This window comes from Pogona vitticeps, chromosome 1 (assembly GCF_051106095.1).
Source record: "Pogona vitticeps strain Pit_001003342236 chromosome 1, PviZW2.1, whole genome shotgun sequence".
NCBI lineage: Eukaryota > Metazoa > Chordata > Lepidosauria > Squamata > Agamidae > Pogona > Pogona vitticeps.
Window position 1 is genome coordinate 16636638 of NC_135783.1, and position 116657 is coordinate 16753294.

Sequence of the window (116657 nt, forward strand, 5' to 3'; positions counted from 1 at the left end):
TAGGAAGAACAACCTTCAGAACATGGCCAAAGAGCCCGAAAAACCCACAACAACCATTAAATCATAAAACATATAAAATACTGAAGGTTAGAATACATCACTCATATCATGGAAATCAAACAGTATAGATTGTTACAGCTGATCATTCAAGTTACCTGTTGACTGAAAAAAATAGAGAATATTTTGGATGCAACACAGTGTGAGGGTTTGAGCTGCCACATTCAAAGTCTGAATAGCCGTGGTGGAGTCCAGCTTCTGAAACAAGTCTGGATTCAGGAGTATTTGAGAATGCATGACTTCCTTGTTATTGTGAGCAGGTCTCATTTTCCTACTCTAAGTGAGTGACATATGAGAAGGGACCATCTCCTACTGACTTTTCAATGAGCCAAGCACAGCCCATAGGCATATTCAGATCTGCACCACTGGAGTTCTTTGATTTAAGACGGCAAGTACAGACACATTTTAATTATAATCCACTCAATCTCCCTCTATTGGGAGCAGTGTCTTATTTAATAGTTTCAATATGATGTAACCGACAGGGAACATTTTAATATAAAGTTATAGTAAAAGTTTGAACTTTGGTAAATGTTGACATCCACTGGCAAAAGTTGGCAATTCTAGATAAATTTATTAAAAGTGTGAAAACTCAGAGATGTCCTTGATAAACATTGACAACTAGCTTGTGTATATTTCCAAAATGGAAAATATTGGGAAAATTTCAGGCAGAATTTGCAAATGTTACTATTCAAACAGCTGGCCCCAGAATTCCCCATATCACATGGTCATGCCAGCTGAGAGATTCTGGAGAGTGTTCTCCCCCCAAAAGGTAAGTGAATTTGTATTTGAATCTCCAGTAGGCTTATGGCTCTGAATCACTGGAAATTAAAAAACAGCTTTATGAGTCACAATTAGATAAAAATTTTCAAGGCCAGTATTCCCTTAGGAGAAAATGCTGTCTTCCACGTTTGCAAGCAAATTGGTTAACATGTTTTCTTGTGTTTTGCAAACTTTAAAAAACTGACCAACCAACAACTTTCAAAAATTCTTGGCAGAACTGAAAGGAATGTTCAGGTATCAAAAGTAATCAATCATCATCACCCATCTCAGCCAGAAGTTCTTTAAATGGAGAAACTTTTAAAATATGAATGCTTTCTAGATTTAAATATAAATGCTTTCTAGCATTTTCTGTCAAAGTGTTGTGTCCAACACTATCAGTTTTAGTACTTCTCCCACCTTTCAAATGATACAAGGCCAGATCTCATATCTCTAGTAACTTCTCCCTTCTTTTGATGTGTTTTGTTTTGGGTTTTTTTAAAGTTTTGTTTTTGTCACAGCTGAAAACACAGTTTATTTTGTTTAGTGATTTGTTCCAGGAGCAGAGTGTAGCCCCATGACACTTCTAACGTACCTCCAGCACAATAGGAAGAAGGTAAGTCTGTCTGAGGGGGTCTCAGGCAGAATCTTCCAATAAACTCACAAAAGTAGGAAGGAAATAAATACCTTTGGGGAAGTAGATCTTGAAAGTTCTTATGGGAACCTTTCAAGGTGGAAAAGTGATGTTCAAAGATGTGGCTTTTACAGCATGGTCTGGAAGTGAATGCTGGTAAGCTCTGCTCTCTTTCACACCAAACCATGACCGACTGTGACCAAAGGGTGACTGCTGGTGTGGAAACTCTGGCTGCAACTTTGACTTGAATTTGGACAGTTACTTTGAAAAAGAAAATCATCATGTAACTTTCTGTGTGTCTCCCCAAAAAGTAATTCACTGGCTGAAATCCTATTGTGCTTGGTATGGCACAAAGTTATGTTTGCAGAAGTGCATGAGGAGCTATGCCCAGGCAATGTGCACATCTGGTTGTGCAACGGCATCTTTAGAACTGCTTACTGGACATAACTACTGCCTTGGTGTGAATTTCATAACCACTTGCACAAGTACAAGTTATGCAGGCATAGCTACACAACAGGATTTTGGATACTGCTCTTAACAAGAAAGGGGGTGGCAACTCATCGGAGCATTTGTTGTGCATCTCATTGATTTTTCATTACTTTTTTGAAAAAAAAAAACTTTTGGAAAAGGGAAAGGGGGAAAAAGGAAATAGGCTGAAGCATTTTTGCCTCCAAAAGATAATTAGCAAAAATTAAGTAAACAGTTTTCTTTACATGGAAGAAAAAATAACTATGGAACCTGTGGTAAGTGTACTTATTTTACAAAAGACCATTATTATGCCCTCCACAAAGTAGTGTGCTACTGGGAATGACATGAACTGTAGTGCATTCTTCCAGGCTGACTTTGACAAGATACACGTGAGCTCCTCTTGCTTGAAGACTGGGAAAGAAAGTGGAAAATGTACATCTTGTCCTTGAATTTGTCTGTCCAAGATTTCAAAACAAGTGATCAGAGGTCCTGAAAAACAACAACTCTCTCTTAAGGAAATATCACTATACTAATAAAAATGGTTTAATATGTAGGATTTTTTAAAAGGGGTTTTATTTCTTTAGCAGTACATACTGTTCTGGGCTCTGATCTGTTTTGAAGCTAGTATCTTAATTAAATATCTGACGGACGCATTTCCTTTTATTTGCATACATGTTGCTCCAAACAACCCAGCTAATGCTACTTATTATTCTATTAAAATTTTACCTTCATCAGCCAAGGCCTCCTCCTTTAAATAATGTTTTTTTAAAGTCAACACACTGCAAATAAACTCAGGAAATTGGGCTTCTGTTGTGCTCATATTCAGACTTAAGTTAAAACATGTTTAAATAATATGACTCATTAAAGAAGGAAGAGGGGGGAAAAGGAGAAAACTCCAGCAGAGAATTAAGATGCAATATGATTAGTGTTCAATAAGGCCTCCATTAATTCCCCATCATCATTGGTCTGTATTTTCTAACCTCATTTAGCCAAGTGGCCAGAGGAAACTACCAAAACATTTGATTAACTGAGGCTTGTTTACATAGTCACTCAACCTGAAATGAGTGCTGCCTATGCTGGACCAACCCTTAGATTTATTTACACAAAGATAATGAAAGAGTAAGGGCTCATCTATGCATGCAGCAGGACGAGGCTGTAATGAGTCTTATTAATGCATTGGAATGAGGTGGTAATAAAGGGAGGAAGCAGATTATATGATTTACATGCTTTAAAATCCTTCCCTGTGGGGAAAAATACCTCCAGCATAATAGAAAGAAGGCAACACTAGAATCTTTCTGCTCACTGTTCCTTCTCACTTCAAGGGTGTCAATTTAAAAAAATCTCACCATTGACACCCAACATAGAAAGTAATATGGTCTGTGCTGTGCTGGGCTTCAGCAAAGGAAAAGAGACAAGCTGTTGGTATTGTGTGAGGTTTGTCCACTCCAAAGACTTCAGCCCAGAGTTCACATGGGATAACCTTATTCTCTCCTCTGATATGTGACATAGGTCCAACTTCAGGCCAAGCAGTTCATGGATCAAACTTGAAAATCCATGACAAAAACTGGAACATTCTTGGAATACAGAGCACTGTGCTTAGATGGGTCATGAGATGTAGACCCTTGTGATGTTCTTTATCTTCTCCTTCCATAATCTGGGGCCCTTCTATGAAGGAAGTTTAGAGGCTAACCAATTGCATCTTATGGTTGAGGGCTTGCTGTTGTGCTAGTGTGGCTGTACTACCAGGTGAGATGCCATTTCTGTGGGACCAAGACCTGCACGATCTTCCAGTACACTGGTCAATGCCATTTGATAGACAATCTAATTGCTCATTATCAATTTTCCATCAGAGGTTCGATGGCTAACTATCAAGAGTTGTTCAGCTGTGGAATTCCTGCTCTGGCAGAGGGCTGGATCTCATGCCCCTTGGAGTCCCTTTCAGCTGTACTATTCTGTGATTCTTCTATCCCAGCCCCTCCACCCAACACTACTGTATCATTCTCTTGACTCTTTTCATCAGAACTAAATTTAAAGATAATGTGAATTAAAACTCATGGACCAGGAGTAATAAAACAGACACTGCATACGTTCTGCATATTTTTTTACCTCACTAGGATTCGAATATACAGTATAACTAAGGTTGTATCAGTATAGTCAGGGTTAGGGATAAATTTCCTGTATATTTCTTGTATCTCCTGATATGGGAGTAAACCACTGTGCCTCTGCTGGATTTCTCCAGCATGATAACACAGTTATGTAGAAGAACTTTCAGAAATAACTATGTATAAAGCAAAGCAAAGTGTGCTGCCTGTATACCACCCCATAGTGCTTCAAGCACTCTCTGGGTGGTTTACAAGTTAATTATGCAGGCTACACATTGCCCCCCACCCCAGCGCGTTGGGTACTCATTTTACCGACCTCGGAAGGGTAAAAGGCTGAATCAACCTTGAGCTGGCTATCTGGGATTGAACCCCAGGTCATGAACACAGTTTTGGCTGCAGTACAGCGATTTAACCACTGCGCCACGAGGCTCCCTGACATTTTTGTATTTGTTTTGTTTTGGGTGATGGGGGGGATGTGCCTCATTCATTTTTGCATTTTTCAGGCACCAATCCTTTTGTTCTTCACAAACAAAAATGATATTTGGGGTTATTTTATTTCAGGCTTCCAATTTGACTTTCTGGCACCGCAGAACTCCTAAACAAGATTAAAAACTACCCCAAAAAGGCAGAGAGGCAAGACACCAGAGAACCAGTCTCCTCTAAAAGCCCGCAATATTGCAACCAACAACAAGCACCCCAGTGGCAAACTGCCACAGCCACAACGTCCACCACCCCAGCCTGCCCACCCCACAGAAGCAAACAAAACTGTCCCACTGACAAAAAACAGACCAAAATATTTATCTTTATCAGAATAAATAAATGTCCTGTTTTGTGTCTCTCCCCCAACCTTTCACTGAAACAAAAAAGCTCCATCCCCATTCAGAATCTTTCCATGCATTTGGATTATAGTGATACTACTATATTATAGAGCAGAAGTGGGGAGAAATATGGGATCCCTAAACAATTAGAAGGTCCTAAATTGTGCAATGTTGGAATGGAGCAGCAACCTAGAACTGTGTTGATTCAAGTTAAAATTTCCACTAAGCTATGTATCTGACTGGATGATCTTGGGCCACTCACTCTCTTTTACACTAACCTACCTCATAGGGTTGTTGTGAAGATAAAAGAGGGAAGGAAAGAATGGTGTAACCTTGGAAGAAGAACTATACCAGTCATGGACAAATCATTGTCATTGGGACTACCTCACTAATTCTGTGCTGCACCAACTGAACTTTTACAACTGGCCATCATGCAATATTGGAAAAGGATTTGGGAGCAGCAGTTACTGGAACAATAATGTGTCTTCATTGTGCATTATGTGTGCCTCTTTAGATCAGGCTGCTGAATAAAAATGAGAGGCATTTTTGCTGAAATATTAATGAACTTTACTGTTTTGCCATGCAGGAGGCATACATCTCGATTTATCAACCACCCTGTGTCTACTGGGATGTCATCCGGGGAGGGAAGTAGCTCTTGATGAGCCAGGCAGAAAGCTTGTCTCTTGCCATCCTTGAGCCACATAAAGTGTCCAAAAAGACCATCTGGATGGATGGATGGATGGATGGATGGATGGATGGATGGATGGATGGATGGATGGATGGATGGATGGATGGATGGATAGATAGATAGATAGATAGATAGATAGATAGATAGATAGATAGATAGATAGATAGATAGATAGATAGATAGATAGATAGATAGATAGATAGATAGATAGATAGATAGATAGATAGATAGATAGATAGATAATCTATGTATGACAGGTTTCATACAGAAATTCAAAAGAGTTCTATATAGTATACCAATTTATATTATAGATTTAATATCGTTGAAGAATAACACACATACAGCATGGCCACATAAAGAGAGAGGAATATATTGGATGCATATTGTTTAAATAAAATCTATACATGTTTATGCACATATATGCAAACATATACGCAGGAGATAGTGTCCCACCGGTCCTGTCATTAGGTAAAGTGGGGCCTCTGGACGTCATAGCCGGGCGTGAATTGTTCATGCCTCCTTTTTACCGCCAGAGTTGGGAAAGAGGGCTTGCAATATGTTCTGCCTCATGTCTCACAGCTGGTTTTGGGTTCCCCACACCTCTACTGGGACGAATGGAGGTGCAGGGGTACGATCTGTTGTTCCGGTTCTCAGGCAGCCAAACGGTTTGGAGCAGCCCCGCCAGATCCGCTGCAGCTCCGACTTCAGCGAGGCGCCGAGTCATCGGCAAAAGCTTTGGGAAACTCTCCTGGACTTACCGGGTGCTGCTCAAAGTAGCGAGCGACCTGTCTGGCGCCAGGTTTTCCCAAGCGCGTCTTTGACTGTTTTCAGGGTGCCTTCTGGAGAAAATCCTCCAAAAGAGAGAGAGAGAGAGAGCAAGCGAGAGAGAGAGAGAGAGAAGCAACAACACTGAAGACGCCCCTCGCGGGCACAAACGCTAGCAGCAACAAACACAAAACACAGAGACACACACACGCTCAAAACCCTCCAGGCTGGAGATCAGGGCCGGGCACCACCCTGTTTCCCCCCCCACACACACACTTTTGCTTCGTATTAGCTGCCCCGTATTGTTTGCCGTCAGCCGAACCTCCAAGAAGGAAATGAGGCAGAGGAAGGAAGGCTCCCTGCTTGACTACTACCCCCTGGCTGGCCCGGGAACAGCCCCCGCCGCGCTCTGCCAGCCTCGGCAACTCCGCTCCCGGCGAGGACGGCGGCAAGCAGAGCCGAAAGTCGCGGCGGGCGCCCGCGGAGCTGCAGTGCGCTATCCGTGGTGCTGAAGAGCCGCCCGCCTTCGCGGTCCTCCGCCTGCCCGCCGGCGCGCCGACGAATCGGCCCGAGAGGGGAAAGCGAAGCCTCCACCCCTCCCTCCTTCAGCCCCACCAGCCCCGCGGGGAGTTCCCGCTCCACGCTCCGCCATGGGAGAGGCAGAAATACTCCGGGAAAAGAGCAAGGTGCGTGCTTCCTCCCGGGGATCTCGAAGGGAAGGGAAGAGAAGGGAAGCGGGGTTTGGTCGGAGGCGGCGGACGGGAAGGGGGGGGGGGTACGTCGATTTAGGAAGGGTTGCAAAGAAATGGTGACGTGAGGGCGGAAAGGGGAGTCCCGAGGGAGGAGAGGTGGCCCCGGCTGAATCCAAAGAGGGATAAAGGAAAGAATATCCTCCCCCCCCCTCCGGACCCAAAAGTATATTTTGGCAAGTCCATTTTGTTTTCTCCTGCATAAAGTAAACCGGATGGTGCGGGTTAATTGGGAGAACACGTGTGACACAAACCCAAAAGATCCTGCTTAGGGAAAGGTAAAGCTGGATGATCTCCTGGTCTTTTCTACCACTTCCTCCATATTTTAGTCTGTTTCCTTTCCTTTTTTCTTCTTTCTGTGATCTTGGTGTTAAAACGCTTACCCACCTGGTGGCTTTGGGAGCCGGAGGCATCTCTTCTGTTTCCCTCTCTTCCTCCTGCCTCGCCATCCCTGTTGCAAAGATCCATTCAACCTGGGCGGGTGCCCGGTGCCTTCAAGGGGAGGGGACCGAAAAGTCAAGCCAAGCTATCGCAGGGCTGAATGTTCAGTATCATGTTTGCTAAACAACCATCCATTTCGGTCGGGATAGAGGAGTGAGGCTTAAGGGAGCTATAAGCTAACCAAAGTTCTACTGGTGTCTCCTTGATCTAGGTGTTCCCAACCCCTGAAGATAACTGTGAAGTGAGAGCATATGAGAAAGAGAGAGGCTGGTTAGATGGATCAAAGCAGCCTAAATATGGATCGGGACTATCTCAATAAATGCTCCCTGCCTTTGCACTCCTGCAGCCTCGGGAAGATTGAGTTGAATGCAGCTGGCTTCTTTGATCCTGCCCTTGCCACACGCAGCTTTCCATCTAGTACATGAGGAAGCAACTTGTGTAAATAACCTAGAAGATCTGACACAGAAGAAAGATCTGTGTCAGTCTTGTGTACTCAAAGGTATTTGACAGGGCTTGATTTCCAGGGCTGTTTGGCTGAAAGGGATGGGCAGATGGCAAGGAGCCGGTGAGAGGCAAGGTGGCTCTTTGCAAAGAGATCGCTGGTTTCCTTTGGGATCCTTTAGGAAGAAGAGTGTGCTGGGCTCTGTTGGCCTTTCTTATCACACCTCGACATTACTGAAACTCACCAAACACATTTTTCTCCTTGCTAGACTTATCCATCTGCAGTTTGGACAAAGACTGGAATACAAAGATTGTGGCCAAAAGGAGCTGTCTGGGATGAAAGAGTAAAACTATTCTTTACAGCCCAATGGCCAGTTCACTGAAGAGCTTGGTAGTGGATTGCAAGTGCCAAAAAAGTCTCAACATGGCTCTCAGAAAACTGAGCTGCCTGCATTGATGTAAGGGAAGCCCATGGAATATACATTGGTAGAATTCTGCATTGACATCAAGTATGGCATGCCAAGTTCCATGACTTCGAGAAGAAACCCTTCCAGGTTTTCCTCTTGGACTCCTTTAATTGGACGGTAGCTTCCATGTTGTCTCCAATGAGGTGTTGGTTGCTGTCCATCACCTCTGTGGTGCTGAAATTTGGATGATGCCTATCAGGAGACCTCAGGGCTGCTGCTGCGTGTCCCATTTCAATGAGGACAATGGGCGGTTCATCCTCTTAGCAGTGCTCATCGTGGTGTACCTGACTGCTGGAGCCACCATCTTCTCAGCCATCGAAAGCCCATCTGAAGCAGAAGCTCAGCAGCGTTGGAACTGGACCCTTCAAAACTTCAGCCAGATCTTCAACATCAGCCTCCCTGAGCTAAGGGCCTTTTTGAGAAGTTATGAAGCAGCCATGGCTGCAGGCATCAGAGCAGATGCCCTCCGACCAAGATGGGACTTCACAGGGGCTTTTTATTTTGTGGGCACCGTGGTATCAACTATAGGTAAGTTTCCTCCACCACCCCTTTCCTCTCTCTTTCAAAGGCCTAGAGTCTACAGGAGATGAAGAGTGAATGCATTTCTCTCCAATCATACAATAATCTACATTAAAGGAACTCTGAATTGTTCCCTTTTTAAATGTAGATTTATAAAGCAGTTGGGAGCCTCAAAAGAATAATGCAGTGGATTGGTTATTTTTGAAGCAGGTGTCCTTCAATAAAAATAATGTATGCTTTATTTTAAAATTTGTTTGCTTTTCACCATCAGCATCTCCACAGCTCTCCTGTACTTCTTCATGCTTTTCCTCATAGCCCCTCATCTGCTCCCACCAAATTTCTGCTTCTTTGCTCCTGACTTCCTTCCTTCTGACTCTGTGCTCTGCTCTGCCTTCCACCACTTTCTCCCCCCAGATTTTTTTTTTCTCTGTTCCTTCCTCCTCCACTTTCATTCTCATGGCCCATTCTTCTTCACTTCCTTCACTTTGATTCACTTTCAAATCCTATGTGCAATGTAGGAAAACTGGCTGCCGTATCATCTATAATAACAGTGCTTTCACATTTTCTGTGTAGGGTCACCTAAAGACACAATATGAGGGTAAATCTCGAAAAAGTGAGTGTGAAAGAAAACCAGTTTTTAAATCGAAAATAGATTCAGTTCAACATAGCTTTTGCATTCACTGTGGATGCTAGAAACATTTACAAGGTTGTATATTTATACATGATTATGTAATGAAAGGCATTTTCAAGTGTGAGGCTTAAAACAGTTTGTATGTAAATGAGTCTTCACTATGAACATAAATCCTCCACAAATACACATCCTATTTCTTTTTCTAGTCATTCTTGAATTATCTGCATCACAAATTCAATACACATTCTGGTATAATTTGAGAAGGTGTTGCTTCGAACAGCAATACAACATAATTGATATGCAAAGAAAAGAAGGAGAGGGGAATTATAGAATCATGCTATAATAGAGTTGGAAGGGGTCTATAAGGCCATCTAGTCCTACCCCTACTCAGTGCAGGAATCCAAATCAAAGTAGGTGGTTGCCTAATAGTCTCTTGAATGGCTTCAGTGTTGGAGCACTCATCACCTCCCAATGTAATTAGTTCCATTGTCATGCCCTCTAATATTTAGGAAGTTTTTTCCAAACAGAAATCTGGCTTCATGTAACTTGAGCCCATTATGCATCCTGAGTGACTGAGAACAGATCCTTTTTCTCTCCATATGACAAATTTTCAAGTATCTGAATCTCTGCTCAGTCTTCTTTTCTCAAGACTAAACACATCCAGTTCTTTCAGATTTCCTCATGGGGCTTGTTTTCCAGGCCCCTGAATCATCTTTGTTCCCCTCTTCTGAACTTGTTCCACGTTGTTGGCATCCTTCTTAAAGTGTGGTATCCAGAATTGGACGCAGTACTCTAGATGAGGCCTAACCGGTGCTGAATAGTGGGGAACTACCCTGTTCCACTGAAAATAAGGCCTAACCTAAAAATAAGCCCTAGTATGATTTTTCAGGATGCTCATAATATAAGCCCTACCCCCAAAATAAGTCCCAATTAAGTGAAACCCCACCCTCCACCATTGTGCAGTAACCAGAAGAATATGACATGACTGTATTTGTATGAAAGTGCAGTAGACTGTTGTATATGAAAAAATAAAACATCCCCTGAAAATAAGCCCTAATACGTTTTAGGAGCAAAAATTAATATGAGACCCTGTCTTATTTTTGGGGGAAACACAGTAGTACTCCATGGAATTTGGAGACTGTACTTCTGTTAATGTAGCCTAAAATAGCATTTGCGGTTTTTGCAGCCACATTGCACGGTTGGCTAATATTAAGCTTCTGATCTACAACAATTCCAAGATCCTTCTCACTCATAGTGTTGTGTTTGTTCTGGTTCCCCTCCCCCCCACGCTCCCCGGTAGAACTTTGCACTTATCTCTGTTAACTTTCATTCTGTTGTTGCTTAAATAGCATTCAATATAAAACATAAAATATAAAAAGACCACCAGAGATCAAAACTTCCTGCTCCTTTCTCCTCCCTCTAAAAGGAAAAAAAGCAACACACACACACACACACCATCTCATGTGTGTCCCTTTCAAGAATCCAAACAAACATAAACAGCTGCTGTGCTTTAATGAAGTAGATTGGGTGAAGTTCAGAAGTGATGTGTGCTTCTTTTTCTAGAAAGCTTTCTTAAGTTGCTATAGCAACTGAAGAGTTTGGGAAGGGGGGTGAGAGAGAGAGGGTGCCTTCATAGAAAGGGCTGGTGTCTCCCTGTTGAGAGCATTTAATCACAGTTCGGATGCGATGTAGAAGCGGTACGTACAAACTAGGTGGGGAAAAATGGGGACAAATTCATGTTTTTTGGCTCAATCCCTCTGCCATTTGGTCACAGAAATTCAGTGTTACTTAAGTATTTCTGTCTTTCCAACACTAACCTAAAATCAGGTTTTATTGTGGAGCCATGCAAGATTGGATCCACAATAACCATTGGCAAAGTGAAATTCTACCCAGTTCCAATAAAATATTTCTGAATTTGGATACAGGTCTACCGAACCAGTGAGACATTAGTTACTCCTCTTCCTACCTTGATGCTCCTCATCATGGCGTTTCACCTTAAATGTCATCGGTGAGAAACAAATTAAACATTTATCTTTCAAAACAAGTAAGAGATAAGTAGCTTGCATTTTAAAATCAGACTGGGACCCGTTTTTCGCAGGTTGTTTCTCCCTCCCCCCCCCCAATGTCCTTTCTGTTTTAGCCTCCGCTGTCTGTGTGAGTCTTCCTGGGAGGGGGGCTGAAGTGGGCTGACCGTGTGCGGAATTGGGCCCTGATCCATAATTCAGTTCAGTTGGTGTAATTAAACCAGATCACATGTGTTTATCATTCCAAGTGGGGTATGCAATGAAACAGGACTAATATTATATGCCTTATGACTATACCCCTGCACAGAGAATGGTTTTGTCCATTCATTTCAAGGTCACTGAGGGTTAAATGATTGCAAACATGCTCAATGAATGATTCTCTGAATGCGCTGATGCCGCCTATCTTCTAGTTCAGCGATGACGAACCTATGGCACATGTGCCATGGCTGGCACACAGAGCCCTCTCTGTGGGCACGTGAGCCATAAGTCGCCATAGAGAAATACTTACCCATCCTCCAATCCCGGATTTTGTCACTCCCCTCTGCTAGTTCAGTGGTCCCATGGAGGGTGCAATGGCAACCATTACTGGTCTAGTCCAATGGGGGATTGGAGGACCGGTAAGTATTTCTTTGTTAATACCACCCATAGGAAAAAAGCAACAAGCATTTAACCCTTGCAGAGCAGGAGCAGTTGTTTTTTACCTAAACTAAAATCTCAGCATTCAGGTTTTAATGCCAGTGTTGGCACTTTGAAATAAGTAAGTTGATTTTGTGTTGCAGTTTGGGCACTCGAGCTCAAAAAGGTTCACCATGACTGTAGTTCATCCCACTAGAGGAGAGGTTGCTATGTCTGAGTTTCTCTGTATATGGTTTTGGGGCTCCTAGAACATAAGCCTTGCTTTTTCGGCATATAGTAAGAATAATGATTGCACGCCGTCAATCCTGACATACGGCAGCTTTTCTCAGGGTTTCTATAGGTATAAAGCATCCAGAAGCAATTCACTGTTCTCCTGGGAGTGTGTAACTTGCCCAAAGCTACATAGGCTGGCTCTTCTACCAAGACACACTGTGGGGAATTGAACTCTCTCAGCCCTTGGCTGTAGCCTGGTGCTCCAACTCAGCAAGCTATCCAGTCCGCTTCGGCATATGATAGCCATCCTCAAATATCTGATGGGCTGCCATGTGGGAGAAAGAGCAAGCTTGTTTTCTGCAGCTTCAGAAGATAGAACTCAAAGTAATAGATTTCAATAACAACAAAGAACATTTCGCTTAAACATTAGGAAGAACTGGTTGACAGTAGGAGCTGTGTGACAATGGACTCTCCTTCACAGGTAGTTTTTCATATGAGATTTGTTGGGCTCCTTTCAGGTATGGTTTAGCCATGGATTTCCTGCTTTGGAATAGGATTGGATCCAATGACCCTTGGGGGAGGGTGGCTTTCATCTCTCCAATTGTATGATTCTATGTTTTTATGACAAACTAGTGCCACTCTTGCTGTGGGACGCGGTTAAACCACAGAAGCCTCTGTGCTGCAGGGTCAGAAGACCAGCAGTTGTAAGATCGAATCCATGCAACGGAGTGAGTTCCCATTACTTGTCCCACCTCCTGCCGACCTAGCAGTTCGAAAGCATGCAAATGCGAGTAGTAATGGTGTCCCGTGTCTAGTTGTGCTGGCCACGTGACCACGGAAACTATCTTCGGACAAAAACGCTCACTCTGTGGCTTGGAAACAGAAATGAGAACCATGCCCTAGAGTCAGACACGACTGGACTAAATGTCAAGGGGAACTTTTACTTTTACCTAGTGCCACTTTTAAGAGGAGCAATGTCTCTCATGACATCGGCTTTGTATAATCTGCAAAACTGTGTTTGTTTAAAAGACCATTATATTCCCCCTCCCAGACAAAACAATTTTATATCAGGCTGCCTCCCCAACTATTACTTGGAGATTTAAAGAGTAACAAACACAAGTTTTATCTGCTGAGAGTTGCTTTTTGTTTCTGCACCCTGGTTACATTTCCTTGCCTCCACTGATTTGGCCGCAACTTCTGCTCAGTAGCAAGGATATAACCACCTAGAGGTCATAATTATTGACCAGAAGAGTCAAGCCAATCAGCCATCCAGCTGAACATGATGCCTACTGTAGTCAATTAGCAGTCTTAGGGAGCTTCAGAAGAAGGACAGGATCCCTTGTTGTTATTCCTCAGCAGTTGCCTCTTGCTTTAGCAACCAGGTGGGAGAAATCAATATATTGTCAGGGTTTCCCTTTGCCCAAATTAAACTAGCATAGAATAAATACTGATTTTCTTTCCTTTCCTTTTTCCTCCCAACCCCAGTATCATTTTTAGCTAAATGTAGTTGGTGTCACTAAAACAACTCCTCCTGTTTCATGGATAACCTATTTTCAGATTCCATCCAACTAGTTCAAGAAAAATGACATCTATCATGCTGAACAACTTAGATAAAATAATGTTATAAAATGTCTCAAATAGTACCAGTTGATAAATAGGACTGTCAGTATTCATTGGTTTAATTTACATGCTTTGCTTGGTTAATCAGGAGGAGGACAATGCTAATGACTGCAACTGTGAGATAAGAACCCACTGTATATTATTGAGGCACCTAAGATTCTGACATGTTACTATAACATTATTTATTTATATCCATATATTAAAATTAAAACAGCTTATCCCTTTCACAATAATTGGCCCTGTTTACCTTCCTAATGCAAATTATCTCAGACTTCCTTCAAATACCCCCAGAAATGATAACTAAATCAAAGTTTTGTTCATATGTACTTTTCAGTGTAATTTGATTAATTTGTCAATTAACTAGCTGAAAAAGAAAATCATTCCTGATCTAAAAATTCTCTAAGACACACATTCTGGTGAAAATTTTAAAAAATGGAGCATGTTTCATTGATTCTACCTGAACAAAATTCCTCATAAGTAACACTGATCCCAATAAATTTACCAAAAAGCTAAGTTCAGTGGAATTTACAGGCAGATAATAATGCTTAAAAATGACAACCTTAAAAAAGTTATATGTTATGAACCATGTTTTAAAGCATGTATTCTTTTTTAAAATGTATAGCCTCTCTTTCTATATAAAACTGTCAAGGTAGCCAAAGACAACCCTTCACAAGGGGGGAATTATTTTTTTTAAATAATTTTATTGCACTCTAAAATCTTGGTAGGAGTGTACTTGGAACACTGTTTCCAAGGGTCATTTCCCTGATCAATACTCATTTCACCTCCAGTAGAGAAGACCTTCTAAAGGTGATCTCCGAGCAAGGTAATGAGAGAATAAATAAAATAGGAAGCTACTTTATAGTGAGGTTCAGCAGTGATTAAAGGCTGAATATGAGATGGATTGACTCCATTTGTGGATTGAATATTGGCTCATATTCAGCTTCAGAGAAGTGTTACGGAAAGGATTGTTAGTTGGAATTAGGCTTTACAAAGGGACGGGGAAGCTGTGTCTCTTAAAATATTGTTGAACTACAGCACCCATTAGCTCTGACTTTTGGCCACACTGGCTGGGGTTAATGGGATTTATATGGGAGGTTACAAGTTCCCCTCTCTTGGTTTTAAAAGTGCAGTGTTAAGAGAGCCTTGAACAAAGAGAGGCAACGTTATTGTATTTGCCGGCAACAGTTGGAAATCAAAGTAGATAATGCACACCTTAGAGAACTGTATAATCAACTGGATAGGGTTGTTTTGCTGCAGGATTTCTCACCACTGAAGAGACAAGCTGTTGTTCTGCTTTTGAAGTTGTTTGGCCCTTTTACAAGCAACACAATAAAACTCAGTCCTTTATTTCTATAATGAGCACATCCGACTTTTGATCTAGGCTAGAGAGACCAGCATCATCAGTCCCTGAAAGCTATGGTGTAACAAGCAGGATACCGAGTCTAGAATTGGAGAGACCTTTTCTAGCCAGGATGCTTTGAAGATGAAATGGGATGACCCTCCTGGGTGTGATCCTGAAAAGAAGGGCAGAATAGACACGTAGTCAATCATGGAATAGAGAGAAACACTTCAGGAAAACAGATGGAGGTGATGTAGAGCAAGTGAGATTTATATTGATGTTCAGAGCTTCAGGGCTAGTAAGTAATATATAGAAAGTTGTTTTGTGCTGACTGAGAATAACCAATTGGACTATTCTGACCAATTGTGTCTCTCCATGATTTTACACAGAGAAGATATAAACAAGAGTGGTTAACACCCTTGCTAGACCATTAAAATAGGAAAGCAAGCAAGCTTCTGAGCCCAAGAGAACCCTTCTTCAATCTGGGCATTGCAGAGTTCGAGGGGGTGGGAGAAGAAACAGAAAAGTCCAATAATTGTCCCGATGTCAAAGCTTCAGGATCTACATTAAGGTAATGGTTCAAGATGGAGACTCCAAACTTGTGTGAACCTGAAGTATCATGTTTCATCTAAAACAAAGTCTTGCCTCTCCCTGTCCTTGTAGACCGTGGTTCCCAGCCTTATGTAACCCAGTTGTTCTTCGACTGCAACTCCCAGAAACCCTCAACCCACACAGCTAGCAGCGAAAGCTTCTGGGAACTGCAGTCCAAGAATATCTGGTTTACTCAAGGTTGGGAACCACTGCTGTAGACAAAAGGCTGCCAATGATCTGGGTCATTATCCATCGCTCTGTGTTAAAGCCACAAAAAGTTGCAGTTCGAATCTCAAAAAAAAACAACAACAACAAAAAGCTGGAGAATAAATTTCACTGACAAAATTTGCAATTTGCCCCCCACCCCAAGTCACCCTGCAGTTAGAGAAGCATGGAGTCTTCAGATGAAGCAGTCCTTCTTGAGTGATGATCTTCCTGCTGTGGTTACAAATTGTGCCCCGAGTGTCTGTTCTTTTCCATCAGCTGCTGTCTGATCAGTTCCTATCTGATGCTGGCTTTTGAAACATGCACCATCTATCTTTATAACATATAGTTTGCCACTGAGCAATGTACTCTGTTGTCCTCTCTTAAAGGTGGAAATGACGGGTAAATTTGTGCAGAACTGAAAGATGCACTGCAGCCAAGAGAACTCAAGATCATGCATCGCTATTATCTGCACCTTTCTTCCACTTTTACACACACACACACACACACAGAGAGAGAGAGAGAGAGAGAGAGAGAGAGAGAGAGAGAGAGAGACTTTGCATGGCACATAGATCTACCTGTAGGCTTTTGCAGTGGACCTCTTCAATCAAGTATCTGGCAAATAATTTCCAAGCCTGGAAAATATTCCTGACTCAAAAGAGAATCACAATATCATATGATTATTCTATAAAGCAAATAGCCCGCTAATGCTAATTAGACGGCGAGAAAGGGCTTGACGAAAACAAATAGTCTTAAGGAAGGTAAAAATAACATGATTGGCGTGCATGCTTCTTTGCACACCAGACTTTGAAAGGTTAAAAGAAACAAAATGAACTTAATTAAACCTTCGCCCCAGATGTTAGGCTGCTTTGTGCTTTTTGAAAGGAATGCCTTGCCCAGAATTTTCTCCAGTAAAGCAATAAGGCTATTTGGAGCTCTTAAATGCAATTCTCACTCAATGCAAAATTGATGGTGCATTCACAGAGACTCACTAATGGTAATTCAAACAGCACGTCAATTTTAGCTGAGAGGGGAGGCATATTACAAAATAGCACAACCTGGGAGGGTGGTGGAGGGGCAGACATTTCCGAGAGCATGGATCACTGGTGATTGCGCTGTAATTTCATTTTGCTTTTATGCTGTTTCCCTGACTACTTCTCTATTATCAAAAAACCCAGCATGTTAAAACTGTCCTGGATCAGGCTGAAAATCTGCCACTCAGCATTCTCTTCCTGGCAGCTGCTCAGCCAGTGCTGCCCAAGCGACTACCCTCCTCAACCTTCATCACCCCTAGCCTCCATGGACCATTGAGCAGGCCACCTGGAGATGATGATTCTTGCTGACCAAGACCTTGAGGAGGTGGCAGGCTATCAAGTTCCAGATGAGGCAGAGGCCTCTTGATTCTCCCAAGCAAGGCAGCCAGAGAGCAACCCTCTCCTATTCTTTGCTCCTTCTCCTACACTGCAAGTTGGCGCTGTCACAAAATGTTGCAGCATGGGATGCTGCTGTTCGGGGTTCCAGTCCCTTCACTACATTCCCTCTCCCACTTCCTCAGTTTACCATTGTTGTTTTTTCCTATAACACTCAGTTATCCACTGAGCGTGTGCAGTCTTCACTGACCTGTTGGGGGGAAGGTTCCTTATAATATTTTGTTGTTGTTGAATTGTTGTCAATAGTTTTGTAAATCTTGAGGTCCCCCACTCAGCTTGATACTACCCCCTTCTTGCAGAGGGTGCTGCTGTCTTGACTTTTTAATGATAGCAGCCACAGCCTAAACATCAGAAGCAATTACAGAAAAAAGAATGGCATGCCTTGTGTTGCCAATTCAAGTTCTGTTTAGCAGTTATAATCAATAGTCACTGATTGAAATCTCTTCTCTTAATTGAATTATAAGTACATGCCACCAAGTTGATTCTGACTTATAAGATCCTTTCCAGGGCTTTCTAGGTATGGAATATTCAGAAATGGTTCAACAGACTCTTCTTCTAAAGGTGTTTTTAGATTGTGCAGTTTGCCCAAGATTTGGGAGGCACAGCGATGAATCAAACACCCAGTCTCTGGACCTATAGACAGGTACCCAACTCACTGAGCTGTCCAGACCATGTCTTCTGTTGATCTGTCTCATGCTTTTTCCAAAAAGCCCATCTAATACTGATGGGTTTCACTGCCAGTGGCCCTGCTGGTTGGAGGTACCTGGGAGTTGTAGTCCAAAAAAAGGAATTTTTCCAAGCTCTATGGTTAATGTCATGTTGTGTGAAGTGATGCTGGTTTTTATTTTTTTATCAGTGCTGAACTTGTAGGAAATTAAGGTAGATGGGTGACCCTGTATTCCATCTTTGGTAATTAAGAGGGAGAGACAAAAAAAAATGTAATCTCTTTCCTTTCTCACCTTATTATTCATAATTTCATAAACCTTTGGTTTGGTTGCCTCTTCAATTCCTCTTTCTTTTTTTCAAAACTAACCCTCCCCTGCCCCGTACATGAGATGGGTAGGCTGTAACTCACAAATAGCCACCTCTTTTTGGCATTGACCATTGGTTATGCTGGTCGGGGCTTACGGAATTAAAGCCCAGCAACACCTAAGAGACCCACCGATTCGCTCCTCTTGCTTTATTAGTTTTCCATTGTAATGAAGTTGTTCTAACCCTTATGGGAAAGGGTTGGATCACTTTAGGGTGTTCCAGAAGCTCCAGGAGTTGCTAGTTTACAAGGCTAGTTCCCATGCAGGTAGATAGTGGGACATGAAACTCATGATATTTTTAAGACTCCATTGAGAAGCAGGCAAATCTGCTGTCTGCCCTAATTCCCAAAGGATCATCATTCTCCCCAAGGAAACGCTACTCATCCATTTCTGACTTCTTCTGAGCCAGCTCTGGGAACTCATTCTCCACCAGACAAATCCAGTCTGGCCTTTCCAATAACATTGCATTGAGTAGTGTAGTGGTAAACACTAGCATTCAGGCACTCACTGTAACAGTTCCTGTAGCCATATATCCAAGGAGAATCCTAAAAGGAATTGCATAACTCATACCAACAGACAAGTTCCAGCAATTTTTATTTCCATCAGAAGCAGGTCTTTTGTACAGCTAATGGGTCTTAATGAACCATACACAGTTCAACCATCCCAGAATATGGTGCATAATAATGACAGTATTTTGGTGCTGCTAAAGCTGAATCCTGCTTCCACTCCAATTACCATGGGCATTGTAAGGAAGTTCAGAGGGGCGCAGGGAATCCCAGGAGATGCTGGATGGCTTTTTCCTTGCTAATCAGGAGCCTGGGAACCTTGATTCAATGTCACTGTATCCAGGACACAAAAAGTCCAGCAACACAGACTATCCATCAGCTGACAAGGCCCATTGGCAGGCTCTCTCAACCACTAAGCTAACCGACATCCCTACCAAAACAAAACAAAACCCATATTGCATGTCTGCAATTTGTAGTTAAAATCTCCTCCAAGTGATCTTGCCAGACTCCATTCTCCCTGCTCAACTAGTAATATTGTTGTCAAATCTGAATCATGATATGGAATTACAAGATTGTGTTTTGACAATTACATGGAGAAAAAGGAGAAAGACAATGCTATTTTGTTTCAGTTTCTGCACTGTGCGCTACACGAGCAGCTGGAAGTGTTCTTAAGCAAGCAGTTAATGACCAGGTTGCAAAAGAAAACAATGAGTATATCCGTGTTGGTTAATATTCCAGTATTTTTAATGCTTTCAAGCCAGGCACATTTATGGTCCAGATCTATCATCTGGCAATCTTGTCACAGCTAAAGTAGTCATGAGAGGACGTGACCCCCCTTTCACTGCCACGACTGTGGCAAAAAGAGATGCCCTGGCTAGTTTTGCTTTGGTTGCCCACTTGCACCCACTGAGGGCCTCAAAGTGATGGGAAAATGTCATATGAGGAATATTCTGGCCACTATCAGGGGCTTCTCCTTTTTTGGAGCAGATAGGATTGCTCTGATTTGGTTCATTTCCAGTGCATGTGTTCACTGGAAACAAACCAAAAGCGAACCTTCTGGCTGTCAAGGCTCCTTCTGGTGGGAATTTCCCTTAAGAGTGGCTTAAGAGAGCTTTTTCAGGATACTGACAAATTAAACACTTCTTATGCTCCTCAGCAGAATAGCAGAGAAATGGGTGGGGGTGGGGAAATAGTCTCTATTAAGGTGGCAACAATACACTGTCTCACTTATAAAAAATGTTTTCTTTGTCTTTTGTTTCCCATGGCAGTGGATTTGGCTGAGATTAGTTTCTGAATCAGCCCTTTAAGACAAGGCAAAGGAAGATTTTTTGAAAAAAATTAAAAGTGACACAGCACATTTTTGCTGCCCCAGTGGAGTCTTTTTTAAAAACATTCACTTCTCTGCCCCTCCACCAAGGAGCAGAGGGAATGTCTAATTTGCCAATGTCCTGCTCTCTCATTAAGCTGTTTCAAGATAACAGATATTCCCTCTGGAACATGTGAGATCAAATAGGGTTACTCAAGTTCTGATATGCCATTTGGATGTGAGGAACACATCCAAGTGACCCTATTTAGTCCACAGTTGTTATTGTTTAGTTGTTTAGTCATGTCCGACTCTTTGTGACCCCATGGACCAGAGCACACCAGGCTCTTCCACTGCCTCCCGTAGTTGTGTCAAATTCATTCTGGTAGCTTTGATGGCACTGTCCAACCATCTCGTTCTCTGTCGTTCCCCGTCTCCTCTTGCCTTCACACTTTCCTAACATCAAGGTATTTTCCAAGGAGTCTTCTTTTCTCATGAGATGGCCAAAGTACTGGAGCCTCAGCTTCAGGATCTGTCCTTCCAGTGAGCACTCAGAGTTGATTTCCTTCAGAATGGACAGGTTTGTTCTCCTTGCAGTCCAGGGGACTCTCAAGAGTATCCTCCAGCACCACAATTCAAAAGCATCAATTCTTCAGCAGTCAGCTTTCTTCATGGTCCAGCTCTCACTTCCATACATCACTACAGGGAAAACCATAGCTTTGACTATTCGGACTCTTGTTGGCAAGGTGATGTCTCTGCTTTTTAGGATGCTGTCAAGGTTTGTCATCGCTTTCCTCCCAAGGAGCAGGCATCTTTTAATTTCGTGGCTGCTGTCTCCATCTGCAGTGATCATGGAGCCCAAGAAAGTAAAATCTGTCACTGCCTCCATATCTTCCCCTTCTATTTGCCAGGAGGAGATGGGACCAGTGGCCATGATCTTAGTTTTTTTGATGTTGAGTCATTACAAGGTTTCTTAATTTCTCCTCACTTTCTCCCATCAGAGTGGTATCATCTGCATATCGGAGGTTGTTGATATTTCTTCCAGAATTCTTAATTCCAGTTTGGGATTCCTCCAGTCCAGCCTTTCGTATGATGTATTCTACATATAAGTTGAATAAGCAGGGGGACAATATACAGCCTTGTCGTACTCCTTTCCCAATTTTCAACCAATCAGTTGTTCCATATCCAGTTCTAACTGTTGCTTCCTGTCCCACGTATAGGTTTCTCAGGAGACAGATAAGGTGGTGAGGCACTCCCATTTCTTTAAGGACTTGCCATAGTTTGTTGTGGTCCACACAGTCAAAGGCTTTTGCATAGTCAATGAAGCAGAAGTAGATGTTTTTCTGGAACTCTCTGGTTTTCTCTATAATCCAGCGCATGTTAGCAATTTGCCTCTGCCCCTTCGGAATCCAGCTTGTACTTCTGGGAGTTCTCGGTCTACATACTGCTGAAGCCTACCTTGTAGGATATTGAGCATAACCTTGCTAGCGTGTGAAATGAGTGCAATTGTACGGTAGTTTGAGCATTCTTTGGCACTGCCTTTCTTTGGGATTGGGATATAGACTGATCTTTTCCAGTCCTCTGGCCACTGTTGAGTTTTCCAAACTTGCTGGCATAATTGAATGTAGCACCTTAACAGCCTCATCTTTTAAGATTTTAAATAGTTCAACTGGAATGCCATCACCTCCACTGGCCTTGTTGTTAGCCAAGCTTTCTAAGGCCCACTTGACTTCACTCTCCAGGATGTCTGGCTCAAGGTCTGCAACCACAGTATCTGGGTTTTCTGGGATATCCAAATCTTTCTGGTATAATTCCTCTGTGTATTCTTGCCACCTCTTCTTGATGTCTTCTGCTTCTGTGAGGTCTCTCCCATTTTTGTCCTTTATCATGTTCATCTTTGCACAAAATATTCCTCTAATATCTCCAATTTAACAGATCTCTGGTTTTTCCTTTTCTGTTATTTTCCTCTATTTCTTTGCACTGTTCATTTAAGAAGGCCCTCTTGTCTCTCCTTGCTATTCTTTGGAAGTCTGCATTCAATTTTCTGTAACTTTCCCTATCTCCCTTGCATTTTGTTTCCCTTCTCTTTTCTGCTATTTGGGAGGCCTCGTTGGACAGCCACTTTGCTTTCTTGCATTTCCTTTTCTTTGGGATGGTTTTTATTGCTGCCTCCTGTACAATGTTACGAGCCTCTTCATAGTTCTTCAGGCACTCTGTCCACCAAATCGAGTTCCTTAAATCTGTTCTTCACTTCTATTGTGTATTCATAAGGGATGTGGTTTAGATTATACCTGACTAGCCCAGTGGTTTTTCCTACTCTCTTCAGTTTAAACTTGAATTTTGCTATGAGAAGCTGATGATCAGAGCCACAATCAGCTCCAGGTCTTGTTTTTGCTGACTGTATAGAGCTTCTCCATCTTTGGCTGCAGAGAATATAATCAATCTGATTTCGGCATCGCCCATCTGGTGATTTCCATGTATAGAGTCGCCTCTTGTGTTGTTGGAAAAGAGTGTTTGTGATGACCAGCTTGTTCTCTTGACAAAACTCTATTAGCCTTTGCCCTACTTCATTTTGAACTCCAAGGCCAAACTTCCCTGTTGTTCCTTTTATCTCTTGACTCCCTACTTTAGCATTCCAGTCCCCTAGAATGAGAAGAACATCTTTTTTTGGTGTCAGTTCTAGAAAGTGTTGTAAGTCTTCATAGAATTTGTCATTTTCAGCCTCTTCAGCATCGGTGGTTGGTGCATAAACTTGGATTACTGTGATGTTGAAAGGCCTGCCTTGGATTCGTATTGACATCATTCTGGACGCCTTCCGACCTGAGGGTCCCATCTTCCAGCATCATATCTTTTAGCCTTTTGTTTCTGTTCATGGGGTTTTCTTGGCAAAGATACTGGAGTGGCATTGCCATTTCCTACTCCAGGTGGATTGCGTTTAGTCGGAACTCTCCACTATGAGAGTCCATCTTGAGTGGCCCTGCATGCCATAGCCCATAGCTTCCCTGAGTTACTCAAGCCCCTTCGCCACAACAAGGCAGCAATCTGTCCACCGTAGCCATCTCCAAAAGGGCCATGTAGACGTCTGGCTAACTGATTTAGTTTAGAAGCTGGGAATTGATGGTTGTTGTGGCTTTTTCAGGCTCTTTGGCCATGTTCTAAGGGTTGTTCTTCCTGACATTTCGCCAGTCTCTGTGGCCGGCATCTTCAGAGGACTGGAGTAGAAACTGGACAGAGTGTGGACAGAGTTCCTACTCCAGTCCTCTGAAGATGCTGGCCACAGAGACTGGCGAAATGTCAGGAAGAACAACCTTCAGAACACGGCCAAAGAGCCCAAAAACCCACAACCACAATCAGATCCTGGCTGTGAAAGTCTTTGAGAATACAAGTTGGGTATTGTCAGAATGTGGGAACAGTCCTATTGGAGAGCCACTACCAGTCAGAAAAAATAGGATTGGACTGGAAGATCAAAGATCTAAATCTGATTGTCTGTCTCAGCCATACTTGATCTACTGAAAAGATGAGAAATTGGTGAATCACCACTTACCACATTTTTCCGTTTATTACACACCCCTGTTTATAAGAAAACCCCCTCTCACTTTTCTAACCCAAAATTTAAGAAAACATAGCTTTGAGGATTCAGCCTCTGGGCTCAGAACAGTCAGACATTTTGAGACCCTGTTGAATCTGAGCCTACAGGCGCCACCTCCAATGAGGTGTGTTCCAATTGAGTTGCACAGCATCAGCTGATGTCAGTTTCATAAGGCTCCTGACTGTAGGAAGCTAAACTTCCTGACTGAAGGAAGCCTGTTTACAGAGCAAGGTATGTGCCATTTTGTTCTCTCCTCATCTTATCTCAGCTTACTTCCATGTAAAAGATGCCCCTCAATTTTTAGTGTAATGATTTTAGGGAAAAGTAGCATCTTATACATGGAAAAATACAGTATTCAATGTGTCTGTTCTAACCGTGAGTAGTAGTTAGCTCATGCTATAGAGTATGTCTAGGTAATCAGAGTTTGGAAAGGATATTTTGGACTACCAGTCTCAGAATTCCCTAGCAGTTGGGTATACTGACCAGAGGACTATAGGAGTTGTAGTTCAAAAATAGTATTTCCAGACTGATATCCATATAAGACACAACTGCATGTGATTAGTGTTGTGTAGAGTCTTGATATGCTTGATTAATATCTGTCTGTCTGTCTGTTTATCAATGAAACTAATATTCCACATACCCAGGCCAAAGGCCCTTCAGTTATCCAGTTTCCTTGAAGAAGAAAGAAGGATAGAAATATAAGCTTTAACTGTGCTCCAGAGGTCACCAAACAAAATCTACAGTTGCTGAAAAACAGAAAATCAATACAATTGTGTCAATTTTCAGGGCTCAAGAACTAATTTCATTTTTTTAAAATTGAACGGTTAGCCGGTTCTCTCAGTGGTTTAGGTGTCTGACTGCAAAGCCAGAGGTTGACAGTTCGATTCCCACTGTGCCTCCTGCAAGTAGAGCCAGCCTGTGTAGCCTTGGGCAAGCTGCACAGTTCCAGGGCACCTCCAGAAGAAGGGACTGGTAAACCACTTCTGACTATTTACTTCCTAGAAAACCATGGAAAGGATGACTATAAGTTGGAATTGACTTGATGGCAGTCAATTATTATTGTTGTAGGCATCCTTCAGTCTCGAAAGACTATGGTAGCGTGCTCTGTATGGAGGACTTGGAACAGCGTCTAGTGTGGCTGAGGAGGCCAATTCGAGAGTGACAATCCCTTCCACACTGGAGACAAATCCAATCTGTCCCCTGTCCAGCTCCCTGGTTTTGATTCCTTTGTGACTTCCTCTTTGCCTCAGCCTGCTGGACAAGGGTCTCTTCAAATTGGGAGAGGCCGTGATGTACTGCCTGCCTCCAGGCTGAACGATCAGATATCAGAGTTTCCCATCTGTTGAGGTCTATTCCTAAGGCCTTCAGATCCCGCTTGCAGATATCCTTGTATCGCAGCTGTGGTCTCCCTCTGGGGCGATTTCCCTGCACTAATTCTCCATATAGGAGATCCTTTGGAATCCGACCATCAGCCATTCTCACAACGTGCCCAAGCCAGCGTAGACGTCGCTGTTTCAGTAATGTATGCATGCTGAAAATTCCAGCTCGTTCTAGGACTACTCTATTTGGAACTCTGTCCTGCCAGATGATACCAAAAATCCGTCGTAGGCAACGCATATGGAAGGTGTTCAGCTTCCTCTCCTGCCGGGCACAAAGGGTCCAGGACTTGCTGCAGTACAGGAGTGTGCTCAGGACACAGGCTCTATAGACCTGGATCTTGGTATGTGTTGTCAGTTTCTTATTGAGCCATACTCTCTTTGTGAGTCTAGAGAACATGGTGGCTGCTTTCCCAATGCGTTTATCCAGCTCGACATCTAGAGAGAGGGTGTCAGAGATGGTTGAGCCAAGGTACACAAAGTCATGAACAACCTCCAATTCTTGTGTGGAGATGGTAATAGAGGGAGGTGAGTCCACACCCTGGCCCATGACTTGTGTTTTCTTCAGGCTGATTGTTAGTCCAAAGTCTTGGCAGGCCTTGCTGAAACGATTCATGAGTTGTTGGAGGTCTTCAGCAGAGTGGGCAACAATGGCTGCATCGTCTGCAAAGAGGAAGTCCCGCATGCATTTCAGTTGGACTTTGGTCTTCGCTCTCAATCTAGAGAGATTAAAGAGCTTTCCATCTGATCTAGTCCGGAGATAGACACCTTCTGTTGCAGTTCCAAAGGCATGCTTCAGCATGACAGCAAAAAAGATCCCAAAAAGTGTTGGTGCAAGGACGCAGCCCTGTTTCACTCCGCTTCGGATGTCAAAGGGATCTGATGTTGAGCCGTCAAAAACTACAGTGCCTTTCATTCCATCGTGGAAGGACCTGATGATGTTAAGGAGACAAGGTGGACATCCAATCTTGGGAAGTATTTTGAAAAGGCCATCCCTGCTAACCAAGTCAAATGCTTTTGTAAGGTCTATGAAGGCCACTAAGAGTGGCTGTTGTTGTTCCCTGCATTTCTCCTGCAACTGTCGGAGGGAGAATACCATGTCAGTGGTGGATCTATTTGCTCGAAATCCACACTGTGATTCCGGATAGACTCTGTCTGCAAGCACCTGGAGCCTCTTCAGCACAACACAGGCAAGCAGCTTCCCTACAACGCTAAGAAGAGAGATACCACGGTAGTTATTGCAGTCACCCCTGTCACCTTTGTTCTTGTACAACGTGACAATGTTTGCATCCTTCATGTCCTGTGGTACTCCACCTTCCCTCCAGCAGAGACAAAAGATTTCATACAGTTCGGTGATGATGATCTCCTTACCGCATTTCAGCACTTCAACAGGGATGTTGTCCCTTCCAGGTGCCTTGCCAGAGGTGAGGGAATCCAAGGCCGCATTTATTTCTGCTAGGGTTGGTTCGCTGTCCAGCTCTTCCAAGACAGGCAGGCACTCAATGTTATTTAATGCTTCTTCGGTTACTACATTCTTTCTGGAATATAGCTCGGAGTAGTGCTGCACCCAGCGTTCCATCTGCTGTGCTCGGTCCTGGATGATCACACCTGTAGTAGACTTCAAGGGAGCAGATTTCTTCTGTAATGGACCTAAGGCCTGCTTGATACCATCATACATTCCTTTGATGTTACCTGTGTCCGCTGCTATCTGTATCTGAGAGCAAAGCTGAAGCCAATAGTCATTGGAGCATCTCCTGGCAGCCTGTTGGACTTGGCTACGAGCGGCTCGAAGAGCTTGCAGGTTGTACTCGCTAGGACAGGCTTTGTATGCTGCTAGAGCTCTTCTCTTATCCTCAATGGCTGGCATTAACTCCTCCGAATGGGCTTCGAACCAGTCAGCCATCTTTCTGGTCTTCTTGCCGAAGGTGGACAAGGCGGTGTTGTAGACAGTGTTCTTGAAGTGTTCCCATCGTTCAGGTGCATTTACATTAGCTGGACCTGGAAGGGTTTCCTCGAGTGCTTGGGCAAATTCCTTCACTTTTCTTTGATCGCGAGTCTTGTTGATGTCAATACGTGGTCTTCCTTCCTTTTTCATGTGATACAATTTCTTTGTTCACAGTTTTACTCTACTACACACCAGGGAGTGATCAGTATCGCAATCAGAACTCTGGTAGCTGCGTGTGATCGTAACACTAGGAAGGCTAGAACGTCTAGTGAGGATCAAATCGAGCTGATGCCAATGCTTGGATCTTGGATGTCTCCAGGAAACTCTGTGTTGCAGCTTTGTATTAAAGAATGTGTTGCTGACACAGAGACCATAGTAACAGCAAAACTCCAGTAAGCGTTGGCCATTTTCGTTCATCTTTCCAATGCCAAAACGGCCTAGACAAGTGGGCCAAGAATTGTGATCAGCACCAACTCTAGCATTAAAGTCTCCAAGAATGAACAGTGACTCTCTTTCAGGGACTTTTTTGATAGTAGCTGCCAGATCGTCGTAGAATTTGTCTTTTACTTCTGTAGTGGATGACAGTGTTGGTGCATATGCACTAATGAGGGTTACTGGTCCTGCTGATGAGTGGAGCTGCAGAGACAGGATTCTTTCACTCCCCACAGTGGGTGGAACAATGCATCTCAGGAGAGTGTTTCTGACTGCAAAGCCAACACCATATTCCCTGGTCTCATTCGATGGTTTTCCCTGCCAGAAGAATGAGAAGTTTTTTTCTTTGACAGATCCCGAGTCTGGCAGTCTTGTCTCTTGCAGGGCAACAATGTCCATCTGCAGTCTACTCAGTTCCATGTCAATGACAGCTGTCTTGCGCACATCGTCTATTTCTTGCAGGTCGTTAGGAAAGCCGTAGTCAGGAAAGCCAGGGGTCATTGTCCGTACATTCCAGGTGCCCAGCTTTAGGGCAGAAGTTTTCTTATGATTGTTGCATGGTGCACGGTTGTCGATCTGCTTGTCGGGTTTCACCCTAAACCCCATGCACCCCGTGAGGTTAACAGACCGTGGCGAGGTAGCACCTTACTGGCTGGGGGCTGCCCAGCTTAAGGCGGGCGGTATCTACCTAGTGAGGAGCAATGACCTCTCCCACCGTCAGAAGTAGCCCCTGGCGTCCTGCTCTACGCCAATTGAGCAGAGACTTATAACCGGTAACTGCTACTTCCCGTGTTGTTTCGACGCTGTATGCGAAGCTGGAGTGTCCTCTCCAGAGCACGAAGCCTGGGTAAAATAGTATGGAGGATAGGCTGTTACCCAAGCAGCAAATCCCCCCTCTCCACATCGCTGAAATGGTCCAGTGGAAAGACAAGAGCCAATACAACTGGTTCCAGCAACGTCGCAGGAGTTGGCAGAATGAAAGAAAATGACTCCGGGACTCCGGCTCCGGATTTTGCCTCGAGGTTATCTCCTGAAGCCCTTTCCATAAGTGGATATAGCCACAAGGCAGTGGAGGTTTAAATTTGGAGTTTTCCTTCTCCTAGATGGGCTGCCTTCCAGGGCTGACGAGTCCCACCTACCCGGCCAATTATTATAAATATTATGAAAAAGGGAATCTGGAAAATTATTTTTTGGACCACCAGTCTCAGAATCATGCAGCTAGAATGGTAGCCATGACTGTAGCACAGAAAGTATCCTTTCATTCTACCTTTAAAGAAGAAATTTTCTAGGAAAACGTAGGTCTTCTGTGAAATACAGCCACCTATATTGCAAAGACCAATGAGTTTAGTGGGACTTTCACCACGGATAACACCCACAGCAGAGTAGGCGACAGTAACTGTCCAGATGCATTGCAGAGAAAAGCGAAGATTTCTTTACAATTTATTTGGAGTAAAATTTTATCCCAAATTACCAACGTTTATTCATTTCTCTATATTTGGGCTGCAAAACAAAACTGAGATTTTACCAAAAAATGGTCAACCCACAGTAAATGTGGATCTCTTCGTGGTTAATATCCTCACTGCACACTCATACTTCCTTAATTGTTGTGACTGAATCCTCTGGAATCATGGGGTTTGTAGTTTGATGAAGTTCTTGGCAGATTCTGCTCGAAAGCTTGAGTGCTCTTCCCTGAATCTCAAAGGAGATTTTTTTTTTTTACATATCTGACCAAACTGCAAATCTCAGAATCGCACATGAGTAACTCATGATGCAGTGCTAGGTTTCATCAAATGGCAGGATAGGCACACATCTGACTGCACCAGAAGTAAAGGGTCACTTTACTAGGAGTGACTTCCCTTAATTTGGGCTTCCATTTGCTGGGGAATTTGCTCCAGCCCTACCCCAAAAAGTCGCAGCCCAACTACCAAACCAAAAATGTAAAGCTTGGGCTGGATTGAAGTCGGGCAGGAGTGCCGATCTCCCTATGTCACATGATTGCCTGGAAACAGATCACACTGGACTGCTCCACATGCAATCCAAAATGGGATCTATTTCCTCGTGTGATCACACCCTAATTATGAGTTTGTTGGAGGGTTGCCCCCTATCTTTTCTATAATAAGGTTCCTCACATTTATTATGGAATCATGAAGCTGAAAGGGGCCTCTAAGGCCATCGAGTCCAACCCCCTGCTCAATGCAGGAATACAAATCAAAGCAGATCTGGAAGATGGTTGTCCAAATTTCTCTTGAATGCCTCCAGTGTTGGAGCACTCACTCCCTTTCAAGGTACAATAATTGATTCCACAGCCATACTGCTCTAACAGCTAGGACATTTTTTCCTGAGATTCAACCAAAATCTGGCTTCCTGTAACTTGATCCCATTGTTGTAGGTCCGAAGTCATCTGAGGGACCGCACATTGCCCACTCTGTTGCATCAGATTGCAGCCTAAATCTATACCCCTTGGAAGAACCCTGCTGATGCTGAGGTTCTGTGGATATCTGCTTGGGAAGAAGCCTCACTCAGTGGGACATAAGATTTGTTCAGTGGAGCTGTACAGCCTCCCATCAGACTGCATATACGGGCTGCCCTGCTCCTAAGCCTCCTTCAGCAAAGCTGACTTCCCTGTCCACAACCTTAGGTCTTTTATTGATTCTTCCCTTGTAAGAGCTTCTGGTGATGATTACTGTGTGTGACATACAGGATGACAGTCTGTCTTCACCTCTGCTCATTGACAGCAACAACCCAGAGTGTAATTGACTCTGGCCAGTAAAACAAGTCCATATGCCTTCCAAGAAACACATGTATCTCATTTACAAATCTGTGGTGCTACATGCAGCTCTGCAGAATCGATGACGGATTCCCTACCAAAGCTTCCCAAAGTTACTTTTTTTGGGCTGTAACTTCCAGAATCCTCACAGCTAGCATGACTACTGAAAAGAAAGATACGTAGAAGGAGATCAGAATGGGTGCTGTCCAAAGAGGGCAACTGTGTGGAGGGCAACTGCCAGTTTGATAATCAACATGTGTTCCAATATTTTCCTAGGTCCTCACTTTGTGACTTTCTTATCCTTTCCTCTTTAAGGTCCCTTCCTGTCTCTTCTCATGACACCATTTTTATATAGGGACAGAGCAGCAGATGTGCAACCGTGGAAGCCAGCTCTAGGAGCTTCTATAACTCAGTTTAGAACCCTTTTTTCCCTTCCTGCACTTACACATAGGTAAAGGTAAAGGTTCCCTTCTACCTGAAGAAAGATCACCAGGTATTGGCCTTCCTTCCTTCATTTTTCTTACTACACCGTGCATATTTCTGGGCCCTGGCCCTGAGGTGGTCAGTGGCGTTCTAGGAAAATAAGATGATGAGTGGCTGTAGGTTTGGGCTGTTGTTTGGTGACTGGTATCAACCTGGTATCCCAACAGCCTGTGGTATTTTCCCAGCCATGACGCCTGGCGCTGATACCTGGTGTGAAGGAGAGGGTAAGTCCTTTAGATCACGGATGTCCTTCTGCCCAGATTTTAAAGGCTGAAACAGAACAGAGAGCCTTTCCTAAAGGTGCTTCAAAGTGCCAAAAATATATATTAATGTTCTTTTTCTCCCCTTCCTGTTTGTTGATGGAATAGACTCAGATAGTTGCCTCCCTGAAAACATATATTTTTTAAAAATACATCCATTTAATGGGTCCATCGAAGAACAGTTCTGCTGGGTCAGCGAAAGCCAGTCATCAAGTGTAAGAGGTGGTCTCCAGCTGTGCTGGTCTGGTGCTTCCTGACACTCATTAGCAGAGTGCAAAGGTCGTGGCCTGTCTCTGTTATTTTTAGTTTCCCTGTATAAACAAAGGAACCCGGTGGCTTCTGTTTTGAGACCCGAAGGCCTGGTCACTGAAAAGAGAGGGGGTGGCCCTTAAATCAAGATTGGGCCACTGAGACAAATCCCTTCTTAAGCTATTCTCCTGCAGCCTTGCCAGCCCAATCCCTTCCAATTCTTTAACAAAAGTGAAGGATCACTGTCCCACTTGTATGCTCAGAAGAAAGCAGTAGCTATTAGCTGGTATGTGCTATCAAGCCACATTTCTGACTTTTTATCTACAGTTTTCCTGTGCTATCCATGAAGGGGTGGTGCCAAGCCTAATGAAGTGAAAACTTCTCCACAAAACCATGCAATTTGTTGGGTTTTGTTTTTAGAGGTTCAATAAAGGTATCACCCTGCTCTTGCATTTGATATACAGTGGCCCTAATAAGGTTTCCAAAGCGTGAAAGATATTTAAGGGGTAGTTTCACCACTGTCATCCCCCTGGGAGTTTTGAACCCAGGTCTCCTAAATCCTAGTCCATCACTCTATCTCCTGCATGACTCTATCCACTGCATCAGTCTATCCACTGCACCACACTGGCTACCAAAGCAGCAGCCGATAGGAACATTTCCAATTTGGGAGCAAGGTATACTTTTCTGACTGGTGACTTTTAAAATGAAGGAATAGGGTGGAATGGGGGAAGGGGGTGAAGCAGTGTCTGTCTCTCTCTATGTGAAGGTTTGAATGCTCACATGCCTACCTGTGTGCATGAGTGTGCATGCACATGCACAAATATGCACTTTTAAGCTGTCACCCTGGCTTTCTCCACCATAGAGTGTTATGTTCTGCCAACCACAATGGGCACCAACTACTGCAGATCTCACCAGCCAATTTTTTTATTATTATTATTATTATTATTATTATTATTATTATTATTATTATTATTATTATTATTATTATTATTATTATTATTATTATTATTATTATTATTATTATTATTATTATTATTATTATTATTATTATTATTATTATTATTTACATCAGTTTGTGACTCAAATGCAAGCAGGCGGAACAAATATGCCAGTACGTTGATTTCTTGATCAATGTAGTCAGTTACTGTGTCTTTCCTAAAGGTGCTTCAAAGTGCCATAATATATATTAATGTTCTTTTCCTTCCCTTCCTGTTTGTTGATGAAATAGACCCACATAGCTGCCTCCCTGAAACCTGTTAAGATAGACGTAGAGTTGCCTCTTCTCAGGGCTCCAGATGATGTCTCAACAAATGGCTAGTACTTCCCCAGGTTTTCTAGCACAGAGAAAATAATATCAGAATGAGCAATGCTGGCGGAAGAGAAAGCCTGATTTTACTACATGCAGCGGATGTTATCCCTGGGTGCCCATTTCCTCTCCAATCCCAACTGAGTCCAGAACTCATTGGCTCAGTGCAAAACTGTTTGTACGTACATGTACCTTGCACATAGTATCTGTTTAGAAAGCAAAGTGTGCTGCTTATATACCACCCCATAGCACCAAAATCACTGTCTGGGCGGTTTACAATTCAATTATGCAGTTAGACATTGCATCCCCCACCCCACCCCAGCGATCTGGGTGCTCAGTTTACCAACCTCAGAAAGATAGAAAGCTGAGTCAAACTACCCAGGATCAGTGGGATCAAATAAGGTCATGAGCAGAGACTTGACTGCAGTAACGTAGACTAAGACAGTGGTCCCCAACCTTGGGCCTCCAGATGTTCTTGGACTTCAGCTCCCAGAAATCCTGGCCAGCAGAGGTGGTGGTGAAGGCTTCTGGGAGTTATAGTCCAAGAACATCTGGCGGCCCAAGGTTGGGGACCACTGGACTAAGAAACAGGATGTCATGATAGCATTTGGCCTATACAGTATGCCTTTAAAAGGGGATTGGACAGATTTCTGAGGAAAAGTCCCTCATAGGTTACAAGCCATGATGGGGATGTATAGTCTTCAGCCTTAAAAGGAAGGTAGCTCCAGATGCCAGATGCTGGAGAGGAGAATCAGGAGACAGATCTCTAGTTGTTTCGTGTGCTCCCAGAGGCATCTGGTGGGGCCACTGTGAGATACAGGAAGCTGGACTAGATGGGCCCTCGGCCTGATCCAGCAGGGCTCTTCTTATGTAAATCCCCATGGCCACTTTCTCACATGCACTTGAACAGGTATTATTTTTCCAGTTGATTTATTTAGTTAGTTACTTATTTAAAATATTTTTACCCCACCTTTCTCCTTAAAAAGGACCCAAGGCAGATTACATCATTAAAAGATAGTATTTAAAGCTAAAAACCTAAAGTATACACATACTAAAAAGGGTCAATCAAATACCACAATAAAAGGCAGTAAACAAAAGCAACACCAAAAACACATTCAAAGCAGTAAGGCATAACAATCCACTGAAAAACCCCACTCGGGCAGCCGTTCACTGAGGGAAAGCTTGCCGGAAGAGATAGGTCTTCACCTGTCTGTTGTCCAACTGTTTTTCAACCAGTTGTTACACAATTGCTGCGATACCACAACTGCCGATTCCAATGATACTATAAGGGTTTACTCCCTGGTTTGAGGCCTGAAATCTCAAGGTGAGGAAAGTTGTATAGTCAACCCTCAAATTACAAACGGCCCTAGTTACGAACATTTCGACTTACGAACTGCTCTGATAGGAAAATATTGCCTCGACGTGCGAACTTTACTTTGAGTTACAAACGGAAAAAATGTGTGGGAGGCAGGGAAAGTGCGAGATTTGAACTTTCAGTTAACCGTTGGCCAGCTTGTCTGCTTCCTCATTCAGCCCAGCGTTTAGAGAGTGGATAGGGAGACAGTCTTCAGACTGCCTGGTATTGCCTGGTACAGTGCTGTATGGACTGTACTGTATTTTTATTTTTTTTGCTTTTTTAATTTTTGATTTTTGGGTTTTTGATTTTTGACATTATTTTTTTAAGCAGAGATACTGCCTGTTCTGGGTGAATAAACTTTTTTTAAATTTTATTGTATGTACTGTACAGGGTTTTCTGCGGCTTGGTGGGGGGCTAGGGCTAGGTATGGGGGTTATGTTTCTGTGCTCTGATGGGTCTTGCAGTGTTTTAAAATGTCTCTGTGTGTGGTTAAAATGTGGATCCAGAGTCTTTTAAAATCAGAAAATATTCTTTGAGTGGATGTGGTGTTTGTTCAGGAAGACAGGCATTTTTGTCTAAAAGGTGCTTGGTTTAAAAGTTATTCCCTCCCTCCTTTGCTCCTCCCTTTTTCCCCAAAAGGTGCTTGTCTTGGCTTGTCTTGGCTGAAAAGGTGATTTTAAGATGTTCTGTTGAAAAGGTGTCTGTTCCTTCCTTCCCTCCCTCTTTTCTTTCCTTTTTTTAAAAATCTAAGTCATCTTATGTTAAAAGGGGAAAAAAGAAAAAATTCTGCCCCTAGTGGTAGGAACCGATTAACCGGCTTTGCATTATGGGAACTAATACTTCGACTTACAAACCACCCCTCGACCTAAGAACCAAAAACAGCCGGAAGGGATTAATTGGTTTTCAATGGATTCCTATGGGAAATTTTGCTTCGACTTACGAACTTTTCGACTTATGAACGTCCTTCCGGAACAGATTAAGTTCGTAAGTCGAGGGTTGACTATTTCTGGTAACCTCATACGAATGAGAATGTGTCACCCACTGAATTTAACCACCGAGCATATAATGTATTTGAACCTGGTCCCTGGTTCTTATGCAACTCAATACATGCTTTCCAGAGCATCAGCTCAGTTGAAAATGAAGGCCAGGATCCTGTTCTGTGTTGCACACTTAACTCCAGAAGCTCCCACAGCAGTCTAACGAACACCAGTTGCGCTGGTGGTGGAGAATGGAATTGTCATGGGAACTTCCACGGCTGGAACACTGCATGCATGTAAATATTGAACAGCGCTGAGACTTACGTTTGAGTAAGCATGTAGCCTTTCCCAACCTGGTATCCTCAAAATGTGTTGAACAACAACTCCCATCATTCCCAACCAAGCTAGCAGAGCAGGACGAGTCACAATGCAACACATCCATAGAATATCAAGTTGGATAATTCTCTGCTTTCAGAATTACAGTGCAGTGCATTTTCTTTTCTTTCTTAGTATCTAATATTGCAATCACACCCTCAAAGATTATCAGAGTGCTCTTGAGTCTGGTATATTAAGAAAGCCTTTCAGAAAAGCAAAGATTTCAGATGATGAAAATGATGCTTTTAAGAGGCCAGACAAATGTAGATACAGAATCTTGACTCTTGAGTGTAGATACATGACATGATGAAAAACCAAGTCCATAATCTCTTCTTTTTCTACTTTATATAATGCTGAAAGATTTTCGTCTGCTGTTGGACAGAATTTCATAGGGGTCTACATATACTTTTAAAATATCGCTTAAAGGGGGAAAAATTGTCTTTTCCTCAAGTTGCTTCCTTATACTGTACAGTACTCGTACATTATGCAAAACAGGAAGAAATAGTTAAAGCCAATAGTTGTACTGCTCTGCTGATTCTTATATCTAGCTGCAATATTTCATTATTTCTGTGAGTTGCTTATGGTTCTAGATTCACAGCTGTTAGGGCTTCCAGCCAAGACGATGAAACTTAATTGGTTTGGTATTTCCAGAAGCAATTTTAAAGCTAGAGCAAATATACTACATCAAACATTTTCTGTTCAAAAGATAATATTGTGGTGGCAAAAGTTTTGTGAAAAGCTCCTCATCCATCCCCTTTTTTTGTCACCTTCCACCCTTTTCTGCAGCTGATTCATGGTTCTTGCAGCAATAGCCAATGAGCTCAGCAGCACTACCTCTGTGCTATTGTTTTCCCTATACTTGAATAACACAATGCCAGGCAAAGGGCAGTGATAATTAGACTCAATATGTATCAGGTTCTGTCCAGATTGGCATATAGATATGCTATATGGATCACTTATGGCATGGTTTGGATTGGGGGGGGAAAAAACTTGCCCATGGGTGTTTCTACTTAGAACGATCCATTCTTCCCCTTTAAGAGCTGTCCTGCACCTTTCTGGCCCAGCGGTAGGGTATGCATTCTTTTTCACATGCTCATTGTTTAGCCTGTTTACTGGGAGATAGCAGTCTCCAGCAGCCTCAGCTTCAACAACTGATTCCAAGGAAACAATATTAATTTTAATTTTCTTTCTTTCTTTCTTTCTTTCTTTTCTGTCTGTCTGTCTGTCTGTCTGTCTGTCTGTCCGTCTTCCTTCCTTCCTTCCTTCCTTCCTTCCTTCCTTCCTTCCTTCCTTCCTTCCTTCCTTCATGTATGTATGTATGTATGTATGTATGTATGTATGTATGTATGTATGTATGTATGTATGTATGTATGTATGTATGTATGTATGTATGTATGTATGTATGTATGTATGTATGTATGTATGTATGTATGTATGTATGTATGTATGTATGTATGTATGTATTTTAAATCTATCCTGTGAATCATCATATTGTGGAATGCATTGTTATGAAAAATCTCAAGTTTGTCTGCATCCCAAATATGAAGAAATGCATAAATTTTGACAAATTTTGGTAAATCTTTTCCTCCAAACACACTGTAAGGAAATGCTCACCTCTCTTTGCAATACATCTGGAGAGTGGCCACTTGCCTACGCTGGTGTAGATATTTTCTGTGATGAAAACCCCACTAAGCCCACCAGATATTTGCAATATAGGTGGCCATATTTCATGGAAGACCTACATTTCCTAAAAGCTGTTCTTCAAAGGTAGAATTAGACTAATATTACAAAGGCTCCTCATAAGCAAGCTAAAGGCCTCTCAGATATCCAGTTTCCTTAAAGAAGAAACAGGGACAGAAATATAAGCTTTAACTGTACTCCAAAGGTCACCAAACAAAATTCACAGTTGCTGAAAAACAGGAAATCAATACAAGAAGGAAATAATTTTGTCCATTGGATTAGTTTAACAGTCAGGTGTAGCAGTCAGGTGTAATCCCTAAATCTTCCTCACTGCCAGGCCAAAGAACACTTAAAGCTCATCTACACTGGCCCATTCAGTGCAGGCTAGTGTGGTCTAAATAGGATCACTTCAGATTGGTACATCCATATGGCATATCTACTTCAAACAACCCTCCAGCTTCTTCTGCTGTTGATCAAACACTTCCCCTGCTTCTTTCCAGAGGGCAGGAGAAGTGAAATTATTATTTTTCCTGTGCTAGATCATTGCTGATTCACTGAATCACTCAGATGGAATTTAATTATTTTCTCTTTGCCTTGTGTGTAGTATCGATCGAGAAACTGCTTTCAATTGGCGCTTCACACAAAGGCAAAGAATTTTTTTAAAAAAATAATCTAAGTGATTCAGTGCATCAGCGATAGTCTAGAAGATACTCAAACCAGAAAGAGCCATGGCAGCTTTGACAGCTGCAAGGCTTGATTTGGATCAGTTCCCACTGATCATATGTGCTGGGAACAGACTAAACTAGACTGCAGTAACATGCACCAAAAAAAGTAGAAGCCACCAACAAAGACTCAAAAAGATGGAGATTGGGGTGGACTGGGGGCAAATTGGAGCCAATTGGTCTGCTCTAGCATCTTTTATTTATTTATTTGTTTGTTTGTTTGTTTGTTTGTTTATTAAATTTCTATCCTGCCCATATTGTAATGTGCATCGATGTAATGTAGTAACTGGGGAAAAAACATGAACTATCTGCCCCCACAACACACAGAAGGATAAATGTCCATCTGAGCAAGCACTTACATGTGCAGTCAGGGCAAGCTACGCCTACTAATAGAAAGAAAGCTGTTCAGCTCTTGTAAACTCAAGGTTTTTGGCTTCTTTTATAGAATCAAGTCAACTCATATTTGACTTTCCTCTTTTCTTGCTGTCTTCAACTTTTCCCAGCATCATTGTCTTTTCCAGAAAGCCTTGTCTCCTTATCTTTGCCTCAAAAGAAAGTCCAAGCTTGATTTTTATCTAGAGACCCACTTGATTATTTTTTAGACTGCCCAGAAAGCTTTAATACAGTACCATATCTCAGATAAACTGATTCCCCCCCCCCTCATCAGCTTTCTTCATTGCCTAGCTTTCATATCCCTACATAGCAACTGAAAACACAATTGTGTGCATCATCTTGGCCATGGTCTTCTTTACACTTGATGATAGTTTCTAATTCTCTCCCATCATCTCTGTGGGTGGGGGAATTGTGTGAAGCAACAGAGCAAGCCCATCAAGGTAAATTGGGAAGAGATGATGTTTGTACGTTAAAAGGGGGGGCCCTCTTCCCCCCGCCTCACCTTACATTTAAACATTCCAACAATCTCAGATCCTGGAGATATCCCAGACTACAACTCTCATAATCCTCACCTCAGTTATATTGGCTGGGAAGTTATAGTTTCTCATACCTGCAAGCTGCCAAGGCTATTAGAAATGAGTGGGAGGAACACATGAATAAAATAAATAAGACAGATCCATTATGTCTAATACGGCCTTTGGATTAAGGGGTGCCATTACTCCTACATTAAACTGCCAAGAAGCTTTGCCTCATAAGTTCTGAAATACTTCTTCTTGTAAGCCTTTAAGTAAAAGGAACTCCCAGCAAAACAACTGCAAACATGCCTTAATTCAGTAGAAATATGAGCAAGTATGTCTTAGAATATAATGAAGCTGAGTAACATCTTTCCCGCTAGTACTTCTGCTAAGCTTTACATATTAAGTAACTACTCATTTTAGGTCAGTCACCTTCTGCTATTCATGTTATCTACAACATGTAGAGTGGAAGTAGTTTTCGAAGAACTAGCCGTGTTGGTCTGTGCAAGTATATTAGATAAATACAAAACAAAATCAGAACAAGAGACAAAGACGTAGCGGCAGCTTAAACACTAACGGCTGTATTTTAATCTGAGTTTTCATGGAGAGAGGTCCACTTTCTCAGTTATAAGACTGAGACTATATAACTGTCATATTAATACAAGGCCCCATGACCAGGAGGGGATACAGATGGACAAAGTGACAATAGTTATTTAGGAAAGGACTGTGAATGATTTCAGTTATTAGTCTACAAGGCAACCATAGAATTGTGGACACAAATGGCAAACTGTTGGAATTTACACTTGATCATGACTTAGGGCTAGCTCAATAGCTCAGTGGTTTAAGCCAGGAACCTGCCTGTGAAGCCAACAGTTGTGAGTTCGATTCCTTCCCTGTGCGTCCAGGGAGAAAAGCCGGCCTGTGTAGCCTTGGGCAAGCTGCACAGTCCCAAGGCTGCCCCTAGAGGAAGGGAAGGGTAAAGCACTTCTGAGTAAACCACTTGAAGTATGCCTCCTTGGAAAACTGTTGTGGGCAACCCTCTTGCCTCCACCTTATTTGGTTTGTATTTGGGGGTATTAAGACCAGACGTACCACTGGAAAACCCTGAAAAGAGTTACCATAAGTCAGAATTGACTTGACACACAATTAACAACGACAACAACGACAACAACGACAACAACGACAACAACGACAACAACGACTTAGGAACCCTTGATTGATACTGATTCCTTTTAGATGGGTCCCTAGCATCCTTATATACCTTATCTCAGCTCTTTCTTTTTCAAGTCTAATTCTATACTGCTTTTCTGCCAAAATGGTTACTGGCAGATCATTCAGAGAGTGCCCAGGTAGACTGAAATGTTCTGAAAAAGGTTCATTTGTGTTGCAATTCTTAATGCCAAGTCTATGTCCATTAATTCTTTTGCATAAAGATTGTCCTGTTTGTCCTGAGTAGAGTGCAGAAGGGTATGGTTGGTAAAGGATGGCATAAATCACATTAGCAGAAGAACAGGTAAATACACCTCTGATGTATTTGTGTGATATTATCAAGGGCCTGTAATTGTGTCACCAAAAGTAGATGTAGGGACAGAGTTGGCATCTGGGTTTGTAGCAGGGTCTTGTTCGCACCTCTACATTCCCAACCCTATCCTTTGATCCTGATGCAAGGGGACATCTGTAGGGAAGAACTGGTGGTAATACTTGACTTTTCCCCCAACGATCAATTCTTCCCAAAAAAAACACCTTCCTTCCTGGCTGCTATTGTCCATATTTTCTTTTTATTATTCAGCCTGTAGCGATCTTGCCCTAAAACAACAAAAAGGTCTACAGAAAGAAGGTGAGAGTTGAGGGAGGAGTCAACAGGGGAAAGCATTTTTTTCTGGACTGAAGTGGTGTCTCTGGCCAGCAAGCGAACCGAAGTTGAGTCTAAGTTCAGCCACAAGTGTGACTTAAGTCTGATTTGCCAGGGAATCCCATGACTTGAGTTCCTGTCCATGGAGAAAGGTAGCGAATAGCTCCTTGGGCCTTCATTCCATGTTGTTTGCTGAGGTGATTTTTATTAAAGGGTTTCTTATTGTTGTCCCAGTTTTTACCACCAAGTTCTACCTCAGAATAATTTGAGTTTCTTAGTTCTTTCATACAATCAGCTGTTTTTTGATAGATTCCCCTCAGGATTGGATTTATTATTATTATAGTTTTGGACTGTTAATTCCATCAGTTTTGCTCTCAGTTCAGATCTGAGCTGTAAAATCTCTTCCTCAGCCCTCATTTTTAGTTGTTTTTGCTCCTGCTCAAAAGCAATGCAAAAAAATTCAGGACAGTCCCCTCTTTCATATTGGGGAAACTTCTTAAGATGAATTTTTGAGAGAATTCCCCCTCCAACACTGTTGTTATTGTTAAGGTTATTGTTAGGAGCAGAAATTTCTAATTGTCTCATTTGTAATTGAAAATCCATCTCTTTTTGTCTTAGTTCCATTTCTCTTTGTCTTAATTCCATTTGTCTAGCCTCTTGATCAGCTCTGATTTCTAGCTCCCTTTGTTTGGTCTCTTGCTCAGCCCTGAGCTGTAGTTCCTTATATTTAAATTCCCATTCCAGCTTCCATTTTTCAAGCTCCAGAGAGCTTAATTCCTTTGGTTTCTCTGAGGCACCCTCATCAAATTCCTCTCACTCTATTTCAGATAAAAGGTCACTTAGAGCCGGGTTTCCCTCCATTTCTTGAGGTAAATCCCGCCAACCTAGCGGTTCGAAAGCATGCAAATGCAAGTAGATAAATAGGGACCACCTCGGTGGGAAGGTAAACAGCGTTCCGTGTCTAAATCACACTGGCCATGTGACCACGGAAAGATTGTCTTCGGACAAAACGCTGGCTCTATGGCTTGAAGAGCGGGATGAGTGCCGCCCCCTAGAGTTGGACACGACTGGACAAAAATTGTCAAGGGGAACCTTTACCTTTACCTTGAGGTAAAACCTCAGCCTCTGGATCCCCCCTTGTGGTACATTTGGGTGGCATATTTACTTCTGGGATGATTAGAGTGTTTACTGAATTTTAAAGGACCTGTCTTTCTTCTCTTCCAGTCACAAAAAAATATTTCTACTTCAAGCAAAGGCTTTCTCTTTTCTTCCCTCAGATCTGCTCTGACCCTTGGCTTCTGCTTTTTCACAAGCACTCTCTACCCTTAGAGCCTTGAGCCTTAAGCTAGCTTTCTGGTCCTCAGATCCTGAGGTAAAATACAAGAATTTCCTTTCAGAGTCGTTCCCTATGTCAGACCCCCCAGATCTGGGTTCAGAAGCCCCCACCACTAAGCTTTTCCCAAAAGTTCTAGTGAGGAACCAAACCTCTTTGCCACAGACCTCTGTCACTCTAAAAGGTACCCTTGACTCAAGGAAATTTCTTTTTAAAATCAGGCTTGACTGGAATTCTTTGAGTTCAACTCAGGCTTCACTGGATTTCTTCGAATCCCTTCGCTGGTCACCAATTGTGGTGTCCACCCTTGTGCCTTTTTTGCTTGACCTTCAAGCCTCAGAGCACACGAAGGTAAACACTCTCTCCTTTTCACTGCTGCCACCAGGCGATCTCTAAATCTCCAGTATTTCAGAAAGATTCAGGTTCACACTTCAAGTTCCTTTAAATAAAACTTTGGTTTATTGATTACAGAGATTGTTTCATTAATATCTTCAGTAGCTAATCACACCTCAGAATTTCCCAAACTACACACTCTATTACTTTCTCTGACTTTTCTCTACTGCCTGACCTTTACATTTCTCTTTCTTATTCAATCTACCCCTTGACTCTCTGACTCCGCCTCTTATAGCATCTCTCTTGGCTCCGCCCCTCAGCAACATTAATATGCATGAACCATTATTACATAACAAACATAAACCATTACATAATATAACATGAACCATAGACCTAATAAATAGAGAACATTACAGCTCCCTTGTACTAATAGTTAACTACCCATTTTCTTTAAAGATGCTCCTGAAGTTATTAATTCCTTATTTTCAATTAAGCTATTGATAGGGAAAATATGTCCTGTGACTGAGGATGTCGCACTTCAAGTAACGAGTGATCCCCAGGATCTGGGGTCTGTGTCTTTGCTTTTCTACTGGAAACAGGCTTTCAGGTCACGTTAAAGGTTTATTTGGGTATTGTTACGAAGGCTGGTTGTGGAGCAAGAGGTTGGGAATTGGATTTCCCACTGTGCCTGCAGGGAGGAAGAGCTGGCCTGTGTCGCCTTGGGCAAGCTGATCACATGACAAGCAGAGCTTGATAAAGTTGCTTTCTTTGACTGCAGCTCCCACAATTCTCCTAACCTGCCTAGCCATAGGTCAGAATCCTCCGATGTCAGAATGAGGTCACAATCTGGTTTGTATCTCTGCAAATTGAGAGGCAGTTAACAGTCAGGCTGAGCCTTCATCTGGTCAGGATGGATCTTCCTGTTAGGTCAAGATGAGGGTTGAAGGCGGGCTATGTGACCTTTTGCCAGCTATGGTGTCATAGTGGATAGAGTGTCAGGTGGGAATTCAGGAGGCCCTGAGTGAGGAACCTTCCTGTCTTGAGAGTCTATGGTAACATGCTCTGTATGGAGGACTTGGAACAGCGTCTAGTGTGGCTGAGGAGGCCAATTCGAGAGTGACAATCCCTTCCGCACTAAAGACAAATACGGTCTGTCCCCTGTCCTGCTCCCTGATTTTGCTGCTTTCGAGACTGCCTCTTTGCCTCAGCCTGCTGGACAAGGGTCTTTTCAAATTGGGAGAGGCCATGCTGCACCACCTGCCTCCAGGCTAAACGCTCAGAGGTCAAGGTTTCCCATCTGTTGAGGTCCTTTCGTAAGGCCTTCAGATCCCGTTTGCAGATATCCTTGTATCGCAGCTATGGTCTCCCTCTGGGTCGCTTTCCCTGCACTAATTCTCCATACAGGAGATCTGGGAGGGATACATGGGCTTTATTTGCAAGTCTGTTTGTTCAGGTACGCAGCTGAGAAGAAATTAGAGGGAAACTTTCAGTAGCAAGAAAACAAACATTATCCTTGGGATTTGACCATCATTTGCTGTATTAATGAACATCTCACTTTAGCCATTGCTCAAACAAATAACAGTCATAAAGATTCTGTCTCCTTCCATTTACGTACTCATATTCTGTGGAAGGAACAGCTGACACAGAACCATCAGGAGGAAGTAATGAAACACAGGACTATAAATCTTTCATGAAGAGTTATGAGGAAAGGTTTGCATCGTCACCAGAATCCTAAAATGGAGTTACAGCCTCATCATTTAAAAGAAGAGTGGTTTTATTTTTTTCCCCTCATGAAGTATATTTCATCAAAGAGTAATTCCCAGCAGATATAGGTGGCAAGGTGAGACGACGGCAGACAGAAACCCTGGTTTCATGCAGCCCCGTTTTGTGAGGTATTGGTATAAAGCTGGTCACAAAAAGTGTCACCATTTGCAAAGTCCTTTGCTAGCAGAGGACAGGGTTCCTGCATTTGTAGTGATTTTGTCCAAAAGAGGATTTACAAGGGAGACTCAGAACTTACTGAGCAGAAGTTGAAAAAAATGTTGTGTCTGTTGGAATGCTGTCTGCCAACATTTCCCAGATGGAAACATAGATGGTTATGAAGGAGAACTGCAGCAAACAGTTGCAGCATGGAAGGCTCCTATTCAGGGTTCCATTGAATCAAGTATGCCTTCTTTCAACACGCTCCATTCCTTTTCCTTCTCCTTTTTTTCACCAATAGATACATATTGTTCTGTAGCCACTAAGAACACTCACTCCTGTGTCATGTGTTTTAAGCCCTTTCCCCATGTAAAGACCTTTTATCCTTACCCTAACCTTAGTCCTTCCCAGGAGATTCATGCCTATAGTACATTGGAGGACATTGTATATTTTTGCAACATAGAACCACAGGGTTGGCAGGGACTTCAGAGGTCATCTGGTCTAACCCCAAACCTGCATAATAGGAAATCTAGTATGAAAACATCCCTGACAGCCATCCAGCATCTGCCTAAAAACTTATTAAGATGAGAGTGTATCACCTCCTGGGCTAATCTGTTCCACTGTTCGACAACTTCTACCCTAACAAATTTCTTCCTTGTGAAATTCAATCAAAGTTTGATTTTATCTGTTTCAAGTCCATTCTCCCAGGAGCTACAGGAAACCAAATGTGCTCCATGAGTTATGTCAAGATGCACAGTATATATGTTACTGGAGGTCTGAAGCTGATGTCAACTGGTGTGATGCATGTTGTTGCAGAGTTTGAATTTTTGGTTACATTCTTTTACTGCACAGCAGAAGTGTAGGGATTCGCAGAGCCAAATAGCTTCAACTTCCCTAGTGCAGAACACCACTTTGTCGTTAATTAGCACTTGCTGTCTCAGTCACTCACTCTGAGACATGAATAGTAGAAAGAATAAAAGGTTTCGTTACTTACAATTGAACAGATCAGACAACAAACTGACAAACGTGACTGCTTTTAACAACAGACCTCAGTAGACTCTAGAGAGGGAAAAGAGAACAGAACAGAGAGGTGGGACCCTCTTTGAATTCAGAGGAAGGGAAAGAACAATTGCTGGATAGACTGATAGTCACACCAGCCCAGAAAATCCCTCCCAGCAAAAACTGCTAAAAGTAGCATGCAAAATTGGAAAAACTTCAACACATGCTTATGTACATCTAGATATACAAATGTGCAAATGCACATTTATTCTCCTTATCATATGAACACAATTTAGCACTAGGGCAGTTTAGTCAGCTGCATATCATTCACTGGGATTTCAGGCCAAAATCTGAGCCTTGTCACAGGCTCTTGTGATGTCACAGAAGTGGAGCAGGCAAGAGCAGAGATGGAGCTTCTCTGAGCCCTGCTGATTATGGAAGTGGTCCAAGAAGGACCTGAGCCAATGGGCCAGATTCTGAGTAAGACCAGGTTGACCAGCTAATATGGCAACTCAGGGGTGAAAGGATGAAAAACCTCTCCTGCTAGCCTAGCAAGAAGCATTAAGGATCCTGAATAGTGGCAGTGCATCTGTTATGGCAAGTGGGATGTTGCCCTGACTCAGGTTCAGGTTGACCAAGGCCATCTGCTTGGCTCCTTACTGGAGGCAGAAGACCTTGGCATGTGTGTATGTGTGAATTCCTGCCTGTCTGCCTCCATGTTTTGTGTGTGTATGTTTGTGTGAAAATGAATATCCTCTTGAGCCCCGATTCCATTCACCACTAGATGCTGTGCCTTCTGCTCCCTGGACCACAATGGGTCCCAGATGCCCTGGCAACGGTTGCTCTCTGCCATCATCTTGGCAATAACATAGGGATTTCTTTCCCTCCCCACTCAAGTTCCTAATGGGAAACAGGAGCAGAGGAGAGGAAAATCACACTTTTATCTCCAATAAAATATGAGAGGGGGGGGGTCTCTCACCTGGAAAGTTACCTTCCCAGCTGGAAAGCAAAATGCATGCATCGGGTGGAGCTTTGGAAAGAGCATCCCCAAATTCAATCCTTCACAAACTGAAGATTCCTCTTCCATGAAGATCTGCGCGCACCACGCATGCACGCACACACACATTTTTGGACTGCCAGTGTGCAAAGAGCAGCAAAACGCAAAAAGCATAGAGCATTAAAAATGCAACATCATCTAAGTAAGTGGTAGTATCTTTCACAGTGGCAGCAAATAGAAGGAATGCTGTTATAAATGGTCACTTTGCTTATTTTAGCCTTTTCATAGAATTTCATAGACTGTACATTTGGTTACTTCCATTTTGACTTAGCCGCCCTCCTTTGCAATTTTTTCAAAGAAAGAAACAGCACTCCTTCCTTCAAAAATAAATGTAGCATTTTCTTTACTGCCAACTAAGTACAGTATATGGAATTGCACCATGGTGGGAACCAACTGCTTTCAATCCAATTACTCATATAATCGTAACTGAGTTTATGGATTATGCCTTAAGCACTTTTGCATGCTGTAAATACAGTTCCATGAATGGAGCATATTACATCCTGCTTAGGAGCTGCATTAACATATTATTAGGAATTAAAAATTAACTGACATGATTTGTAGGGGATGTATGGGAAATTGAGAGGGTGAATGAGAACATGTTGTTAAATTGCCAAGCATGAAACATTGCTATTAAGAAGATCTACAGCTGAGTTTTCCAAACTAGGTAGCCGAAAAAGGAGGAACTACTGTAGAAACCCGTGTTTCTTGAAAGATGTATAATCTGAAATTGAGATTACATTGAGAGGGGCAGAGGGGCTGGGGGGGTCCCCTGCTGTTTAGGACAGTTATTCATCAAGAATACAAAAAGTCCTGTGGCACTTTAAAGGCTAAGAGCTTTCATTGGACACACATTTTCCTGGACTGCAGCCCACTTCGTCCGGTGCAATCTGCAATTCCTGACAGTCTATGGGAAATAAAATTTCTTAGATTTAAGGATGTCAGCAGTTTCTGTGTTGATTTAGCTGCAAACAGCTAATACAGCTGCCTCCTTGAAAAAAAACAAACATTAAGATTACAAGTCCCCAAAATTCTCCAGCTAGGCAATTGTGAGAGTTGTGGTCCACAAAGTTAACACATACCCAAGTTCTGGGAAACCTCATAACTGCAAGATGTCTATGGCAGTGGTTCCCAATCTTGAGTAACCCTGGCGTTCTTGGACTGCAGCTCACAGAAAACCTGGCTAGCACAGCAGGTGGTGAAGGCTTCTGGGATTTGCAGGCTAAGAACACTTGGGTTACCCCAAGGTTGGGAACTACTGTTCTTGGGCATAGTCCTTTGGACTACAATTCCCAGAATTCCCCAGGCACCTAGAATTACAGTCCAAAACTGCACACCCTTGTACACATCTAGTTTATAAAATTAGCTCCTAACTTGCAGATTCTTCTGCTTACCCATCATTCTGGTAGCTGTGGCAGGTTGCCAGATGGAGCCCAAGCGCACACATGGTCAGCTCCTTCCTTGGTTCTCTCTCCCCATCCCTGGCTTTTTGACATGCCAGTACTGGGACTATGGCAGCATCTGGAGCCAGGGAGGAAGTGCAGAAGCATTGTGACTCACGAAAGGCTTCTTGACGCACAGGCTCAGGCAACAGAAGGACAAAATGTGAGCCAAACATTCAGCTACCAAACTTTGCCTGCCATATTCCTTGTTGTTGTTTAGTCATTAAGTCGTGCCTGACTCTTCGTGACCCCATTGACCACAGCCCTCCTGTCTTCCAATGCCTCCCGGAGTTGGGTCAAATTCATGTTGGTCGCTTCGATGACACTGTCCAAACATCTCATATTCCTGGAATCATATTCCTGCAACCATCTCATATTCCTGGAATATGGAATCATCCCATGTTCCTGGGACACCCCAAAGGGGCCGCCGCCCCTGTAACACCACAAAGGTCCGTTTCTCAGTCCCAGGGTTTGGCCTTGAAATGCCAAGGCATGAGATGTGGCTATCTGGGCATTTTGACCTGCCTACCTACACATGTGCAAAAAAGGATGTGTATCCCTTACAGCAGTGGTCCCCAACCTTGGGCCTCCAGATGTTCTTAGACTACAACTCCCAGAAGCCTTCACCACCACCCCTGCTAGCCAGGATTTCTGGGAGTTGAAGTCCAAGAACATCTGGAGGCCCAAGGTTGGGGACCACTGCCTTACAGAACAAATTAGAGCCAAATGAATGAATTCAATATTGAAGTATTTGTTCATCTCATTGCTTGCTTGTTCTGAAATGAACATGCCAGAGATCAAACTATAGGATACAGCTAGCGTGTCATCACAAGCAGAGGCCCATTAGGAAGGAAAAGATCTGCGTTTGGTCTGGACACCTCTAGATACCTCTGTTGATGCAGCTTAGAAGTGCATTAACTGCTTTTGCTATTGCCTCACACCCTATCGATCAACCCTTTGGAAAGATATATTCACCCTCTCACTCTTTCAGATGTGATTCAGAAGTGCAGCTAGAGAAAGCAATTTTCACTCGACTGTTTCATTTCAATGACAACTTTTTTTAAAAGTGGAATGCTCTCTATTATCTTCCATCCTTGGGTGCTCTATAAAAGCTTCCTTCATTTCCAAAAACCCAGCCTACCATCTGCTGCATTAAAGATGCTGTTTTTAAAAAGGCGTATTTTTTTAAAAAAAGAAGCAACAGGTATACATTTCCAGGGAGATTGCAAGGCTGTGGAAAGAGGTGCGAAGTTTGCTCAGCACACACATCTTTTTCCAGGCACCGATGTTTGGAACAGAGCCAGCGTGCTGAAGGAAATGACAGTCCCAAACACGATAAGCGCTCATTCATTCTGAAAGATGTTCAAGCCAGCCGACGGCAGAAAAATGTTGATGTGATATTTAAAAAGTACTCTTGGCATTTGAAGTGCTTGGTTTTAATTCCCACCCCCATCCATATGAAATTAGATATTTTGCTTTGTTCCATCCTGTTCAGAGGAGAGAGGATACTGTATGGTGAGGGTTAGAGATGGGCACGAGCTGGTTCGTCCCAGTTTGTCCAGGCGGCAGCACAAGTGGTGCAGCTCCCATCATCCCCCCACCTCCTCAGCTGATCAGAAGAGTCGCCAGGCCGAGTTTGCTTGCTTTTTCCACCTCCTCAGCTGATCTCCCAGTCAGGAGCAGGAGCACAGCCTTCTCTGCCCCACCCTTTCGTCTGAGTGGGAGATCAGCCAAGAGGGCCGGGCAGAGAAGCCTGAGCTGTTGCTGGGACTGGAAGATCAGTCGAGGAGGAGCAGGAAGCTAGGAAGCTGGGCCTGGTGAGTGGCTGGTTGAGCCAGAGGGAGGCAGGGGAGGTGTTATGGGAGAATAACCCAAATAATGAGACAGTTTTGTGCCACACAAGGTTCTTTATTTTCGTGTTTTGCAAAGCATGGAGAGGAAGGGAAAGCGATTGCTCACAGTCCCCTCACCCTCCCAAAACAGCATTTTGCACAAGTTTATATACTGGTACCTCCTACCTGTCTCATTTGGCTAATCAGCCCACGAGCTCACAGTCTGACTGATGTTACCCCCTTCCACTTGTTTCCCCAAACCCCTCCTACCTATATGTTTTTTGCAGTTACTAATATGGTATGTGTTGGATAAGCCCTTAAGTGCTGACCGTGTCTTATCTTTTGGAGCCTACACAACACACCCTATTCCTCCCTGCACCCCACATCCAACACACCCAACACTCCCTATTCTCCCTAAGCAATATTCTATATCTTTTGTTCACACTAAGACTAGATAGGTAAGCAACATTGTGGTTTTCCATTATCTTATTTCTTCAGTCCCTCTTTTGGGTGTCAGGCACTGTTACTATGAGGCCTTGGTCTCGAGGTCTGGTTTTAATAAAAACTGCTCAACTTATATTCCATATCAGAGGGAAGCAGCAGCACCTGTGCTGCCGCCTTGATGAACTGGGACAAAATGGTTTGTGTCCATCTCTAGTGAGGATAAATCCAGATTGTAGGAAAGCCCAATTACATAAGTGGAAAGCTGATGTGGCCTTTAGGATGTACTTGTGGTCTTCCGCATAAGTGCCAGTGGGCCATTGTGGGCACAGAATGTTCAACTGGGAAGGTCTTTGTGATAGGATTTCAGCCCAGAAAAGTATGTGCACATATATACCGGGGTTTTTTTGGGGGGGGGGAGAGAGAGACTTGCCTCTTTCCCATTCATTCTCCTCCCCCTCCCTTTCGGTCCTCCCCTTTGTCCACCCCATTGGACCCACCTGACAGGAGATGAAGGCAGCACCCATAGTAGCATTAACTACACCACCACCACGATGTTGAGTTTGGGCAAAATCCACATGACTTAAGCACAAATCCAAAAATATACGCTTGCTATGCTGGTTTATTTCGGCAGTGGGAACAGGCCCATAATGGTATGTTAATATCATTTACGTACATACTACAAGCCCCCTCAATGAGTGTACATTCAAATGATTAATAAATGTAAGATTCCAGGGGTTGATGGGGGCAGGTGCCTCCCTTTCCCACATGGACACTCATTGATTCCTCTTAGAAAAATAAGAAAATATATCGATCCCCTTTCCGTCCAATACTGTATTTTTCTTTATTAAGCCTTACTGGCTTCAGAACATAAAAACCTAGAGTCAATACCTTAGAAGGTTGGCTCCCAGAACACAAAACCTAAAGCTTTGGAAAATGTTTATTTCACCTATGTACGCTAGTGGATAAAGACTAAGTGTACAGCATGTGAGCATCCTTGCAAGGACATGGGAAATGTCCAGCCTAGAATCAGAGGCCAAATACTGGGAAGGCAGGTAGCAATCCGTTTCAAGAAAATAGCACACCATACACTGCATCAAATGTAACATGCGAAAGATTAGTGATATTTTTATGTCTTTGCCATGAATCACCATTGTCCAGAGTAAGGCAAAATAGTATCAAGCCTATATCTTAGTGCCTTAGAAGTAACAACATTTAAATACATACGCAAGTCTGGGTCAGATGGTTGTTAGAACTCACTGTTGTGCTGCATTTGTTATGGAAAGAACCCTATAAAGTATGTACGCATTCTTGTACTCTTTGAGAAGCTTGTATTTGGGTCTTGAGACACCAGGCCCTCCACCTTGCAAGGCCCTTTTAATTCCCTTTTGTTTCTCTTTTCATAAATCTCTCTTTCATATCTGCAAATTTACCTTGTGTGCCGGTTGGTTCTCTCCAGTTCTCTCTTTATTACAGGTACAAAGCTGCACCTTGTCAGAGGAAAAAGAACCTTTAAAATGACATTTACAACATTCCGAAATACAACTAGAGGCCAAATTATATGCTTTAAATAGCACATGGTTAGAAAAAGAAAGTCATTGGTGTTCCAGAAAGGTAACACAAGCAGATCTTCACAACCGAGTCATTACGTTTTCAAGCCTGTGTTTATCTTTGGATGACCAATCCCAAAGTAAGCGAAGTTAGTTGACCAGCTGAGAGACATATGACAAGCTCATGCTGTGACAATCCCATATTTTGAAACAATTAAGACATTCCATCTTCCATCACATTGCATTGTCAGAGGCGTACTGTTCGTCCCCCGGTCTAGAACCATCTAAAGACCATCTCATTTCATATGTTCTAATCCCAACAAAGTTGCATTATGTTTGGAGCAGGATGAGTTCAAAACACACACACACACCCCTTCTCTAAAGCACATTTTCAAACCAAAAGAAAGAAAGATGAAGAAGAAAAGACGAAAGCAGAGAAAAGGGGAAGGAAGGGAAAAACAAGGAGAGAGATGAAAGAACAGCGAAGACACTAACCAAGGAATGCTTTTTACTTTTTACATTAATGTAGTAACGCTATGGAAACAGTACTCAGTGTCACTCTCTTCTCTCCCCATCCTCGCATCTCTATCTCTTTCTAGCTTTCTAGCTCCTATATGTCCAACTGCAGTTTTTCTTCACTGCACAGAAAATATCCAGCTGCAGATTGGAATGAATAAACTTACCTTTCTCGTACCTTTTCAGTGTGGATAGCCCAAAGTGCTTTACAAATCAGGCACCCAGTCCTTATTTGTTGCTTTTTTCTTTCTAAAAAAGGCACTCATAAATCATCTTGTTCTGTTTGTGTCCTTTGGTCTAAGTCCCCCTATAAATCTTCCCTTCTCTTTCCTCAGTACCTCCTATAAATCTCCAGCTGTTTCATTGTTTCCACACGCAAGATGGCTCCTCTATAGCCAGTTGGTGAAAAACTGCTTTCATTTCACCAGCAGAACTTTACGAAAATTCATCACAAAAGGCTATTGGGAACTTTGTGGCACCCCCCCCCCCTAATTCTCCAGCTGCAGAGTTAGGTCAGGAGCCACAAAAGAGAGACCTTTGCTTTACCCATTAAAAACTCAAACATTACCAGAAATATGTATTTCCTGTTACTATGTTTTTTCCTTCCAGGCAAGTAAATCTGAAGTCAGATTTGCAATGAAGCTGAAGTTTACCTCCCAATAACCAATCACAAAGTGAGAGCAAGCTAATTTGCAAACTGCAGAATAGGCAGGTTTGTGCTTAAGGCAATCTTGTCAGGGAGCACCACTGTTATTCATGTGCTAATTGTACCATTTGCTTCCGGCTTCAGACTCAAAGGCACATAGGCTAACCTACCACTGGAGAATATTAATGGGCGAATGTAGAACCTCTTGATGCTTCTGTACTATACAAGGCTGATCATGGCGTTCCAAAGATGGGTTTGTGAGACACATGGGACTAGAGTGCTGCTGAGGGTAAAAGCCATGATGGGCATGTCCAAAGGGGTCAACAAAGGTGAGGGTAGGACTGATTCAGTTCCAGTACACACAATCACTGGGATCAAACCACAGTGGATGGCTTGCTGCTTTCGATTTCCTATCGGCTTTCAATTTCCCAGTATCGGTAAATGGCTTGAGCAGATAGCTTAGCCACTTAATACTGGGAAATTAAAAACTTCCTCTGCTGCTTCATGAGGGGGGAAAAGAGGAAGCAAACGGTGTTTTTTAAAAGCCTAGTTAGGATACCAGTGATGCATTATACCTTTTAGAATTTTTTTAAAAATTGAAGTTTCCATTTGGAAGGAGGACAAGACAGGAGGGGATTGTTTTAGTTGTTGTTGTGTTTTTCCTTCTCTACCCCATCCCCTTTTTAAAGGAAGGTGGGCCAAATAGCAATTCTTGCATCTAGATGCAAAAATTGCTCAACTATTAAAGTTACCCTAAGTAGCCTGATCCAGCTTCGTCTAATTAAGCCATCTAGCCAAACACTACATGACAAACCAAGATGCAAAATGAGATGGAATAAACATTGCATCTGAAAGATTCCTGAAATGTTCAGTAAAAGACTGTGCTAAGTCTGCTTTTTCATTGACTTGTGGGTCTTTAAAAATGCAAATAGAAACAGCTAGTGGATTAAGCTAATACTTTAACCCTCTCCTCTCTTGCTGCAGCTCTGAGGAAGATTTTTCCTCCAAATACAGTATATTCCTTGCTTGGAAGGGAATTCCTCTCTCTCTCTCTCTCTCTCTCTCTCTCTCTCTCTCTCTCTCTCTCTCTCTCACACACACACACACACACACACACACACACACACACACACACACACACACACACACTAATGCGAATAGCATCTCCATAGATTAATAGCATCATAGGCCTGGTTTGGATTTTGGGTTGCAAATCTTGGAAATAGATGGCAGTCACATTTCTGAAATGCCACAAAGCCAATTTTTTGTGGGTGATCTAAACATTGTGCAGGACATCTCTTTAGCAGATGAGTGGCAACGTAGACATCCTTAGATCTGAGCTTGGTTTCTGTCAAGTAGAAACTTTTTATGTGGTCATCATCACCCTTATCATCATCCCATGGTAGTCTCCACCAGTCTTCCTTCAAGCCAACATCCTTCAGATGTGTTACACTGCAAATATGAGCATCGCCAAGCAGCATGGTTTCACTATTATCCCAAGCATCCCAAAACCATGAATATTTTCCCCATCTTAACAAAATTAGCTACCTAACAAGATGGAGCTAGAGATGCAGAAATGTTTTCTCCTAGCTCTCTTGTACGTATTTTCATTTATTTATTGCAAAAATCCTTTGCCTCAACACCATTAACTGTGCTGCTTGGAGAATTCCAGAGCTACACTTACAGAAAAGTAATTTTCCAGACTGTGACTGCCCTGACAACTTCAGCTGAGGTGGTAATTCTCTGAGTTTATGAGTATTCTTCATACCTTTCTGCTAGAGTTTCTTGCTTATGTTCTTTTTTGACCATGTTTTTCTGATTTCTGCCCTGTCTTTTGATGAGATTTGATGAGAGATGGCTGGTATACACACCAAGCAATTAGAAATATCCCATTCAGAACTGGCTGTGCAATTTATTCCATAGGTTCGCTGGTACCAAAATATGTTTCCTAAGATACACCCATAACCTTTTTAAAGGTTGTAATCTGATATCATTTTTTCTCATTACATTGTGTGCTTTTCCTCTGTGCTCAAGTATATTGTACCTCCAGGCACTCCTAGATTGTTACATGCACACATCATCCACTCCTACATCCCAAATTTTGAACATGTTGTTTTACAACATCTGACCTCTATACAAAGTGGGCATCCCTCAAACATTCCAGATGGGCCTACACTAAACTTTATTTATTACTTTATCACTTTATCATTTCATTATTTTATCACTTTATTTATTTATTTAGGATACACGTGTGTGTGTGTGTGTGTGTGTGTGTGTGTGTGTGTGTGTGTGTGTGTGTGTGTGTGTGTGTGTGTGTGTGTGTGTGTGTGTGTGTGTGTGTGTGTGTGTGTGTGTGTGTGTGTGTGTGTGTGTGTGTGTGTGTGTGTGTGTGTGTGTGTGTGTGTGTGTGTGTACACTGTCCAACTCAGTGACAAGTTCTGCTCTGGGGAATTAGCAATAAGAAAATCAACCCTCCCAATTAGGTAAGTCTCTTTCCTTGATCCATCTAAAACCATTTTGGGTCTTTAAAGTTCAGAAATTCCCTTGCTATTTTATTCCTACAAAGGAACCCCACACTGGATAGAGGTAGTTTTGGGTTTCAGCGGGGTTGCTTGTATTTTCAAAACAGAGACTTCAATGTTTAGCACTTCCTATGACCTTTCTTGTTCCCAGCCGACTTTGGGGTCATTTAGGGTGAAACCTAACACTGGAGGACTGATCAGCCCTCCTTTAGCATTTCTAATTTCTTCCCTGCTACATATTCAAATAGCATGCAGACACCATTGGTTTAACATCGAGCCTACCACCCACCCATCCTGGTTTTCTGGAAAATTTTTGCCTGATAAAGAGAAAAGCTATCTCAAAAGCATGTACAGATAATTTGTCGCCTTTAAAATCATGCTGATAGGGGTATTAATATGGATGGGGGAATTGAATGATACTGCATTATTTGAGAAACCCTGGAAGTTCTAAGATCTAGTGTAGTATCTTATTTATGGAATTTATTTTTGGAGAAAAGAACACATTTGACACAGTACTCGTATACTGTTTCATGCACTAGACTACCAGATGTGCACAGGCCAGTAAACTTGATATGAAGACAAGAGACCTCTTCCATTATAGCACTCACACCAACACTCTCACACACCACAATTGTTATTGCAGCTGGCTCCCAAGCAAGTGGCTGAATATTTGCTCAGGCAGAGCTCAAAAAGAATTTTGTTAGAGTCCTGATTCTCAGTAAAAGCATCTTCTGCACTTTGAGAGACTCACTGTGAGAAAACCACACATTGCCTTTGCATTTTTCATGTATTATATTTTTACTTCTATTTCTTATTAAAAATCTTAGAGATATAAAACAAATACAACAGAGGTAGTATCCCCTTCATGGATTGCTGCCCTGTTATGGCGAAGGGGCTTGAGTAATTCAGAGAAGCTATGGGCTATGCCGTGCAAGGACACCCAAGATGGACAAGTCATAGTGGAGAGTTCTGACTAATCACGATCCACCTGGAGCAGGAACTGGCAAGCCAGTCCAGTATCTTTGCCAAGAAAACCCCATGGACAGAAACAAAAGACTAAAAGATATGATGCTGGAAGATGAGCCCCTCAGGTCAGAAGGCGTCCAACATGCTCCTGAGGGAGATTGGAGGACAAGGACAAAGAACTCCAGAGCTAATGAAATGGTTGGGCCAAAGCTGAAAGGACGCTCAGCTGTGGATGCTGTCATTCCCCTTCTCCTCTTGCCTTCACACTTTCCCAACATTAGGGTCTTTTCCAGGGAGTCTTTTCTTCTCATGAGATGGCCAAAGTACTGGAGTCGCAGCTTCAGGATCTGTACTTCCAGTGAGCACTCAGACTTGATTTCCTTCAGAATGGACAGGTTTGTTCTCCTTGCAGTCCAGGAGACTCTCAAGAGCCTCCTCCAGCACCACAATTCAAAAGCATCAATTCTTCGGCAGTCAGCCTTCTTTATCGTCCAGCTCTCTCTTCCATACATCACTACTGGAAAAACCATACAGTAGCTTTGACTATGCGGACCTTTGTTGGCAAGGTGATGTCTCTGCTTTTTAAGATACTGTCTAGAGAACATTTACGCATGTTTAAAATGGGAGCTGATAAAATGCACACTATATGCACAAACATCCTTTAGTCATACCAAAAAATACATATCTTAAAAATATACAGAAAAATCTGTACAAAATTCTACACAGGAAGAAAAACAAGATCTCATAAACTGCTATCAAAAACAAATGGTTTTTAGCTTTGAATATTGTCTTTTATCAGGGATGTGGTGGCACTGTGGGCTAAACCATAGAAGCCTCTGTGCTGCAAAGTCAGAAGATCAGCAGCTGTAAGATCAAATCCACACGATGGAGTGAGCTCCCGTCGCTTGTCCCAGCTCCTGCCAACCTAGCAGTTTGAAAGCACGCAAATGCGAGTAGATAAATAGGTACCACCACAGTGGAAAGGTAACGGCATTCTGTGTCTAGTCACGCTGGACACGTGACTATGTAAACTGTCTATGGACAAATGCTGGCTCTACGGCTTGGAGATGGGGATGAGCACCGTGCCCTAGAGTTGGGACATGCCTGGACTAAATGTCAAGGGATCCTTTACCTTTACCTATTGTCCTTTAATATTGCCTGGGATCTTTTTAAAGGAGAAAGGCAGGGGTAAAAATGTTTTAAGGAGGGAAGGAGAGAAGGAAGCAAAAAGGATAAGGAGAAACACAATAAAAGTGAGAGTAAGAACCAAAATATAGGTCACCATTAGAAGCTGGAAACTGTTAGTGTCTCACAAATGTGATTCCAGCAGATTTCCACAAATGAATCGGCTAATTTGCAAATAATGGGGTGTGTGAAAAGCTCAGATTGTGATACTCAGAGGTTTTCAAAAGAATTCCCTCTTCTCATAATGTGCCATGTGTTATTTTATTATTATTTAATATTATTATTTAAGGTTACATATGCTTTAGACATGGGAATTGCCTGTTTCCCCATTCTGAGGTAAGATGCCTCTCAGTGTGAAGGTTCAGTCTGGTCTTCATGGCCAAGAGCTATCCCCCAGGCATTTAATTTAATCTCCTTCTTAAAAGAAAAAATGAGAAAAAAAAGCAAAACCTAAAGCTATAAATTCTAGCTGGCCACAAGTTGTTCAGACTTCCTGTATTTACTTTACCTATTTACTGTGAGCTGTTCATTGTTTCATGCTCTCTCTCTCTCTCTCTCTGTCTCCTGGGTTTTCATGAGCTATTTTTGTCATTTTTCTGCTCTTGGAATATAGTTCCTCTCCGGTTTGCTCCAGCAAGTTCAGCAAACCTGATCTTGCATCTTCTGCGAGTCAGGAACATGATTTAGAAAAGTCAGGGAAGCCATTCAGGATAAAATGAAACTGTGTGGAATTAGCTGTAACCCCCCCCCTTTTTTATATATATAAAAAAATGGGTGTAAGAAAAGAATGAAACAGCGCGAGTCTAATTTCCAAAGAGGTAGTGTTGGTGTGTTTGGTTGTTATGGAGATCTTATGTTTACTTTGCTCTTATTGTAGAAAGAGCATGAAAGAGAACAGTGTTTCTCTAAAAATTGGGAATGAGACACTGGGTGAAATTCTGCAGATGGGAATCGAAGGAAAACAGCATATTTACTGTTAAGATCCATCTGTTAACTGGGGGCAGTTGCAATTTAATCGTTGGAGGAGTTTACCCAACTTCAGGCCAATATTTCTTTCAAATATATATATATATATAAAGAACCGTATCCATAGTGCAGTGCCATCCTCTATTGTTCTTCACAGGATTAGATCACCCAAAATGAAGATGCACAGCATCTAAATATTTACAGTATTTAGATTCTCGATTGAGAATCTAAATATTTAGATTCTTATTTCACTCTTGCATTAAACAATCTGATCCATTAAATTTTTGCAATGGGTGGTTGCAAAGAAAGGGATTAAGAGTCATGTGCATAATCCATAGAGTTCTTGCATGACAGACATGCTAAGGAAGGGGGCACTACCACTGTCAGCAGGAGTAACTATACCTTTATCTCTGCTGTCCATTCTATAAGCAAAGATCATTCAGCTAATGTTGGACAGAGTAAAATCCTCCAACTTGGCCCTTCTCTGCTTCTACTCAGGGCCTGTCCACACTGGCTTATGATATATGGCTCACTTAGGGCACAGTTTGGGTCAGATAAAAAGACCATGTCTGCTTGTGTTTCTACTTAGATTGAGCCATCCATTCCCTTTAAGAGCTGGCAGGCACCTTTCTGGCCTGGTGGGCCACCAAATGTCTAAAGCAGTGGTTCTTAACCGTTGTTACTCAGGTGTTTTTGAACTGCAGCTCCCAGAAACCCCAGAAAGCAGAGCTGATGGTGAAGGCTTCGGGGAGTTGCAGTCCAAAAACATCTGAATAACAAAGGTTAAGAACCAGTGGTCTAAAGCAGTGGCTGCAAATTTGATTGCAGTGCAGCCCCCGTGCTTTATTCGAAATTTAGTGCAGCCTTCTCAAGCGCAGAAAAGCCACCTGCACCCCAGGACTGTCTGCCTCTGGCAGTAGCTTCTTAGAGTCTCAGATATTGCTCGTTCTTATCATTGCTGTTTGATTCAGCCTAGTAAATTGAACCTGGGACTGGCTACCTGCAAAGTTCATGATAACTGCCTCTCCCTGTGCTTTGGACACAGAGAGTACAAGATCTTGAAAGGCAAGAACCCTCAAGTGGAAGCCAAAGGTCAAGAACAGCAACCAAAGAGCCACTGCTAAGATGGAAAGGCTCTGTCTGAAGTGGAGGAGCAGAACATTTTTGCGTGCAAGCCAAATTGATGCCGACTATGGCAGGCATCAAGGGCAATAATTTAACAAAGGTCTTCAGTACAATCATAGCCAAAGATGAGAGTTACATGGCTAGCAGAGCAGTTACCAAGGACTATGTAACACATTGAATGCAAACCCATGTGGCTGCTGTAAGCCGCCTAGAGTAGTCATAATAGATTAGATAGGCGGGATATTAAATAAATAAATAAATAAATAAATAAATAAATAAATAAATAAATAAATAAATAAATAAATAAAAATAGCCAGGTCATCTTTTTTAACTCCCATGCTTTTTTTAAAAAAATGCAAAAAAAAAAACCCATGCCTTGTGTGAGTTTGTGGCTGAGGGATGAGTATTAGGGTCAGCATCAGAGTATCATGCACACTTATTGCATTCCCTGGCCCTCACAGTGAATTTCTCCTGAATGGGATGAAGCTATTAAAAGGACACAATTGTTTCTGTCTCTCTGCCTCATGGTTTTTGGAAAACAGCATGGGGTGTGTTTTTTTGTTCAATGCAATAGATCTTTTTCTTCTTCTTCCATTGCATTTCTACCCATATTTCCATTTCCAGAAAATGTTCAAAGTGGCCTATAATTAGCATCAAATATAATAAATATAGGAACAAGAATCAATTCAATCAAAAAAAATTATTCAAAACAAAACATGACCTAAGTAAATAAATAAATAAAATCTAGAGCCGCTTTAAACAATTTTCTAAGCCAGTTCATAACCATGACATTGGTTACAATAAAGGAAAAAGTATTCAATTGAAAAAAATGCATGAATATAAATACTTCTGGCTGCCTTTGTTATAGGCAATTGTATATCTGAATTTTTTTCTTAAGCTTCAATTTTTCCTTCGCCCATTTTCCTTTTTGTATCCCATATTTATGTTCTAGAAAGTAAATAAATATTTAAATACATTTTGAAAGTATCCCAATGGCCCAAACTAAAGGCATTCGTTGCGGTATTTTAATATTTTTTAATACTGTATCTTTTTTTTCAATTTTATTGTCCTGTTTTTCTAATTTTTGTTTTGATATGTTAAGCAACTGAAACTCGGGAACATAGTTTACAACACTTGAGGAACTGCTTATTTTATTGCTCTAGTTTTATGCAGATTTTGCAAAAAAAAAGGGGGGGATCCTGATGTATCAAGATTTGGCTACGAAATCTGTTTTCAACATCTCACCCATGGCAGTAAAAACCACTTGGCAATAATTCTACTCCAGAGAGTTGTAGAAACTTCCTTGCACTCTATTGTGAAATACAAAGAAACAAGATACTGTATTCTCGAAGGCTTTCACGGCCGGGATCTGATGGTTGTTGTGGGTTTTTCGGTTTCTTTGGCCGTGTTCAGAACACGGCCAAAGAATCTGAAAAACCCACAACAACCAACAACCAAGAGATTGTTATGTACCTGTGGGATAGAATCATATAATAATTGAATTGGGAGGGGCATATAAGGCCATTGAGTCCAACCCCCTGCCCAATGCAAATCAAAGCAGATGTGTCCAATTTTCTCTTGACTGCCTCCAGCGTTGGAGTGCTCACCACATCCCAAGGTAATTGGTTCCATCATCATACTGCTCTAAGAATTAAGATGTTTTTCCTGATATTCACCCTAAATCTGGCTTTTTGTAGCTTGAGCCCATTATTGCGCGTCTTGCACTGTGGGATGATTGAGAACAGATCCTGCAGCTGACGGATCCTGTGATCATTGCAGCTAGGTTAGCATGGAATACTTCAGAAGAGTGTCTAATATTTATTCCACCTGCCTGTGGCAGATTGGCAGGATCTTATTATAAAGCCTTTTAATTCATAAAACTATAGAAATAACAGAGCGTTCCTTTGATAGCTCAAGTATTTTCTTACCTCCTGATTTGGAACCTGATGTCTTACGCGCTTCTGACTTTCCTCCCTTAATTAGCATGCTGATATCCTGTCATTGATTGAATTGAACATGGACAAATGTATTATACAGTGTGAAAATGAACCAGACATGCCAATATTCCAGTCTAATTGGAAACTTATTTTGCCAGCCATCAAATTATCTAAAGTAGGAGTTAAAGTTACAGCTACAGTTAATCCAACAAAAATTACTCTGGGCAGTTTATTGGAGCCCAGACTCTGTATCAAAAAGAGCATAATAGAGAAAGGCGACAGAGATGTGCAGTAGTGTAGTGATAAATGTTGCATTCAGGCACCCACCATGAGAGCCCCTGTATATAAACCCCCAAATAAGAATCCAAAATTACAGACAGCTATAGTCCTCTTTCTGTTGGAATTGACTCAGACAACAGGCCATTTGCCCCAAACCTTACCCTGAAGCTGGTTTTAGAGTGAAACATCTGAATTAAAAACAACAGCTTCCTATCTATGGCAATCTTCTTATAGCCTAGGCCATCTTTACATAGAGCAACACTTCATTTTTTTCTGATCCTTAGATAGCTCATGACCATGAGGTGCCATGCGGAACTTCCAGTGACCAGGCTGAGAGAGTGAGAGTGATAACACCTGCTCCCCCTTCACACGCAGGACTTGTGACACTAACGGATCTCATGACACCAGGGAGGGAAAAGGGCTACTTAGGCCCAATTTGAGCATTGTCACTTAGGGGTATACGCACTTTTGTTGACAGCGGTTTAGACATTAATGGCTGTGTGTTGCATTATTTTGGTAAACAAAAGCAACACCAAAACACATTCAAAGCAGTAAGATACAACAGTCTGTTTTAAAACCCCACTCAGGCAGCCAGTCACTACGCTTGCCTGAAAAGAAAGTTGTTTGCCTACCTGCAGAAGGACAGCAAAGATGGGACCAGCCTGGTGTCCTGTGGGAGGGAGTTCCAAAGTCGGGGAACAGCAACAGAGAAGGTCATCTCCTGTGTTCCCACCAAACAAACACACCCTTGAAGCTGGCAAGCCTTAGAGAAAGTCCTCTCCTGATGATCTTAACACCAAGCAGCCTCATAAAAGGATATATAGTCTTTCAGATAGCTCGAACCCAAGCCATTTAGGGCTTTATAGGTTAGAACCAGCACTTTGAATTGCATGGATGGGGACTCATGAGTCACTGTCGAGTCCGACTTAAGTCGCACCGTCAACTCGTCTCAGGGGTTTCTGGGGGGACTTGCAACTCGACTTGCATCTCAAACCCATTTGTCCAAGTCACATTGTTGAGTCCCTATAGGTGCAGAGACAGTGAGTGGGCCAACTTACTTTCCCAGGGCCAGCTCCTACCTCACTGCACATGTGCCAGCCTATCAGATGGCCAGCGCATGCATGGGCAGAGACAGCAGTCCAGCTCCGGGAAGGAAAGTTGGGCCTGCTGCCTTTGAAGGCAGTGGTGGCAGATGTTGGCGACGGCAGTGGCAGATGGGTCAATGGCAGTGGTAGGGGTGGCTGCAGTGGCAGCAGGCTGATTATCTTTGTGAATGTGCCAGCCTATCAGCTGGGCAGCCCATGCACAGTCCAAGCATTTGGGTCCCGAGTCCCAAGCCTCTGGGGGGGACAAACAACTCGAGACTCAGACTCAAGGCTTGGGACTGAGAACTCATGCCCTCAGACTCAGACTTTGGACTTGGGAGTCGGGTCGCAAGACTTGTTGACGTCCCTGTTGAATTCTGCCATCCTAACCATTGTCTTCTGCTGATGTTGTCATTACCCGTGAAGAGGGTGGGTGCTTCTTAGTCTCAGCTGTTCCCATTCCTCTTTGGGTGACCCTACTAGGAGTCCATAATGTAGTCTGTCCTCCTGAGGGCATTTCTCTCACCTTCACTGGCACATTCAAACCCCTTCAGCACATTAAGGCCACATCCAAGAAGGGGGGTGTGTGTGTGAGGGAAAGAGGTGTCTGCAAATTCATTGGAGAATGAAGAGCTGCAGGTAAATTAAACACAGTAGTGATTGTGCAATTCGCTCACTCTGCAATTTGACTTGATGTTATTAGGCTTTGTTCCAAATAAGGGGTAGCTACAAATTGGCAGGGTTGTTCTGCCCAGTAATGAAGAGTGAATCTATCAGTCCCAGAATTGACTGTTTTACTTATTGATTTATTTATTTGATTTCAACCCAGCCTTTCTCTCTGTAAAGGAATTCAAGGCAGCTTGAGTTCTGACATTTTAGCATCCTCTGGGTTCTGTTCCCATAAAAGTTGGGTCAAAAATCCAGCTTTCCACATCCAATAGCACTAGTAACCATAAATCATAATTAATATAAATGTCTGTTATGGGCTATCACATTGGAACTAATTTAAAACAATCCTAACAGGACTTTCAAGTGAATGTAGATATTTAAGGGGCGACTTTATCAGTTCCACCCCACCCTCCCAGCTACGGCTGAGTAGAGATTTATACCCAGTCCTGGTGTGTCACTTTGTCTGCAATGCCACATGCTAATTAATATTATTCCTCTCTTCCTAACTGCACAATGTTGTAAATATTGTAAAAAAAAAATAATCCTCTGTACATTTGCTCCCTGTAAAAACAGTACATGATTTTTTAAATGGAAAGACCATTTTTCCAAGAGTTGTGAGAAGAGAAAGAGGAGAATTTTTCTCTCTCTCATTCTGTTCCCTACAAGGCACAAGGGACCAATTGGGGGGGGGGTGTTGTGTTAAATAGGTCACAATCTTGAGAGTAGTGCTGGGAGAGAGCTTTTAGTGGTGAACCCTAGGGCATCATTGAAACTTTGAAACCCAGGGCAGAATCTGCCAGAGAAGGATTCCACATATATCTAAACTACCCAATGGATTTCACTGCTCACCAAGACACTGCTTACAAATATGAAATCATACGTCCTTCAAAACTGAACTGTTACCCTGAAAAAAATGTGTGCAGTACCCTTGGTTGTTTGTGAAGAACCCATGGACAGAATGAAATCTGGAACTATCCATCTGGGATAAATATGAAGAAACAATCTAGATACCTTCAAAAATATGTTTTAGCACTCATAAGCTGCAAATATATATATTTAAGCATAAAGACTTAAAAGTTTGGGTGGCTACTGAAGTATACTATTTAAGTATAAAGGACCCGCCTTGGGTCCTTTCGAGGAGAAAGGTGAGGTAAAATATTTTAAATAAATAATAATAAATGATTAGAATCACTAAAAGAATGGTCAGTGCTTGAAAAAGCCTTTTTTAAAAAAAAAAAATTAGACACAGTAGTTCCTAGAGATGGGGGCTCTGTGTGGTGGGTACAGTGACAAACTAGGACTCTGGAGAACAGGATTCAGTTCCTCGCTTGGCCATGGAAACTCACTGGGAGAGTGGAATTGGTAAAACCACTCCTTAAATATCATATTTACCTTGAATACCTGTTGTGTATAGAGATCAACTCCAGCGTTGTCCGTTTCAGGCTTTAGTAGGAGCCTTAGGACAGCGATTGTAGAGGCTAACTTTCCCTCCCCCAATTAGTATAGACGGTGGGCAATTAGCCAATAGAGTTGGGAAGGCTGGAAACCTCCAAATGAGGGTGGGGTTTTTTATACATATATATGTTTATGTGTGTATGTGTGTGTGTGTGTGTTTCCTCAGTCTTCAGTAAATCGAGTGAAATTACTGCTGTGTCGCCGCTCTTATTTGGCGTCGAACCCCACTATTCAACAGTACCCTATCAGGCTCACTATTAGTTCCAACTTGATGGCACATAACAACAACAATCGACCTTAACACCAACTTTGTGGTTTTCTGATCCTTCCCTGACATGTTGCTCTTGCTTTTTTCTCCTCCTCCTCGCCATTTCCTCCTCATTTTTTAAAAAGTGTCTCTTTTTCTATCCTTCCTACTCCCACAGGGTCCCCCCCCCCCAAACCTACTTCAAGCATTAATCTGTGCAGAAACAACTATTATGAATAGCCAGTGCTTAGAGCTGAGATACACAATGCGGTGGAATGGATAGGGTGACAGCCATGGAAACTCACAGGGAATAGTTGGCAGGGGGGGCGAACTAGTAAAATATCTCACAAATATCTTGAAACCATCCTTAGAGTTGCTATAACTGGTTTCTAACAAGATAGCAGGGAACGCACACTATTAGAGCTAAAAGCATACTGATGTGATTGAGACAATCTTTTAGGCTTGTGAAATCTGACTTCAGAGGAATCCCATGTTTAAATCCCGAAAACCAGTCACCAAACAAAGCAAGTTAATTTGCATACTCCTCTGGTAATAGAAGCTCCTACTGTGACCCAGACACTTCCATTAATTCATGATTTTCCTTTTCTAAATGCAGACAATCTAGTATGTTTGTTTTTGGCCCAGTTTTCTTATTCAAACATGTTGGTTTTTAATACAGATACACACACAATAGCCAGATCTTAAAAGTACAGTATCCATCCAAACAGTTAAAAAGAAAAAAGAAAAAAAAGAACTTGATATGAAACCATACTTATTTCAAAAAGAAAAGATCATGGTTCAGACTAAGCCTCCAAATTCAATCTTTATTTTTCTGATTCCTGGAGGCCATGGACCAATTAATGTCAATCTACTCTGCTATTGTTCTAATAGCAGACTTGCCAACAACTTATCTTTGCTCAGGCGTATAAAGTCTTGAATTGTCAGCACATGTCTGATGCCCCTAAAATGAGTAGTCGTGCCTAATCCTTTTGTGGCCTGGTTGATTTTTGTTTGGGACCCACCCAAGTCCAATTCAAAAATCACAAATAGTTTGTGACTGTCTCTTCAGACAGATACAGAAGACGTTAGGCCCACAAATTTATAAAAATAGCCCAAAGTGCTAATCTAGGGTGTCAGGGTCAAAACAAGCCATGTTGTTCTTGTTGCTGTTGTGATGTGCTGTCAAGTGGTCTCTGTCTTATGGTGACCCTATGAATGAATGGTCTCCAAAATACCCTGTTCTCAACTGTCCTGCTTAGTTCTTGTAGATTTGAGCTTATGGATTCCTTTAGGGATTCAGTCCATCTCATATTGGGTCTTCCTCTTTTCCTGCTGTCTTCCACCTTTCCTAGCATTATTGTCTTTTCCATGGAATCCTGTCTTATCATAATGTGCCCAAAGTAGGACAGCCTCAGTTTTTATCATTTTTGCCACCAGAGATTGTTCAGACTTGATTTGCTCTGGGACCCACTTGTTTTATCTTTCCAGGAGTCCAGGATATACACAAAGTTCTTCTCCAGCATATTTCAAAAGAATCCTTTTTTTCCCTGTCAGCTTCCTAAAATCTCCAGCTTTCAAACCCGTACACGGTGATTGGAAATACAAGAATGTAGATGGTCTTCGTTTCCAGTGACAAATCCTTATGCTTCATATTTTCTAATTCCTTCATTGTTGCCCTTTCGATACTATTTTTAATTGTTCTAGCTATTATCTCCACACGAATTGTTTGCATTTTCTGAAATTATTTGCATTATAAGCTTATGCTTCCAGTTTACAGAATACTGTGGTTTGATCTGCATAATTATATAATTTGAAGAAAGTGGTGAGAAACCTTGATTCTACCTTTGTCCCGAGGAATATATTAAGCTAACATGGATAGGGGTGGGGGTGGGAACAACCTTCAACATGCGTAGCATGGAGTCCACCATCGAGCCTTTCTCCCCAACTACAACAATACCCATGGTGTCCATCTCAGAATGGAATGACTGTGGAACTAGGCAGTAATTTGTCGTCTTGAAAACTTTCAGCTCTCAGATCACTCCCTGTCTGAGTAGAGCCACCAGAGATGTAGGCAGCTTTGCCCTCACTCTACTGGGTTTGCTTTCCTTCAAGTGACATCAGCACTTACCTAAAATTAAGTAGCTGCATGATGAAGTGACATCATCAAGTCAGGTATGTGGTCCCTGATTGGCCAGAATCACTCAAAGAGTTAATAAGGAATCTAAGAAATATATGGCCATGAGGGAGCAACAGCAGATTAAAATTGTGGGAGAACATTTAGTGAACAAGTGAAAATAGCAAACCTGGGTTACTGGTCTCTTCAGATTCCCAAATTTATGGGCAGCTAAGACTTGGTTTGTTACAGTACATGACCAGAGTTTTCATATCATGTCTGTCTTCACAGCTACCATTGACACACACAAAATTTTTAAGCTGCTTCTGTGCTGTTTTGGGGGGTTCCCCCCCCCTTTATACTCCTTGAGTTCCAGCTTTGAGAATAAGGCTGCTTTTGAAAATGCGCCCTGTGATTTCCTGGTGAAGGAGCTGAGAGCATAATTGGCAATGTCCTATTTTTTGAAATGTCCTTGAGTTGTTTAGACACCACAGAAAAGAACTTGATTGGTGTGGTCAAACAAGGCTGTAATTTTTCCTGTGGTGTGAGAGCCTAAATCTGTACAGCGGTCTGACTCCCTGGTAGTGTATTATCATACTTTTGCCTCCTCAATATGGGGGAATTGCTGTACGTTTTGATTCACCCATCAACAGTGCGCTGTTAAAGACTTTCCGCTCCGCCTTCCAATAGCACGTGCTAGCAAACAAGCCCTTGAATTAAAAACCTTGGGCTGTCACTGAGTAAAATACATGTACAGATGAATGTCTGGATAAGATGTCACAAAGCTGTGTATCTGATTCAAAGAGTTTTAAACAGCACCATGGCGTTCGGAAATTAGGCCCATTCTTCACTACAAAGCAGGGATGTTGGCAAGTCTTTGGGTCTGAGTCCCAAGTCCGAGTCTTTGGTACCAAGTCCCAAGTCTGAGTCTTTAGTACCAAGTCCCAAGTCCGAGTCTTTAGTACCAAGTCCCAGGTCTGAGTCTTTAATACCAACTCCCAAGTCTGAGTCTTTAGTACCAAGTCTGAGTCTTCGGTACCAAGTACCAAGTCTGAGTCTTTAGTCCCAAGTCTGAGTCTTTAGTACCAAGTACCAAGTCTGAGTCTTTGGTACCAAGTACCAAGTCTGAGTCTTTAGTACCAAGTCCCAAGTCTGAGTCTTTAGTACCAAGTCCCAAGTCTGAGTCTTTAGTACCAAGTCCCAAGTCCGAGTCTTTAGTACCAAGTCCCAGGTCTGAGTCTTTAATACCAACTCCCAAGTCTGAGTCTTTAGTACCAAGTCTGAGTCTTCGGTACCAAGTACCAAGTCTGAGTCTTTAGTCCCAAGTCCGAGTCTTTAGTACCAAGTCCCAAGTCTGAGTCTTTGGTACCAAGTACCAAGTCTGAGTCTTTAGTCCCAAGTCCGAGTCTTTAGTACCAAGTACCAAGTCTGAGTCTTTGGTACCAAGTCCCAAGTCTGAGTCTTAATTACCAAGTCCGAGTCTTTAGTCCCAAGTCCCAAGTCTGAGTCTTTGGTACCAAGTACCAAGTCTGAGTCTTTAGTCCCAAGTCTGAGTCTTTGGTACCAAGTCCCAAGTCTGAGTCTTTGGTACCAAGTCCCAAGTCTGAGTCTTTAGTACCAAGTCTGAGTCTTCGATACCAAGTACCAAGTCTGAGTCTTTAGTCCCAAGTCCGAGTCTTTAGTACCAAGTACCAAGTCTGAGTCTTTGGTACCAAGTCCCAAGTCTGAGTCTTAATTACCAAGTCCGAGTCTTTAGTCCCAAGTACTAAGTCTGAGTCTTTAGTACCAACTCCCAAGTCTGAGTCTTCGGTACCAAGTACCAAGTCTGAGTCTTTGGTACCAAGTACCAAGTCTGAGTCTTTGGTACCAAGTCCCAAGTCTGAGTCTTTAGTACCAAGTACCAAGTCTGAGTCTTTGGTACCAAGTACCAAGTCTGAGTCTTTGGTACCAACTCCCAAGTCTGAGTCTTCGGTACCAAGTACCAAGTCTGAGTCTTCGGTACCAAGTACCAAGTCTGAGTCTTTAGTACCAACTCCCAAGTCTGAGTCTTTGGTACCAAGTACCAAGTCTGAGTCTTTGGTACCAAGTACCAAGTCCGAGTCTTTGGTACCAAGTCCCAAGTCTGAGTCTTTAGTACCAAGTCCTGAGTCCCAAGCCCCAAGTCCTTATTTAAAAAAAGCTCTTTTCCTCATAAAAAAGAGGGGGGGTTGGTGAGTTCCAAGTTGCGAGTTGAGTCTGAGTCGCTGGGGGAAAAAAACAAGTCATGTCTGAGTCTAGGTACTGGTGTGACTTGACAGCAAGTCCCACAGTTCAAGTCCCCATCTCTGCTACAGAGGATGCATCTTACAAAACAAGAGAGTTGATGATCCAATTTAAGTTTCTTTAAACCAGAAGCCTCTCCATTCCAGCACTTTGAAACTGTAGGAAGAGGGGAAAGCTGAGATTCTATAAGCTCTCTCACAGAAGTGGCAGTTTATAGCATATGGTCCAGAAAGTTCCATTTTTTAAATAAGCTGGATGGAACCACTCAGCAAATTATATATAGTGACGCAAACTGGTGTGGAGAGAAATTGGGTGTGTGGGTGAAAGGAAGGACAGTTTTATGATATGATTCTCCAGAACTGAAGGTGACACGAGTAGTTTCAAAAGAATTGAGAAACAGTTCATTTCTTAGATCGGTGTTTCTCAACGTGGGGGTTTGTGACCCCGAAAGGGCAAAGTGTTTTCTCGAGAATCACTTTTTTGTGTGTTGTCACCTTTGTTAAATAATTTCTTCCTTGACCTTTCAGAGCAGGATATTAAAGTTAGTGTGTATGTGTATGTATGAGAAACAGGCCTCTATTTTCTGAGAAGGGATGATCCAGACTATTTTTTCCAAAAAGAAAGAAAGAAACGAAAAGATATAATTGCTGCCACTTCTGCAAGAAAAGGGATTTTAACTAAGGCGATCCTAAAGAAGGGGAGGAAATGGAAAAAGAAGAAACACACACACACAACCTTCAAGAGAGAGAAAAGAAACCGCCTGCTTCTTCTCCAGCAAGTGTGAGGAAAACTTCCTACTGGTTTCTGCATGGGATCATCTCTACCAAAAGAGTTTGCCCCTTCCTTAACCAGTGTCCTTCCAACCCTGGCTCATCTTTGAAGTCCTTTGTCTTCTTTCCTTCCTACCTTTAACCTCCCTTACCCTGTTCCCTCCGCACTTTTGAAGCAGTGGTGGTGACAGAGTCCATGGAAGGAACAGTAGGAGGACGAGCAACAGCATCATTGACGGTGCCGCCATTTTAGGGAACAACAACCTATTTGCGCAAATGTGGCGGGGGGCCGCAGGCTACTTGGCTATTATAAAAGGGGGGTCACAACACGAAAAAGGTTGTCTTTGATTAATCCCTGCATGGCTCGAAGGATAGCTCAGGGGTTTAGGTATCTGTTTCAGAGCCAAAGGTTGGGAATTCAATTCCCAATGTGCCTCCTGTGAGTAGAGCCAACCTGTGTGGCCTTGGGCAAGCTGTACAGTCACAGGATGACCCCTCCCCCCCAAAAAAGGGAATAGTAAACCACTTCTGAGGGTTCTCTACCTGGAAATCCCTGAAAAGGTTGCCATATATCAGAATTGACTTGACAGCACATCATCATCATCATCATCATCATCATCATCATCATCATCATCATCATCATCATCATCATCATCATCATTATTATTATTATTATTATTATTATTATTATTATTATTATTATTATTATTATTATTATTATTATTATTATGGCTTAACGTGGCCCACACAGAAAGCCTTCCCCTCACTCTAATGGATTTGCTTTCTTTTAAAAGACATCAGCACTTACCTAACATTAACTCGCTGTATGGTTTATCTGACATCACCATATCTGGTATGTGATCCTTGATTAGCTGGGAACATTCGATGAAGAATAGTGAATCTGGGAAATAAATGGCCTCAAGGGCATCAACAGTAGGCTAAAACTGTAGAAGTATGTTTGATGATCAGTTGAAAACAGTTTTTTTTTAAAGCAAGGATTAGGGTCTTTTTAAAATTTGTTTCTGCAGTAGACTCAAACTCACCATTGCTACTGCAAAGGCAAAAATCAAATGTGATGATTGTAAGGAATTAGAAGGAAACTACCAGCATGAATTTGACACAATTCCAGGAGGCAGTGGAAGACAGGAGGGCCTGGCGTGCTCTGGTCCATGGGGTCACGAAGAGTCGGACACAACTTAACGACTAAACGACGGTGGGATTTGTAGTCATACAAAGATAGAATCTGTTAGGTTCTGTATAAATTGGATTTAAAAGCAGTGAAATGTTCTCATGGGATTGTTGTTCAGAGTTTGGTCTGCCTGGCACTGAGATAAGGAGCAAGGCCGAGGAGATCGGGAAGAGGAAACAGCACATACCACTTAATTGGGACAAGATAAGCCACCTGGAAGATCTCATGTGAAATGTGGGCGGTGGACTGTGTACGCCCCCTTGATCCTAATTGGTTGACAGCTTGGAAGTGTCAGAGAAGAGGGAAGTCTAGAGACATGTAGAAAAATGGTTGTTCATGTATGTGACAGATGAATTGAACTGACAGTGATGGTGTGATGTTGTGGAATGTGAGAAGAGAGAGATTTGACTTTTTGAAAGAGAAGGGGGGAGAGACAGAGAGATCACCCAGCTTCTCTAGATGCTAAGATGTAGATGCTAGTCAAAACGATAACTTAACTTAGTTTAGCTTTTTATTATTTTATCTAAGAATAGTAAGCTTATTTTAATCATAGTAATTGATTGGATATGACATGCTTTATGCTTTTTAATGCTACAACTGTATTCTAATGAAACTACTTTATTTTCTCAATAAAAACAAATATAAATCTTCAACAGAGGACTGGTCTCTGGAACAGCAGGACTTCACCTAAATCCAGTGGAGATCGGAAAGGTCACTCATTGCTGCTAAATAGAGAGGTTCTACCTAGCCAGTCTGTTGTGCTGTCTAAGGAAGCACACAGTCAACAGTTGATTGCCTTGTAAGCAATCAAGAGTTATTTTTTAGGTCAAGCTTTGTCCACGGGGCAAAGACTATGCCCTTCTGAGGTTAAAGGACCTACCTCAGGTACTAAAAGTGGTAGTCTTGCGCTTACAGTGACTCCTCGCCCAAGATCACATTCTCTTTAGGGAGAAGTGATTCTGACAATGACTTTTTAACTCAACCTTATTGTCAACCTACATTTCATTTCCCCATTTGATACTTTTGCCTCATATTTGGTATCAGGGAGGGGTTTTGTTCTTTTTGGGGAGGGTTACATCTGGTATTGACTCTGAAATCTCCAGGAATGGGATACTACCAACTGTCAGCCCCATATTTTGGGATCCATTCTGATGGCCTTTGGGAGATGCCATTTGCACATACATGCTCAGGAACACCTTTGTCTTGTTTATAACCCTGCAGACCAGCAACTGGGTCTTCTCGGCAGTTGCACCGCATCTTTGGAATCCACTCCGGCCCAATATTTGTCTGGCCTCTTCACGGATTACTTTTAAGAGACTTTTGAAAACTTGGTTATTCAGACAGACCTTTCAGAATATTCCACCAACAGGATGCAGATCCAGCCCCTAAGCTACTGATTCCACCATCTTGACTGCTTTTTTTTTAAAAAAAATTGTGTGTTGTATTTTTAAGTTATAATGTTTGTTATAATGTTTAGTATATGCTTATCCTTTTATATTATTTTGATCGTATGTCATTATAATTTAATATTGTTGATCATTGTTTTATCTTGTTATAAACCACCCAGAGTGGCCTCTGGTGCTAATTACGAGATGCTCCCCAAAATCCTACTCACCTTGGAGGCGATTGGCTAATCCCCTACTGAAGCATAAGAAAGGCTTTCTTGGGAAAACTAGTTTGGCTATTCCTTTTCAGTTAGCAGAGTAAGAAATATGGAGAGATTAGCCCAATCTCATCACTATTCCCTACACACAGACTAGCACTTTATTCATCTAAAATCACTCAGGAAGCGTTTAAAATAGAAAATAAGGTATCTTTACTTACAGTTGCTGTCTATATTTACAGTCAGAAGAATAAAAAGAAAAATCAATGAAAGCTGAGTCTCAACCATGTGGAAGACAGACTTTCCATGCTGGTCACATGGCTGAAGATCAGCATTAGAAAAGACTAATAAACAAAGCAAAGCAAAAAAGAAGAAGAGAGGAGGGGCAAGACATAGGCGGGGAAAAAAACTTTAGCAATAGGTTAGATAAGAAGGAGAGAATCTCTTTAGGTCCTAAAAGCCTCTTCCCACTGATACCTAGTTTTACAAAGCATGCAAGATTGTTATTACCTCAACAGGCTGGAGGATATTTCTCATATTATGGAGTAAATGCAAGTGAGCAGGGTGCACCTGCTTGCAGCAGTGGCTGGTGAACTGCCTCCCTCTAGGCCAGTCCCATATTATATGAGCCTAAGGAAGACTGCCAATTTCCTCCTAATGAGGGAGGATGTGGCAAAATCACCATGGCCCTAATGCCCAAGAATGCCATTTCGTGAAATCAAGTATCATTTTAAAGACATACAAGCATTTGGTATGATCTGTGCAGACATAACTGGAGCAGCTTTGAGGACTGGTATACCATGGTGTTCAGGGTTGCAGAAATTTTGTGGTTTTAACTGAAGATGAGAGATAGGATAGGAAGTTATGCATTGATTGGTGGATAAATTAGTCTAAATCCTTAACATTAAAGAGAGTCCACTCTGCTTATCAGTTAAAAGCAGGATGTTTTAAAACTTTATATGTAAGTACTTAACAAATCCATAGGTGGCAAGTACCTGGTTTCCTTAATTATATAAGAACCCTAGACGCAGAAGGTGGCTGTGGGATAAGATATGGGTGAATCTATCAGAATTCAGAAATATTAGGGGGTTTTTTTGTTTTGTTTTTTTGGAAGACAGCTCTTGGAATTCCAAAGGAGAAAGTGGGATTCTGGAAATTCTTGTTTAAAATGGTGACTTTTCAGGTGGGACGGCTGAGGGATTTCAACATAGTAGGCATGGGGTGGGGGGGAACCATTAAAGGATACTATTGTCTTTCTAGTTCATCCAGGGTTATAATTTTACTATCGGAGAGGCAGTGGCCTGTGCAGCCACAAATATAAAAATGCTGGATCTTCTCTATTTACAATTGCTTTGTTTTCTCCTTGTCTCTCCCAGGTTTTGGGATGTCCACACCAGCAACCGTAGCTGGCAAAGCCTTCCTTATTGTTTACGGTCTTTTTGGATGTGCCGCAACCATCCTCTTCTTCAATCTCTTCCTGGAGCGCATCATCTCGCTCCTGGCTTTGGTCATGAAGGCTTGCCACGAGCGGCAGCTGCGGAGAAGTGGCCTTCTACCTCCAACTTGCCGACGGGGCTCAGCCATGTCTGATGTCGACAGCCTGATTGGGTGGAAGCCATCTGTCTATCACGTAATGCTGATCTTGGGAATCTTTGCCATTACTCTTTCTTGCTGTGCCTCAGCCATGTACACAGCTGTGGAAGGATGGAATTACATTGACTCCTTGTATTACTGCTTTGTCACCTTCAGCACCATTGGGTTTGGTGATCTGGTGAGCAGCCAAAATGCCATCTACCGAAATCAGGGATTATACAGATTTGGGAACTTCATGTTTATATTAATGGGGGTATGCTGTATATACTCCCTTTTTAATGTCATCTCGATCGTCATCAAGCAGGTTTTAAACTGGATGCTAAGAAAGTTCCGTTGCAGGTGTTGCCCTGATTGCAATAAGCCAGCCACTCGCCTCGGGCGGCGCAACGCCATCACGCCAGGGTCCCGCTTCCGCCGACACAACTTCTCCATGGAGACCGACGGGCAGTATGACAGTGACACAGAGGGGAGAAGGCTCTCGGGGGAAATGATCTCCATGAGGGATCTCACGGCCTCCAACAAAGTCTCCCTGGCGCTTCTGCAAAAACAATTGTCTGAGACAGCCAACGGCTATCCTCGGAGCGTCTGCATCAACACTAGGCAAAACGGCTTTTCTGGAGGAGTAGGCGCTTTAGCGATCATGAACAATAGATTGGCAGAGACAAGCGATTCTAGGTAGACATTTTGAGATTATCTTCTATAAAAAAAAAACCAAGATGTTTTTCTTATTGTTTATTTAATAAAACAATATTTTAAAAATCATTAAGTTGATCTCAAGGGCGGGTTTTTGGGAAGTTTTACATTTTGTTTTTATTCTAAGTGCCAACTGCTTAAAAGGTTTTTCTAAAAGATTTTCTTGGGATTCCTTTGTATTTATCCCCTCCAGGATCTGATTCTTCCAAAAGAAGAATCGGGAACAGCAGCTAATAATCAGGGGCTGATTAAGCAGCTGGGAACTATCAGCCCCAGCAGCAATCAAGGGGATGATGAAATTGTTCCCCTCCTGCCCCTTAAAGTTGGGCACTGATGATGGAGGTGAAGGGTGCATCAAACATCTGGCCAGCCTCTACATGAGTGCAGCAGGCTGCTGACATCCCAAAGGGCTGGTTAACCAATCAGCAACCACCTACATGAACAACAGAAGAGGAAGGGAACCCTCCATAAGCATCATGCAAACAAATGGGTGTCTGGGCCTCTACCACACTCCTAATTGCTCCCAGTAAGTATGGAGACACCATTCCCTGCTGATCACCCCACAGCTGGATCTAAAAGCATACTAGCTATCTGCTGGGGCTGGACCTGATACACACTTTATTTGATGGGCTGCATTTTTGAGTAAAGGTAATGAGTCAGTTACCATAGTACTAAGCTCTGCAAAGAGTTTTCACTGAAGGCTAAAAAGGATTAAAACGCAGCATCAATATTTCAAAACATTACAGATCTTTTTGCTTCTGTGAAAAACTAATGACCTATTATTAGCTTTCCTCCTGGTCCTTAATGTACAAGAGGCAAAGGGAGATTTAGTCAAGTGCTGGTGAAGGATTAGAATTATTTTTTCTCACCTTAACCTTTGAAAAACACACAGATCGCACTTCAAAGGCACAGGGTGCCTTCAAAGGTGGGTTGAGATGAGACTGAGGCTCCATGAAAATGAAATTTTCCAAACGATAATGCTGCTGCTACATTCCCATTAGTGAAAGCCACTGTGGTGTCATGGATAAAGTGTGGGATTAGAATTTAGGAGACCTGTCAAATCCTAGTTTAGCCATGGAAACCACTGAGCGGTGCCTTGTGTAATTAATGATATGATCTTTTCATTTTAAGAAGCTTAAATTTTGTAAATAATGAAAAAAAATCTATGCAATGTTTAATGCGTCGTGCCCTTTGAAGTTGCTTATAACTTAGGAGAAACCCTAAGAGGGTTTTGGAGGTATATGAGATGTTCAAGGAGTGTCTTACCCTTGCTATCCAAGCACAGCATGGGATTTGAACTGAGGTCTCCTGAGTCCTAGCCTTTCGCTCTGTCCAGTAAACCAGTAGTCCCCAACCTTGGGCCTCCAGATGTTCTTGGACTACAACTCCCAGAAGCCTTCCCCACCACCTCTGCTGGCCAGTATTTCTGGGAGTTGAAGTCCAAGAACATCTGGAGGCCCAAGTTTGGGGACCACTGCACTAAACCACACTGGCTGTTAGCTACCAGGCCAGATTCAAGAAAAGAGCATCAGATTCAGGACTGAAGAACAACAGAAAGAAGAAGAGTACAGCACAGCAGTGGTATAATACAGATACTACGAGTGAACCTTAGCCATTCTTTGCCTTGCTACACTGAATTTGCAAATGTCAGATATTCAACCAAGCAATCATTTTCTATGGCCATCATTTCATGAAATGTCTACAATGTCCGAATGCTCACCTAATCTCCACAAACTCTTGATAAAAACTTAAGGCCTTCCATGCACATGGATTACCAGCTTATTCTATTTGGTAAGATTTTTTTTAAGATCAGACTAGTAGGATTGTCTAGCTTCGACAGTTTCATGTCATAGAGACTCCAAAGACTCACTTATATCCACACTTGCTTAATATGGTCAGACCCACAAGTCATATTTTCCTAACAGAGGATTTAAGATGCTGCCTTAGATTTCCAGCACATCAGTGCACCTGATCCATGTTCAGTGCTATGTAGTCCGCTCGTTCCTATTTCACATGTTGTTGAGTCTGCTATAGGTCTGCTTTACAGGAGTTATCCATGGTGCTGAAACTATTTGGATGATTGCTTTCATTATGTTGGATAGTTCCTGTAAAGTTCAGACTATAAGTCTGAGCAGATTCACCATCCCTACAAGATTAATCAGCAGCCCCCATTCTCCCTAGAGAATCTGATGTGTTAGGTTACAAATACTATCACTTTCCAGCCAGCGTGAGCAAAGGAAACCCAATTAAGACCACAGCAGGGGGCAAAGAGCTAAACCTCCCCCTCTCCTATGCCAGATTTTAATTTAAACTGGTCTCTCTGCCTCTCTGCCAATTTACTTTTAAACTATCACTGATGTAATTGTTAATTGCGTGAACAACGTCTCATGAGTTTTGCCTCAACTATATGTCAATCTGGATACTACAAGATCATATAGTAAGTGATTAACTTTGCTTATGACCCTTCTGAGGGTCAAATAGAGAAGGGGGAAAGTACCTTTTTGGGATGACAGCTACCAATCCATTTATCCAAATAGTCATGGTTCTCTGAGGTATTTTATGAGTTGTAGTCAGACTCTCTCTACCCACTGCTGGGTCAAGGATAAAAACGTACATAGAACATTTTCCATCCTCCTAGTTTAACATTAAATTGTCAAACCGAAAGTGTGGAGAAAATGCCAAAGAGAGATCAGAATAGCAAAGGATATGGAAAACAATCTAAGAATTTGCATGGCTGACAAGTGCCAAACTGGACAGAGGAAAAAGACAGTGACTTCAGTGTTCATGTTTTCTCCTACACTTCTTTATGTTGCTTTGCCTTCTTCTTCCGGCTTTCCATTAAACAAAATGCTTTCCCCTCAAAAATCTTGCAGATCTGTTGCTCTTTCAACACACCATGATTGTGCAGACTACAAATTCCCAGCTCAAGTGACAGATCCAATCCCCTGCTGGCTTCATTAACTTCCCTGACTGACGATAGGGGAGCCTCATTGTGTTTTTTGCTTCAACAGCAGCTGGTGGACTATTTCACACTCACTGAAAAGCACACGAAACATAAAATGAGTGGAGATGAATCCACAGAACTGGAAAGCAAAATTAATTTCACCAAGCTGCATTTTCTTGCCCTATATTCTGGGAGGAGAAAATTACTTCCAGAATGCCTGGAGTGTGTACTTTATGGAGCCCTGGGTTGCTTCGATTATGTTTGTCCAGATCTATGTTGCCTTTGCTTTGTGTGAAACTGTGTTATATCAGTGCTTAGAGAAGTTACTTTTTAAAACTGCAACTCTTGGGATATAATTTTGCAACAGTGCCCTGAATTTCAGCCACTTGATGTGTATGGCTGCTGATTTTTTATTTTTACAAACAAATAAAAATGCTGGGAGAGACACAGTCCAAACAGTGTGGGGTGAAGAGTATTTTACCCCAGCCAACAGAATACATTGGGACAAAAAAGTCCCCTGGTATTTTTTCAGCAGACAATAATCACAAGAAGCAGGAGCTACTGGTCTGGTTATAATAATAATCTTAGAACTGCAGGGGCTGGAAGGGACCCTATGGATCACCAAGCCTAGCCCCTAGCAAGGAGGCATAGTGCCTAAGCCACTGAGCTATTCAGGTTGTCAGTAAGCTGATCCCAACGGAGACGTGCTGGAATTTTCAGTGGACTCAGGAAATACAAGAAGATCCACTTTATCCCTAACCCCTAACCCTAATGCTAACCATAAGTCTAATCCTGCTGCTAAATTTCAGGATACTGGAATTCCAATAGAGTTGGAACCCACAATGCAAGCTTTTTTAAAAAAAAAAATCCTGTGTCGTATAATTTTACTGCTAGCAAGTAGGGTAGAGGTATTGGTGGGATTTCTTTTCTTCTTTGCCAAAATATATTGGCTGGTTTCCGGTGCTGTGCAACTTGACCTCGATGAATGGCAGAGCGTCTCATGTTTTTCTTGCACTTGACTGATTACTAGCTCTGTTTCATCCGTCGCTCTTTTTTTGCAACAAAAAGCCCAAGGTCATTTTACAAATCCTTCAGACTAAGCTTACTTCAATAAAACTATTTTTAAACCCTCAATAGGCTGTGTCCAGCTGCAGTTTTGCATTCATTAAAGCCATGTCTGCTTCTCCAAGGCAGGCCACTGTGTTTTTGCCAGTGCCTACTAAACACTGCAAAGCCCTTAGTGCCCTAGAAATCTGGTTAGGCCTCTAGAGTACCATGTCCAGTTCCGGACACCGGACTTTAAGAAGAATGCCAACAAACTGCAGCAAGTTTAGAGGAGGGCAACAAGGGTGATCAGAGGACTGGAAACCAAGCCCTATGAGGAAAGACAGAAGAAACTGGGAATGTTTAGCCTTCAGAAAAGAAAACTGGCCAGAGATCAGATAGCACTTTTCAAACACACTGTCATACAGAGGAGGGGCAGGATCTGTTTTCGACCATCCTAGAGTGCAGGACACATAATAATGTGCTCAAGCTACAGTAAGCCAGATTTAGGCTTGAATATCAGGAAAAACATCTTAACTGTTGGAGCAGTATGACAATGGAACCAATTACCTCAGGAGGTGACGAGCTCTCCATCTTTGGAAGCATTCAAGAGAGAATTGGACAACCAACTATTAAATCTGCTTTGGTCTGGATTCCTGTATTGAACATGGGCTTAGACTCGATGGCCTTATAGGCCCCTTTCAACTCAACCGTTCTATGATTCTTTGATTCTGTGAATCTCCTCCTCAGATTTGCAGTTGTTGCCACAGAACACCACTGCATATTGTAAGTAGATATTGGAGGTACAGTAACTACAGTAGCTACAGAAAAAGTAGGTATTTGCAACTAATTAATTTGAGTAAGTGGCAATGGAACTAGTAGTTGTAGAATTACTGTTTCAGTATCACAAGAAGCTGATGGCATATACTGTACCAAGATCCAGGTCTATAGAGCCTGTGTCCTGAGCACACTCCTGTACTGCAGTGAGTCCTGGACCCTTTGTGCACGGCAGGAGAGGAAGCTGAACACGTTCCATATGCGTTGCCTCCGACACATTTTTGGTATCACCTAACAGGACAAAGTTCCAAATAGACTAATCCTAAAACGAGCTGGAATTTTTAGCATATACACATTACTGAAACAGTGGTGTCTATGTTGGCTTGGGCATATCGTGAGAATGGCTGATGGTCGGATTCCAAAAGATCTCCTGTATGGAGAATTAGTGCAGGGAAATCGCCCCAGAGGGAGACCACAGCTGCGTTACAAGGACATCTGCAAGTGGGATCTGAAGGCCTTAGGAATGGACCTCAACAGATGGGAAACCTTGACGTCTGAGCGTTCAGCCTGGATCCAGGTGGTGCATCATGGCCTCTCCCAATTTGAAGAGACCCTTGTCCAGCAGGCCGAGGCAAACAGGCAGTCATGAAAGCAGCAAAATCAGGGAGCTAGACAGGGGACAGATTGTACTTTTCTTCAGTGTGGAAGGGATTGTCACTCTCAAATTGGCCTTCTCACTGTGAGGCCCCCAAAATGGAGGCCTTAGTGGGAGTGCCGTCGCTCATGAAGAGAACCCTTCACACTCAAACATCCCCACCTCCGTCCCCAACGCGTCAGGAAGAGAAAGGCGTGGAGACCCCAGATTGGGAACAAGAGGTCGCCGAACCCCTTACCTTAAATAAGGGGGTAGATACGGGAGATTTGGAGGCGACTCTGAAAGGGTTAACCCTTACCCCGGAACCCGGGGAATCTTTGGCGGGAAGACAGAGGGAGGAGATTGAGGCAGCGGCGGGAGATATAAGAGGGAAGCCGGCGGAGATACCGGGGGGATGGGAGTGGATCTGGATGGAGGATCCCTGGACCCACAAGTGGGAGCAGGTCCGCGTCCCCCATGAAGAGGAAGAGAAATGCCGTCAGCTTGGGCTGAAGCCTCGTCCTTCGTATTGGGGCAAGACAGAGGCCAAGGAGAGGAGAAGGAAGCTCCGGGAAGAAAGGGAAGCTGTAGCCCGAGAGCTGGAAAGGAAAAAAACAATGGCACATAGCCGAATTGAGGAAGTTGGGGGGTTACCCGGTCCCTGAGGAATTGAAGGAGGAGACGGGTCGTCCTGGGGTGAGTGGAGTGGGGATGAAGAGACTTTACCGCTAATATCTCTGGAAGAAGAATTGGACCCTGGAGAGGGAACGGTGCCGTTATTAACAGGACCTTGGAACCCAGAGACGACAAACCCTTTTATAAACGGTTTATGGACCCCGTTAAAGCCGAGCAATGTGTTGCAGGAAACCTTGAACCCCTTTTTAGGGGTGAACCCTGTTGGAGTTGATGTTGCAATAAATACTGAACCGTTGGATTTACCTCAACTGACTCGTCCTTTATTTGAAGAACCGACAGCCCCGAAAAGTGAACCCTCACACTCACCCACACCAGACGCTGTTCCAAGTCCTCCATACAGAGCACGTTACCATAGTCTCTCAAGACTGAAGGATGCCTAAGCAATCAGAAGTAACAGCTAATTATTTTCAAAAGTTACTCTTAAATGGCATGCTTTAGGGCCAATTTATCAGAATTTTTCAAATGTTATATCATTGGCTTCAACGGCAGGAATGGAGGCCTTCCTTTTGCCTTTCATATTTTGATAGATGTTTTCAAGAGGCAATATCAGATGTAAGGGTTAGAAATAACCAGAGCATATTTGCCTGCTGTTTTCTCACCTGCTAATGCCAACAAATGTTAATTGTGTTAATGACACACAATGTAATGGATCAGTTATGCAATCAAAGCAATAATGATGACCTCACTATACCAACGGGTAATGCAATGAGTTCATTTTAAAATATAATGCCCCAAGTTCTGATTGTAAGTGGTTAACTGGCAGGGCAGGGTAATATATGGAAAGATGAGCCTGCATGCATTTCCCCTCTCCACTTTGTCTAGATCTACAGATAGATTTGTGCTCTAAGACAGTGGTTCTTAACCTTTGTTACTCAGATGTTTTTGAACTGCAACTCCCAGAAACCCGAGCCAGCACAGTTGGTGGTGAAGGCTTCTGGGAGTTGCAGTACAAAAACTCCTGAGTAACCCAAGGTTAAGAACCAGTGCTCTAAGACATACCTATTTATCTAAAGACATTTCCTGTTCCTCTTGCTCCTGAATTTAGGGCATAGTTACATGCTCAAATACTTCAGGGATTGCCTCAGGTTTGGCATGCCTGAAATCAGTTTTAAAATACAGTATCCGTTTACATGACATACAGCTGAGCACACATTTCTCTGGCCAGGAAGCATGGGACTTTTGTTTGGAAAGTGGGGCATTTTAAACAGCCTCAAGGGGATTGTTTATTTTAACTCAATTGTGGACATGATTTGTTTTGAATCATAGATAGAAAAAATCATAGATAGGGGGGAAAAAACAACAGATCAGCCTGCAAGGTTTTCCTGCAGCCTGAAACCCATGATCCAGGCATCTACTACTTGACAAACCCTTGTACAGTCAAGCATACATGCCAGAACAAGGGTGGACAGGCGCAGGGCAAAGACAGTGATTTTAAAAGCCCACGTAGCCCCCTTGATTGATATACAACACAGTTTTAAAATGGACTGAAAATTGTCCCAAGTGGATGCACACATCAGTCCAAAAACCATGTGGCTACCGCATGACTTTAAATCAACTTGGGTACTTTTTAAAGAAGAAAGGCAGAGTAAATATATTTTAAATAAACAAACCAACAAACTCCGATCCATCATCTGATTTATGTCAACAGTGTAACTGCACCCTTAGCTAAAGCGACAACCACAGCCAAGTATCAGAAATTCTGGTAAAGGGATTTAGCACTGTCAATATAACTAATAACTGGTTTCTGCAGTGAGCGCACCTGCTCTATAGCTACAAGCCCAGCACTAGGCCACTGTACACTGCCAGTAAAACACAAACTATTGTTAACAGGAGCATCGCCCACCACCACTGAAAACAGCACAGAGCTGGGAAAACTTCAGCAGAGGGAGATAATGGGTATAATGCATGACCTTATGCATGCAAGCCCACTTTGTGTTGATGGGAAACTGTCAGGGGATACAACTCAGCCAAATGAGCAAAGAACACCTCACTGCTTTAAACACATCATAGTGTTTCCAAATACCTCGCAAAAGTGGGAAGTTGTCACAGCACAGTTCGGGAGGTAAACAAAGGCCTAAATCCAGCATCGTGCTAGCTGAAAGTTAATTATATCCTTAATAGTCTCACACTGAAATCAGCAAGATCATGTAAGCCTCTTATACTGGGCCTGGACCACAGCCAAAATTCTTAGAACTCCGCCAAAGCACTGCAAATTATAGGCAGAAGTGACAAGTTTGCACAGCATGTGTTACATCTTGTAGGACAACTGTTTTTCTGGTGTGCAATTTCAGGAAGAATAGGAGGATTTTTAGGATAACTTTCCAATGCATAGCTCTTTGATTCATTGGCAGAACATTGTTATAATTCTGTTGCACTTTTATGGATTCTAACTAGACAATTTTGCCTTGGACGTATTTTTCCCCCAGTCTCTTAAATCAGGGATTACTGATAAGAGTCTCGCTGAACCTGGAAAATCTTATGATTTTCCTGCTTGTGTCTAGATTCTGGAACTATCCCTAGAACAAAGGTGTGCTGTTCTTATCAGGTTCATGGATGTGGAATGCTTTCCATCTGCTCGAAATGTTATATAAAAGTTAATGGCCTGCTTCTGTTCCTATCAGTGGAAGGGGGTTTCAGATCATTAGCCTGAGGGCATGTTATTACTAAATGTTCATGGCTGAAAGGAGATCCTAAGAGACAATTGTGCGGTTACTGTTGGAGCCTTTCAAGCTGTTAGATATAAGCTGCGTGTTCTGCTCAATTCTGTAAACCTCAGCTGCTATGGCTGTAATTATTTGGCTTTTTTTTTCTGGCCAAAAATTCGTTCTGACATTTGAGTAGAAATAGGCACTCTAGAGAGGCATTATGAGGCAAAAGAGAAATTAGCTTTGAAGGAAGTCTACTGAAGACAGTGAAGAAAGGTAGCTCTCCATCATATTTACAGAAGCCCTTCGAGCTGGCTTCTGCATGTGCACATCTGCATAACTAAAAATGGAAGTGCAAGTTACTGTATTTTTCTGTGTATAAGACTATACTTTTATCTAAAATATTTAGACTAAAAATTGAGGGTCATCTTATACACTGAAGTAAACTGAGGAGAGAACAAAAACAAGTGGAGGGGAAAGCAGGGATCAAAGCAATCCTGAAGCGCTTTGATCCCTTTCCTCCTACACTTGCTAAGCCCCACTTAGAGTTCTTAATTTTGGATTAGAAAAGTGGGGGGGGGCATCTTATACATGGGGGCATCTTATACATGGAAAAATACGGTAGTTCAAGAGAAAACAGGAAGTGAGCTCAGAGAAAGGAGGGAGGAAGAACTTTAGAATAGCAGTCTGATTATGGACTTAGGGTAAGAAACACATTGGACTACTTATCCATTGACCCCCCTCCCCACCACCACAACTGGTCCAGGTCACTTATTATCCGCACCAGTGCTCTGTTCCTCCACTTATCAGTAAGCTATACATTCTTCAATGAAATGCATTTTTCTACACTCCTACAAGAGGATAGTTCTTGGGCCTCTTGATAAAGGTAGGCTTTCCATGACTGTAGCTGTTCCCTTGCTCAGTGTAGTTCTTCACTATAGCATTAGCAGTGTGGAGGGTTCAGGAAAACCTGCTACTCTCCTGTGAAGCTCGCTGCCGGTCTTGAGCATGGCCAAAGATAACATTTCTTGTCTGGACTACTGTGCCCATAATCTCACAGGCATCAAGCCCTGAGATCATTTTCTGTTGGCCGTTTTGGTTTGGTATAGTTTAGTTTGGTTTCTGTCCCTGGAAAAGACCCTGATGTTGGGAAAGTGTGAGGGCAAGAGGAGAAGGGGACGACAGAGGATGAGATGGTTGGACAGTGGCATCAAAGCGACCAACATGAATTCGACCCAACTCTGGGAGGCAGTGGAAGCCAGGAGGGCCTGGCATGCTCTGGTCCATGGGGTCACGAAGAGTCGGACACGACTTAACAACTAAACAACAAAGTTTGGTTTGGTTTGGTTTTGATCCTCCAGCTTAGCTAAACAAAGCTTCGGGCTGGAGGCATGGAGGGCAGCTCTAGGGGCTTCTACATGAGTTTATGAATCTATCCTAAATGGATTTCCTGATTGAATAAACAGTATATTTATCTCTTTGTGCCTTACTACCAATCTTCAAAGCGATCTTTATTTCTCTTGAATAAGTTACACACTTGGCACTGGTCCACTATACTCTGCCATCAAATACGAAACATATACTGTACATTTTCACTGATTGTGGGTGAAGAGATCCTTTGGGAATGATCGGCTGTGAGTCATTCTCCGACGTCTAAAGGTCAAAGAACCTATACAGGTCTGGAAGTACCTTGAATACAGTTGATCTGGCATAAGCGTTTTGTGCAGTGCAATCCCCTTCTTCAGATATGTAGATGGAACTGTAGTATCAGTAGACAGACGCAGGAGACAGATGCAGGAGTGGAGAAGTTAGGAGATGGGACTGAATGGAAATTCAAGAGGTCTGATATGCTTATGGTCAATCGGTGGCCACTAAGAATTGTCGACAATCCTTAAGGTTGTCAGATAGAGATCTGAACTGTGGTTGTTAAGAGTCATTTCCAGGTGGTTGACAGGTATATTCAAGCACAGAGAAACAGATTAACACAGTCAAGAGGGAGAAACCTCTTGGCTCAAATCCATTAGGATAGAAGAGTTCAGAGAGTTGACCAAAAATACATCAAAGGGTTTGACTTTGTCTTGGTGTAAATAAAAACAGGCCTTCTAGTCTCCTTATCAGCTCATTGTGTATATTACTGTTGCATCTTATTTCATTCCATCCCCTTCAATAAAATGGCAGCCATATAAACCCAACAAACTGTGGGTCATACTTTTATGTTTTACTTACAGCTCTTTCTTTTCCCCACATTGGGTGTGTTAACTGGCTGTTTATCTGTGCTTGAATGTATCTTTCACCTGTCACTGAGCTATGAATGTCTCTGAACAACCACCACTTCGATTTGTGTCTTCATTGCCCAAGGATTGTCAACAACTCTTAATGTGCAGTGACTAATTATTAACGAGCTGAACTTCTTGGATTTCCATTATATTTCACGCTCCTGCCCTCCTCCTCCATTATATCAATGTCTGTCAATTGAGACAAACCTCTGTGCATCTGAAGAATAGGGCTGCACTCGATGAAAGTTTATGCCAAATGAACCTCAAGGTGCCACTGGACTCCTTGTTGGCTTTGAGGCAAGAGACTAACATGGCCACATGTTGTAGAGAGCACATCATTAGAAGAGGGAAATCCTTAAGTGCTGAAAACATCTGGTTGTCACGTCAGTTCATCATAGCTCTTGGAATTTCCAAATTAGCTTGTTTTGTGTGTGTGTGTGTGTGTGTGTGTGTGTGTGTGTGTGTGTGTGTTTGTGTGTGTGTGTGTGTGTGTGTGTGTGTGTGTGTGTGTGTGTGTGTGTGTGAGAGAGAGAGAGAGAGAGAGAGAGAGAGAGAGAGATTGGTCTTCAGGAGCTTTTATTTTTTTTTACAAGTCTGATTTCCCAGACAGAAAGGTCTGCAGAAATCATGTCTCAGAAGACTAATGCCATTTCAGCTAGAACAATGGTATCTATCTGTAACTGTTTATTCCTAAGAAATCTAATAGTGACATAGAATTTCTTGCAGAAAGGATTACATTTCTCCTTCTTTTCTAACTCAGTTCCAGCACTGACATTTTGATACATGCATACATCTCATTTGCCTCTTCTTTTTCTTCAGAGGAAAAGAAGATGAAAAGGGAGTCACCTCCACCCGTCACTTATGCCTCCTTGAACCACCATGACTCCCCTTGAAACATGCCACGAGAATGGAACAGGTCTTAAATCTCTTTCAGGCAGCAACACTAGGTTGTGAGGGCTATCATAGAGGTCATTTAGACCAGCCCCAAGCACTGCAATGCATGAAACAATGCAATTACTGACTGCTCCAGCCTCCTTGTTTTCCTGCCTCATGGAAAAAGGGCTGCCTCCCATGCTTTACTTACCCGGTTTCCAGGATAACAAATTATAATCTACATTACCTGCGGACTATAGATGCAGGACTGGAAATTTCAGAAAAACTTCAACTATAACTCCCATCGTCCTTCATCAGCATAGCTGAGTGAAGGATAATGGGAACTGCAGTCCAACAATAATTGGAGGGCTAGCCAGAGAGAGAGAGAGAGAGATCTTAACCACAGTAACTTGAAATTAATGGAGCCAACATCCAGGTCAAGTGATTCACATGAGACTTTTACTCAGACGAAGCAAAAATGAGGGATGGAAAGGAGGAAGATTGGATTCTGTCTCCAGTATTTCCCAATTAAGGAGCCCAAGGGGGGAAACAGGTCTGCAAAATACCTCATTTTGAGAACCGAGATAGCTGCGTTTGAGACAAGTTGACAGTAAGAGGGCAGACGGATCCTTGTTATGGTTCAGCCTAAGCCAGCTCTTTCTAATCAGGGATTCCTGTGATCAGGGTTGACATTTCAAGTGCAGTGGAACAGGAGGTAGGCCACAGCTGATGCAACAAGATCCTAATTATCGCCATAGCGACAGCAGGTGATACAGCCATGGAGTCTATGTTTTATTACTGTCCTTTGGTGATTATTACAAGTCACAGGTTGGGCTACATCCCTAGCGTCTGAGCACAAGAATGTAAAATTTCTTGGAAATTCATGTCCCTTTTTGATTCCCTTTGATTTCACTATAACTTTCTTCTCCCCCCCCCCCTCAACCCCCAATAAACATGGAGCAGCATCTGGGCTGAACAGTGACACTGAATGTATTTTTTAAAAAACTCATGTTCCCATTTCATGACCAAAATCTTTGATAGTCATCACTTAGCCTACCCAAGCAGGACTGTGGTGTCCACCCTCATGCCCCTTGCTTGATCTTCAAGCCCCCAGAGCACACGAAGGCAGAGACTCTCTCCCTTTACACCTGCTGCCACCAGGTGATCTCTAAATCACCATTTACTTCAGAAAGACTCAAGTCCACACTTCAAGTCTTTTAAAATAAAACTTTGGTTTATTGAATACATAGATTAATTTGTGAATATCTTCAGTATTTAATCATTCCTCAGAAGCTCCTCACACTACACATTCTATTACTCTGTCAGGCTTTTCTCTCCAGTCTGACTCTTACATTTCTCTCACTGACTTAAATGCACTTAATCTTCACACACTCTCTGACTGAAATATTGACTCAGGCTCTGCCTCTTATAGTATCTGCCTCGGCTCTGCCTTTCAGCAACATGAATATTCAAAAAAGCATTACATTATACAACAAGAACCATAGATCAACTAAATAGAGAATGCTACAAGGACATTCATGAGCACTCTTTCCCCACCAGGCCTCCTGTGAGTAGAGCTAGCCTGGGTAGCCTTGGGCCAGCTACACAGTCCCAGGGCACACACACCCCACCCAGAAGAGGGGAACAGTAAACCACTTCTGAATATTCTCTGCTTGGACCCCCCCCCTCCTGAACAGTAATGTACACAGCTGTGCACCTCCCCACCTGATGCTCAGAATAGCCCTGTGAGGTGGGTTAGGCTGGCAGAGACAGATCAGGTAGTTTCAGAAATGGCAGCTGAAGTATCAGGGAATCCTTATACTGAGTCGGGTTTCCAGGCAACGGAGACACTGGAATGTCACTGGAGGAGTGACGATAAGGTTGGGTTTTTGTGTTCAAAGCTTAGGCACCCATCTCCTCTCAGTTTTGTTGTTGTTGTTGTTTAATCATTAAGTTGTGTTGGACTTTTCGTGACTCCATGGACCAGAGCACGCCAGGCCCTTCTGTCTTCCACTGCCTCCCGGAGTTGGGTCAAATTCATGTTGGTCCCTTCGATGACACTGTCCAACCATCTCATCCTCTGTTGTCCCCTTCTCCTCTTGCCTCCACACTTTCCCAACATCAGGGTCTTTTCCAGGGAGTCTTCTCTTCTCATGAGATGGCCAAAGTATTGGAGCCTCAGCTTCAGGATCTGTCCTCTCAGTTTTAAGTAGCAGCAGGTCACCAAGTATGCAAATACCGGTATGTCAATCCTGATGGCAATGGCAGAGGAACTGTGATGCAAGGGGACTCCCTACTGAGTAGCATACTAGGACTCAGGAGACCTGTGTTTAAATCCCCCCCTCGTCCATTGAAACTCACAGAGGGGTGGCACTGGAAAAGCCTTAAATATCTCACCTTAAAAGTAAATTTTCCCAGCAATCACACAGGAGTGGGCTGAATGTGCTTCAACTAAGGCAAGGCGAGGCAGGATGGGCAACTGATAGACCCATGGTTTTGACCTAATTTCAGAACCTTCTGCTAGTCTTAAATTCAGCCAGAGGGCAAGAGCAATTTTTTTCCTTTTTACCAGCAAAGAGCAAGATAGGCAGGAAAGAGACATAAGAAAAAACAAGGTGGCATCAGAAAAAGAGAAACAAAGATAGTCACACAATGGCCCTGCCCACTTTAGGTTCTACCCTTTCCCACCAGTGGCTTGAACTCTTCCAGTATTGACATGTGGTCCCCAAAACATTGCCTAGGTGGGAATCTAGTCTTCAGCAGATGAAAAGTTGCCTATTCTGATGTTTAGAGATGTATACCTTGTGTCCAGGAGGCAGTGGAAGACAGGAGGGCCTGGCGTGCTCTGGTCCATGGGGTCACAAAGAGTCGGACACGACTTAACGACTAAACAACAACAACCTTGTATAAGACAGCTGCAGTATTGCATGTTTGTGATCTTGAATAAGGGAGCATTTAAATCCATGTAAAAATAATCCCCATAAATTGAAAATGACAACCACTGCATTTGGCCAAAGAGCATAGAGATGCCTCTTGGTCTTCAGTCAGCGGAGTGCGTTTCCTCCTTTCCCAGACAGGCTGACTCGCATTGCTGGTTGCTCCAGTTCTCCAGTGACTGGCGATACATTTTTAAATGATTCGTCTTCCATTGCTCTGCTGAACTTTCTAGCTGATTCTGTGTAAATAAAGCATGGAAAGGGGCCTCGTAGAAACCTCTCCAATTCTGCATTCCTTTTCAACAGGGCTATAATTTTAGCTGGCTGGATATCTCAGTGAGTTCAGTCTCTGGCTGCAGATGGAGAGATTGGGAGTTTGATTCCCCACTGTGCTTCCTGAGAGTAGAGCCTGTGTGGCCTTGGGAAAGCTGTAGTCCCAAGGCAAAGAAGGGAGTGGGAAACCACTACTGAGTACTCTCTACCTAGAAAACTCTGCAAAAGGTTGCTGTAAGACAGAATTGACTTAAAGGCACACATTTATTAGCTGGTTGGATAGCTGACTGACTCTAGCTGCAGAACTGGAGTCTGGGAGTTCAATTCCTCACTGTGCCTCTCAAGAGAAAGGCCAGCCTGTGTGTCCTAGGGAAAGCTGCACAGTCCTAGAACAGCACCCAGAAGAAGGGAAGGAGAAACCATGTCTGAGTTCTTTCTAACTAGAAAACTCTCCAAAGGGTCACCATAACTCAGAATTGACTTGAAGACACATTTTCTTCTTCTTCAGAAACACCAGGCACAGGCAACATTATACAAACATTGACTGGAATTATATAATAGATACAAGGGCACAGGACTTGTTGAGGTGGAGGGACTTGTAGGGACTTCAGTGAGGTTGAGAGCTATGCTGAAGGGGCTCCCAAGCCAGACAGGTCTCAGCTGAGAAGCCAGACCAACTGTGTCCACCAACCATCAATTATGATGCGAGGGAATAAACAGAAATCCATACCGGTCGCCTGGGTCAACTAGGACCACATCATTTGCGATAGCCCCTGGGCATCTGGTGGCAAATGGGCTACAGGGCTCAGGAGACCCTGTTGAGGGACCAGGACAGGCTGCTGCAAAGCTACCGGAACAACGTAAGCGCAAAACTTGGACTCTAACAGAAAACTGAGATGATGATGATGATGATGATGATGATGATGATGATGATGATGATGATGATGATGATGATTGCAGAAATAGACTGGAGGATGCGTAGGTTTCTAATAAATCCAATATTGTCAGCACAATATCAGCCACCTGGAGCTGTATTTCAAGAGACAGATTACCTACAGCCCCTTCTCCCTCTTTTCTTGAGGCACCTACAAAGTGGGCTACTATGCCTGATTTTTCCCATTCAACTGCTAACCATTTTGGTCTTGCATCTGGGTGACAATCACACATCTTATCCTACATGATTTACAAATACAGTGGTGCCCCACATGACGACGTTAATCCATTCCATTAAAATCGCTGTACAGCATAATCATCGTCATGCGAAAAAAAATCCCCATTGGAATGCACTGAAAACCGGTTAATGCGTTCCAATGGGGAAATTACCTCATCGTCCTGCAAAGATCCTCCATAGGGAAGCCATTTTCTGAGCACCGATCAGCTGTTTTTAATGGCTGTCTTCTGAAGCATGGGTCGGAAAACAGCGGGAAGACATTTTGCAATGTCGTAAAAATCATCGTATTGCGAACAAACAGTTCACGAAGCACGGACCTATTCCACGTCCAGTGAAAAAAACCCATTGGAAACAAAAAAAGTCATCATCAAGCAATTTCAGCGTTTAGCGGGGTAAGCATCTAGCGGGGCGCCACTGTAAAATATAACAGTCCACAGCTCCCTAGTCTGACACCCCCCGGATGTGTTAGACTACAGCCTCCATCATCTGCAGCCAATTTGGTCAAGGCATGGATACAGAGAATTCCTTGTTAGTCTAACAGACTTGCCACCTCATTCTCCCCCCCCCCCCCGAGATTCCTCATCTTTAACACTTATATGGCAGGCAGACTGACCTTGGTCCTTTGTATTCTGTGAACAATTGTAACTTGTTGATTCTGGCCAATGCAAATGAGGAAGAATTTTGTTTCAATTGTTTTTTGAAGAATTTGCTGAAACACATAAATTGCTTCTTTGGTACAGACAGATGCTCAGCTTTTAGAAGTTTGAATATGGGAGAAAGTGGTTTCCTTATTCTGAGAGGAGAGCAGGACGAGCGCAGAGAAAGACAGGAAGCATGGTGCACAGCTGTCTCCTCCGTCATCAGAACCTCTGCAACTTAATTCTATGCCTCTCTAATTGGACAATACCCTGCTAAGGATTGGACTAGATGTTATAGATAGCTCATTGTTAGAAGAGGGAGCTCTTTAAGTGCTGAAAACATCCAGTTGTCACAACATGAATGCTTAGTTCTGCCTGAGACCTGAAAATAAGCTTGCTTTGTTTTGTTATAGGCCATCATCAGGCCATCATCCACAAAGGCTTCTGGAACCACATTTCTGGAATGCTACAGGATTTCTGCTCTTTGTGCTGTGCTGTTTGTAACTTACAGTTTGCCCCCCAAGTTTAATCAGTGTTATTTTCAGTTTTGTTCTGTGCAGGGCTATAACTTCCATTAAAAAAAAAATTTCTTTGATGCCAAGGTACCAAAATAAAGAGCTGGGTTTTTAAAAATAATATAATATATAAAGGATGGTTATATAAATTATCCCCTTGGCACCTTGAAGCTTTGTCCCTTGCCTGGTTTCATATCGAGTTTCTTTCTCAGCAAAATTCAGGTCACACACACACACTCCTCAGTTTGCTCTTCTCTTTTTTATTATTTTTTAAAAGGTCTTTAAAAACCTTGCTGCAAGAGGGCATCTGAGAGGAACAGAAACAGTTGCTGACTCATTGTTTTCGTGTGATGGTTTTATAAAACACTCGAGCAGGAGGGAAGACTTGTGCAGGGTTTTTAATGATTCATACAGCAGGGGATGGATGTTAATCACAGAAACTAACTCAGAAAAAAAGGTCCCATCCATTTGTGTTTATCTTATGTCTTATTTGTCTACTCTCTTGCTGATTTCACAGGACGGGGAGTGCTCCATTCATACGGGGACCTGTATGTGGGCAATCCAAAATTATGTTGGCTTACAGATATTATAAATAAAGGCATTCCTGCTATTATGAAGGAGGAAATTGGTGTAAGGCATCAGAGGGGGAAGATGCTTGGTGGAATTTCCCAGAACCATAACTACAGGGGTTTTGACCCACCACATAGGAGTCCTTTAGTCTCGAGAGACTATGGTAACGTGCTCTGTATGGAGGGCTTGGAACAGCATCTAGTGTTTCGATGCTGTATGTGAAGCTGGGGTGTCCTCTCCAGGGCACGAAGCCTGGGTAAAATAATATGGGGGAAAAGGCTGTTACTCAAGCAGCAAATCCTCCCCTCTCCACGTCACTGAAATAGTCCAATGGAAAGGCAAGAACCAATACAACTGGTTTCAGCAACGTTGCAGGAGTTGACAGAATGACACAAACGCCTCCGGGACTCCGGCTCCGGATTTTGCCTCGATGTTGCCTCCTGAAGCCTTTTCCATCAGTGGATATAGCCACAAGGCAGTGGAGGTTTGGAATCAGAGTTTTCCTTTACCTAGATGGGCTGCCTCCCAAGGCTGAGGAGTCCCACCTACCCGGCCTGTTCCCTCATGGCATGGATGACGATGGCGGCACCTCAGTGAGGGTTAATTTAAAGGACTCTAAAGCATGTAAATGTGAATAGATAAATAGGTACCACCTCGGTGGGAAGGTAACGGTGTTCCATGTCTAGTCTCACTGGCCATGTGACCACGGAAACTGTCTTCGGACAAACGCTGGCTCTACGGCTTGGAAATGGGGATGAACATCGCCCCCTGGAGTCGGACATAACTGGACTAAATGTTAAGGGGAATCTTTACCTAAACGTTGTAGCTGGAAGGATGCAAGCAGGGGCTGCGCACCAGCTTTGGAGAAATTGGTCCAAACAGGGCAAGGCAGCTACACAGTAGCTGTGGTGCTTTTTTTAAAGTAGTTTTTATGAGTTTTTTTTAAATATATATGTCTTTTGGATTAAGACAAGAAAACAAGATGACCTGAAAGAGATCATCCCTCGTGCACATGATGGAAGGACCTATGTGTTTCGGTAGCAGGATGTAGGACTAAACAGGTCAGATTTGACAGGGCTCTTTGTTCTCAATGGACAGATCATTCCCTGTTTCATGTGACAAAATAAGAATAAATCACATTGGGAAAAAAGTACCACAGCTTTGTACACTTTCCATAGGGAAAACACCTCTGAAATAAGACAACCCCCAAATCACAGTCACATTTCTAGGCATCTTTTTGTTCTTCACAGTTTATGCTGTTTACAAAAGTCCTAAATATATATAAATAGAGCTTTTGCAGTTGTCAAAGCTCCGGGTTTTCAAAATTTATGGAAGGATTGTCGCCTCTTTTAATCTGGCAAACGATACGCATTCCGGCATTTGGCCACTTCGTTATGATTTGCTGCCTACAGGTTTTCAGGAATTTAAAGCTGCCAATTGCCAAGAACATTGCCGTGAAAACAGGTGTGTGGATGTGCCCTGCACAAAGGTATCTGAGCAAGCCTCGCAAAAACTACGGAACAGCTACATTTTTGGTGCCAAAATCTAACATTCCAAAAAGCATTCTCCGTCGTTTAAAAGAAAAAAAACACCCAGCTGTGTTTATATACGGTCTAACCTTACTTTTGATTTCATGAGGGGAACTTGAATTCCCAGTATCTTCTTTCCCAATTGCCTTTGTAAATACATACTTCTGTTCTATGGAAAAAAAAATAATTGAAAGTTCTCCAGAGGCAACAGTAGGTCACCTCCAGACCTGCAACTGATCCCAAAACAGCAGATTATTGTAACCGATGTCTTTCCACTACACCTCCCACACAGTAAGTACAGTCGTCGTGCTCTCAGCAATTCCTGGGGCTCCTCCAGCTCCTAATTTGCTCTCAAAACCAATTAAGGATGTCTATTTACTGTTGGGTCTTGATTTCAGTAGAAATACTTCAGATTTTTTTTTATCAAAGTTGAAGAAGTAAACATTATCCCCCACTCCATCAACATGGAGCAAGGTGGTGGTGGTGGAATTTCCTGAGGTTCTGTTTTTTTTTTTTTTTACAAAGGTGGAAGAAATGTTCAAGGTTGGTTTTCCATAAAACTCTCATTTTCAAGAAGAAAACAGTGTATATATTGCCTAAAATCATGTTTCAATTGGAATCCACATGGGAGGGGGAGGTAGAGAACTATGTTTTAATGGACGAAGACCAATCCCCATGATGACATCTGAAAGGTGATATCAGGACATGTCAACAAGAAAGAATCTAATGACAGCTTAAAGACTAATAAGTTTCAAATGAATGAATGAATGTCTTGGAATGATTGAGAACAAATCCTGCCCCTCCTCTGCATGACAGTATTTCAAGTACGACACTTTTCAAATATTTGAAAGGTTGTCATGCAGAGGAGGGGCAGGATCTGTTCTCAATCATTCTAGAGTGCAGGACACATAATAAATGGCTCAAGTTACAGGAAGCCAGATTTAGGCTGAATATCAGGAGAATCTTCCTAACTGTTAGAGCAGTACAACAATAGAACCAAAAATCTAGGGAGGTGGTGAGCTCCCCAACACTGAAGGAATTCAAAAGGAAACTAGACAACTATTCGGTAGATATACTTTACCTTAGATCCATGCACTGAGCAGGGGATGGGACTCAATGGTTTTATAAGCCCCTTCCAACTCTATTATTCTATGACTCTATGAAATCAATCAATCAATATTTTTAAATAAATTATTATGTCTTTGAGAGGTCAAAAGAATTTTGTTATGACAGCTGCCCCCTAGAGGGAAAAATCAGAATGGAAAGCCATCATCTGACCTCATTTGACCACTCAGCAGTAGGCCACATGCTTTGCACACAGAAGCTTGTAGATTCAATCTCTTGACATCTTCCATGAAAAAGTCAGGTGACCTCCACTGGAGACCCAGATTTAACTCTTGATAGTAAGATATGATTGCTGTCTTCCTGGGACAGTGAACAAAAATGACAACCAAGGAGGTGGTAAAAAAGCACTAGGTAGGCCATATCAGAGTAGTGTACAAACTCTAATAGCTCTGCTGAACAGAAATCATTTGAACAGAACTATAGAACCAGAAACAGTCTTCTCAGTCTCTTTGCCATTCCCTCATTCCAAGTTCCAAGAAATTCCTGAAAGGTCAGATTAACCTAGATCAGTGGCAGCATTTAACCTTTCCTTGACCGTACCCAAAGGGACCATCATTACCTAGAAAGGATCAACTTGTGCAGAGATGCAATAAGACACTAAAAAAAATCCATACACTCCATTTTCCAAAGAGGGCAGCTATAAATAAACACAGCAGAAACAAAATCAAATTAAAATCCATCAACCACTATCATCTGCAAAGCAAGAAGGTGGTCTATTTGGATTTTCCAGTCTCATGCTACTTAGCTCAAGTGGTGATCACACACACAGGAATGGTTCTTAAAGTAGATACGGAAGTCAATGCAAACCTTTCAAGGACAATTATACTTAGAGACTTGCCTCATACTACATTAATACCGATGCAGTCAGAGATACAGCCAAGGGCAGGCCAGATTGGAGAGAAAAGTGTCTGTCACTGCAGGTTCCAAACAGTAAAAGGACAACAGGTATGTGAAGAACTAGCAAGGGCCATGGAAAAGATCAAGCAATCTGGTCAAACAGAGCTGATGAGTCTGACATCAATCAGGCAGTAAGCCCCATGTGGTTTTTAGTCTAATCTTTCCGGAGCTATCCAAGGTGTGGAATGTTTCGCACTTGTAAAGCATGGACTAAAACCTAAAACCACACCCTACTGGCATCAGAGACAGCAGCTTCCACTAAATCTAGATTAACTCCAATGCAATGTTGTACACCAGGTACAGAATAAGTATTTCCCTTCACTTTTGGTATGGCTTTAATACTGATGAATGATGTACAGAACAGATCACCACACACATGTGGCAGACCAGCTCGTGCTCATCTGCAGGGTGGAAAACGGGTATGAAATTGATTCATGTTGACCAGATTCTCCCAAAAGTGGTGCTCTTGAAATGTTTTGGATTCAGCTTCCAGTGTTGCTGGCTGTTCAGGCTGGCGCTGGTGAGATTTGATGTTCAAATGTCAGATTATGGGAGGATGTTCTAACTAGAGGGTCCAGCTTCAGTTTGGCAGGGGAAACATTCTCTGAAGTAGCCAACAGAAGGCCTAATAAGTTGTCACAGCTAAATTGGGATATGAACTTAGGAAGTTGCCCCAGGTTTTCCTACATTCACACAAGAGGGGGTCAAAATGCCATTATAGTTCATACGTGACAAGTGCAATTCTGAATGATCTCTTGAAAGTCTCATTCCATAGTGCTGTTTATGATGCTTGTTTTCACAGAGAATAAATTTCACAGCCCCAAAAAGAGATGGAGAGCATACAGTAAACTTGGAGGAAACAGCTTAGATTAAATATTTGCCTTTTGAGAAATCATTTGCATTTGAACAACTGTATATACTTCACCTTCATGAAGCCTGCTCAGAATTATAAGCAGTCCCAATTTTTGATAAGAACAGTAAGTACACAGGCAGTCATGCTGCATCATTCTGAGCTTTTACCTCTCATGGCCTGAACTTTATATTTTTGAGACCTTGTACACACCACATTTATGCGGAGTCTGTGTTCCTAATTTGACTTTTGATTAGAGCAGTTTCACAACCTGGCCTAGATGCTGTGCAAAATGCTCTCTAGAGAGTCCCCCGTGACAAAATCTGTATTTTTGAACAAAGCAAGATAAATTGCAGTTGCTCAGCTGGGCTTTCTTGACCAACCTGCTTTTGCTATATAAGAAGGGCTGCAGAAAAGAGGTCTTCTTAAGTTGTCAGAGATTGGAAGATGGGGTTTTGGGCCAAGATCCAAACCAGTCTTTCGGCTCGCCTGAGTATCTGGCTGAGCAGGAAGAGCTTTTAGATTTTCCCTTCACCTGTTCAAGGACTTGGCATAACCAGTTGTGAAGAGTTGTGCCTTCCCTGATGGGATGGAGACTGCAAACAATACTCCTAGGATCTCCCTTCAACAATGGGTAGAGGAAGAAAGAACCCAAGGGAAGACTACCTAGTGGTGCTACAAAGCTAGTGTATACAGCAGGGTCTGATTCTTCCCCACTCACCAATGGGATGTTCAATCAATCTCCAGACTTGCTCTCATCTTCCTTCTTCCTGCTGACTGACCCCATCTCTTCCTATACCTCCCTCTTATTCTCCTCCTTGTAGGAGACTCCCTTGACTGCCCTTTGCCCTGCCTTTCTGGGTAATACCCAGGAGAAAGGATCCACTCTGTACGCATCAGATATCCTTGGCAGGAACTCATGAAGCATCAGTGGAACGTGGAGGTAGATCCTTCCTGGGTGGCCAAGCTCACCTGCACACGTCAGTCTAGCCCTCTGAAGAATCTTCAGACACAAAGGAGTTCAGGTTTAATTCATTTTGTTTATTTAAAGGTATTGGTCACGAACTGTTATTATCCAACATTAGAGTAAAGCTGAAGAACTTGAAAAGAATTGTAGGAAGGGCAACAATGAGGAAATTAGAAAAGATCATAAAGTGTAAGGATGTGTCATTGACCAAGATCATCCACACTCTTGTATTTACAATCACCAAGTGTGGGTATGAAAGCTGGACAGTAAAGAAAGCTAACGGGGAAAATGATTCATTTGAAATGTCATACTACAGTCTACAAGAGCTGAGCAGGGCTTTTGAGGACAGGACATTCTGGAGATCCCTCATTCATGGAGTTGCCATGAGTCAGAAGTGACTTAACAGCACACAGCAGCAGCAACAGCAATTTAAAGGAAAGGTTTCAACAGAATCAAGATCAAATACTGCAAGAATCAAAGTTCACCACTCACTTCAAAAAGGATAGAATATTAGTTGCAAGATACATTTACGAAGTTACGATTACTATGCTAGAAGAGGGAATAACAGGAGATGTCTTTAGAAGTTGAAGATGACATCTTGAGACTTACCTTTTCTCTTACATCACTTCCTCCCTCCATGACCAAATGGACCTCACCTACATACATAATTATTTTGACATTTAGATATTAACTCTTTTATTTGTCTCAGATCCACTTATTCTCGTAAAAGGAGGACCTCCTTCTGCTGCCCTCAGTTTCATTCTGTTCAAGCCAGATGTAGTTCCTTCAAGTTCCTTTTGGCACCTCTGCTTTTTTGGTTGGTTCTCAAAGTACAAATTAGTTGCCCCTGTGGCCGGCCACCTACCTTATTTTGGTTTCCCTTTTACATCCTAACACGACCCAGGTAGTTCCTATACACTCAGACACTCCCTGATGATAGACATCACAGTTGCTACGATCAGCAAGTCTGAGACCTATTTTAACCATTTAAATAACTTATTCAATATCGCTTAGCCCTTCATGTTAATTACTAGCAATAATTCCAATTAATGTACCTTACTACTCAGTATTTAATAACATTAACCTATGTCTTCTGGTGATAACCTGTATCTTAATGTTAGTTACAGACACTTATATGTCTGTAACTATATGTCACACTTGCTGTCAACAGCCAAGACTGTCTTAAAAGCTAAGTAAGAAAGAAGTTCACAAATTCCACCAGGAGCGACATGAGCAGACATAGGGATCTACTTTTTACACAAAAATAGCTGAAAAGCTCAGCAAAGCAATGGAAGATGAGTCATTTAAAAATGTATCACTCAGCACTCAGATGGGTTTTTATGTAATTAAAAAGCAAAGCTTAGAGAAACTTCCTTTTTTTGGATCAGAATCACTTCCAGCTGGTTAATTTTGGAAGTAGTATTAGACAACAACAAAAAAAAGGGAAGCTTTGCTTTAAAGGGTAACTAGTTTTCTTACTTAAAAAAAAACACCAGGAAAATATGTAGTTGCTTTTTAAAAAACTGAAACTATTATTGTAACTCATGCTGTAGGTGCCTTGGAACTACAACAGTAAGTAATTACTTTTAAAAATAATATACCAAACTGTGCTTCAAAAGTGTGCTTCTGTCTAAATAAGATACTGTCCATACCACCAAGCTCTCTGGATGTCATTCATTCTGTCCTCATAATGGGTTCTAATGAACAGAACAGAGAGCTCTTGGATCAATGAAAAATTGAACTACTTGGGGCATATATTGCCTCATCAATGATGCCCAATGTCCATTGCACTTGTTTTACATCCAGCCATTCTTCCTATTGTTTCATTGATTACATTTATTTTTCTTCCCTGTCTCTAATGAGGCTCTGATTGTCAAGGTGTACAGCAAGATAAGGTCAGATTCCCAAGTGAAAAGTGTATGTTTATTTCTGTTCACATCCATTTTTCCATGATGATGCAGTAAGATACCCAAACTGTGCTAGCTTGTAAAGCAATATCGGTTTCTCTTAAAGGAAACAGTATCCACTTGGGATCCTGAGAGGGGGTTTATTTAGCCTTTGGAAATCATGGAGCTGTTTCTCTCTTGTTAGCAACATGCTCACAAACTGTTTTTTTTTCCTGACCAACAAACATTATAAAAATGTGTATTTCTGCCTCTGAAAATTTTTTCTCTCAAAGGCATGCAGATCTTTCAATGCTACATACCTGAGACAACAGACTTGCAAACAAAGATATGTTGTTTCCCAGCAAAAAAATTTGGAAGGGGAAGGGAGGCTAATTTGCTAAATGAGATTTTACAAGGTAACTGTTTTTAAAAGCTCATGTTAGAATAAACAGATGATCTTCTCGTGTTGAATGGTTCTTGTCCAATGACGTGCTAACTGTACTATCTAGTTTGGCCCTAAGTCTCACACTAGCTGGTGGAGATGCTCTAGCAAAGGTAAGCTAAAAATTGTGTAAGCATTACTGCACATTGAGGAAACATCACTAATTGTTAGGAATCAGATATATACAGAAGGTGGAAAGTTGATAGATTTTCTGTGACCCAGTTCTTCAAGTCCATCTTTCATATTTGTATTGAAAGAACAAGGAAAAGGCCATGTGGTCCTTAAGATTACACAAGAATGGTTGATGTGTTTTATTGGACCACTAAAAAAAATCAAACAATTTGCAAGTGATGTGTGTGTGTGTGTGTGTGTGTGTGTAGGAATTCCAGTCTTACATTTATATTTCTCTTAACCCACTACTCCATATTGTTTCTCCAAAAAGGCTGCCTTCTCATCTCTGGATAAGAATCCATTCATAAAACTTGAAAAAAAAAGGGGGGGGACTGGGGAAATTGGGGAAATCCTGCTCAAAGCATAGAAAACCTTAATAGAAGTACCTGCGGACTAAAACAGTTCTCTGCGGATGTCAGGAAAAAAAAGAAACAAGTCGTTCTTTAGTTCTACAGTAGAAACGCTCAGAAAACTAGTTTGCAGTACTGAAAATGCTGGATGAGGATTCTCAGCAGCTCTCACCAGCTGCGTTTGCAGAGTTTTGAATTTCTGGTAAATTTCCCTTTGCTACCCAGGAGAAGTACAGAGACGAACAGAGAAGAACAGCTGCAAGTTCCCCAGATAGTCCATAGTTGTAGAAGAAAGAATAAAAATGTTTGTGAACAGATTAACAGCAAACTAGCTGCAAAAAATGAATCAGAGGGAAGGAGAAAGTGGCAGCAGAGAGGTGGGGCTCTCTTTGAATTCATAGAGGGGAGGGAAGTGCTTTTAACATTTTGCCACCAAACTGCAAAAATGGCATTTATTGCCTACTCAGTCATTGACAAGGAAGTCTAAACCGGGGTTAGATTACCTGTTATGGCTTCTGTTAAAGAATTTGTGAACTGCAGTGTAATGATATTGAGAAATGCTGGGACTTGTAGTCACATAAAGAAGACGGAGTCTATTAAGTTCTGTATGACATGATGTTAAAAGCAGTGGAATATGTAAGATTGTTTTTGCAGACTTGCCTGGTACCGAGAAGCTTATTACAGAAGATAAGAAGGCAAGACCAAGAGAGCTTCAAAGACCAAACCTGTATACCTCTTAATTGCAGGCGAGATAAGCCACCCGTGGACCTGTGTGGAGAGATGTGTTAAGCTCTCTTGTAATTAATTGGTTAGCAGCTAAGAAGTGTCAGGGAGAAGGAGGGCCAAGACATGTAGAAAAAAGATTGTTTTGCGTATGTGAAAGGCTCTCTTTGTTCTTGGTTGGTGTATGTCGAAGAATGTTTTGCAGGATGTAGCAAGGGAAAACAGTCTTGTCTTTTTGAAACCAGGAGAAGGGGGAGAGAATAGCCCAGCTTAGAAGCAAGATTGCTTATAGATTTTAAATGTTATTATTTTATCTAGAAATAGCAGCTTTATTTAGCCTAGAGCACTGGTTCTTAACCTTAAGTTACCCAGGAGTTTTGGACTGCATCTCCCAGAAGCCTTCACCACCAGCTGTGCTGACTGGGGTTTCTGGGAGTTGCAGTTCAAAAGCATCCGAGTAACAAAGGTTAAGAATCACTGGCCTAGAGGACCAACCTCAGAGATAAAAGTGGTGGTTTTGCGCCCACAGTGACTCCCTGTCCAAACACCATACTCTCTTTAGGGAGAGGTGATTGTTACAGAGTTTGAAAAAGATGCTGAAATTCTAGTTTCCAGGCTTTCCCTGGAAAAACATTTTCTAAGCTGGTATAGACAGCAGCATATGTAAGCCTAAGTGTCTTGCTTCTTTGCTGTTTCAGGGCCTTGTGCTGTTATTCCATTGCTCTCCTTAGAAACGCCACCATATCGCCATTGTTTTGAGGCAGGCCATTTGCCAAGGAGGTGTGCAGTTGGATGATGAGACTTGTGGTCCAGTGCATTTGACGTGTGTCAAGCTGGGGAAGGCTATTGTAAAGAAATAGCTGCCTTACTTAATAAAAATCAATGAAGCCAGATTTCAGTTGAATATCAGGAAAAAACTTCCTAACTGTTAGAGCAGTACGACAGCGGAACAAGTTACCTCAGGAGTTGGTGAGTGCTCCAACACTGGAGGCATTCAAGAAAAACTTGGATAATCACCTGGCAGATATGCTTTGATTGTATTCCTGCGTTGAGCAGGGGGTTGGACTTGATGGCCTTGTAGGCCCCTTCCAACTTCACTTTTCTATGATTTTATGAATCTTGAATCTACCTAGCCAGGATGTCTTTATCTTTACTTCTTCTTTTTTTTTGTCTGTTAAAGGGAAAAGGGGAGTGACTAAGAAACCACCACAGGACACACACAAACACACACACACATTTTGTGAAAAGAAATTCCATACCAATGTCTGTTTATTTGTTAAGCTTTTACTGACAAAGGGTGCATTTTCTCGGAAGCCTGTGTTGTCCTCTCCAATGTGCTGCTGAAACATGCAGGTTAAGCGAAGGTCACTTTTGTTCAATGGAACAGAGGACAGCAAGTACAGAGAGAGAGAAAAGGAAAAACTCTTTATAATCCATAACACAGTTCTACCCTCACCCCCAGTTTCAGTATCAACCAGGAGAACACCGAGAAGAGGAATTTTGCACTTTTATAGCACACATCCCTAAATCACTGCCTCACATAGGTAAAGGTAAAGGTTCCCCTTGACAATTTTTGTCCAGTCGTGTTCGGCTCTAGGGGGCAGTGCTCATCCCCGTTTCCAAGCCATAGAGCCAGCGTTTTGTCCAAAGACAATCTTCCGTGGTCACATGGCCATTGCGGCTTAGACACGGAACGCTGTTACCTTCCCACCGAAGTGGTCCCTATTTATCTACTTGCATTTGCATGCTTTCGAACCGCTAGGTTGGCGGGAGCTGGGACAAGCGACGGGAGCTCACTCCGTCACGTGGATTCGATCTTACTACTGCTTGGTCTTCTGACCCTGCAGCACAGGCTTTAGCACAGGTTTAGCCTGCAGCGCCACCACGTCCAAGACTGCCTCACATGACAGATTATAATTCCGCATCACACACACACCCAACCACCACTCATACCAGGATTATCACGTGGGAAGAAATAACTAGTGATCAGATGGAGGGAAGACAAGGAAAATCTAACCCCAGGTCACATAGAGAACTGGGTTACTTGGAAGTCAGCAGGTAGGCTACACAGTGGAGTTAGCAGAACCAATGTGAACCTAAGAAAATAAGTGTGGGGTGGGTTGCACCAACACAGTCTTATGACTGCAGAGAAGAACGGGAAACTTCACATTTACGTCACTGTACTTTATGCTCCTCAGCAGACACCATGGAAGCCTTGAGGTTAGCTGTTCCAAATGCTGCATGATGTTACCTTTTATTGAGCAAAAATTACCTGTGTGAAGGACAGGATGATAAGATTGTGCTGTCTCCTCCGGAAAACAAGGACATAAAGGGAGAGGAAAGTGAGAGGGAGATGTTAAAGACAAAGGGAGACAAGGAAAGGGATAAGAAAGAAGTCTGTCTCTTGGAGGAAGGAAAAGGGAAGGAGGAGTAACAAATGATGGACGTATGGGAGGAAGATATAAAGGTGGGGACAGGCGCGCGGGATTTTTATATCGAGGCAAACAAGAGAGAAAAGGAGGAGAAGAAAAGTGAGCATGTGAGCAATTTACTAAAGGACTTTCCAAATCTGAAAGTGGGAGGTCTGTTACCTGATACGGTGCCAGAGGGAGGAGGTGTGCCCCTTAAGGAAACATCGGAATGGACCATGGTAGTTTTCCCGAGGGGACGCGGTCCCTGGAAGAAGGTGGTAGGTCCACCTTCAACAAACCACCCCCAGAGAGGGATTGGGCCCGCCATCTGTGCTGTGGCACTATATATATGCGCGGTAAGGAGCGCACCTTTGAGGAAACCCAGCAACAAGGAACGTTTTGGCCCGGCATCCCAATTTTGAAGAAGGACTTTAGCTCTGATAATAATGATAAACCCTTTGATGGACAGTTGAATGGTTGGGACCCGTTTGTGCCGACAGAAGTTGTTATTGATACACCTTTACTAAACATGAATAAAAACAGCTATGGTTTGAATGATTCAACTGTGTCTGTTTCTGCGCCAAATTCGGGACCGCCCAAAACCGTTAACGAACCTTTTGACAACCTGCCATACAATTTTATTTTTATAGGCCTGTTTATATTTTATATCTGCTTTATAATACAAGCTATTTTCTATTTATTTATTTATTTATTTATTTATTTATTTATTTATTTATTTATTTATTTATTTATTTATTTATTTATTTAATATCCCGCCTATCTAGTCGATAGACCACTCTAGGCGGCTCACAACAAAGGGAACAACAATAATAAAAACCATTATACAAAGTGGAAAACTTTCAACAATTGGATAAAACACTAGGAAAGAGAAGGAAAGAGGAGTAAGGAATTACGTAACTGCCATATGCTATTAATTGTTCAGAGGTGCTTCTGACATAGATAAAGGAAGGCATCCACAAGTCATGCTGGCCAGGGGATTCTGGAAGATATAGCCTTAAAAAAAGGGAAATGTTCCCATGAAAAGTTGCTATTTTAAAAGAACCTTTCCCAAGAACTGGAGCCTCCAATTTCAGAAAGGTTGTTTCCTCATTTACCCCCTTTAGAACTGAAAGACTGCTAAAATGAAATAATAATAATCATGTGTGTCAAGTCAATTCTGCCTTATGGCGACCCTTGCAGGTAGAAAGAACTCAAAAGTGGCTTGCTTACCTTTCCCTTCTTCTGGGGACGCCCTGGGACTGTGCAGCTTGCCCAAAGCTACACAGGCTGGCTGTACTTGCAGGAGGCACAACGGGAAGTCCAACTCCCAAACTTTGACTCCACAAATATCTAAACTACTGAGCTATCCAGAGAGCATGTCTAAAATTAGGCATGCTAATTAAAAGCCTGATGAATGAATGAATGAATAAATAAATAAATAAAAAGCCTTCATAAAGCAAGCTTCCCCAGAGGGGATATTTCACGAAGGGCAGGGTGTGTCACTGAAGAGGCTGTCCATCTTCTTGACTGATCTTACTCCCAAGCTGAGCTTGGACTTTTCTTCTCTTTTTAAAAGTACAGCTTACATAGTACATAGGCATCCTTCAGTCTCGAGAGACTATGGTAACATGTTCTGAATCGAGGAGTGTCCTCTCCAGAGCATGAAGCCCGGGTAAGGTAATATGGAGGATAGGCTGTTACCCAAGCAGCAGATCCCCCCTCTCCACATTGCTGAAATGGTCCAGTGGAAAGGCAAGAGCCAATACAACTGGTTCCAGCAATGTCGCAGGAGTTGGCAGAACGACACATGCTCCCTTCGGGACTCCTGCTCCGGATTTTGCCTCGAGGTTAACTCCTGAAGCCTTTTCCATCAGTGGATATAGACACAAGGCAGTGGAGGTTTGAAATCGGAGTTTTCCTTCTCCTAGATGGCTGCCTTCCATGGCTGTCGAGCCCCACCTACCCAGCCCGCTCTTTAATAGTGCGAAGTACATCTTAGAACATCCCCAAACAACACAGCCTGTGAGTGTGCTGGATATTGGGCCTTGAAGTCCCCAAAATTAACTTTTTCAAAAGTCAGTATTACCAGAGTCACTTAGAATGGCTATGCTCATTTTCCTCCCCATATTTATCTATCCCTGGCAAACTCCTCAGCATTGCTGAGTGCCATCTGATCATCAGTTCAGGCAAAACTATACAGTGAGCTAAACGTTTCTGTGGAGACAAGGGAGCCCAACATACTCAAGCAATACTCCATCTTCCTCTTGTCTAATGAAGGGAAATGATGAAAGTAGTTTGGGCAATATTTTTAATATGATCCACTGCAGCAGGCAGGACGGTGAAGACAAGAAAAAAATATGCTTGTAACAAGATTGCTGCTGTCTCACAGGAGACCTCGTGACTGATGAAAGACAGGTGTAATGAATCATCCCAATTTGGAGGTGGATCAAGATTATGGCAAAAAGCAGAACTGTCCTTCACAGCAAGACATCTGGAAGCTTGTGGCATTCACAGTAACTTGTCAGCTTATTCCAGTCAGACAGCTGGGAATGGAGACAGGAATTGGGCTCTAATTCAGGGATGAGAATTTGTGTCTCTCAAGATGTCATTGGACTGCGAAATTCCATCAGCTTTAGCCAGCACAGCCAATGATGGTGGATAGTGGTTCTTGTAGTCTGACAATATCTGGAGAACTACTGTTAACCATCCCAATATAATTTTTAAGTAGAATCATAGGTGGCTCGTGGCCAAAAAATGTCTGAGTGAAGTTGCCACACCCATTTTAATTCACAAGCTCCTTGCGTCCATACATGCCATCCATTCCTCCTCGTGAGTCAATGATTTAATGCGTCATTTATCAAATCCACCATCTCAAATTTCTCTCAGAAGAGGGTAAAAAGAAATACTGTATAGACACGGAAGCAGAATTATGCAATGGTGCTGGTATCTCTCATGTGTAGAGTGAGGGGATCCTCTGTTTGAATGGGAGGGCAGACTCTTTTGAAAGAGCTGTTAACCCTGAGATCCCCTTCCCTTCCCTAAAGTGGTACAGTTCAGGAAAAGCTATGCTCCGTAATTCACAGCCAGGAACCTGAAGAGTTTTTCAACATAAGAGAGCAGTTATTGCTGCTTCTCACAAAAAGAGGTCATTACCTCCCACTTTTGATTGTCTTTCTATCAGCCCAGATGCAACATGTATCAGGCTAGTGCAAGACATTTTGCTGGGCCAGTTCTGCCAGTGAGGAATTGGATGAGGAGGAGAACCTGGCAAATATGAGGCCCATTTGCCCAAGAGAAAGATGAAGGCTTAGCGGATTCAAGCAAAAGCAGCAGCATTGTGTCTTAACGTCCCTTGAAAACTAAATGGAAACAGCGGGATGTCTTGAGAGAGGCATGCTCAGAGCTATCAATTCTGAGAGCTCCATCACTTTGTTTGCAGGAGACAACTTGTTAAGAGTCTCTTGCTGATGTCGGTCTCTATCTTGCCTGGACTCCTTGGAAAAATTGACGTCGTGGACTATCTGAACACCTCCTTCTGCCTGTCCCCTGCAATTTAAGGTGATGAATTGCCCCTAACTTTTCAACTTGACTCGCTGATGACAGTTCTTTTGCAATTGGACTGGCCTGAGGTGCAGCCCAGCACTACTTCCTCACAAACACAAAGCAAAGGAGATGGGAACAAATGTATTTAGAGATAGCATAGTAACACAATCAATGTAGGTGTTGGCTTCAGAGTTCTTTCATAGGAAGGGATGGCAACATCAGTCGATTTGAGGTCAAACTGTGACCCCCCGCTCTGCAACCCAGATTCCCACCCAACCCAAGGCCATTAAAAATAGCTGGAAATCAAAACTAGAAGTGACTGAAAATCACTTAATTTAAAAAATATATCAAAATTTCCTTTTTTAAAATCAGAGAAAACATTACTAGAAATCAGTTCTCTTTGTTCTGGGCTTGGCAAGACTATTAATCCCCATGAGCAAAGAACTGCACATGCCCTGTACCAAACCTTCATTTAAGAATTTTTTTTGGTATACTTTCTATTTGGCATGTATGTAATGAGGATCATAGCGATGATGATCTGTTTACACTAGATTCCAAAATTCCATATGCAAAGATGAAAAGTTAAGTTTGCTTTTGCCTTGTTTATATTTGCTTTTGCCTTATTTATATCTTCCAGAGAGTGAATTCTCGAATTAGATTAGCTTAGATTTAAATACTCATACTTATTGACATATATTTACATATGGTTTCCAGTTTTCTACCATATTTCTCAAATTACTGTTTTGCCTGTGACATGCTGTTCCTTTATTAAACTAATTGCTGCCATGGTTTTACACAACTGTTCTTCCTTTGTTGATTTCCAAGAACTCTCCACCTCTCATTCTCATTTTACTGCAAATGAGAGACTTGTGTCCATTATTTCATATAGAACAAGCTGATATAAATCTTCCCGATCGGTATTTTGACATCGTTGAGTAAACACAGTAAAAATCCAGATCCAGGCCTGCCAAAACCAATTGTATTGATCCTACATCATGTTCTGCTCCAATGAGACATCTCAACAATGAAAGGGAAGACGCAACGCTGCTATGCTATGAAACGGGAGTGGCAACCTGGAGGCCTCTGCTTTATTTAAATATATATATGTAAGCCATCATTGACACCAAACAGCAGCTTAAAAATGTGCGCTGCTTATATACCACCCCATAGCACTTAAACCACTCTCTGGGTGGTTTACAACTTAATTATGCAGGCTACACATTGCTTGAAAACATGTGGAAGGGAGGGGTGATAATAAATAAGTTGGAAAAGATGAAAGCTGATATCAACCAACCGCACATTTTGTGGACAGGAATAAGCCCACACGTTGCAAGGGAAGAAAAGGCAACTGGGGAGACTGAATACTGTTTTACAAGGTATTGATTGAAAACTGCGTCAGCACTGTGATTTCAAAAAAAATATACTCTTTGTATGAGGCATTACAAGTCAGCAGGGAAAGGAGGAAAGAGGGGCTGGGAACACTTTCACAATTCAGCAACGAACATTTCAAGGGTGAGAGAGATTCTCAGCAAGGCTCCAGGTAACATTGGGCTGCAATTTTGACAGCATAAATCATAGCAGAGATAGAGCAGGCACATTTCTTGGAAGAGCCAGCTAGAGCCCGTGAAAACAATGGCAACTAAATATACCTCTTTTTAGTTTTTTGTGGGAAATTTATACCGTTTGGCTGCTTCTTGGGCATTGTTCTTGCTTCCCTCACTGCAGGAATGAAACCAATCAGGGAACACAAGTAATGCCAGGAAGGCAGTGAAATATTATGCACCCAGTCAGATATTAGAAAGCTAAAAGTTCCCCTTGACAATTAAGTCCAGTCGTGTCCGATTCTAGGGGCCAGTGCTCATTCCTGTCTGTAAACCAAACATTCGGTGTTTGTCCATTCACACTTTCTGTGGTCATGTGGCTGGCACGGCTAGATACCGAACGCCGTTACCTTCCCACTGAGGTAGTACCTATTCATCTATTTGCATTTGCATGCATTCGAACTGCTAGGTTGGTAGGAGCAGGGAGGTGTCTTTAGGCAGGTAATTGTCCTCACCAAGACTAGAGTGAGTATTCTCTAGTACTCCAGACACCCCATATGCTCACACTTCACCAAAATATGCCCAGGAAGAAAGAGAGTGATGGTTGTTGTGGGTTTTTCGGGCTCTTTGGCTGTGTTTTGAAGGTTGTTCTTCCTGACGTTTCGCCAGTCTCTGTGGTCGGCATCTTCGGAGGACTGGAGTAGGAACTCTGTCCATGTTGAACAACCTTCAGAACATGGCCAAAGAGCCCAAAAAACCCACCAAAGCCATCAGATCCTGGCCGTGAAAGCCTTCAAGAATACAAGAAAGGGAGTGTCTGCTGGTTGTCATAGCAACCATTTCTCTTTGAACCCTCAGGTCAGGAAAATCAACCCTACTCAGACCTCCAAACATTGCATTGCATTTGAAAGGCAGTAATTCTGTTTGTTACTCATTACTTCTCAGCAGTCAGGTTGCCAATATTGTTCTGTTGTGTTTTATTAAGGTATTTCTAGTACCAAACAGGTTGGGAGGGAAAATATAGAGAATTTACTCTCTGGTTCCCTCTGGCATTGCATCTTGGAATGATTTGTAAAAACACAGAAAACAATCAAACCAGAAATATATGCAGCACTTATTTTTTTAAAAAAACAAGAAGGTCCTCCCTCAAGTCCCCAAAGTCACTGTTTATCATAACATCTTATTTTCCTCACCTCTGTATCTTGCATTGAACGTATATTTTTCTGATTCGTGGGAAAGGAAATGGGTTAACCAGAAGAAAAACAAGTTTCTTTTAAAATTTGATTTAACCCTCAGTTACCAATCTTTCAATCCAGTTCTGGATTAACTGAAGTTCACAAAGGCAGCATCACATACACATATTGCAGAATTGCCTTTCCTAACAAATGATAGTGATATAATGAATGCAGGCCCAGGCAGTTCAGTTTTCCCCCCATCTTTTTCAAGCAGATATAATGTCTTTGTCATGCAGGGCTAGTACACAGGCTTATTTAATCCTTCCACAGCTACAGTTGGTTTGTACAGTTAACAAACAGGTCAGATATTCAGAGGCTCTTGGACACTTCATAGCTGTAAACTAATTAGCTTCAAAGAGGTGTAACACAACTCTCCACCCATAATTCTCATTAAGATACAGGTGTTGTGTATCTTCTCCCAATTAGGATGGTATGTGTTGAGTCTTCACACTGGACCTCCTTCAACCTTGCACCCTTATCTGAATCCACGCTGTTGTTGTTGTTTTGTTGTTTAGTCGTTTAGTCGTATCCGACTCTTCATGAACCCATGGACCAGAGCACGCCAGGCCCTCCTGTCTTCCACTGCCTCCCAGAGGTCTGTCAATTTCATGTTGGTTGCTTCGCATACACTGTCCAGCCATCTCATCCTCGGTCGTCCCCTTCTCCTCTTGCCGTCACACCTTCCTAACATCAGGGTCTTTTCCAAGGAGTCTTCTCTTCTCATGAGATGGCCAAAGTACTGGAGCCTCAGCTTCAGGATCTATCCTTCCAGTGAGCACTCGGGATTGATTTCCTTTAGAATTGGTAGGTTTGTTCTCCTTGCAGTCCAGGGGACTCTTAAGAGACCAGGCTAATAATGAACTGGGATAACAGTCTCATGGCCTATCACATTCCAAAGCCTTCAAATCATTTCACACAGAACCTAACTGACTCCATTTTCCTCTGACTACAAACCCCACTCTCCTTCAATATCATCACACTGGGTATCAACCATGTGTGTTTTGACTGTACTAGTACCCACTCCTAACTCTGACCACTCCTGCACATACTAATTAATAGTCATCCAGGGTTTCCATCTGTATCTGCCAATATTTATCTGATGCCAAGCCCAGCATCTAAGTACTGCCAACCATCAAGGTCCATAAAGTGGGAGTAACTTTACCATTAACTGTGCCTGCCCTGTGGGAAAAAGAGAGATGTAGGGAATGAACCCTTGCTAAGGACCCATGGTGGACAGAAGGGGGCAGGGGCAAGGGAATACTCTCTGGAGGCCAAGGCTGTTGGGGGGGGGGAGCACAGACTTAGAGGCAAATTGGTTCTGACTTGAAGGCACATAACAACAAAGAGGCCGACAAATAGTAGTTAAAATGCCTCTTTCTTGATGGATGAGGGGGATTATATCACAGACACATATGATGCTAAAGTTATGACACAGATCTGTCGTAATGCTCAAATACGAGGGGGTCTAGCCAGAAACTGAATCTTGAAATATCCCAGAATAAATATATCTGAGCTCATTTTAGCCAGCCTAGGTCTACTGAAACTTCTATTCTTCATTTGGAAATTGGTTCCCATCCGGCATATATTTATCACTTTAAATATTGGTTTAAAATTACTAAGGGAATGGATCTATTTCAACATTATCTGCTACAGCAACTCTTAGCTTGTAATCAGAAAATTCTCCAGATCATTAATATGTATGGTCTCTTTCCGAATTTTCAGAACTCCTTAAATTTTGAGGAGGTGATTTGTTGCTTAGAATCCCACATTTTAAAATAGGGTTTTCAAGAAGACCGTGTTTCTGCTTGTAGATTGAAATATGTGCCACGGTATGCCAAGTTAGCTGTCCAAACTCCTTATTCATGATATGTAAGCGGCACTTCAAATGTTAAATGGAGAAACACTTTACAATACCAGTCCATGAATTTTGTTATAGTCAAAGGTCATTACTGCTGAATTCCAATTGAGAAAAGAATTTGTCCTTGCAAGACTAATGCACTTGAAAGACCTACCTCATTATCTGTTTGGTTGCCCAATTTATGATCATTTATGAAAAATATAATTTCAATAATTAGGTTTATTACTTGCAAGTCTTGTTGGACACCTGACTACATTTCAACTGAGTGTAGAAATTTTTTCTATATCTCTGAGAAGGTTGCCTGATTTGCCTTTAAGGAGCTGCTTTAAGAAAGCAAATGGTAATGAAGATGACAATTTACCGGTATATCTTCAAGACAGGTAATCTTATTTCGTAGAATTCTGGTGTAAGCTATACATATTTGACTATTGTCTTTATATTTAATATCATTTTAATTGACTGTTTTTGTTACTTTTGTCTGTCCTTTCTTTTCGCATTATTTTAAGGCTACACAAATAAACCTGTTGATTGATTTGTTATATATTGAGATCTACTAGCATAAAATGGATTAGAAATATTTTAATAACAAATTAACATATGCATAGAAGATTTGTGATTTAATCAGTATAAATTATCCCCCTAGTGATGCAGACAACAACAATTTCACACTGTCATTGTATTCATAATTACGGTGGCCAATTCATTACCTTCCGGTTATGAGTGTCTTTGGACTTACTTGGGCTGGCCTTCAATGCCAGAAATGCAATCTGCTGCCAGGGTAACGTTTTATGCCTTTTCAGCTTAATTGAGTTTATGCCTCACTGATGCAACCTTCAAGGACCTAGGATCACTTCTTCTGCTGCATGAGTTGGCAGAGTATGATTTCATGGAGGGAATCAATTGATCAATTAGTTAATCTCCTTCAAAATCCTGTTTCTCAGAATAGTAAATCCGACGCTTATGGGAAGCTCACAAGCAGAACATGAGCTCAAGGGGACCTGCCAGTGTGTATGTCCAAGCAACTGGTAGTATTAAGTCATAATGACTGAAGACATTGACAGTTGTCGCCTCCATAAATTTGACTAATCCCCTTTAAAAACTGTCCAAGCTGGTGATAATGAAAGGGTCTTGTGCTAAGATGTTGTGGCAGCTCTGCCGAAATTACTATACAGTATTTTAGGCAGACGTCAAATCCTTCAGCACCCAGCAATGGCCTTGCCAGCTCAAGAGCTTCTTCTCATGCCAACAAAGTGTAACTGTTTGATTAGAAAGATTTTAAAAATTTGATTAAGGGACTTTGTGGAAATTGAGCTTCTGCAATGAAATAACAAGATCTTGGCCCAAGAGTTTTGACCTTCAAGATAGCATGACATAAAATTTTGCTTGGCAGGGGGATGGTTTGCTAATCCTCCCTCTGCCAAGCAATTTAGCTATCTGCACTCAACAGGAATATTTTTGCTAGACTTCCAAAAGCTGCATTCTCTTTATCCTTCCAACTCTACCAACAATGAACAAATGGGCATAAACCAGCATAAGGACACTGTCACACTAGCCATAAGAACTGCAGTTATATAGATTTTAATGTCATTTAAATCGATTTATAAATTTCAAGGCACACAATGCAAGGGGAAATTGATTTATCTGGTCTACAAAGTGAGAGTTGTTTTTTTCCGGATGTCTGGCAGTGACTTTTTAAATACCTTGCTTCAATTCAATGCAGTTTTGTGGGTGTGAAAACAGATGTCATGTTAATTCATGCCTATTTGGATTTTGGGGGTGCAAGCAAGGGAGAGAAAGTGAGGAAGGGGGTGGCAAGCCACAAGAAGGTGAACCAACATTCAAGAAAAATTCCCGACTGCCCTCCATGTCCTGGCACGCTTGCTCTGCAGGCACAAAGGGAGAGCAGATGGTCCTCCATGTCCCATTGATTTAAAATGTAAAAATACTATTCTGGTTATAAACATTGTTGCATTGGCAATTCAGAACATATTAGTTCAATATGGTTTCTTCTATTTTTTCTTCTTCTTCCTTCTGTTCTCTCAGTATGCTTTGCTCCACCTTTTACTCCTTTTTCACAAAAGCAAGCATCTTCGCTTACATCATGTTGGTGGCTCCAAAAGCTTTTCTTATTTTAGGTATGCACTTTCTCCCATATTCCTGATGAAAAAAGGAATAAAAAATAAATGATAAGTTCTGGGTTGGAGTGAATCCCAGGGGCCACTGCCATTGCTTCAAACAAAGCACAATTTAGTTTAAAGCTTTACAAAAAATGCATTGCTGTTAAACCTGCACCACGTAGGAGGAAAACATATAGGAGCCCCCCCCCAAGAATCAGGTGACAGATCTCAGCTTGTGTCCTCCCACACACATGCATACACATAGACACACACATACACACACAGTTCAGTGTATATAGTCATTGAAATCCTAATGTATTATTGATAGGAACTTGGATGCAGAAAATGGAGAGAGACAGACTAGTCAAAATATAGATTAAAATAGCTAGCACTTTTCATAAAGGAGGAGGAGACAGTGTGCAGTAGCTAACTAGTTTTATTTAAGAATTAAAAACTGAAAGGGGGAGGAAATGTGCTGTCTTTCTCATACTGTGTCTTCCTGAATGAATATCCAATTAAGGACAGAAATAAACATACAGAAAGAAATCAGTGCTAATCATACCCTGAGCTTCTCTGGAAATATCTAGTAGGGCTCCGTATGGCCCAGTTATATAAGAAAGCCTGGCCAATATTACATGTGTTTACTTAGCAGTAAATCCACTGATTCCAAGAGGCTCACTCACATGAGATTTTATTTATGAATTGTTTAACTTTTTTAAACTCTCCTTGAGATCAAGCCAAGGAAGATAGGTTCGCCCAGATTGTTTTGGATCATGTGTCTCATCAACCTTTCACCACTGGCTCTGCTGGCCACAATTTTTGTGAGCTGCAGCCTAACACCCTCTGGAAGGGAAGATGTTCTGCAGCTCTACTAAAAGGATTTCAAGATGGTCTACCAGGTTTTCCCCTGCGGGTCTCCTCCGCTCTTCCCCAACCTGGTGATGTTTAGGTATACAGGACTACAACCCCCTTATCATCTCCTTGCTCGATAGGAATGACAAGAGCCAGTTTGGTGACACTGTTAGTGTGGGATTCCACCCCTGCTTTACATAATCAAAGCTCTGGAAAGTTTTGCTTTCCTTATCTTAAGAATTTCAGTGTTCTGATTAAATTAACCAGGACAAATCTTAACCACCTGCCCTTCAGACCTCAGATCTACTTTTCCGTGAAAGAACCTGCAGTAATTGAGGCCCAAAAGAGCAATTGTGTTCCTAAGCAAGTCCTATTTTTCAAAACCAACTAGATAAGCAAAGCAACTGTGTGTGAGATATAGCACTCTTTTCTGTTTGGTGTGCTGAGAATCACCTCATAAGGCATCAATAGCACATCTTTATCTCTGTCAGGATATGTAATGCCAGCATTGCAGCAAAAGTGATGCATTATATATAAGAGAAAAGGGTTAGAAGGATCAATTTATAATTTAATTAAGATCAAACTGCAGGCTCTTTGCTTACAAGGTTAAAACATAACTTTATTTTAGACTCCCCAGACACATTGTGTTTGAATTCGATCCGTAACAAGATAAATATTTATGTTGTTACTTGAGGGACAACAATTTTTCATTGGCCTCAGCGAAGGCCTAAG

At 42.3% G+C, this 116657-nt stretch overlaps 1 protein-coding gene and 1 long non-coding RNA gene across 4 annotated transcripts; one reads left to right on the forward strand and one right to left on the reverse strand.

The window, feature by feature from the left end:
• The first annotated feature begins 6189 nt into the window (after window positions 1-6189).
• On the forward strand, window positions 6190-75505 carry KCNK12 (potassium two pore domain channel subfamily K member 12). 3 transcript variants are annotated; one of them, XM_072988071.2, is made up of 3 exons: window positions 6190-7315; window positions 7690-8914; window positions 74527-75505. In XM_072988071.2, the coding sequence occupies exons 2-3, from the start codon at window positions 8572-8574 to the stop codon at window positions 75420-75422; spliced, it is 1239 nt and encodes a 412-aa protein (XP_072844172.2). In that variant the 5' UTR covers window positions 6190-7315; window positions 7690-8571; the 3' UTR covers window positions 75423-75505. The 3 variants fall into 3 exon arrangements, with proteins under 3 accessions (XP_072844172.2, XP_072844164.2, XP_078238924.1); XM_072988063.2 differs by having other exon boundaries at window positions 6190-6974; XM_078382798.1 differs by having other exon boundaries at window positions 6190-6974; window positions 8189-8914.
• LOC140703935 (uncharacterized) lies at window positions 50790-74519 on the reverse strand. Its single transcript, XR_013539680.1, has 4 exons — window positions 71167-74519; window positions 62390-62478; window positions 61470-61536; window positions 50790-56782 (listed from the first exon to the last, which is right to left on the reverse strand). It is a non-coding gene; the product is annotated as an uncharacterized LOC140703935 (long non-coding RNA).
• Window positions 75506-116657: the final 41152 nt, after the last annotated feature.

Excerpts from the sequence above, each read along its gene's own strand:
- KCNK12 (XM_072988071.2), top strand. The coding sequence starts at position 8,572 with ATGATGCCTATCAGGAGACCTCAGGGCTGCTGCTGCGTGTCCCATTTC. Across the intron at positions 8,915-74,526 it reads CACCGTGGTATCAACTATAG|GTTTTGGGATGTCCACACCA; the intron begins GTAAGTTTCCTC and ends TGTCTCTCCCAG.